At 37.7% G+C, this 144,179-nt stretch overlaps 1 protein-coding gene across 4 annotated transcripts; it reads left to right on the plus strand.

Annotated features, from left to right (window-relative positions):
* The first annotated feature begins 19,778 nt into the window (after positions 1–19,778).
* On the plus strand, positions 19,779–116,278 carry TOR4A (torsin family 4 member A). 4 transcript variants are annotated; one of them, XM_053696136.1, is made up of 2 exons: positions 19,779–19,920; positions 114,810–116,278. In XM_053696136.1, the coding sequence occupies exon 2, from the start codon at positions 114,871–114,873 to the stop codon at positions 116,131–116,133; it is 1,263 nt and encodes a 420-aa protein (XP_053552111.1). In that variant the 5' UTR covers positions 19,779–19,920; positions 114,810–114,870; the 3' UTR covers positions 116,134–116,278. The 4 variants fall into 4 exon arrangements, with proteins under 4 accessions (XP_053552111.1, XP_053552112.1, XP_053552113.1 ...); XM_053696137.1 differs by having other exon boundaries at positions 19,794–19,920; positions 114,813–116,278; XM_053696138.1 differs by lacking the exon at positions 19,779–19,920 and adding an exon at positions 97,138–97,224 and having other exon boundaries at positions 114,813–116,278.
* Positions 116,279–144,179: the final 27,901 nt, after the last annotated feature.

The following is a 144,179-nucleotide window of genomic DNA, read 5'->3' on the forward strand; positions in this document are numbered from 1 at the left end:
GTATGTGAATTTTAAATAGATGTCTATGTGTAATTTTTTGAACCCTGAATAACTCACGAGAAATCTTGGCAAAGTGCTTAGTCACACCCCAATAGATATTTTCCTTGTGACTAATAAAATAAGCGGTAAACCAATATTTCTCATGAAGTACTAATCAGTACTATTTTTATTTTCATGTTTATTTTCATGTTTAATTCTTATTATTCTTTCTGATCGAATTGTACTAGAGACGTCTCTAAAAAATCTTTTTAATCATATTGTAACCAAATAAACCACTTGTTTTTTAGAAGCTTTTCTGATCTGATTTCATTAACACTTTAAACATTTATCACGGATATCTATCACAGATGGTATAAATAATTTCACACAAGTATCTTCAGCTATTAGCGCCCTTACAAAACCTCTTTTTTTTCACGATACACTACTTTTAGATTGAAGGATCTAAAACACTGTAAGGGGTCTGATACTTTATTTTACCAGCGCACTATTTTCCCACACTCTTTCACATCACGTTATTGTAACTTAGGTTAGGTTTTATTTTACAGGTCAATTTGTATTTATTTTAGCTAGGTAGTTAGTAAATAGTTAATAACTATTTAGTAACTATTCTACCTAGTTAAAATAAATACAAACTTGCCTGTAAAGTAAAAATAAACCCTAAACTAGATACTATGTAACTATTAGTTATATTGTAGCTAGCTTAGGGTTTATTTTATAGGTAAGTATTTAGTTTTAAATAGGAATTATTTAGTTAATTATAGGAATTTTATTTATATTTATTTAAATTATATTTAAGTTAGGGGGTGTTAGGGTTAGACTTAGGTTTAGGGGTTAATAAATTTAGAATAGTGGCGGCGACGTTGGGCGCGGCAGATTAGGGGTTAATAAATGTAGGTAGGTTGCGTCAACATTGGTGGAGGGAGATTAGGGGTTAATAAATATAATGTAGGTGTCGGCGATGTTGGGGCAGCAGATTAGGGGTTAATAAATGTGGGTAGGTGGCGGCGATGTTGGGGCAGCAGATTAGGGGTTAATAAATATAATGTAGGTGGCGGCGATGTCTGGAGTGGAAGATTAGGGGTTAATAATATTTAACTAGTGTTTGTGAGGAGAGAGTGCGGCGGTTTAGGGGTTAATATGTTTATTCTAGTAGTGGCGGCGATGTCGGGAGCGGCAGATTAGGGGTTAATATTTTTTTTTTGCGATGCAGGAGGGCCTTGGTTTAGGGGTTAATAGGTAGTTTATGGTTGTTAGTGTACTTTTTAGCACTTTAGTTATGAGTTTTATGCTACAGCTTTGTAGCGTAAAACTCAACTACTGACTTTAAAATGTGTTAGAAATCTTGGCGGTAGAGGGTGTACCGCTGACTTTTTGGCCTCTCAGGCAGACTCGTAATACCGGCGCTATGGAAGTTCCATAGAAAAAAGTATTTACGAAATTTACGTAAGTAGGTTTGCGGTAAGGCCAAAAAAGTGTGCGGTACACCTATACCTGCAAGACTCGTAATAGCAGCGGGCGTGAACAAGCAGCGTTAGGACCTGTTAATGCTGCTTTTTCACCTTACCACAAAATCTAGGCGTTGGCTAGCTAGAAAAGGCTTTTTTTCGATGTGACAGACACTGCAATGTCTGCATCCATTGTAAAACAGGTGATGCAATAATATCAACTATAAATAATTATACACATAACATCAAATATAGGGGCCTATTTATGAAAGGCCTGTCGGACATGATTCAACATTGCGGATCATGTACGACAGACCTCGCTGAATGCGGAGAGCAATACACTCTCCGCATTCAGCATTGCACCAGCAGCTCTTGCAATCGGCCGCTAGCAGGGGGTGTCAATTAACCCGATGGTATTCGATCGGGTTGAATTGCGGCGATATCTTTAACTGGTGAGCCTGAAGGCTAGGCCGAAACACAGTGCTTCAAGATCCATACGGAGCTTGATAGATATGCCCCATAGACTTGACTGCTGTTCTAAATATGTCATTTATTTGATTACATGCAGTGTATGTGGTAAACAATACACAGGTTCCACAAGTAGAATTTTAAAATATAGGATACGTGAGCATCTTACATCAATTGACAGAGATCCCCCCAAGACTCCAGTTGGAAAACATTTCCATCTCCATCACGAGAAAAGGATTGCCCTAACTTTTCAAGCAATTGATTATATTCCTCCAAACAAAAGAGGGGGAGACAGATATAGGAAACTGTTGGACATAGAAGTCCAATGGATCTTTAAATTAGAAACTAAGGAACCAAATGGAATAAATTTGTGATGGGATCTAGATCTATATCAGGGTCTTTAGTCCTAGTAAATGTGGTCAATTCTTATAGGACACAATATCCTACTACTATAAAAAAAAATATTTGCATGTGATAACTTATTTTGCTTTGTTTGTTTGATATAAACAATTGTAGACCCTGTCTGAAAACATTCAAGTACTATAGTTTTATAAAGGTCCAATCCAATAGTATTCGTAATATACAACCTAAAGAATATACATAAATAAATACAGACATATTACTTAGCACGTCCATTATATAACCTGTATCCAGAACTTGGAAGTATAAATGGTGGCAATATGGTATCAAATTTTGGAACTCTCTCTTTTCAGTAGTTCATGGTAATATGCAAATGTACAATGCGTACAGACTATATTTGCAGAGCATTATGCCATCTTTGAGAAAGCGCCAGTGGGGCGTGAAACGCGTCAGATGACGTATCTCTGCACTAGTCTTTTGTGAGTCTGTTTCAATCTTCAACTTTTTAATGTATACCGAATAAAAAAATGTAATTTGGAGGGGGGCGGAGCCGACCATGCCTTGAAATGGCCGCACTATTCTGATGCTCCGTGCTTAGAATGGCACCCAGGGGCTAATACGCTTTCCTAAAGCCTGAATTTGAGACATGCTGCAGTGGAAGGGACAGGGCACAGAACGGTGAACAACAGAAGGGCAAAGCCGACATGTAAAGCCACGTAAATCAACCTGAACAGCCTGAAAAACACGCGCCCCTGCTGCGCTACCTGGGAAACCCCAAACAGCCTCCTCTCACTAACAGCGCTCATCGATGCGGCAGAGACCCGGAGCTAACAACGGATGCTGAGCATACTGCAGAGGGATAGCCCGGTGAGTGATTACAACCACACTCCCCAAACAGGCCCACAAACAGTTCCGGACAGCACACAGCATAGCGCCCCTGCTACTAGGGCCTAGAAACCCTGTTAGCCTTAATCCCTTTAAATGGCACAACATGGCCTAATAAAACTTGAATATGGACTGCCTTAATTAAATTAAAAGCCAATAACGGTTGATGGGAGAAAAACTACACTAATCAACAGACACAACTATGGACATTGCGAATTATTAACTTAATAAAAAGCTGCACAGACGTTATCCAGCCTTCCAGCGCCTAACATAAATCACTGAGCAACTCCCTTGATCTGGAGTTTTATTCATCTACTTGTTTTAGGCAAAGAAGCTACGTTTTTGCAAGAAGTGGATAGTGACATTACCACAATACACAGGCTTTAATGACTCGCCTCATTCTTTATAACTCAGAAAAGCCTAGGCCTGTAACTAAAATACATAGGAGGTGCCATTTTTTTCCCTCTTCTCTAAAAGACTTCCTGTTGCACACAGCAAATAACCCTTAAGAAAACATAAAGCTTCCATTATATAACTAGCAAAAAGGGCCTCCTGCAAAAGAAGTGCTGATCCTGCAGCTCAATAAAAGAACTTAACCCTGCAATTTGAAAACACACAGCACTCAGTGAGCGTTTTAAGCATAACTAAGCAGCAACAAAGTTTTCTTTATTCTCCCTCTACTTCCGCTAAGTACATCAAAAATCAACAAACACAACGCAGAAAATGACAACAAAAAGACCAAACAGATCTGAAAAGACCACTAAAACATCTAATACACCCAGTACCAAGATGAGCACATTTTTCCAAAAATTACAAACATCCCCTGCTACAGAGGGAGAGGATTCACAACAATCACAAGATGAACTCTTAAATGCAGCATCCCAGGGTGAGGACTCCCCTGTCACAAGAGCTGACCTGAAAGAACTTCCCACCAGAGCTGATCTTACCAATTTCTTTCAACAAGTTAATCAGGTACTGAAAGATGGTCTCTCAGGGATTAAGAAAGAAGTAGCAGAGCTGGGTGGTAGGGTAGCCTATCTGGAAGAACAAGATGAAGAAACCACCTCTACTCTAGATTTACTTACGAGAAAAATTGATACACAGGAATCTCAGATCGAATTCCTCACCTCTAAGCTAGAGGACTTGGACAACAGAGGGAGAAGACAGAACATACGCATAAGAGGAATATCAGAGAAAGTATCCTCAGATGCACTACAAAACTTCTTACAAAAAATCTTCAAACACCTAATGGGAGACTCCACCATGGAAGATATACCTTTAGATAGAGCTCATAGAGCTTTGAGACCACCCCCGAGAGACGGCGAGCCTCCCAGAGATGTAATCATCCGCTTCCACAAATTCACAGATAAAGAGAAAATTATGACTTCTACGAGGAAACAACAATCCTTTCAAATAGAAGGGAACAAACTTCAATTCTTTGCAGATCTGAGCCCAATCACTCTCCAGAACAGGAAAGAAGCGAGGTACCTCACAATCCACTTAAAAGAGCAAGGTCTGACCTACAGATGGGGATTTCCTTTCAGCATCAGAGTCATGAAAGACAACAGAATATACACATATAGGACCCCAGATGATCTGGAACAGTTCTGTAAATCGTTGGACATCCCTCCTCCTTCGCTCCCCGCATTAGAACCCCCCCATAACTCTACTCAAAGAAAAGATTCCACACAACCACAACCTCAAAGGCATCACTGGCAGAAAATTTCCAAGAAGAGACCAAGAGACACATTAACAGCACAGACTGCATCAAATGATGAGCCAGATATTGACCTATAGCAGAGAATATGGGGTTAAGGAACTTTGAAGCCATTAATGATGTAATCCAGTATAATTGAGATATAACTGTATATTTCATGTCAGATACTAGAATGCTCCCTATGCTTACTGTCTATAGCTAATAATGTTTTTTCTCTACAGCTAATGAGATATAAGTGTATAGGACATACCAGATTTCTGGGTGGTCCCTCTGTTTTATGTTCATAATTAACAATGTAGATTTAAAATTTATTATTAATGTTTTATAGTATTCCACTGCAGCACATTTGCTAATATCCCAAAAATTAGAAAGCACCCCTAGGGTTGCCATCCAACCTAATTGGTTGAGTTATTTCCCCAACGACTCCCTCCTTCAGGACAGAGTCCAGTTATGGGATTATAAATCCCCGGTTTTGTATTGTTGTTTGGTTATTTGTTTTTTTCGTGTTAATGTTAACCAAGTCTCTAATGCTTTTTTCTACTTTCCAATGCTCGAGGACCAACTGCACAGCGACAGACATACTCACAAAATTGACGGCAGACATTCCTCTCTGGTATGAAGACGAACTCCATAGGGTAAGCAAGAGACACACATGCAAAGACCACCCCATTGAGAACTGGGATAAAAATCAGCGCACACACAATCTTATAGTGTAATGGGGACTACACATAGGGACATCTCCTTATTATCACAAAATTGTAAAGGCCTTAACTCCCCCACTAAACGATCTATAGCTCTTAATTGGTTCAAGAGAGAGGGAGCGAACATAGTATTTGTCCAAGAGACACACTTCCTCAAGGACAAAGAACCCATCTTTAAATCCAAAGAGTTCCCATCCCTCTTCCTTCACTCACACGAGAAAAAGACGAATGGAGTGGGAATACTATTTAACAGAAATACTCCCTTTCAACTAACAGACAAATACACAGACAAGGAGGGCAGGTACATCATCCTAGTTGGAACCTTGTTCAATAATTGGGTTACCCTGGCCAACATTTACTCTCCTAATACGGGGCAGGCACAATTCATTAAAAGAGTTGGCAACAAAATACTAGAAGTTCAGAAAGGGATATTAATATTGGGAGGAGATCTTAACGTCGCATTACTACCTGCAGTTGATTGTTCTCAAGGTTCTAGCTCCACCACTAAAAGCACTAGACACTCCATTAATAACACTTTAAAACAACTCACACTGATTGACATATGGCGCTTCCTACATCCGACCACACGCAACTACTCATTCTATTCCAACCCGGCAAAATCATATTCTAGAATTGACTACTGGCTTATAGAACATAAGAGTATATCATTGATTAGGGATGCAAATATACAGACAATAGCCTGGTCCGATCATGCATCTATCTCCATGAGCCTGGAATGGCCATCAGCCCCAGTGCTTCCCTACCTATGGAGACTAGATGAAACGCGTCTCATAGATCCCATCACCCATACACAAGTACTAAGTGACATCACTGAATTTTTCAGAACAAATTTAAACACTTCTAGTGGGATACCCTCGGTGTGGTTAGCTCATAAAGCTTACATGAGAGGACAGTTTATGAGAGACAAAATCAATCATAGACGCAAGGCAAACGCATATTATACACAATTGCTACAAAACCTCCAAACAACGGAAATAGCCCACAAAAATAACCCATCAGAGAGGAAATCTCTTATAGACCTAAACAAAGCGAGAGACCTCTTAAAAGAATACTTAAATAAAGAAGCATGTAGAAAAGCATTATACCTACAAAAACTATACTATCAGGGAGGGAATAAGGCAGGTACACTACTGGCCAGGGCCCTACGACGCAAATCTCTTCACAACCACATCTTCAATATAACAGATAACAGAGGAGCAGAAATCGTAGAATCTACATTAATAGCACAATCTTTTAAAGATTATTACAAAGACTTATACAATCTCCCTAAGCCCATCATGACACCACAGAATAATACATTAGATCAATACCTCCAGGAATCCGACCTGACTCAGATACAACCAGATGATAGAGAAGTCTTAGAAAGCCAAATCACCCTAAAAGAAATCTTAGAAGCGATAGATAGCCTACCATCCAATAAAAGCCCAGGACCGGATGGGTTTTCTAATAAATACTATAAACAATTTAGAGATCAATTAGCTCCACACTTACTAGCCCTTTTTAAACAAATTGACGAATCTGGACAGCTCCCTAAAGAATGTTTTGAAGCCCACATTACCGTCATACCTAAACCAGGCAAATCCCCTAAACTTACAAGTAATTATAGACCCATATCACTATTAAATACGGATCTTAAAATTTATACAAAAATTCTGGCCAATCGATTAAATAAAATTTTACCTCAAATAATTCACACAGACCAGTCTGGTTTTGTCCCAGGAAGGGAGGCGAGGGACAACACTATCAGGGTACTCCAACTAATAGAATACGCTAAAACAACCAATACTGAAATGATTATAATTTCAACTGACGCCGAAAAGGCGTTTGATCGCCTAGACTGGAACTTTCTATTCGCCACACTGGGTAAGATAGGGGTGGGAGAAAAGATGATTCGCAGGATAAAATGTTTATACCAATCCCCCTCAGCAAAAGTACGAGTTAATGGCCTGGTTTCAGACCCATTTGAAATAAGCAATGGAACGAGACAAGGATGCCCCCTCTCCCCAATCTTGTTTATCATCAGTATGGAGGTGCTAGCACAGAGAGTCAGGAATAACCCATTAATATCGGGAATTAAAATAGGTCCCTTAGACTTTAAAATATCAATGTATGCGGATGACGTCCTCTTTACCTTATCTTCCCCAGAACCTTCCACCGTCGCAGTATTACAAGAATTAAAAAGATTTGGGGAATTTTCTAACTTTTCAGTAAACGAACAGAAATCCGAAATATTAAACATCTCCCTTTCTAGAATTAAGTTTAAATCCCTGTTAGATCACTGCCCATTTAAACATCAACCAAAAGCCATTAAATATTTGGGGATCTATTTAACCCAGAACCCCAAATCCCTTCTACAATTGAACTTTAAAAACCTTATCAACTCAATCTCACATGATCTACAAACTTGGAAAGAACGCCCATTCTCATGGTGGGGAAGAATTCAAATTTTGAAAATGAATATATTACCCAGAATACTTTATGCTATTCAAGCAATACCTATAGCCCTTCCACGCCACTTATTAGATCAAATCCAAAAAATCATGAATCAGTTTGTGTGGGGGAAAATAAAGCCCAGAATCAAAAAACTAACAATGTACAGAGCCGTGAGGGAAGGAGGGTTAGGACTGCCAAACATTGAGACATATTACCAATCTACGAGCCTTCAAAGAATAATAGACTGGCATAGAAACAAAGATAGGAAGGCGTGGATCCCAATGGACTCCCACATCTTGCATACACCCAACCCCGGGGCCTTATGTTGGATAGAAAAACAGAATAGACCACCATGGCTAAAATGCTATTCTCTACTTGCACATGTCTTCGATACATGGGACGGTATTATTAAAAAATACTCAGGCATCTCCACAACGATTTCCCCTATGCTCCCCATTTCCCCAAACGCAGAACTGAAGGGAGGAATCAGATTTGACAAAACAAATTCAAATATGTGGGAAATGGGTTACACAACTCCACTTAGTTCATTGGTTAGAGATGGGAAACTTAAACAAAGGCAAGAATTAACGGACATACTAGGCGGCGCTTTCACAAACTGGTTAAAATATAACCAAATACACCACCTCATACAAACACACCCACAGAAACAACTGCTGACCAGGCACCTAACTCCATTTGAAATAACTTGTACAGCTGACCTCCCCGTACATCACACTTTATCATTAGCTAGGAAACTCTTGATCCAAGCCCAAAAAGGGGGACTACCTGACTACGTTGACCGTTGGCACAAAGATCTAGGTAGGGAACTAACAGAGACGGAGTGGGATCATATTTTTCAGAGTATCAGAAAGTCATCTTTCTCCACAAAATACTTGGAAACTAACTTTAAACTGTTAACAAGATGGTACCTCACCCCCTCAAGACTGAAGAGTATATTTCCTTCCTCATCTGAACTCTGTTGGAGAGGGTGCGGATCGCGGGGGACCCTTCTCCACATTTGGTGGGAGTGCCCCAAAATCAAACCCTTCTGGGAAAAGATCCAAGAGCAGGTTAGCAACACACTGGACACAGACAGTCATTTTACCTTAGAACCAGAAGTAGCACTATTGAATCTCCCCACAAAATGTAAATGTAGGTTAAGAAGCAGACTAATTCAACTATCACTTAACACAGCTAGACTATTAATAGCCCGGGGGTGGAAAACTCAAATATGCCCATCAGTTGGGGAGTGGTCGGCTCTCATGAAGGACACCCTGTCTATGGAGGAATATGGTTACTTTAAATCTAACAAAATAGCATTCTTTCACGACCTAAAATTTATATGGGATGAATTACAACATAAGATGCCCCTTAACACTAGGAAGTGTTCACAAGATACGAGTGTGACATGAAAAGAATATTTGACTTATGACAGATAGAAACAATATGACAGAACTGACCCTTCCCACTTTCCCACGACCTGGAGGCTAGAGAGATAAACAAGCCGGTCTGGGGGATCTGACAAAGACACGCTGTGCAGGGGGCCCTCGTAGTATGACACGGAACACGCACAAGAGAGACTTGGTAAGTTATACAGTTTGGTTATTGTTTTGTTTATCTTAAAATCAACCCAAAAAGTGCATTGGTTGTTTATGAAGCTATGAGTAATGTATAGATACTGCATTTATCCAAGTGAACTGCTTTTATTACATGAGCGAACTAATGTACTGTACTATATATAAAATTCAATAAAGACAATTAAATATAAAAAAAAAAAAAAATGTAATTTGTTTTATAAAGGGCTTGTGCATAGTGTATCCTCCTCTTCTACTACTAAGGAGTACCTTTAATGGTTTAAACATTTACCTGTAAGAAGACCGTTCTCTTCCGACTTTATAGGTATGTATACAGTTGTATGCAAAAGTTTAGGCCCCCTGACAATTTCCATGATTTTCATTTATAAATAATTGGTTGTTTGGATCAGCAATTTCATTTTGAACTATCAAATAACTGCAAATAAATGTGCAATATGCATCAAAACAAAATTAGACAGGTGCATAAATTTGGGCACCCTTGTCATTTTGTTGATTTGAATACCTGTAACTACCTAGCACTGATTAATTGGAACACACAATTGGTTTGGTGAGCCCATTAAGCCATGGACTTCATAGACAGGTGCATCCAATCATGAGAAAAGGTATTTAAGGTGGCCAATTGCAAGTTGTTGTTCTCTTTGACTCTCCTCTGAAGAGTGGCAACATGGGGGCCTCAAAACAACTCTCAAATGACCTGAAAACAAAGATTGTTCAACATTATGGTTTAGGGGTAGGCTACAAAACGCTATCGCAGAGATTTAAGCTGTCAGTGTCCACTGTGAGTAACATAGTGAGGAAATGGAAGACCACGGTATAGTTCTTGTTAAGACCAGAAGTGGCAGGCCAAGTAAAATATCAGAGAGGCAAAGGCAAAGAATTGTTAGAACGGTCAAAAACAGCCCACATACCACCTCCAAAGACCTACAACATCATCTTGCTGCAGATGGTGTCACTGTGCATCGTTCAACAATTCAGCGCACTTTGCACAAGGAGAAGCTTTATGGGAGAGTGATGCTGAAGAAGCCTTTTCTGCACACACGCCACAAACAGAGTTGCTTGAGGTATGCAAACGCACATTTGAACAAGCCAGTTTCATTTTGGAAGAAGGTGCTGTGGACTGATGAAACAAAGATTGAGTTATTTGGTCATAACAAGGGGTGTTATGCATGGCGGCAAAAGAACACAACATTCCAAGACAAACACTTGCTACCCACAGTAAAATTTGGTGGATGTTTCATCATGCTGTGGGCTGTGTGGCCAATGCCGGTACTGGGAATCCTGTTAAAGTTGAGGGTCGCATGGATTCCACTCAATATCAACATATACTTGAGAATAATGTTGAGGAATCAGTCACAAAGTTGAGTTACGCCGGGGCTGGATGTTTCAACAAGACAACGACCCAAAACTCTGCTCAAAATCTACTCTGGCATTTATGCAGAGGAACAAGTACAATGTTCTGGAATGGCCATCCCAGTCCCTAGAACTGAATATCATTGAAAATCTGTGGGTTGATTTGAAGCAGGCTGTCCATGCTCGGCAACCATCAAACCTAACTGAACTGGAGATGTTTTGCAAGGAGGAATGATCCAAAATACCTTCATCCAGAATCCAGACACTCATTACAGGCTATAGGGAGTGTCTAGAGGCTGTTATTTCTGCTAAAGGAGGCTATACTAAATATTGATGCAATATTTCTGTTGGGGTGCCCAAATGTATGCACCTGTCTAATTTTGTTTTGATGCATATTGCACATTTTCTGTTAATCCAATAAACCTAATTTCACTACTGTGTCCTTCAGTTATTTGATAGATCAAAATGAAATAAATAATTGGTTGTTTGGATCAGCAACTTTATTTTGAACTATCAAATAACTGAAAGACACAGTAATATTTCAGTAGTGAAATTAGGTTTATTGGGTTAACAGAAAATGTGCAATATGCATCAAAACGAAATTAGACAGGTTCTTACATTTGGGCACCCTTGTCATTTTGTTGATTTGAATACCTGTAACTAACTACCTAGCACTGATTAATTGGAACACGTAATTGGTTTGGTGAGCCCATTAAGCCTTGAACTTCATAGACAGGTGCATTCAATCATGAGAAAAGGTACCTTCATCCAGAATCCAGACACTCATTACAGGCTATAGGAAGCGTCTAGAGATTGTTATTTCTGCTAAAGGAGGCTCTACTATACTAAATATTGATGCAATATTTCTGTTGGGGTGCCCAAATTTATGCACCTGTCTAATTTTGTTTTGATGCATATTGCACATTTTCTGTTAATCCAATAAACCTCATTTCACTACTCAAATATTACTGTGTCCTTCAGTTATTTGATAGATCAAAATGATATTGCTGATCCAAACACCCAATTATTTATAAATGAAAATCATGGAAATTGTCAGGGGTGCCTAAACTTTTGCATACAACTGTATATATATATTTATAAATATTTATTTAAAATAAAAATGTTCCTGTATGTGAAGAACATTGGAATGTGAAATATTTACAGTAAATACACAGTAAACACTTTATTAAATATTATTATGGAATTATTATTTAGACACACAGATATATATTATATAGACACATAGGGGCATATTTATCAAGCTCAGAATGGAGCTTGATGCCCCGTGTTTCTGGCGAGCCTGCAGGCTCGCCAGAAACAGCAGTTATGAAGCAGCGGTCACAAAGACCGCTGCTCCATAACCTGTCCGCCTGCTCTGAGCAGGCGGACAGACATCGCCGGAAATCAACCCAATCGAGTACGATCGGGTTGATTGACACCCCCCTGCTGGCGGCCGATTGGCCGCGAGTCTGCAGGGGGCGGCATTGCAACAGCAGCTCTTGTGAGCTGCTGGTGCAATGCTGAATACGGCGAGCGTATTGCTCGCTGTATTCAGCGAGATCTGGCGGACCTGATCCGCAGTGTCGGATCAGGTTCGCCAAACCTTGATAACTAGAGGCCATAGACACACTATAGCCCTTTGCAGTCAAATACATGGCCATATACCATATACCTTTGAACCCTTATAAATGTTTTTTTTAATATTTATATTAATATTTTTTTATCAGATAGTGTTTATATAAGTGGAAGAGTTTTATTTTAGCTCTAACCCTCTATGCAAGGTTTTCATTTGATTGCACTCCAGCGAATGCGTTTGCTTTCAACTTGTGCGCCCACGATATTCATATATTGCTTGCGTGCTTGAGCGACATATAAATATCATGGGTGCAGTAATTTGCACACGCATTACAAACTGAAAGCAAACGCGTTAGGGCGCCACTTGTAATCTATCCCTTCCTGTTTTTCACTAACATGGATCCAGGGTCTGTCTTAGAACCAGCATTATACTAAAGGAAGGTTTAATCTGCTGATATCTGTAGACTGTGAAGAACCTGAAGGCCCATTGAGCCTGCATATTTTACTTTTTGAAGTTTAAGCCTAAAAAGACACGAAAGTCTAAATTAAAGTTGATGATTCAGATAGAGCAGGCAATGCAATTTTAAACAACTTTCCTATTTGTTTAGTTCTCTTAATATCCTTTGATGCTATGCATATCTAGGTAAGCTCAGGAGCAACAATGCACTACTGGAATCTAGCTGCTGATTGGTGGCTGCACATATATTCCTCTTGTCATTGGCTCACCTGATGTAATTCAGCTAGCTTGATGCACTTGCTACAGTTGTACTTAGGCTAATTCTGTTTTATCAGTATACACTCTTATTCTGGTGTACCACTCACACTGATCACCTGTTATTACCTCTGTTTTTATTGTAATTATCAGCTTTGGCCCTTTGAGCCGCTTCTGTAAGATATCCCTGTATTTGTAATTTTATTTATATGTGCTTTTTACATTTTTTATATATAGTCTTTTATTACTGATGCTTTTTAACATGGTTCATTAAATAATCTTCTTTTATCTCTCTGTGAGTATATTTATCCCTTGGCCTCTTGTTGGCGCTGTATTCACTTCTTACTACTTGTGCGTAATTCAGCTAGCTCCCAGTAGTACACTGCTGCTCCTTCAATAAAGCATATAAATAGAATGAAGCACATGTCACAATAGAAGGAAATATGGAAGTTATTTAAAGGGACAGTAACAACAAATTTGTATTGTTTTAAAAGCTAGATAATCCCTTTATTACCCATTCCCCAATTTTGCACAGAAAACACAGTTATATTAAAGGGACAGTCAAGTCCAAAAAAAACTTTCATGTTTCAAATAGGGCATGTCATTTTAAATAATTTTCCAATTTACTTTTATCACCATTTTGCTTTCTCTTCTTTGTATTCTTAGTTGAAAGCTAAACTTAGGAGGTTCATATGCTAATTTCTTAGACCTTGAAGGCCGCCTCTAATCACCACTAAAGGGCATTAGTTCACGTGTTTCATATAGATAACATTGAGCTCATGCACAGGAATTTACCATGGAGACAGGTCTGATTGGCTAAAATGCAAGTCTGTCAAAAGAACTGAAATAAGGGGGCAGTCTGCTGAGGTAATTATAGAAGTAAAACGTGTATAATTATAACTGTGTTCATTATGCAAAACTGGGGAATTGGTAACTAAGGGATTATCTATCTTTTAAAACAACAACAATTCTGGTGTTGACTGTAACTTTAATGTACTTTTTACCTCTGTGATTACCTTGTAACTAAGCATCTTCTGACAGCCCCCTGATCACATGACTTTTTATTTATTATCTATTGACTTGCATTTTAGCCAATTAGTGCTGTGTCATGCACCACTCCACGGGAGTGAGCACTATGTTATCTATATAGCTCAAATGAACTAGCAGTCTCTTGTTGTATAAAGCTAATAAAAAAGCATGTGAATTAGAGGCTGTCTGTAGTGGCTTAGAAACTGGCAGAAATGTAGAGGTTTAAATCTTATAAAGTATATTAATATAGCAATGTTGGTTGCGCACAACTGGTGAATGGGTAGTTAAGGTTTTATCTAACTTTTTAAACAATAACAATTTGGGTGTAGTCTGTCCCTTTAAAATCGTAAGCTCTATCTGATTCATGAACAAAAAATATGTGGGTTTCATGTCATTTTAAAAGGTGTGGATTTTGTATGAAGAACATATTTATCTTCACTACAGCTGATTAGAGCTGATAAACAAATCATTCTCTAGTTTGCATTTAGAGTAGCAGGAAGCCCCAGAGGATGAAGTTTCTCCAGTGATTTCAAAAGGATGAAAGGAAAGTCATGTTATTTACTCAAATATTGTTTTAAATTCCATAATATTTATTAAGGTTACTTTTTTGAGTGAGTGGAGGGGATATAAATATTTAATATTACTTAATGTGGTCTTGGTAGTGACTTTGTAGAGGAAGTCATAATTCTGATTTGACTCTAATCATTTGACTCACTGGCACTATGTTTACACCAGCAGCTTGTATGCGACGGGTTATTTACATGAATAAAAGGTAATATGAATAAGCTAGAACTTCTCAAGAAACGTATCAAATTCCAGTATGGGCGGCGTGAGAGTGCAGTATTATCAGAACAAATAGACCATTCACTTGAGTTGATTCTTATCTTTGATATATTTTAGCTGCTGTTTAAGCAACTTTATATATATCTGGAATCACAAAATAAATAAATAATTTAAACTAAAATTTATTAAAGTTCACATAACTATCAACCTTTATGCCCCCCAAAAAACAGGTTCTAGAATAGATTTCATATTTATGAAAAATAATTGTGCCAAATAAATTATAAAGCAAATTTGATCACTTTTACAGCCTCACACTTGGCATTTATTGTGTGTTAAAGGGACACTGAACCCAATTTTTTTTCTTTTATGATTCAGATAGAGCATGCAATTTTAGTTATACATTTTTCTTCGTTCTCCTTGGTATCTTTATTTGAAAAAGCAGGAATATAAGCTTACGAGCCGGCCAATTTTTGGTTCAGCACCTGGGTAGTCCTTGCTGATTGGTGACTAAATGCAGCCACCAATCAGCAAGCACTATCCAGGTTGTTGAACCAAAAATGGACCGGCTCATAAGCTTATACTCCTGTTTTTTCAAATAAAGATACCAAGATAACGAAGAAAAATTGTTAATAGGAGAAAATTAGAAAGTTGGTTAAAATTGCATGCTCTATTTGATTCATAAAATAAAAAAAGGGTTCAGTATCCCTTTAATGCTTAAAGGGACATTGTACAGTAGATATTTCTTTGCATAAATGTTTTGTAGATGATCCATTTATATAGCCCATCTGGGGGTGTTTTTTTATTAACATTGTGCTGATTTTCAGACTTCTAACCAAACCCCAAAGTATTAGATGTATACTGATGTCTACAGACTCCTGTTTGACTCATTTTAATCTGCAGGGGAGGGGAGGAGTGTCTGCTCTTTGTGCTTTCTCAGCCCATTTCAGTGGGTGTCCCAGCCTAACCTCATCAACAGTGCTAAGCTGGGAGCTCCTAAGTAAGTTTTTAAAAGGTTTTATACTGGATTTTTATATCAGTATTTATGCATATTCTTCTTTATAGTAGTGTCTATTACATGCAGTTATATGAAAATTGGTGTATACTGTCCCTTTAATGTCCCAACTGATTTAAATCAGTCATTCGCAACAGCAAATATTTATCATAATGTGCTGTCTTTTGTTCACAAAACAATAGAAAAGTTTTCTTTTCACCTCTGGTTGGATGTTTAAAATGACTAAGATTTAGATTGTCCCTTTAATGTGGCGGAAACTTTTTTAGCGCACCCTATACTTTTAATTGATAGTGCAGGGAACTCATTGAGATGGTTATTGGTGGCTACACACATATGCCTTTTGTCATTGGCTCACTAAATGTGTTCAGCTAGTTCCAAGTACTGCATTGCTGCTTTGTAGTTGATGTAAACACAACAAAGAAAACGACAGTTAAACAATAAAAAACTCTAACATATTAGCTTGCCACGTTAATTTCAAGGTGAGAGTCGCTAGCCTGCAATGGTGCACTCAGAAACAAGCATAATAGGGCAAACGTTATAGTTAAAGGGACAGTTAACTCCAAAATTGTTATTGTTTAAAAAGATAGATAATCCCTTTATTACACATTCCCCAGTTTTGCATAAACAACACAGTTATATTAATATGCTTTTTACCTCTGTGATTACCTTGTATAAAGCATCTTCTGACAGCCCCCTGAGCACACGGCTTTTTATTTATCTATTGACTTGCATTTTAGCCAATTAGTGCAGTGTCTGCCACAACTCACGGGCATGAGTTCATGTGAGCCATATAAATAACATTGTGCTCACGCCCGTGAGTTGTGGCTGACACTGCAGTCTCCTTTTGTGACAAGCTAATAAAATAGACAGCCATCTGTAGTGGTTTAGAAATGTAGAGATTTAAAGGTTATAAAGTATATTAATATAACAATGTTGTTTGTGCAAAGCTGGGGAATGGGTAGTAACAGCGCTATCTATCTTTTTAAACAATAACAATTTTGGTGATGACTGTCCCTTTAAAGTTTAATCAAAGTTTATATATAGGAAATTCTTATTCTGGATTAGAATTTTGATATAGACTGAACAACTTTTTTTCTATAACTGTCTGCAAAGTGTTGATGTAAATGCATCATTTTATGAAAAATATGAATTGTTCAATGTTTTGCGTTAAATATACTTGTTATAATAAATATATGCAATAATCAGTTATAAAAAATTATACCTCCACTATTTAACCCTTTGAGTGCTACTAAACTATTGTTCTTGGATGTAAAAAGTATATTTATTATTATTATGTCTATTTAAAAGGGCATGGTGTAATAAGCATTACTAGCATCCTTGTTTAGTTTAAAAAAAAAAAGACTAATCTGAAGTCTAGTAAATGTACACATCACCGTGCAACAGTTCAGTCTGCCCCCTGAGTTTGAGGAACTGTTTACAGCTGTGTTTGTGTCTGCACAGTGATATTAAGGGGGCGAATTATCAAGCTGAGGCGGACAGGGGCGCACAAACGCACCCCTGTCCGCCGCAGCTCACCTATGGCGGGCTGAATTCCCCTGCAGGAATTCAGCATTGCACACTAGCGCTATTTTGCACTTGCGTGCAATCCCGCCCCCTGCCTGCGCACAGCTAATCACGCGCGGGCAGGAGCTGTCAATCTAGACTAGACCGCGGAGATTGAATTTCGCCACTTTAGAAACGGCATACAGGTTCTCTTGTGAGAACCTGCAGCCGCAGTGGGTCGAAGGGCTTGTGAAGCCTTTGATAAATTGACCCCTAAGTGCATTGCTTATCTCAATGCCAGAGAATTAACTCTATTCTATCTGAGCTAAGTTATTAGACAGGAAGAGCAATGTTTAATCAAATACAGCAAACAAATATCTGTGCTACAGAATAGCAGAGTTGTTGTAGATTGTGTAAAGATAGTGGTGTTTAAAGGGACATTCCGGTCAAAATTTAAATGCACATAGATGAATAACATCTTTGAATAGAAACATACTTGCAATATACATGTGCTGGCAAAAATGCTTCTAGTAAAAGTTATCACTGTTTTAGTGTTAGTATTTTTCTCTGCACGTGCATGTGAAGCATAGCTAGATATTATCAGTTCACCAGCATTTTAAATACTGAAGCTGCTCAGATTGCCAGTGGGGCTTGTATCATGTCAGCAATTAACAAATTGAGTCATTACCAGATGGCACAAGCACCTTAGGCTCTCTGAGCAAGTACTGTGCCTAAAATGCTAGTGCACGGTGCATACTTAAATACACTTTTGAAACAGCTATAGCTTTTAGTAGAAGCATTTGTGCTAATATTGCAAAAATGCTTCTAGCCAAAACTGAAATGCATCCATGTGGATTCTAATTTTGGCTGGAATGTCCCTTTAAGAGTGTGCTAATTCGTTAATCATGCAGGAAGTGCAAGTCTTGCTATGCAGCACATCTCAAGCCAGGTGTGGTTAAAAAGCCTTTGGCCATTTCAATCATACATTAAAAAAACAAGTAAAAAAAGATAGAAAGCTAGAATTTGATGCCAGAGAAGTGCCGTAATGCACGTCAAGTCTGTCTATATATATATATTACGGAAGTAGAAGTTCTAAGCCTAAGGCAAAGCCAGGCATTATTGTATTCTCTTACAGCAGGGCTCGACAAACCCAGGCATTATTGTATTCTCTTACAGCAGGGCTTGACAAACCCAGGCATTATTGTATACTCTTACAGCAGGGCTTGACAAACCCAGGAGCCACATGCTTCTAGAATTGTACCCCTGGCTCAGAGGCGTAACTAGAAACGTCAAGGACCGGTGCAAGAATCCATGAAGGGGCAATCCTCCCCCCCCCAAAAAAAAAAGCTTGCAGGGTATACGTATACTACTCTCTCATTGGTTGATGTCTGTGGAAAATGGGGGAAAATATGAATTTGTCAGAAATAAATCTATTGCTTATTAGAAATTCAGATTAAAGGGATACACAAGTCAAAATTAAACTCTCATGATTCAGATAGAGCATGCAATATTAAACAACTTTCCAATTTACTTCCATTAACTAAATGTGCACAGTCTTTGTATATTTACACTTTTTGAGTCACCAGCTCCTACTGAGCATGTGCAAGAATTCACAGTATATATGTATATGCATTTGTGATTGGCTGATGGCTGTCACATGATACAGGGGGAGTGGAAATAAACATAACTGAAATTTGTCAGAAAAAAAATCTACTACTCATTTGAAGTTCAGACTAAGTGCTATTGCATTGTCTTGTTATCATGCATTTGTTGATTTTGCAAATCTGTATTTACTGGTCCTTTTAGTTCTACTGCCTTATCTTTTCATTCTGCACTTGTTAATTATGCAATTCTCCTGCATCGAGTTGTCCTTTAACCATTTTTGTTTTATTTTGTTTTTATATCAAAAACATGATTAAAAAATATTTATAAAATAATGAATACAGCAGCCTGTTGAAGATAACAAAGCAAGTTTTTGCAGGTAATCTAAGCAGTGCCAGTCTCATTTTTACCCTGATAAATTGTCTGGCTTTTGTTCAAACTGTAGACTGGCATGTTGTTTTATCTTCTTGAGCCTACTCCCTAGAAATCCAAACATCTCATTATCAGCTCTATTAAATACAACCTGCACTGTTCTAGCCATTGGCCCTCACATTCTTTCAAGACTAAAGCAGGCTGGGCTTGTTACACTCATTCTTGCAGGGGGAGGTGAAAAAGGTTTGAGTTTCTTCCCTTTTCCTTTCCAAGCACCCTGACCAGCAGCCTAAAGATCAGCACGTTCTTTATGGAATGTGTACATTTAGAAAATATTGGGATCTACACTTGAATCTGGTAAGTAATTAATGATTTTGTAACAATTTATAATATTCCCTATCTTTGAGTTTATACAGGGCTTGGAATTTTTGCTTTCACATTGACAAAACTAATGTATAACAATTTAGCAAATAGATTTTTGCTATATATACAAGATAGTTGTAATCAGAATAAATAGCATTTGGTTATAGTTGTTGTTTAGCAACAGATTTATTGCATATTTTAGATTTCAGTTTAACCTAAATTCCTCTGCTAAGATGATATTTTTGTTTAATTTCCTATCTTAGGAACGTGGATAGGCTGACCGTATTGCCGCTTTAAGAAGGAACACATATGAAAAATACATATGTCAGGGTTCTTATACAAAACATTTCTTTAAACAGCCCTGAAAACAGCCCTGACATATGTATTTTTCATATGTGTCCCTTTTTAAAGCGGCAATATGGTCAGCCTAATACGTGGAGTATGTAAGAGTTAACAAAAAATGATATCAGTGCTATAAAAACAACAACACATTAGTCTGAACAACACAGTTTGGAAGTTTACAGTCATTTGTTTTTAATGTATCTCCATTTTTAAGGTACAGTTTTCTGTATTGAGAACTTACTAACTCAACTAGGATCACCGTTTTCTGAAATATTGTACGTTTATACTTTAGATTTTGAATTTACAATACGCAATTTAGTGCAAATGTCTGATTAAGAGTCAAAGGGAATATTAAGACACATGAGATACAAATTATATTTCAAGTTATACTGTACAAGAAAACAATGATATCTATATTGACTCTATATATATGATAATATGATTTTTTGTGGATAGATAGAGACAGACAGACAGATAGGTTGAGACAGATAAATAGATACAGACAGAGAGAGAGAGAACGAGATAGATAGAGAAACAGACAGATAGATAGAATTAAATAAAGGTCAACATGCTTATTGTATATTGAAGTAACCCGTGGAATCTGTAGAGCTGAATGATACAATTAAAATGAAATCATTAGACAGTAGCAAATGCTGTTGATTTCCAGAGCAGCAAGAGAAACCCTAAATGTATTAAAGGGACACTAAACCCAAACATTTTCTTTCATGATTCTGATAGAAAATACAATTTTAAATAACTTTCCAAATTACTTCTATTATCTAATTTGCTTTATTCTTTAGATATCCTTTGTTGAAGAAATAGCAATGCACATGGGTGAGCCAATCACACGAGGCACCTATGTGCATCTACCAATCAGCAGCTACTGAGCCTATCTAGATATGCTTTTCAGCAAAGAATATCAAGAGAATGAAGCAAATTAGATAAAAGAAGTAAATTAGAAAGTTGTTTAAAATTGCATTCTCTATCTAAATCATGAAAGAAAAAATTTGGGTTTCATGTCCCTTTAATTTATTCACACACACAAAAATATATAAAACATGCTGTTAAGAATCACATGATGTTTAGGTTTGTGCTTTTTTTTTTTTACAGAGACACAATCAAAAGGTTTATAAATCTAAATCTAATAGGGAACATTTCAAAATTGTGTTTTTTTATTGTTTTTGGAAAACTCATGTTCCTGTCCTTAATAAATTAATGTTCTCCTTTCACACTTGTACAGAAGTGTTACTCTCCACCAGTAAAACAGTGGCAGTTGTCTGTATTAGCCAATAAGGATTAGTAGTTTCAGTTTAAATGTAATGTGTAAATCTCTCTGCCACTTTAAAGGTAGTAGTAAAAGGGACACTTTACTCAAAAATGTTCTCCCCTTTAATTTGTTCCCAATGATCCACTTTACCTGCTGGAGTGAATGAAATAGTTAACAAATATTTCCTTTACCTTTATAATGGCATTTGAATTAGTTGATTTAGCCTGTGGTATCCCCACCTATTTTGAAAGTTTCTGGCCTTAGGTCCAAGCTATACATCAGCTGTGTAAACACAACCAGCAGAAGCATTTACACTCCCAGTGGGGTATAGAAGAGATAAGGTAATAAAATGTTAATTTTCCATTGTTCTCTCCAAGTATTGGTCTTTGGTATACAGGCAAATATAAGATAAAGAAGCATGTATATGTACACAATGTGATAAAGTAATGAGATCTGATTATACCTGCAAGCTCAACCCATGTTATTAGGTTGTGGCTTCAAAACACAAAATCAGATATTTCATATACACAAATCAACCTTAAAAAGCAAATTCTCATACATTCTATACTCTGCAGTTGGTAAAAAAAATAATTTGAAACACATTAAGGGAAAAACTATTTTATAGTATACTGTCCCTTTAAATCACTCATGACTCTTTCGTCCAGGGAGATTTGCAGGCCCTGTTTGTGTGTAATTGGTTGCTGTACAAGCATTTGCTTGAATAAATGCTCCCTACTTCACTGAAATAGGATGACAGGTTCCCTAGTTGGGAACCTTGTCCACCTGCTGGATAGTAAATGGAGCCTCAGGGTGACCCGTCCATTAGGCAAACCTGGGCTTTAGCTTGAGGTACAGAGGACCTAGGGGTGCATTACAACAAGGGGTGGAACTAAACAGAGAGCACAGAAGCTACCATAGATGCATCCAGGCAGAGTGAGCACCAATAGCTGCAGCTCATCTCCTTCCACCTCTCCTCCATCCTCTGTCCCTCTCTCTGCTGATTCTTCTGGTGATGCTGAGGCTTCACCTGGCTGCAATACACCACTAGGTCCCACCATTTATGTCTGTGCTCCACGGACACAGAAAGTGGCCTCAGCAAGCATAGACTGATCTGTGAATATGAGTACCCGCAGTGTGCATACACAGAGTGCTAGGCCGGGCAGGGGCATGATGCATGGAGGTGAGTGTAGACTTCACAGGAATGTGTGTATTCTCAAATAAAGTCCAGGAACCCCTTGTGGAGCAGCCATGCTGGTCAATGCAGGTCAACCCCACAATACCCATTCATCAATACAGGGCAACTCTTCACTCCCAGTCTAAGGGCAAAATGTACCATCCTTGTAGCCGGACAGGTTTGCAAGTAGAGAATCTGTCTGCCTACAATACCCACTTGTGCAATCCTACCCACTGCTCTTGTGCAACCAATCGCGCCAGAGCAGGACCTGTCAATCATCCTAAATAAACAAGAAACAGCTTATTAAATTTGTCTTTGCACACAAGGTCTTAGAAGCAGTTTATATAGTTTATATAGTTTATATAATTAGTCTGTAGAATAGGCTTATATTAAATGCTAAGTGGGCAGAGGCCAAAGAGAAATAAAATTGGGGGAGAGGTAAGAAGATAATGTGCCACATTTAATAACAACAAGCGTGACCTCCGCCCCTCCTGAGCAATGCATATCTTTCTAATGTCAATAAATTGTAAATCTTTGCTAAAAATTCTTGATGAGAAAGTGGGTAACGGGGTAGCTAGTAAAACAGTATTAGTACAGTTAAGTAGGATCTGAAGAATAAAAGGCCTTAAATAGATATTAAACAGTGCCCTTATAGTAACAACAACTATGTTAGTGTAACATAAATATGAACAGATTGTGTAAGAAAAGCAAACAACTTACTTGTTTTCTTGCAAATGAGCACTTAGAATTTCCCATTGTAACCCCTGCACCAAAGGTCATAAGAGAGGAGATATGTTTTGCCTCTGCTGAGCATGAGCAAAACAGACTTACTGTCTCTCTAGCATTATTTGAATGAAAACCAGCTCAAATTACTCTAGAAGATTTATGACATCATGCTTGTTAAGCCTCCCTGTAAAGACCCCGCCCCCCTTGTAGGGCTGTGACAGAAAGTAATTGACACTGCACAGATTCAGTTAAAAATAGGAAATAAAATGTAAAATCACTTTAAAATGATGTAAAAAAATGTATTTCTTGATTCATATAAAGCATGTGATTTTTTTTTATTTTTTTATTTATATTTCAACAGTGTGTACAATTTAAAATAAACACAGAAAACATTTTCAGTTCACCTCGCAGGGTAAAAAGGAAAAAAGAAAAACAAAAAAAACTCTTTACAGTCGTAACAAATTGACTTATTTTTGGACTGGAACCAAAACTATAGAGCCTAGTCCTTTTGTATCTGAAAACTAAATCCCACGAACCAATATTTTCTTGGTTAAATTACACAATAAGGAATTAAACGCTTGACTTTATTACATATTTACATCCTGTCCACTTTAATCGAACTTTCACTGTTGAACTTTTAACTAAACTAAAATAACGCACACACATAACCCCCCACTGGAAGAGAAAAGAAAGGGAAAAAAAAAAAAAGGAAAAGAAAAACTTTATATTCCAGCATATAGAGAACCAAGTCTTGTTACGACCTTGCTCCCGAGGGAGCTGTACCTTTATCCCAAGTAGGGATAATACTTCTGAGCTGGCTTGGGTCTGACTTACATATGATGCCTGAATTTGATCTTGGCAGCACGATTAATTCTCAATTATTACCCAGCTATTCTTGTTCCTTATTATGTGCTTGTAGTGTAATTTAACCCGGGCTCATATTTCTATACAGTGGTGGTTCTAATAACCTCATCGCTTGACAAGCCTGAGGCCACTGTAGCCTCCCGTGCAGTTCACACCTGTGAGAGAAGAAAGAGAGGACAAAGAGAAAGAAGAGGGAAAAAAAGGAGGAAAAAAAAAAAAAAAAGGCGCATAACATATTGTTTAAAAGAAGGGGTTGACCCTCTCTCTCCCACCCACTCCCCCTACCAAACTCCCAATGCAACTAGTTCTGAACTTTGGAAAGGGAATATCATATAGTCAATTTCATTTTCAGAAAGTGATTTGATATAAACTGCCCATTTATTAAAGAAATTCTTTATGTCCTCTTCATTATCTATATCAGTGTCCTTCTGTTCTAATACGTATTGTTTTTTCAGGCAGTTCTGGATTTCAGAGATGCTGGGTACAGAACGCATTTTCCATTTTTTACATATCAAATACCTAGTGGCTAGAATTGAGATAGAAACCAGCTTATCCTGCGGGTGACACTTGTTTAGATTATCAAGACAAAGTATTATCTGATAAAAGGAAAGAGTCACTGGGGGAATTTTCAACACATTATTTAGCCAATATTCTAGTTTGCGCCATGCTTTTCTAATTTTTGGGCACAGCCAGAACATGTGTTCAAGATCCGCTGCTGGGAAAGAGCATTTCGGGCATCTGTTAAATTCGAAGTTGTGCATCCTGTGGCCCTTCTCCGGGGTGAAGTATGCTTTATGTAATATTTTGATATGTGCTTCCCGCCAGGTGGCAGATAAGGTTGTCTTTGCTACTTTACTTATGGAGTACTGTAACATTTTTGAATCCACTGAGTCCTGTTCTAAGATTGCCGACCATTTTAAGGCAAGCTTTGCCAATATTGGGGTTCCCCTATTGGTGGCCAAAAGGTGGTAGCACATAGAAATAGACATATGGCCAGTTCTAATGAGTATAAGCCATTTTTCTAAATGGCCAAGTGTCCAGGGCCAGCCTGCTTCTCTCGTTGCGTCAGAAAGAAAATGTCTTATCAGCAAGTAGGCAAAAAAGTCCTTGTTGGGCAAGTTAAATTCCAATTTTAACTCTTGAAAAGTTCTAATCTGTTTGCTGTCCCCATCAGTCAGCAGGGATAACTTGTTTAGACCATTCTCATGCCAACGGGAGAAAACCTCTGAGTGCAGCCCCGGTTGAAATCTTGGATTGCCTATTAAAGGTAAATAGTTAGATATCCTAGGATTGACTGAAAGGAGTTTTGATATCTTCCACCAAGCCTTGATCGGATTAATAATCGTTTTAAATCCCTTGATCTCTGGTGGTATCTCTTTGAGTGAGGAGTGAAGAAGAGCTACAGGAAGGTATGGATCACACATACTCGATTCAAGATGATTATTTAAGATATAGTCCTTAGATAGAATCCACCCTGTTGCTATCCGGGCCAAAAAACTAAGATTGTAAGCTCTGATATCTGGGAGTGCCAGACCTCCATAGTCACGTGGTAGAGAGAGTTTAGTATGCGAAATCCGTGCTTTTTTCCCCTGCCAAAGAAAATGACGTATTAAACTATTCAACAAACGTACATCCTTTTCAAAGAGAATTAACAGAACATTCTGAAGTATATATAGTAATTTCGGGAGAAGGACCATTTTCCATACTGCAATTCGACCTGAAAGTGATAATGGTAAACTTTGCCATACTCTAATTTGTTTTATAATTGGGGATATGTTATATTCATAAAGATCCCCAGACTTTACCGGAACATTTATCCCTAGATATCTAAAGGATTCTTTCACTACTTTGAATGGGTTATCGACACATGAATCGTTATTATTCTGAATCCAAAGGATTTCCAATTTGGATGCGTTAATCTTATAACCCGAAAAAGTGCCATATTGATCAATTATCTGCATGAGCTTAGGAATATTGATGTTAGTGTTAGATATATATAACAACAGATCATCGGCATATAAACCAATTTTTATCTCGTATTTCGAGATCTTTATGCCTTCCAGGGTTTGCCTTAATGAGATTGCCAAGGGCTCAATAGCTATGTCAAAAAGAAGTGGGGAGAGAGGGCATCCCTGACGTGTTCTTCTTTCCAATGATATTGGGGAGGAAACTGATCCATTGACTATCAGACATGTAGCTGACTGCTTATATAAATTCTCTATGAATTCTGAGAATTTGCCCTTAATTCCAAATTTAAGCAAAGAGTTGTTTAAATGTTTAAAAGTAACGGAATAAAACGCTTTTTCTGCGTCAATGGAAAGGATGGCCATGTCCTGTGGACTCCCTCTCTCCTTTTTAGCCTGTGAGGTTTTTTCAAAGTATTCCAGGGTGATTAAGACTTCTCTAATTTTAGCCTAAAAATTTTGCTTATTAAGAAAGCCAGCTTTGTCTGAATGAATAATTTTGGGGAGAATAAGGTGTAATCTAGAGGCCAAAATAGAAGTTAGGATCTTGTAATCTGAATTAAGTAGGGCTATTGGCCTGTATGATTCCTTTTTTGACTGATCCTTTCCTCCCTTGAGTATTAGCGTGGTGAAAGAAGAGGAAAATGAGGATGTGACGGGCTTTCCATTAATGTAAATATCATTATATAGATTAGTTAAATAGGGGGAAATTTCCGCAGATAAGATCTTGTAAAATTCATTTGGTAACCCATCTGGACCTGCCGCTTTATTACTAGGGAGTTTAGAGATCACGTCCACTACTTCCTGAACAGAGATAGGGGAATTAAGACCACTAATGCATTCCTCTGTTAATGATGGGCACACAATTTTATTCCAGAACTCTTCAGCTTTTTCACTATCATATCCTTTACCTGAATAGATGTCCTGATAATACTCCGTAAAAATAGATGCAATTTCATCAGGGTTTGAAATTCGCTTATCCTCATTTACAATTTCCTCAATGTATACTTGCTTTTTTTCATTCTGAACTACTCTGGCCAACATTTTCCCAGACTTGTTACCAAATCTATATAATTTAGCTTGGATTTTTAGATCTTTTTGTGTTTGTTGAGTCAGGATAAACGTGTCTCTGGCTTCTTTAGCTTGGACATATTTGTCCCAATTTAAAGTATTCTTCTGCAACAGAAATTTATTATACGAATTAGAGAGTGTTTGTTGCATTTCTTTTTCCCTTGACCTCAGTTTCTTACTTAAGATTATATTATAAGCGAGAATTTCACCTCTGAGGACCGCTTTGGCGGTCTCCCAGAGCATATCAGGGCGATCTTTATAATTAGAGTTAAAATGCAAAAATTCCTTGTATTTGGCTTTAAGACATGATTTGAACTTCATGTCAGAGGCTAAGAAGTATAGAAAATGGAAGCGGATGTATTTACATTTCGGTTGTTTAAGTTGAATATTCAGAGTGACAGGGGCATGATCTGATAAAAGAATAGGAGCGATTCCTGCCTGAACCGCTATTGTACCTAAGCGCTCATCTATTAAGAAAAGATCAATACGGGAGAAGGTCTTATGCGCTTTTGAAAGACACGTAAATTCGAGAGCATCTGGGTTCTGACTTCTCCAGATATCACGTAATGCTAGATTTTGTTTTAATTTGTTAAACATTTTTCTTTCTAAGTTATCCTTCTTCTGCCTTTTCTGCTTCGAATTATCTCGGAATCTATCTAACGGGCATTGCGGCGCCATATTAAAATCCCCTCCCAAGATCAAATGCCCTTCTGCATATAGAAGTAGTTTAGTTTGTATTTTATTCCAAAATTCTGCGTCAAAAATGTTAGGGCCATATATATTAATAAAGCATGTGATTTTAAACAACTTTCCAATTTACTTCTATTATCTCATTTATTTTGTTCTCGTCATATCCTTTGTTTAAAAGGATACTTTGTCAAGAGCTGCTGTTTGTAAGGCATTTCATTGCCCATCAATAAGACAGTGAGAAGTTCTGTTTATAAACCAATGAGCAGCCATTTTTTCTTGGCTACATATAAAAAGGACATTTTAAACAGTTTTTGTTTTACATGCACACACAGGCATACACTGCTTGTTTGCTTCAATATCAAAAAGGACAGCATGAAAAAATATTTGTAATATGTTACTGCTCTTTTTTATGGATGATAGCAAGTTCACTGTACTGGTCCTTTAAGAAAGCAAATAAAAATGGCAAACTACTCATATGTGCTGTACACATGTAACCTGACACCATATTAAACCCACAGTGCTATACCCCACAGGAGTTATTCATATTTCACATTCCAATGTTCACATACAGGACAATGTTCTTTGTATTTTAAATAGATATTTCTGTATATACCTATACCTGTATAGATATATATTTTACATTAAAGGGACAGTCAAGTATAAATTAAACTTTCATTATTCAGATAGGACTTTTAATTTTAATTGACTTTCCAATTTACTTTTATCATCAAATTTGCTTTTTTCTCTTGGTATTCTTAGTTTAAACTAAACATAGGTAGGCTCATATGCTAATTCCTAAGCCTTTGAGGGCTGCCTCTTATCACATGCTTTTTAAATCTCTTTTCAACACAAAGAGACAGAAAGTACACATGGGCCATATAGATAACACTGTGTTCAGGCACAGGAGGTTATTTAAGATTTAGCACAAAACAATGCTAAATGTAAGACAATAGATAATAAACAGTCACAGTCATGTGATCAGGGGGCTGGAAGAAGGTTCCTAGATACAAGGTAATCACAGAGGTAAAAAGTGTATTAATATAACTGTGTTGGTTATGCAAAACTGGGGAATGGGTAATAAAGGGATTATCTATCTTTTAAAACAATAACAATTCTATGGTTGACTATCCCTTTAACATTATCAGATATATATATATATATATATATATATATATATATATATATATATATATATATATATATATATATATATATATATATATATATAAATATATTTAAAAATAATAAGAACATTTATTTCTATTTTCTATGTGAAGAACATTGGAAAATAAAGTATACTTTGGATTTTGCACTAGGTCTAATAGTTTATTTTATATTACTTTAGCTTGGGGGGCGTTATGGAAATATAAAATATTAAACAACATTATTAATAATTATTATAGAAACTGTACAAAATACAGATTCAGATGATTTATTCAGATATTTAAGTTCATCTATAATAATTATTTACATTAATTAGTCATATTTTTCAATATTTTATATATTATAAATACATAATGCCCCTTAATATAACTCAAGTCAGGTTAGCGCACATGAAGAATTAGTGTACTCCTGTCGGGTTTTGCGCACATAATACCAACAGTAATGCGCTATCCTGACATAAGTTATATTAAGTTGCGTTATGTATTTTATTCAATATAAAATATTGAAAAAAATTAATAATTAATGTAAATAATAATTAAATATGTACTTAAATCATCTGAATATATCTGTATTTTTATAGTATCTATAATAATTAATAATAATCGTTAATATTTTTTTATATTTTATATCTACATAATGCGCCTTAAGATAACTAATTCTTCATGCGCATTAACCTGACACCCCTTAGACCTACAGCGCGAAACATGAAGCAGGTTACGCATATTTTACATTCTAACGTCTTTCATATAGAAAAAATGTTCTTTCTATTTTTAAATATATATATATATATATATATATATATATATATATATATATATATATATATACTGTATATAGAAAGTAATGAAGAGTGCACTCGCCAGGACTTTTCAAAGTTTTATTCCAAATATGTTTGGAATAAAACTTTGAAAAGTCCTGGCGAGTGCACTCTTCATTACTTTCTATTTACCTATCTGTTGCACCCTGGGCATGTGATTTGTCTGGAGTGCTTGTCTACTTTGAACTTTATCTATACTATATATATATATATATATATATATATATATATATATCTGATAATGTTAATGTAAAATTTATATATCTATACCTATATATGAATATGTTTACAGATTTAGGTATATATATATATATATATATATATATATATATATATATATATATATAGTTAGCGATAATTTAATATTGCGAGAGCTAACATTAGTGCACCATTTATAATCTAGCCCTATATGTTGCAATATCAGTGTTTAATGTCCCTATAATGTAAGTACACAAAATATTAATGTTTTACGTCTATTCATCACCTTCCAATTATTAGAAAAATAAATGAAAACAATTTGAAACAATATTCACACAGTGGCTCTCCATTCCCCTAATTAGTTTTGTGGCCCTTCTCTGCAATGTATTTTTTTGACATTTTGACATTGGTGCCTAGAACTGCACTCCATACTTAAGGTGAGGTCTTAACAGGGATTTATATAGTGACAGAATTATGCTTTCCTCCCTTGCATTAATGCCTCTTTTAATGCATGCTAGTATCTTATTTGCCTTAGAAACTGCTGCCCTGCATTGTGCACCCATCTTTAGCTTGTTATCTTTATAGATAACAAGCTAAAGATGGGTGCACAATGCACTCATACTCAGATTGGAAGAATGAAAAATTAGAAGAATGAGCAGGTAAATGGAAAATGAGATTTAATTACTGGAAAATGCAAGGTTCTACATTTTGGAAGTAAAAATAAGCAGGTGACCTATTATTTACATGGGACTAGACATAGCCATACAGAGGAGGAAAGCGATTTGCGAGTACTTATGTACTCGCAAATCGCTTTCCTCTTCTGTATGGCTATGTCTAGTCCCATGTAAATAATAGGTCACCTGCTTATTTTTACTTCCAAAATGTAGAACCTTGCATTTTCCAGTAATTAAATCTCATTTTCCATTTACCTGCTCATTCTTCTAATTTTTCATTCTTCCAATCTGAGTATGATCCATTCACTACTACTCGTTGCTCCCTGTCTTTTAATGCAGTTACTTATCCATGAACTAACATTTTCAAATATTCCCGATCCCTTAGTTTTCTACATTAATCTTTCATGGGGCACTGTAATCAAACGCCTTTGCAAAATCCAAGTACATCACATCAACTGATTCTCCTTTATCTATATTTTTACTTCCTTCCTCATAGAATATAATTAGATTAGTTTGACATGATCTATTTCTTATAAAACCATGATGATTTGAACTAATAATCTTGTTTACACGAATATACTCATCAATATAATCCTTTATAATCCCTTCAAGTATCTTCCATAATACCAATGTCAGACTAACTGGTCTATAGCTTCCTGGATCAGCCCTGCTTCCCTTTTTAAAAAGTGGCACCACATAAGATTTACACCAGTCCTGGGGTTTAATGCCTAAGGATAATGAGTCTTGAAAATTTAAGAGTAGAGGTTTGTCTTTAACAGTGCTAAGTTCCTGTAAAAACCCTTGGGTGTATTTTAACTTAATCATGAAAGATCAATTTTGGGTTTCATATCCTTTTAAATCATCCTGGTCTGGATGATTGACAGGCTGTGCTCTTGTGCAGTTGGTTGCATAAGAGCAGGGCAAGGCTGCACAAGCAAATGTTGAATCTGGGCAATGGATACTACCCACTCACTGCACTCAGAAACCTTGTCCCATGTGTTTTTATAAATTTGCCCTTCTGACTTGATGTAAAACTAAAAGCTGCAGCATCCTCTGCACAAAACAATCATTAACTTTTAATGTGCACTAGCAAGTTTTGCATTAAAAATGTTTTATTGGTGCTCCGTGTGAAAGAAATAGGAAACAGAGGAAGGCAGAGAGGAATCCAGCACAGAAAAGCAGAAGTAATATATTTGCTGCCTTGTTTATTTAGCAGAAAAGCCTAAGGGCATGCAAATACTTTATGTTGTGTACCTAGAGTTCAGATATGGGGGGACTATAAATAGCTCTTATGATTAAATTATATAACATATTACAGTGTAAAGGGACAACAAAATAAAAATGCTATGATGAGCATTTAATTATTGCACTGTTGCTAGTGTATAACTATACAAAGATATTTTATTATTTTGGCCTAATTAATAAAATGTCATCATATAATCATAGTAAAAGTAAATGAGGTTGAAAAAATACAGTTCATCGAGCTCAACCTATGCAAATCTAATATACTTACAAAAAAGCTCCAGTTGAGCTTAAATTAATCCCATTAGAAAAGGTGACCCATTTAACACAAACAATAATTTCCCTGAATTCTGTTTCTAGCCAGAAATGTATTCAAACTATTATTAAATATATCTAAGGTATTGGCATTCACTGCCTCCTTTGGTAATGAGTTCCAAAATGTTATTGCTCAGTGAAAAATGTTTCCATTGCAGGAGATTAAAGCTCATTTCCTCCAGCCATATAGCTAATTAGTTTATACTGACATCTAAACTCCCACTGTAAAGTTTACACTCAATTTACTAGGTATTCCACCTTAAATTACAATAGTGGGGCTAATTGCTGGGTTATGCAAGAGGACTACAAAAAATATGCTGTAATATGCAAAAATATGCTGTATTATACCTGTGTTTGTAAAACATGTGAGAATCGCTAATATAGGTGCATGCCTGCTCACTCCTCCTGGGACGTAAAATCCGATGACAGCTGTTCTGTTGGATTTTGCTGGGCAGTGTTGTGCCGGATTTTGCAACGACTCCTGGAATGCAATGCCGTAACCACACACATGCGCAGAGTGTGTGGTCGCACATTGTGACAGGTCGCAGAATCCGACAAAACACCAGCATCACATAACATTAATTTGCCCCCCCCCCCCCCGTAAGACTGCAGCTCCTTAGGCAGACAGCAATCATCCCGATCAGATATGATCCTGATGATTGATACCCCCTGCTAGCGGCCGATTGGCCGCGGATGTGCAGGGGACAGCATTGCACAAGCATTTCACTAGAAATGCTTGTTCAATTATAAATGTCGACAGCGTATGCTCTCAGCATTTATCGTTGTTGGGCGGACATTTGATAAATCTACCGTAGAGTGTTTACCCCACTGGCTTACAGGAAACACACACAGGTTTTAGCACCCTTAAAGGGACACTGAACCCAAATGTTTTTTTTTTTCGTGATTCAGAGCATGCAATTTTAAGCAGCTTTCTAATTTACTCATATTATCAATTTTTCTTTGTTCTCTTGCTATCTTTATTTGAAAAAGAAGGCATCTAAGCTAAGGAGCCAGCCAATTTTTGGTTCAGCGCACTGGACAGAACTTGTTTATTGGTGGGTGAATTTATCCACATATCAGCAAGAACAACCCAGGTTGTTCATCAAAAATTGTCCAGCATCTAAACTTACATTCTTGCTTTTCAAATAAAGATACCAAGAGATTGAGAAAAAATTGATAATAGGAGTAAATTAGAAAGTTGCTTAAAATTGCATGCTCTATCTGAATCACGAAAGAAAAAATGTGGGTTCAGTGTCCTTTTAAGACACAGCAAACTGTAACACAGCAGACTGGGATTTTCTTTTCTTTACCATGAATAGCTGCTAGTAATAGAACAACACATATGCAGTGTTACTTTTCTCAGGACCATAATTGTAATGCATAAGAGGCATCTAAAATGTTGCTGCCTTTCACGTGGCTTTAAAAAAATTGGACATTTAAAGGGACAGTCTACTTGAAATGTTTAAATGTTTAAAAAGATAGATAATCCTTTTATTACCCGTTCCCCAGTTTTGCATAAACACTGTTATACTAATCCCCTTGTATCAGAGCCTTCTGCAGACTGCCCCTTATTTCAGTTCTTTTGACAGATTTGCATTTAAAGAGATAGTATTTTTATTGGTTAAAAAGATTGATAATCCCTTTATTACCCATTCCCCAGTTTTGCATAACCAACACAGTTATATTAATATACTTTTTTTTACCTCTGTGGTTACCTTGCATCTAAGCCTCTGCAGACTGCCCCCTGATCTCAGTTATTTTGACAGACATGCAATCAGCCAATCAGTGATGACTTATAAATAACTCTAAGGGAGTGAGCAATGTTTTATATATATATATATATATATATATATATATATATATATATATATATATATATATATATATATATATATATATATAAAAAGAGGTGATCTTCAAGGGCTGAAAAAAATCAGTTTATGAGCCTACCTAGGTTTTGCTTTCAACAAAGAATACCAAGAAAACAAAGCATATCTGATAATAAAAGTAAATTGCAAAGTTGTTTAAAACTGCATGTCCTATCTGAATCATGAAAGTTTAATTTTGACTTGACTGTCCCTTTAAGTGCTCAGTATTTTTGTATTTATTTTTTATATATACTGGGCAGTCTGCTGAAATACTAATAGAATACTGGGGACCTGGCTACCTTATACACTACTGGGAGATAGCTGATCAGATCTGGTGAGCCAGTGACAACAGATGTGTAGCCACCAATCCCCAGCTAGCTCCCAGCAGTGCAATGCTTCAGATGATATGTACATATGCTTTTTAACAAAGAATGCCAAGAAAATAGTAAATATGATAAATTAATTAAATTGAAAAGTGTCTTAAAATTGCTTGCTGCGTCTAAACCATGAAATAATATTTGTCCTTTTATATGATTCACAATGGGTCCTAACAAAACCTAAGTGTCACCTAAACTCTCTCTTCCCTCCTTGCAGTTCTCTATTTTCTCCCTTGTCTCTGCTTATTTTAAGCCTTGTGTGGTAGTGCAGATTTCATATCATTAATTCTGAAAGGTTTTTGTTTGAGAAGCACAAGTATCACTGGTTTTTAGAATCTCCCGTCTGGTCATTTTGATTATCACGCAAGCAAACTCTTTAAAGAGATATAAATGCAGGGACGTCCCTGGAAAAGACGATGTCTGGATGGCAGCATATGTTGTTCCAAAATGTATACATATCTTTCTGCATTAATGGTGCCCTCACAGATGTGCAAGTTGCATAGGCAACTTGCACATCTGTGAGGGCACCATTAATGCAGAAAGATATGTATACATGGGCACTGACACGACCCCAAACAATGACAGTCGCTGGCTTTTTGGACCTGATGCTGATAACAGATTGAATGGTCCTTTTCCTCTTTGGCCCGGAGAACACAACAACTGTTTTTTCCAAAACCTCTTTTAAATATTGACTCGTCGGACCACAAAACACAATTCCACTGTGCTACTGTCCGTCTCTGATGAAATTGGCGGCGCTTCTGGACAGTGTTGAAGTATGGCTTCTGCTTTGCATAGTAAAGCCTTTGCAATTTTAAGCAACTTTCTAATTTACTCCTATTATCAAATGTTCTTCATTCTCTTGCTATCTTTATTTGAAAAAGAATGCATCTAAGCTTTTTTTTTTTTGGTTCAGTACAATGGGCAGCACTTGTTTATTGGTGAGCGAATTTATCCACCAATCAGCAAGAACAACCCAGGTTGTTCACCAAAAATGGGCCGGCATCTAAACTTACATTCTTACTTTTCAAATAAAGATAACAAGAGAATGAAGAACAAGTGATAATAGGAGTAAATTAGAAAGTTGCTTAAAATTACATGCTCTATCTGAGTCATAAAAGAAAAAATTTGGGTTCAGGGTCTCTTTAACTTGCATCTGTGTATGAAGCGGGGAATGGTGTTGACTGACAAAGGTTTACCAAAGTATTCCCGAGCCCATGTCTGGATATCCATTACAGACTCATGACGGTTTTTGAGACAGTGACATCTGAGGAATCAGAGATCACGCGCATTCAAAAGTGGTTTTTGGCTTTGCCCTTTACGCAGAGATTTGACCGGATTCCTTCATTCTTTTAATTGTATTGTGCACTGTAGAAGGTGAAATGCCCCAAATCCTACCGATTTGTCTTTGGGGAATGTTGTTCTCAAACTGTTGGATTTTTCACTGACGCGTCTGTTGGCAGATTGGCGAGCCTCGACCCATCCTTGCTTTTGAAGGACTAGGTCTTTTTTGGAGGCTCCTTATATACTATGATTACACGATTACTTCACCTGTTTCACATCACCTTCTTATTTCAAATTCTCACATCGCTATTAGTCTTAAATTGCCCCTGTCCCAACTTTTTTGTAATGTGTTGCAGTCATCAGATTTGAAATGAGTGTATATTTTCAAAAATACATTAAATTCACAAAGCAAAATGACTTTTTTTTTTTTTTTGCATTTTCCATACTATTCCAACTTTTTCAGAATTGGGGTTGTATACAAAGCCTACAATATACATGCTGGACAACATTTTAATGAGGATACATGGTGCATATGAACATATGAGCTCTGTTTGCTCATGCGCAGTAAACGTTATCACTGAAATTACTTTTACCAAAAGTATTTTTGACAATACACCAATATTACAAAAATGCTTCTCTCCGTTTCTTCACAGCATGTCATTTTAGCATTAGAATGTTCCTTCAAGTTAAACAAAGGTTACATTGGGTCTATCAGTTGATATCACTTAAAGGGACAGTATACTGTAAAATGTGTTTAAAATTACTTTTTTTTACCAACTGCAGAGTAAAAATTGTATGAAAATTTGCTTTATTAAGGTTTATTTGTGTATATATAAGATCTGATTTTGTGTTTTGAAGCCATAACCTAATAAAATGGGTTGAGCTTGTAGGTATAATCAGATCTCATTACTTTATCACATTGTGTACATATACATGCTTCTTTAATTTATATCTGTCCATAAACCAAATACTTGGAGAGAACAATGGAAAAGTAACATTTTTATACCTTATCTCTTCTATACCTCAATGGAAGTGTACTTTCTTCTGCTGGCTGTGCTTACAAAGCTTATCTATAGCTTGGACCTGAGGCCACAAATTTTCAGAATAGGTGGGGATACCACAGACTAAATAAACTATTTCAAATGCCAATATAAGGGTAAAGGAGCTACTTGTAAACAATGTAATACACTCCAGCAGGTAAAGTGGTCATTGGGAACAATTTAAAAGGGAGAATTTTTTTGAGTAAACTGTCCCTTTAAAGAAGCAATTGAAACATTTTCAGAAATTAAGTACGGTGCTTTCCAAACCCAAATGTTTCCTCTTCAAGTGTCTTCTTAATACAGAAAACAAAAACTAGTCCAGATTGTTCACATGAAGACTACAGCAGAGTGTTACACAATCAATTTTACCAACTAGGGAGGATATATGTTAGTTAACCTTTTAAAGACAAATGCCATACAGGGTACATCGCTGCATGTTTGGTCCTTAAAGTGAATGTCAATTTTCAGCAATGAGTGCCCGGTTTTTAAAAATACTTTTAAAAACAGGGGCACTTTCATTGATGAAAGCTTATATTGCACCGGATTTGTAGAAATACTTACCTTTTACTTCTGCAAAGCCGGATCGACGATCCCCCTCATTCTTCTTCCTGCTGTACAAACACAGCAATTTTTCAAAACCGGCTTCCTCCAGTCACAGCCGGGCATCACAAGATGGACGCTGTAGGGGGGAAGCCATGATTGTAGGAAGCCGGTTTTGTCATTTCTGACATCAGTACAGAGGAACTGAGGCGGGGGATCGGCGATCTGGCTTTGGAGGAGAAAAATGTAAGTATTTCTACAAATCCGGTGCAATGTAAACTTTCATCAATTAAAGTGCCCCTGTTTTTAAAAGTATTTTTAAAAACCGGGCACTCATTGCTGAAAATTGACATACACTTACATTTAAGGACAAATAACCTACTATGTTTATCGTTTGTTTAAAAGGCTGCAGAGTAGTGGTTCTTGTTGCCAACAGTGGCAAGACCCCGCTATTTCTAGAGGCCTCGCAAGTTCTAGTGCGCACTCTGTAAAAATTTAGCTGTGCTGTATACGGTGCAAGAGTGTTCAGGTTTGGCCTGAACTAAAGCTGGCAACCCTATAGCAGATAAAATAATAACCAGTCTCACTAGCCACGTGAGTTCACGATCAACCAGCCAAAAAGAGCTATTAAATAAAGGTTTAATAGGAAAGGTCACAATACAGTGAACACAATTACAGCTATAAAAGATATAAACTAAACTTACTGGGCTCCATAAATTAAGCAGTGGATGTCCATCGTTTCAAGATCGCCTGAAACCGCAGCTAAGGAGCAGCAGTCTTATGACCTTTTAGGTAGCGGATTGAAATCATCCCGATCCGATACGGTCGGGGTGATTGACAGCCCCTGCTAGCGGCTGATTGGCCCCCAGGGTACAGGGGGTGGTATTGCACAAGAATTTCACTAGCATTTAGCGATGTCGAGCAGACATGATTGGCTATAGTGAAGAAATATCAATCCTGATAAATTGTACACCTATATAGCACTCAATTTCCTAAAAGGGGGGTACTTGAAATTAGAATAGGAAGAAAGAGCCATGGGGGAAGGTGTGCTGAAAATTGTTAAAATATAACCTTTATTGGGCAATTAAAAAATATATATGTCCACATACAAACATAAACATTAAAAACACAGGGTAGTTGTCTGGTTATGTATTCCAACGTTATGGATACCCAGCAACTGAGATTACCCTGCTAGTTAAAAAAATGCAGGAGGCATTACAACAGACTAGCCTGTTGTAATGCCTCCTGCATTTTTTTAACTAGCTGGGTAATCTCAGTTGCTGGGTCCTATTTATTCAAGTGGTTGTAAACTTTCTACTTAAAAAACGATCCGGTAATACGCTGTTAGTGCACCGATATAGAACTTTACTCAATCACCCGGTTATTCAAACTGCTGCACCTAGCAGGTCTATATAACGCTACGTAATATTTCACTCGTGTAAAATTGTTGCACTTTAAATGTTACCAACTTAAGAATCTAAGCACTCATGATTTGTGGTTAATTATATCAAGCCTATCAATTTAGTAATGTATCGTTAGTGCATTTAATGGTAACTACATTCAACTGTTGAGATATTTAAACTGCTGCACTTAAAATATAATCCGTCAGAGGCATCGAAATTTAGTGCTTATAACCGACTATATTATTTAGAGGTGCATGTAATCCATGTTGCAATACTTGTAGGTCTTGTAATCTATTATCTGCCAGTCAGCGCCAACTGCAGTATACCAATAGTACCCCCAATCTCCCTTGTTTCAAATAACAGAGACTAGTTTGATACAATATAACAGTTACCAACTACTGATCTGGCTTTACGGCCTTCAAACCGCAGTCTTAATTATCGCACCTTAAGTATATATATAAGTGTCTATCTTTAGCCAAGAAAATTGCAACTATGAGCAACAGTATCCAAAGTTGAAGTATTTATTAACATTTTAGTCTACATGGATAGTATATAAGGAACCTATACAACAAGGTTCTTCTGGTTATTTGAATTATATCAGACTGGGTTAGAGGTTATTAGAAGCATTTAATATTCAAATTCATTACGTTTACCTTAGTTGGGATACAGACTAGGAAAAAACATATGTTGCACTACCCAATAGTTGCAAACAATATTATTATATTCAGATTGAGTAGAGAGTACAATTTGACGTTGTGTATTAACAACACAATATACCATCATGTCATATTCCAATATGACTCATACTTCTCACTGATACTGGCAGTTTTTGAGTATAACAAAATTTCTATATTCCTATATTATTACAGATTAATATAATCTTTAACTATGGATTAATACATCCTAGGTTCTAAGATTTAACCACGTATAATACCACTTGAATACTTATATCCATAACGTTGGAATACATAACCAGACAACTACCCTGTGTTTTTAATGTTTATGTTTGTTTGTGGACATATATATTTTTTAATTGCCCAATAAAGGTTATATTTTAACAATTTTCAGCACACCTTCCCCCTACAGCTCCTTCTTCCTATTCTAATCTCAAGCCTCCCCCTTTTAGGAAATTGAGTGCTATATAGGTGTACAATTTATCAATCTCAGGATTGATATTTCTTCTCTATCAGTGTTTATACAGTACACAGCACTGCTGCCCCACACAACTACAGTGATTTTGGATTATTATCTATTACTTATTACCGTATCAAGTGTATGATAGGCAATCCTAATCACGTTATTCTAGTAGTGCCATTAGTACCCTGTTCTTTTTCATGATAAGTGAATCATGTCCTCTCGACATTTAGTAAATCTACCCCAAAGTCTTTAATTGTCCATGTGTTTGGTAGCACAGATCAGCTACTGGTGGGGTAAACTCAGCTTCCTCTACTCTTACTTAAAAGACAAACAAAACTTTCTCAGCACAGCTACTTAAAGGGACAGTCAACACCAGAATTGTTGTTGTTTAAAAAGATAGATAATCCCTTTATTACCCATTCCCCAGTTTTGCATAACCAACACTGTTATATCAATACACTTTTTACTTCTGTGACTAACTTGTATCTAAGCATCTTCTGACCGCCCCTAATCACATGACTTTTAGTTATTATCTATTGACTTGCATTTTAGCCAATTAGTGCAGTGTCTGCCACTAGCCACGGGCGTGATCACAATGCTATCTATATGGCCTACATGAGCTTGCTCTCCCCTGCTGTGAAAAGCTAATAAAATAGAGGCGGCCTTCAAGGGCTTAGAAATTATCATATGTGCCTTCCTAGGTTTGCTTTCAACTAGAATACCAAAAGAACAAAGCAAAATTGTTGATACAAGTAAATTGGAAAGTTGTTTAAAATTACATGCCCTATTTGAAAAATGAAAGTTTTTTTTTGGACTTGACTGTCCCTGAAAAAGAGATTTGCTTCTTTGCTACCTATAGACGCAATAACCATGTCCCATACTGCTAATCAAACACTCTAGTGAGTCATTACTGGCCTAAGGTCAGACATCCTTCCTGCAGAACCCTCTTTTAGGGACAGATTCTAAAAAATTGCTATCTATGATTAAGGCTAGAAGCCAAATCATGTAAGATACTTTTAAATTGAACCAATAAAGAGAGCTGCTTTTTTTAATTCAGGAGTGCCGACCTTTTCTTCTTTTAGACTGGTTTGACAGTCTGATACTCGTAGGGACAGCCCTCATGGAATTCTATAAAAAAGGGGTTGTCCTTGCGAGTGGCGAGTTGTCTCCCTTAGTAATATTGAGAGCTCTCTGCTATGTAAAAGTGATTTTAGTGCTCCACTGATTAATACCAGCGCACGCTAATGTACGCTGGTATTACAAGCTAAGAGTAATGTGAACGTGAGCTCGCGGTTGCATTACTAGGAAGCATTGTGCTCACGTGAGCCTCGTTCTAATGGGAGCCTCGTTCTAATGCCGTCAGAGACGGCATCAGAACCTAAACACAGCAAAGGGGGTAAGTAGCGCAGCAATGGCAGCAAATACAAATATATATATGTGTGGTATGATTATATACATATATATTTATGTGGCGCTCTACAAATACCTGATGATAATAATAATAATATAATGTGTATATACACATATTAACACATAAATATATATGTATATAAGCATATACATATATATTTACTGGGAACACATAGACCGCACTCCCTCCAATTCTACCCCCAAAATACTGCCTAGTGCAGTTGTATTAAAAAAATAAAAATGGTAATAAAACACACTACATTGTACTTTGGGGGCATTTGAGGCATATTTATAAAATTAACCAGAGATCTGATCTCTGGTTAATTTTATAGGCGCTAATTGCTACTGCAAACTCGTGGTAGCAATAACCAGTCGCTTGTAATCTGGCTTTTTATGCTTAATTTGTATGTTTAATGTGCATTTAAGGATAGTAAGTCCATTGTATAGCAGGCTGGGCAATGCGGGGGGGGGGGGGAGCTTAAAGGACCATTAAATAAAGTTGACAACTTTCACAATTTCATAAAATTTGCTGCTGTATTATGTGGCAACCATCAGCCTATCACAGACTCATATACCTATATGCCATACACTATACGATAATGGAAGTCAATTAGAATGTCTCTTAAAGCAGAATGCTCTATTTGAATCATGGAAGTTTCATTTTGACTTTAATGTCCCTTTAAACTCAGCACTTTAAGAAGTTAGTCTTTATGACAATGACCTGCACTGGTGCTCAACCATGCTGGCAGAGGTTTTGAAACTACATTTCCCATGATATTAAGCCAGCTTAAAGTGGGAAATGCTGCCTGAGTATCATGGGAAATGTAGTTCCAAAACCTTTTGGAATGGTTGAAGGAATAGTCTAGTCAAAATTAAACTTTCATGATTCAGATAGAGCATGCGATTTTAAGCAACTTTTTCATTTATTCCTATTATCAATTTTTCTTCATTCTCTTGGTATCTTTATTTGAATGTAAGCTTAGTAGCCATCCCATTTTTGGTTCAGCACCCAGGTAGCGCTTTGCTGATTGGTGGCTACATTTAGACATCAATCAGAAAGATCTACCCAGGTGCTTAACCAAAAATGGGCCGGCTCCTATGATTACATTCTTGCTTTTTCAAATAAAGATACCAAGAGACAGAAGGAAACATTTTTAATAGTACTAAATGAGAAAGTAAGTTGCTTAAAATTCCTGCTCTATATGAATCATAAAAGTTTAATTTTGACTAGACTGTACCTTTAAAGGGACACTGAACGCAAATATTTTTCTTTCATGATTCAGATAGAGCGTGAAATTTTAAGCAACTTTCTAATTTACTCCTATTATTATATTTTCTTCGTTCTCTTGCTATCTTTATTTTAAAAGCAGGATTGTAAATCTTAGCAGCCAGCCCATTTTAGGTTCAGCACCATGGATAGCGCTTGCTTTTTGGAGGCTGACATTTACCCACCAATAAGCAAGCATAACCCAGGTTTTCAACCAAAAATGGGCCGGCTCCTATGCATCATATTCATGCTTTTTAAATAAAGATAGCAAGAGAATGAAGAAAAATTGATAATGGGAGTAAATTAGAAACTTGCTTAAAATTACATGCTCTATCTGAATAATGAAAGAAAAAAAATGTGGGTTTAGTGTCCCTTTCCTTTAAGCACCCTTGTTTTAAGAGATTTTTCAGCTACTACAATAAACAAAAGAAACATTGATTAATTGATACATGAACATTGTGTTCATGTAATTTGACACTAATTTCTGGATGTCTAAACTATATAATGTAAGCCTCCAGGAGCGGAACTACAGGGGGTGCAACTGCGACCGGGCCACCCAAGAATGGGGGCCCAGCTTAAAAAAACAAACAAAAACTTTATTTAATTAAAAAACGTTGACCTGCCACTGCCTGCACTGATATCATGTCAGTGTGATTTGATGCTTCACTAGTGTCTCTGTCTCTGACTACAGGGGTTAGTGTTTCTGTTTTACCCATTGGTGTTTATGTCTGTGTGTGTGTGTATGTGACTGTGTGTGTATTTATGCATGTGTGTGTATGTATGTGACTGTGTGTGTGTGTGTATGTATGTGACTGTGTGTGTATTTATGCATGTGTGTGTGTGTGTGTGTTTGTATGTATGTGACTGTGTGTGTATTTATGCATGTGTGTGTGTGTGTATGTATGTATGTATGTGACTGTGTGTGTATTTATGCATGTGTGTGTGTGTGTATGTATGTATGTATGTGACTGTGTGTGTATTTATGCATATGTGTGTGTGTATGTATGTGACTGTGTGTGTATTTATGCATGTGTGTGTGTGTATGTATGTATGCATGTGACTGTGTGTATTTATGCATGTGTGTATGTATGTATGTGACTGTGTGTGTATGTATGTATGTGACTGTGTGTGTATTTATGCATGTGTGTATGTATGTATGTGACTGTGTGTGTATTTATGCATGTGTGTGTGTATGTATGTATGTATGTGACTGTGTGTGTATTTATGCATGTGTGTGTATGTATGTATGTGACTGTGTATGTATTTATGCATGTGTGTGTGTATGTATGTGACTGTGTGTGTATTTATGCATGTGTGTATGTATGTATGTGACTGTGTGTGTGTGTGTATGTATGTGACTGTGTGTGTATTTATGCATGTATGTGTGTGTGTGTATGTATGTATGTATGTATGTATGTATGTGACTGTGTGTGTATTTATGCATGTGTGTGTGTGTATGTATGTATGTATGTATGTGACTGTGTGTGTATTTATGCATGTGTGTGTGTGTATGTATGTATGTGACTGTGTGTGTATTTATGCATGTGTGTGTGTATGTATGTGACTGTGTGTGTGTGTGTGTATGTATGTGACTGTGTGTATTTATGCATGTATGTGTGTGTGTGTGTGTGTTTGTATGTATGTGACTGTGTGTGTGTGTGTGTGTATGTATGTATGTGACTGTGTGTGTTTTTATCCATGTGTGTGTGTGTATGTATGTATGTGACTGTGTGTGTGTGTGTGTATGTATGTGACTGTGTGTGCATGTGTGTATGTGACTGTGTGTGTATTTATGCATGTGTGTGTGTGTATGTATGTATGTATGTGACTGTGTGTGTATTTATGTGTGTGTGTGTATGTATGTATGTGACTGTGTGTGTATTTATGCATGTGTGTGTGTATGTATGTGACTGTGTGTGTATGTATGTGACTGTGTGTATTTATGCATGTATGTGTTTGTATGTATGTGACTGTGTGTGTGTGTGTGTGTGTGTGTGTATGTATGTATGTATGTGACTGTGTGTGTTTTTATGCATGTATGTGTGTTTGTGGAAGCAGCAAATTAGAGACCTTGCTACTACAGCATGTGGGTGGGTAAACAGTGTCACCTTACAGTACCGCTATATACCGTATGGGGGGCTGGACTATGTCACAGACTACTGTGGTCACTTTATAAAGTACTGTGGCGGGTAGGGTCAGGCCAACCATCTAACCGGCAGATTACAGACTGTGTCACTAACTCACTATATACAGTACTGGTGGGTGTCACTATATACAGTAATAAGGGGTCAGACCATCTCACAGACTGTGGGCACAGGGTAGCCCCTTTTGCAGACATGTAATCTGATTCACATTTTTTTTTTTCTGTGTTAAATGTGTTTAACTTTCTTGTTAATATCTGATAATACATTAAAATAGAAACCCAATTTTTTTTTCATGATTTAGAAAGAGCGTGCAATTTTAAACAACGTTCCAGTTTACTTCTATTATCTACTTTGCTTCATTCTCTTGATATCCTTTGTTAAAAAGCATATATAAATAGGCTCAGTAGCTGCTGATTGGTAGCTGCACATAGATGCCTCGTGTGATTGGCTCACCATGTGCATTGCTATTTCTTCAACAAAGGATATCTGGAGAATGAAGCAAATCAAATAATAGAACTAAATTGGAATGTTGTTTAAAATTATTTTCTCTATCTGAATCATGAAAGAAAAAAAATGTTGTGTTTCATGTCCCTTTAAGGACAAAATAATTAATTAACAAATTGGAAAGGGCAAATTGCTATTATAGTGGCTGTGAATCATTGCACACTTTTGTAGTTTGTGAATTATTCTGAGTAATATATCCCACTCAATAAATGGGGCAGCAATTACGGCTATTTCATTATTAATTTTCCAAAATATTTTTGAATTTGAAAATGTATATTGGGAGGGGAAGTCTGCATATATTGCAGTTCTGTTGGACAAGTACAAGAAAGTGACAATCTCATAGTATATATATATATATATGTGTGTCTATATATGCCACAACAGGGGCATTCTCACTAACAAGTACAGCCTTAGGACAAGAATCAATTAGATATAATATGCACAGCACAGGAGATGGCACTCACTTAAATATTGCAATAAAGAATATTTATTGAGTTACTTAAACCAGTGAGTACCATCTCCTGCTCTGTATATCTATATATATATAGATATATAATATTCACAGAGCAGGAGACGGTACTCACTGGTTTAAGTAAATCAATAAATCTTCTTTATTGCAATATTAATAGATAGATAGATATACACTTTATATATAGTGCAAACCAATGTTTTTCATACCTTTGTGAATGTTGAATCACAAGCAGCTTTTAAACTTGAGTGTTTGCCAGAAGTACCTGTTAGTCAATGAGTATTAGCAGGAATTATATATAAACCAAAGAGAATTTGCACAAGTGCCTTGTCAGGGGTTACCAATCCCACCTCTGCTCATCAGTCTGTCATGGACAGGGTTAATTAATCCCAACCACTAGTACCGGTTTGCAGCACCTAGGGATAACTAAACCAGTTTAGTACTGGCAGGGCTAAATATCTGCCTTTTTGCCACCCATTTTCCACAGAAAACGCTACTTCCTAAGATGTGACACCATGGAGAGTGCAGGCATGAAGGGGTTAACAGCATAGGGTGTTTAGCTGCCTTGCCCCAAATCCTTACCAGAGCATAAGACCCAACCCATATTAACCCCAAAACCCAGCTTACACTTCCCAAAAAAACAATATTTACTGCCACCACCCAAAAGCATATCATTTAGTGCTTTCTGGGCAACCTCTAAATTACAGTTGTGTTTGAACCCAAACAAATATTTTAACCCCTTAATGACCACAGCACTTTTCCATTTTCTGTCCGTTTGGGACCAAGGCTATTTTTACATTTTTGCGGTGTTTGTGTTTAGCTGTAATTTTCTTCTTACTCATTTACTGTACCCACACATATTATATACCGTTTTTCTCGCCATTAAATGGACTTTCTAAAGATACCATTATTTTCATCATATCATATAATTTACTATAAAAAAAATGATAAAATATGAGGAAAAATGGAAAAAAACACACTTTTTCTAACTTTGACCCCCAAAATCTGTTACACATCTAAAACCACCAAAAAACACCCATGCTAAATAGTTTCTAAATTTTGTCCTGAGTTTAGAAATACCCAATGTTTACATGTTCTTTGCTTTTTTTGCAAGTTATAGGGCCATAAATACAAGTAGCACTTTGCTATTTCCAAACCATTTTTCTTCCAAAATTAGCGCTAGTTACATTAGAACACTAATATCTTTCAGGAATCCCTGAATATCCCTTGACATTTATATATTTTTTTTAGTAGACATCCCAAAGTATTGATCTAGGCCAATTTTGGTATATTTCATACCACCATTTCACCGCCAAATGCGATCAAATACAAAAAATCGTTCACTTTTTCACAAATTTTTTCACAAACTTTCGGTTTCTCACTGAAATTATTTACAAACAACTTGTGCAATTATGGCATAAATGGTTGTAAATTCTTCTCTGGGATCCCCTTTGTTCAGAAATAGCAGACATATATGGCTTTGGCGTTGCTTTTTGGTAATTAGAAGGCCGCTAAATGCCACTGAATTTTTTTTAGCATACTTACATATGCTACTGTGTAGGATCCCCCCCTTAGCCCCCAACCTCCCTGATCCCCCCCAAAACCGCTCTCTAACCCTCCCCTCTACCTTATTGGGGGCCATCTTGGGTACTGGCAGCTGTCTGCCAGTACCCAGTTTGCAATAAAAAAAAAAAAAATTTTCTGTAGTGTAGCTTCCCCAACCCCCCTCCCCCCCCCCCACAGACAAACCCCCACCACCTTGCTGATCGTAATTTTTTTTTGACATTTTTCACATTTTTTATTTTCAGCATTTTCTGTAGTGTAGCGGTTCCCACCCGCTCCCTCCCCGTGCACGCGCCCGCCCCCACCCTCCCGTGCACGCGCGCGCGCCAGTGCGCGCCCCCAGCCACCCCCGCCCACGATCCCGCCCCCCTTCACATAACCAGGGCCATCGATGGCCGCCACCCGCCTCCCGGTCCGGCTCCCACCCACCAACGCAGCAAGCCACCGATCTCCGGTGCAGAGAGGGCCACAGAGTGGCTCTCTCTGCACCGGATGGCTTGAAAAGGTTATTGCAGGATGCCTCCATATCGAGGCATCACTGCAATAACCGGAAAGCATCTGGAAGCGAGCAGGATCGCTTCCAGCTGCTTTCCACACTGAGGACGTGCAGGGTACGTTCTCAGGCGTTAACTGCCTTTTTTCTGAGGACGTACCCTGCACGTCCTCAGTCATTAAGGGGTTAAAAAAGGAAAACTTTGGTAACATTTTCCCAGTCTTAAGGAAGCAGTGAATTCAGTTACTAAAGCACTAGGACAAATTTGATTACACTTATATTTTATTCTGAAAAAGGTTCATAAAAAGAGGAAAAGAAATACAGGAGATGAGGTGGTCTATGTATATTAAAAAAGGGTAAATAAACAATAGACACTGCTAAACACACACAATTGCAAAACTGTTGCAAAAAGGAGTAAAATACACAGCAACCCTAAATTTACAAAGTAAAATGGACACAATGGCCTCTATTTAACAAAGTCTGGCGGACCTGATCCGACAGTGCGGATCAGGTCCGCCAGACCTCGCTAAATACGGAGAGCAATACGCTCTCCATATTCAGCATTGCACCAGCAGCTCACAAGAGCTGCTGGTGCAACGCCGCCCCCTGCAGGCTCGCGGCCAGTGGGCCGTCAGCAGGGAGGTGTCAATCAACCTGATCGTACTCGATCGGGTTGAATTCCGGCGATGTCTGTCCGACTGCTCAGAGCAAGCGGATAGGGTTATGGAGCAGCGGTCTTTGTGACCGCTGCTTCATAACTGCTGTTTCTGGTGAGCCTGCAGGCTCGCCAGAAACACGGGGCATCAAGCTCCATTCGGAGCTTGATAGATAGGCCACAGTGAATCCTTCTGTTTTTTTCTTTTGCTGTAAAAGTAGAATTCTCATTGTACTAAAATAAAGCACTATTTTATACCCACCCCAGGTCACATGGCCAAGCACTATTTTATACCCACCCCAGGTCACATGGTCAAGCACTATTTTATACCCACCCCAGGTCACATGACCAAGCACGGTTTTATACCCACCCAAGGTCACATGGCCAAGCACTATTTTATACCCACCCCAGGTCACATGGCCAAGCACTATTTTATACCCACCCCAGGTCACATGACCAAGGGGTTTTTGGATACTGCTCAAGTTACACTGGTCTGACTGGATTGCATGCTGGAGTGCAGATATTGGCCCTAGGGAAACAAAGAAATATACCGTGTTTTTTCACTACATAAAAACCTAGGTCATACCATTTTCATGACTGAATGAGCAATTCCATAAACACCAAACATTGCACCCCCCCCAGTTTATGTGGCTGAATTTTTAATTTTGTACCTTGCCCCCTGCCCTTAAAGGGACAGTATACTATAAAATTGTTTTTCTCTTAATGTGTTTCCAATTACTTTTTACCAGCTGCAGAGTATAAAATGTAGGATATTTGCTTTTTTAGGGCTTATTTGTGTATATGAATTAGCTGATTTTGTATTTTAAAGTCACAACCTAATAAAATGGGTTGAGCTTGTAGGTATAATCAGATCTCATTACTTTATCACATTGTGTACATATACCTGCTTCTTTATCTTTTATCTGTTCGTAAACCAATCACCAATACATGGAGAGAACAATGAAAAGTTAACATTTTATTACCTTATCTCTTCTATAACCCACTGGGAGTGTACTTACTTCTACTGGTTGTGTTAACACAGCTTGGCCTTGAGGCCAAAAACTTTCAGAATGGGTGGGGATACCACAGTCTAAATAAACTATTTCAAATGCCAATATAAGGGTAATGGAAATACTTGTAAACAATTTAATACAATATAAAAATGTTGAGTAAACTGTCCCTTTAACTAGGCATCTATGGATACCTGCATTTTCCAGCACCTAAAATATGTGTTTAAGGATAACTATAATGCTTTCTGGAATGGTTATAGTTATAGGCATATTTAATAAAGTCTCCTTCTTCCTTGGTGCTAGGCAATAAAGAATTGGCCAGTGTGAAATACAGAGACCAAAGTATTATTATTATTATTGTTTATTCATAAAGTGGCAACATATTACACAGTGCTGAACCATCAGGTATAAAGTATTACCGTTCTTATTAGTGTATACTATCTGTGTGATGGTACTGTGTATACAATGTATTACAAATGATATAAAACTACCTGTACCATACATGTATAAGCTGTATTGTGACATGTAAATATTGTCTACATTACATAATATATTGTTGTTTACACTTGGGGGTCTATTTAACAAGGGCCGAATGGCCCCTGTTCCCCTTGTTTCCGCGCGAGCCTCCAGACCGCTGCTCCTAAACTCATACGCAGCTCTGAGGCGGCGTATAGCAATCCGCCCGATCAGGCTGATTGACACCCCCTGCTAGTGCTGGTGCAATGATAAATGCCGACAGCGTATGCTGTCGGAATTTATCGATGTGCAGCAGACATGGTTCGCTATAGCGTATCGTGTCCGCTTGCACATATATAAATAGACCCCTTGGTTCCATCCCCTCTCCAAACTGTCCCATTTTACAGATGCAAAAATCCAAACGCTTCTGAAATGCAAACCTTTTCCGGTCCCAAGCAGTTTGGATAAAGGGCTTTCTACCTGTATTATGAAATGTACTTTGTTTTCTTGGTATCTTTTGTTGAAAAAGCAGGGACATAAGCTCAGGAGCGTGCACGTCTGGGGCACTATATGGCAGCAGTTTTGCAAGAATGTTATCCATATGAAAAAGCACTAGATGGCTTCATTATTTCCTGCCATATAGTGCTCTATAGACCTACCTGGGTATTTCTTCAAAAAAAGAATTTTAATAAAAATTTAATAAAAGAAGCAAATTGAAAACGTTTGTTTTTCTGAATCACAGAACAAATGTTTGGGTTTCATATCCCTTTAATTGGGAATAAAAGTTTGAGTTCAATGTACCTGTAAGACTCCAGACTCCGAAACACATTAAAGGGACACTGAACCCAAATGTTTTTCTTTCATGATTCAGATAGAGCAGACAATTTTAAGCAACGTTCTAATTTACTCCTATTAGCAAGTTTTCTTCATTTTCTTGCTGTCTTTATTTAAAAAGCAGGAATCTAAGCTTACGAGCCGGTTCATTTTTAGTTCAGAACCCTGGATAGCGCTTGTTATTGGTGGCTACATTTAGCCACCAATCAGCAAGCGCTACCCAGGTGCTGAACCAAAGATGGGCCGGCTTGTAAGCTTAGATTCCTGTTTTTTCAAATAAAGATGCCAAGAGAAGAGAACTCTTCCGAAAGCTTGTCAACTTATAAATGTATAGTTAGTCCAATAAAAAAGTATCATTGCTCAATGCAATACTCTTGTCATTTTGATATCTAAATCTCTGGACTAACACGACTACTCCAATCAACGTGTGTATATATATATATATATATATATATATATATATATATATTTATATATGTGGTATGCATGCATATGAGTGTGTATGTGTGGTGTATGTGCATATGAGTGTGGGTGTATGTGTGGTGTGCATGCATATTTGTGTGTGTATGTGGATGTATGTGTGGTGTGCATGCAAATTTGTGTGTGTATGTGGATGTATGTGTGGTGTGCATGCATATTTGTGTGTGTATGTGGATGTATGTGTGGTGTGCATGCATATTTGTGTGTGTATGTGGATGTGGATGTATGTGTGGTGTGCATGCATATTTGTGTGTGGATGTATGTGTGGTGTGCATGCATAAGTGTGTGTGTATGTGAGTGATATGAGTGTGTATGTGTGGTGTGCGTGCTTATGAGCATGTGCATGAGTGGTGTGCATGCATATGAATGTGTATGTGTGGTGTACGTGCATATGAGTGTGGGTCTATGTGTGGTGTGCATGCATACGTGTGTGTGTGTATGTGGGTGAATGTGTGGTGTGCGTACATATGGGTGTGGGTGTTTGTGTGGTGTGCATGCATATGAGTGTGTGTGTATGAAGATGTATGTGTGGTGTGCATGCATATGAGTGTGTGTGTATGAGGATGTATGTGTGGTGTGCATGCATATGAGTGTGTGTGTGTGGTGTGAGTGCATATGAGTGTGTGTGTATGAGGATGTATGTGTGGTGTGCATGCATATGAGTGTGTGTGTGTGGTGTGCGTGCATATGAGTGTGTGTGTATGAGGATGTATGTGTGGTGTGCATGCATATGAGTGTGTGTGTGTGGTGTGCGTGCATATGAGTGTGTGTGTATGAGGATGTATGTGTGGTGTGCATGCATATGAGTGTGTGTGTATGAGGATGTATGTGTGGTGTGCATGCATATGAGTGTGTGTGTGTGGTGTGCGTGCATATGAGTGTGTGTGTATGAGGATGTATGTGTGGTGTGCATGCATATGAGTGTGTGTGTGTGGTGTGCGTGCTTGTGAGCGTGTGTATGAGTGGTATGCGTGCATATGTATGTGTGGTGTGTACGGTTGTGTGCATAGTTTCTGTTTTGTGTTTGGTGTGTGTGCTTATGAGTGTGTGTTTGTGTGGTCTGCGTACATATGAGTGTGTGTGGTGTACGTGCTTATGAGCATATGTATGTGTGGTGTGCGTGCATATGTGTGTATATGTGTAATGTGCATGCATATACATGTTTATATGTGTGTTGTGCATGCATATGAGTGTGTGTATGTGGGCGGTTAAATAAAAAATGGGGGAAGGAGTGGGCTGTTTTGGAAAGTTGCTTAAAATTGTCTGCTCTATCTGAATCACAAAAGAAAAAATTTGGGTTCAATATCCTTTTAATAGAACAAAATATCAGGAAATATCTGCTAAAGCTAAGAAGAGTTAATATTCTTCAGCAATGCTGTTTTCCATCGCTAGATCCAATATCCTCAGTGTCTAATCTCACAAACTGACAAATGTGATTGATTGAAACGTTAATATTATGGGCCAGTTAACAATTACTTGTAGCCTTCAGCTAAAGAAATCTGTAACTCAGACATTATCTATGTTTAGTATTATATATCACAGCCTTGGTTTTACAGTGAGTATTTGTTATAATGGGAAAGATAATATTTTATTAGTTTAGGGATATTTAGAACAGTGTTGTCACATTTCATTGAAAACATTTAAAGAGATAGGAAAGTGAGAATTAAACTTGAAAGATTGAGCTAGAGCATGTACATTTAAGACATATTTAAATTCACTTATATTTTCAAATGTGCCTTGTTGAAAAAGAATACCCAAATTTCCTACACCAGTGGGAGCTGCTGATAATTGGTGCCTGCACACATTTGTCTCTTGTGATTGGCTAACTAGATGTGTTCAGATAGATGCCAGTAGTGCAATGATGTTCCTTCAGCCAAGGATAACAAGAGAATGAAGCAAATTTGATAATAGATGTAAACTGGAGAGTTGTTTAAAATTGTATGTCCTAGCGGCTAGCCAAATCATTAAAGACAATTTTGGGGTTTCTTGACCCTTTAAGACAACAACACCTTTATGTGTTTGCAGTTCATATATAATTTATGTTGATATTTTTACTTTAATAATATGAGTGGTTTCCAACATGCGCTTTGTAATAGCACACAGCACCACTAAAAAAAATGTGGGCGGGGCTTAGGTAACCAGCGGCCCACCAGGCTTTTGCCCGGTATGCCCTATGGTCAGTCCGGGCCTGGAGTGCATTGTAATTTAAATTTTTCATGTATTATTTTCTATGCACAGATATTGTACTTTTTGCATTATACCACATATATATATTATTAGTAAGGGAACTTCCCCAGATTTTGACCTCTGATCACACTTTTCAGTTACACCCTGTAAGACAGTAAGATAAGCATGAGGGATTTCCTGTCAGTTACACCAATCAGAGTAGATTAGATGCCGTGTTCATAACTAAATCTAATCTTCACACACAACTGACTGACAGACGCATTAAAATCGTTTGCAAGTATATTGTGATACCGTATCTATGTTACTGATGGCTTCAAAACTCCTCTCCCATCACTTCATATGTAATTGTTAATGTCTTCATATGGCTTTTCCTTTTCTCTAACCCAAGTGAAAGAAGTATACAAAGCATCTCTGGTAGTTTAACTCAAACCTGATGTACGCTAACTTCAGGACTTTGGATACCGTGATCGTGTTAAAGGGACATGAAACCCACATTTTTTCTTTCATGATTTAGGAAGAGTATGCAATTTTAAACAACTTTCAAATTTACTTCTATTTTCTAATTTGTTTTATTCTCTTGTTAGTCTTTGCTGAAAAGCATATCTAGATAGACTCAGTAGCTGCTGATTGGTTCCTGCACATAGAAGCCTCGTGTGATTGGCTCACCCATGTGCATTGCTTTTTCTTCAACTAAGGATATCTAAAGAATGAAGCAAAATAAATAATAGAAGTAAAATGTAATATTGTTTAAATTGGTATTCTCTATCTGAATCATGAAAGAAAATGTTTAAGTTTAGTGTCCCTTTAACTTCTCCCTATAGACTTCAATGAAGTGCACTGTTAAAAAAATAACACTTAAAGGGACACTAAACCCAATTTTTTTTCTTTCATGATTTAGAGCATGAAATTTTTTTTTTTTTAACCATTTATTTATATCCAACAACGAATACAAGTTCCATGAAAACAGGAAGCCACACTCTTACAGTTCATAAACAAGAAGCAATGGGAAGAAAAATAATAATTGTCAACCAAAATTGCATATTACCCATCATATATCTAATTGGTTAAACCCAAGCCATCTGAGTATCTTCATATTACTCATTGTTGGGTTGTTTTATTTATATAAAAAAAAGAACAAAACGAAAGAAAAAGAAGAAGAAAACAAAACAGAAAAAAAAAAAAAAAAAAGGGAAAGGGGAGGGGGGCAGGAGGGGGGAAGAAGGAAGGGAAGGAAGGGGAAGTTGAGGATAAGGAAAAACCCGGTTCTCTCAAACCTCCTCTAACTCACCAAATACCCAAATTAACTCCGAATTCTTAAATGGAGAAATTAAATAATCGATTTCTCTCTCCGGGAAAATCTTAATAAATGGTGCCCATTTGTCAAAGAGTTTCTTTACATCAGGTTCATTATCTATATTAGTATTTTTCTGTTCTAAGATATATTGTTTTTTTAGGTAATCCCTGATTTCAGCAATAGTTGGTACCGCCTTCAGCTTCCATTTCTTGCAAATCAGATATCTGGTGGCTAAGATAGATAGGTTGACTAATTTCTCATTAAACTGTCGCCCTTCTTCCGATTTTAGACAGAATATAATCTGGAACATTGAAAGAGCTATTCGTTCGATTTTAAGTTTGTTCTTAAGCCAGTATTCCAGCTTACTCCATACATTTCTCACCCTAGGGCACTGCCAAAACATATGAATTATATTAGCAGCAGGATAGGAACATTTGGGGCATTTATTAAATTGATGATTTCGGACTCTGAGGCCTCTTTCCGGGGTGAAGTATGCCATATGCAGAAGTTTCAGATGAGCATCTCGCCAGTTGGATGAAGATGTCGTTTTTATTACTTTGTTAACTGAAGATTGAATAGTTTTCGAGTCAATATTACTATGCGGGATTAAAATGTCCCAGGACCCGGCCAGTTTCTCCAATATCGGGGTGGCCTTGTTAAGATTCAAAGTATAATAACATGGGGCAATAGACATGGAAATATTTTTGGTTATTGTTAACCAGGTTTCTAAGCTTCCCAGGGTCCAGTTCCATCCAAACTTGTGTGTAAGCTCTGTAATGTAATGTCTTATCTGTAAATATGCATAAAAATCTTTATTTAGCAAATTGAATTCAATCCGCAGCTCCTCAAAAGATTTAACACATTTTTTCTCCTGATCGATAAAGTAAATAACCCTATCCAGCCCCCTGTTATACCATCTGTTAAAAGTAGCTGAATCCAAACCTGGTGGAAAATTTGGATTTTTAGTTAAAGGAAGATGTTTTGATGCCATAGAGCATATGGTAAGAAATTTGGATATTTTGAACCAAGCTTTAATTGGATTTAAGATAGATTTAAGTTCCTTTATGCTTCTGGGAAGATCTTTAGGATCCGTATGTGCCAGAGCTATTGGAGAATATGGATCACATACATTCTGTTCAAGGTCATTATTTAGGACATAATTCTTGGTAGAAAACCAGTCCGCTATTATGCGGGCCAGGAAACAAAGATTATAGAATCTTAAGTTCGGCAGTGCCAATCCTCCCAACTCTCTTGGCATCATTAATTTAGGGAGGGCTATTTTGGCCCTCTTCCCCTGCCATATAAATTGCCCAATTGCTGAATTCATTGAACGTATATCTTTCTCAAATAGGATTAATGGAACATTCTGCAAAATATAAAGCAGTTTTGGGAGAAGAGTCATTTTAAATAGGGCTGATCGGCCAGATATTGAGAGTGGTAGGTTTTGCCAGACCGTAAGCCTTTCCTTAATAAACCTTAACATTGGGGTTATATTCATCTTATACAAATCTTTTAAATTAATTGGTATTTTAATTCCCAGATATTTCAATGAGTCCGACACCACTCTAAAGGGTAAGTCTGTCTTGCTGGTCTTGTTTTTCCTGAGCCAGATTAGTTCTGATTTCATCGCATTTACTTTGTATCCTGAGAATACCCCGAAATGGTCAGTGATCTGCAGAAGTTTTGGGATATTTTGTGCTGTATTAGATATATATATAAGTAGATCATCTGCATATAATCCGACTTTCATTTCATGACTCCTAATTTTTATGCCATCCAATGAGCTCCTGATCCTAATTGCTAAAGGTTCTATAGCCAAATCAAAAAGGAGCGGGGAGAGAGGACAGCCCTGACGAGTGCCCCTTTTTAATGCAATTGGGGGAGAGATATCATTGTTAATAATCAAGCTTGTGAAAGAATAATTATAGAGGTTCTCCACAAATTTAGGGAAGTTACCTTCAATCCCAAACCTTGCTAGAGAAAGGGTTAGATGTTTATGAACTACTAAGTCAAAAGCTTTTTCCGCATCAATTGACAAAATGGCCAGGTCCGGGGAGTCCTCTCCCCCCGCCCCCCGTGTGGACTTATTCTGAACATATTCCATAGTCAGAAGTAACTCCCTGATCTTTGCCGACGAATTACGATTATTAAGAAAACCAGCTTGGTCCGGATGGATTACTACAGCAAGAATAGGCTGAAGTCTCATTGCTAAAATGGAGGAGAGGATTTTATAATCTGAGTTTAACAATGCAATTGGTCTATAAGACTCCTTGCGTGTAGGGTCTTTCCCCTCTTTTAAAATCAGAGTGGTTAGAGAGGACGCGAAGGAAGACGTAGGCTGTTTGTGATGAATAAAGATATCATTATAAAGATTAGCTAAGTAAGGAACTATCTCTGAAGATAAGATTTTATAAAATTCATTGGGCAATCCATCCGGACCAGCTGTCTTATTCAAGGAAAGTTTAGAGATTGTTTTTTCAATTTCTTCCGGCGTAATGGGGGCATTGAGTTTAGCGGCCTCTTCAGAGGTAACCATCGGGAAGATAATTTTACTATAGAATTCGGTCGCTTTGTCAGTGTCGAACTCCGTATTGGTGTAAAGTTGTTGAAAGTATTGGTGGAACGTATTTGTAATTTCATCAGAGTCAGAGAGATATTTCTCATTATGTTGGATTTTGTCGATATTGGATTTTTTGTTCTCGCTTTTGATTAATTTAGATAACATTTTACCAGACTTATTACCAAATTTGTGGAGTTTAGCTTGCAATCTAAGCTCTTTATATGTTTCCTGAGTTAAATAGAAGGTATCTCTTGCATCTTTAGTTTGTATGTACCTTGCCCAGTTTAGGGGGGTTCTTTCCAATAAGTAGGTGTTATAAGCGTTAGTCAAAGAATTATAGGCTTCCTTTTCTCTTGCTTTTTTTTTTTTATTTTGAATAATGGAATATGCAATTATTTCTCCTCTGAGGACTGCCTTAGCAGTTTCCCAGAAGATATCTGTGCGGTCTACATAGTTAATATTAAGTTGAGCATAATCCTTAAATTTATTACTGAGCCACTGTTTAAATTTCAGATCAGTGAAAAGATAATAAGGAAAAAAGAATCGCGAGGTCTTTGGTCTAGATTGTACCAAGTTAAATTCAAGAGAAACGGGCCCATGGTCCGACAAGAAAATTGGCATTATCTCAGATTTAATCTTTGTGGAACTCATGTGATCACTAATCAAAAATAAGTCAATCCTGGATAAGGTTTTGTGAGCCTTGGATAGGCAGGTAAAATCTTGGATGTCAGGGTTCTGATATCTCCAAATATCTCGCAAGGAGAGAATCTGTTTAATCTTTTTGATCAATTTAAAGTCAAGATTATCCTTTTTCTGTTTTAATTGTTTAGTGTCTTTTCTGAGTCTATCTATGGGACATTGGGGGGCCATATTAAAGTCCCCCCCCAAAATTAGGTGACCTTCCACAGAAGAGAGGAGTTTCGATTGTAATAAGTCCCAGAATTCAGGGTCAGTCCCATTTGGGCCATAGACATTACAGATTGTATATTTTGCCTGACCTATTTTCACTTTAACTATAACATACCTCCCCCCGGGATCGGCCTCAGAGTGAAAAATCTCTGCTTGGATTTTTTTGCCTATAAGTAGTGCGACTCCCCTTTTCTTCCCTAAGCTCGGTGCTGCATGGACTTCTTTTACCCAGGATGATTTTAATTTTAATGACTCCTCTAAGCTTAAATGAGTTTCCTGTATTAGAGCAATATCTGTCTGAGCTTTCCGTAAATGTGCTAAGATTGCTTTACGTTTAATGGGGGAGGAAATTCCTCCTACATTCCAAGATACAATTTTAAAATTTTCAAGTTTATACGTCATATCTCTCTAAGTGTGGGAGGGGATAAGTAAGATTGGGAGATGGGGGGAATGAGAGAACCGGCCGGGAAAAGGGAGAGGAGAAAAGGGGAGGGAAGAGAAAGAAATAAAAAAAAAAATAATAAAAAAAAAAAAATAAAATAAGGGGGGGGAATTGAGAGGAATGGAGGAGTCCAATTCCTCGTATTTGTAGTCACCTTCATCATAATCTGCTTAACAGAGCTGGTAAGTTATAGACTATATTTATGTATCTAGGGTCTTAAAAAGGTTCTCCGCAATTTGAGGGTCTTCAGTAATATGTGTTGTCCCCCTTATTACCACTTTCAATTTTGCGGGATAAATAAGGGCCGCCCTACACCCTTGTTGAATAAATTTAGAACAAATTGGGGCCAACTCTCTTCTCTTTAAGGCTGTGTCTGCCGCAAAGTCCTGGAAAATCATAATTCTACTATCCTCTATTGTAATTGGTTGGTTCTTCAGATAATACTGCAGTAGAAGATCTTTATCTTTGTAGTTAAGTAATCTTACAATTATGGGCCGGGGTCTACTGCTGTTGTTACTGTCAGATCGTGAAGGACCTAGTCTGTGGGCTCTTTCAACTATAATCAGTGGGTGTGTAGAAGGGATTTTTAGAGCTTTAGTAAGTGTATGAGATACAAAAGTATCAAGGTTTTCAAATTTTTTATTTTCAGGGAGACCTATTATTCTTAAGTTATTCCGTCTAGAACGGTTTTCGAGGTCCTCTACCCTGTCCATCAATTTTTGTATTGTTTTAACTGAGGTCTCAATTTTGGTACTATGTGTGTTTGCTTGGTCTTCTAGGTCCGAGACCCTCTGTTCTACTTCTTGCAGTCTACTCGAGAACTGCCTCACTTATTGAGTCAAAGAGGAGATATCTAGCTTAATATCAGTTTTAAGTAATTCAAATTTAGGGGCGAGTGCCTCCGTGATATTAGTCACCAATGTCTGCATATTAAGATTTTCTGGTAGTACTGTCACATTAATAGGGTTTATTTGTTCAGTGGCTGAGTCCAGCACACTCTTTAATTTCCTGTCTTTGTGCCTTCCTGTCATATTTGGGGAAGGGATTTTTGGGGAGTTAGAAAGGAATTTGTCCATGTACCACGTGGATGTGAGTGAAAATCAGGTGCCACACGTACAACGGAAAAAAAAAAAAAAAAAAAAAAAGGGGGGAGTGAATTTGTGGGTATCAATTGATTGTGAGGGGAAGTGAGATTGTGCCAGTGAAGGGGGGGTGAGGAGGCGGGGGGAGTGTCTAGGGGCTCCGAGAGTCCAGCAGTGGAAGGGGCACAAGGCCCGTTGAGTAAATGAGGAAGTTGGTTAGATTATAGTATGTGTAAGAAAAAAAAGCTTAAGATTGCTAATTAAAATTTATAGGGATAGGTGAGAGAAAAAAATTATAGTGGTGACAAGGAGTATTTCTCTCCAAATCCCCTGGATCCAACCACAATTCTTTCCTTTCCTTTTCCTTTTCTTCAGTATTTAGTTTACAATGACATTTAGTCTCTATTAGTGTTAACCACCAATCCTAGTTTAACCGGGGTTGGCGGTTATTCTTTCGAGGAAGAGAGTGTCTCTGATATTATTACTGTCTAGGCGTGGAGAGCCTATTCTGAGAACTCTTCCAGCTATGGTGTTTAAAAAAATATATCTTTCTCCAGCAAAGTGAAGTAAGAACTACTTTTTCTTTCTTTCCCTTCCTCTTCCTCTTTCCCCCTCTTTCTCCTTTATAAGATAATAATTTGAGGGTAAAGAACCTAGTTACTAGTGTACCCCAGTTTTCTATTTTTTTAAGAATGATAGGAGTATAGAAAGGTTTTTTTCTTCTCTTTTTCTTTTTACTCTATGTCCCTTCTCTTGATTATATCAGATTGAGTTCCGGGGGCAGCCAACTTAATTTCAAATTTCTTAAATTTGGACACAAACACATTAGGTGCAAGGAGCAAGAAAATGGATTGGAAAAATGCACCAAGCTCCTTTCACTTTTGCTAAGAATAAGAAGGCGACATTTTGATACATTCGAGTTTTACCCAAGTTGATACTAAATTACTTTAACAAGTATCTTGGTTTTAGAACCATTGCGTCTGTAAATTGAAACTGCAAATAAGTTCACTTCTTAAAAAAATTATACGTTAAACCAAAGAAAGACTATGTATAGCTTCCTGAAGCTAGTTAAATGTTTGCACCTTTAGTTTTAAATAAGATATCTAGTTTTGTTAATGGCTATATCTGGTTATATTAGCCTAAGAAAATTTTTAATAACTTCTTCTATAATTTTTCTAACCTCCCAAGCAAGATCTAAATATGAAAGGGAATCAGGAGGAAAAACAACAAGGACAATTCTTAAATTAGTACTAACTATCTAACAGAAGGGGGAAAAAAAAAGAAAACAAAAAGGTTCCAGCATTTTTACCCATATCATTTGATTTTTTTATGTTTTTAAATTTTTGAGATTAGGCCCAGAACCTAGATAATGTAGAGAAGTTTTAGTGACTAATGGGTCATAGCTTATGGTACAATTTTTCAACAGTCACTCTTCTCTTTAGACTCGAAAGAGGCAGTTATAGCTTTTAACCTGATTAACAATAAATGGGCTTGTTGTGATAATCTATACCATATACAGCCAGGACTAAACCCCCCAGACCCTTTTCATATCAATTGCAGTGATAAATCTTGGAAATCCAAGACACATAGACTTTGTAACCCAGCAGGAGCAGAGAGCGATGAGCTGCTAAAGGTCTCTTGTATATGATCAGAAACAAACTTAGAACATCAAGCTCAATGTGTCAGGTAAATTTTGCAACAGATCTGCAACTATATAAAGTAAGTGGTTATTAATAGGTCTGTAAATATTATAACAGAAGAGACCATCTTATACATAATAGTCCAGAGCAAACACAAAAAAGGGGAGATGCTGCAACTTATAAATCTACTATTTAAATGTGGTTGCCCCTTTCAATACTTTTGGTGTTGATATTAGGACTTAGGGCCTTCTTGTCATCTTTTAAGACCAGGAATATGTACAAGAGTCTTTTTACATAGTCATATTGTAGGAGAGATTGTAACACCAACAATGAAGAAGGAGCAGTCTCAAAAAAAGGAGACAACGTTCTTGATATACTTTTCCTTATTCTCTTTTCCCTTTCTCCCTTTCCTGAGAGCGAGTTGTTTAGTTGCTGGCAGCCCAACTTCAGTATCAAGAAATAGATTTATACTGACACAGAATTTTTAGTAATATGGAAAAAGTTTTTCCGGCAGTAGAAGCAGCTTTTCAGTTTATAGTCTCAAAAAGGAAAGCAATCTTATTTTTCTTTGAAGTCCCCTGTTAGTTAGCAGTGTTGAATTTTACCCCTTCTGTGTGTAACTAACAGTGGGGTTCCAGGCCAGCATCTAACAACCTTGAGACCTGTGTTTCCAAGTTTAGACCTCCAGTCAGGCTATGTGATTCTATTTTCCCCCTTAGTGAAGTATGAATCTAAGACCATAGGTAATATGGCGAAACTCACCCCTGCTCCCGCGGTCTAGCCACTCACCGCTCCCGCCGTCTTGGTCCAGACCCCCGCCAAGGGGAGTGAGTCAGAGAGGCAGATTTTCTTCAGGAGCTCCTGCTCCGCTGCGGTATGTCTCAGCTAGTAGCTCCCCTCACGCAACAACGGTGGGAGGGGAGAGAGCAGCGCTTCACTGGGAGCCAACGTCGGCAAAGGAGGAACCTCCAGCAGGACGCCAACAAGCGAGGTTGAACCCGTCTCCCTCCCACGCAGCACCGGTGGGGGAGGGGGCGGGGCAGCCACCGATCAACGGGCCCAGCCGACCAGGGAAGAACACTCCCGAACGATGCAGCAGGTGAGGCTATGAATGATCCTGAGGGATACAAGCCTTGGAAGTGTGTGAACTGAGGGAGCGGGGGGCAGACCCGGGGAGGGGGATCCAGACCAAAAGGCAAGTCACCTCGGGGAAAATAAGAAAAGCCGGTATTTAAAATCCCGCTTTATTTAGGTTAGATAGTCTGTAGGTATACTGGGTTATGATCTGGCAGGTGATAACAAATATATCCAGTGGGATGACAGGCCACTGGTAGTGGTTCCAGAGGCGATTCTATTGTCTATCCAAGAAAAGCAGCCTCAAGGGTTGAGGCAAGGCGCAAGGGGTTTCTCCGCCAAAAGCTGTGGGACTGGAGGTGCAAGCTGAGCAACACCTGTCAAGCTCCTCCTCCACCGGAACCTCTAGAGCATGAAATTTTAAGCAACTTTCTAATTTACTCCTATTATCAATTTTTCTTCGTTCTCTTGGTATCTTTATTTAAAAAGCAGGAATGTGATACATATGAGCCAGACCATTTTTGGTTGAGAACCTGGGTTATGCTTGCTTATTGGTGGGTAAATGAAAGCCTCCAATAAGCAAGAGCTATCCATGGTGCTGAACCTAACATGGGCTGGCTGCTAAGATTTACATTCCTGCTCAAAATATGTACCCAAAATATAAAAAAAACACAATTTTCAGAACAAAATGGCTTCTTCGGGCAAAAGTAAGTATTTAGAGTGACCTCCCTTGGCACTAAGCACTTCTTAAACTCTTTTGGGGAGACTGTCCTGAAGTTTTCTGCAGTAATCTTCTGATATATTATACCAGGCTTCTTTCAGCACTTCCCAGCTGCATTTGATAACTCCCGCCATATTCAACCTCTGTTTCTTACAATGGCACAGTTAAAGGGACAGTATACACCAGTTTTCAGAAAACTGCATGTTATAGACACTACTATAAAGAAGAATATACACAGATACTGATCTAAAAATCCAGTATAAAACCTTTTAAATGTTTCTTAGAAGCTCCCAATTTAGCACTGTTGATGAGGTTAGACTGGGACCCCAAGTGAAATGGGCTGAGAAAGCGGGAAGAGCAGACACCCCCTCCCCTGCATGTGAAAAGACCCATTGCACAAACAGGAGCCAGCAGGAGTCTGTAGACTTCAGTCTACATCTAATACTTTAGGGCTTGGTTAGGAGTCTGAAAATCAGCACAATGTTATTAAAAATAAGCAAAACTATACAATGTTACAAAAAACTCTCAGATGGGCCATACAAATGGATCATCTACAAAACATATATGCAAAGAAAAATCTACTGTACAATGTCCCTTTAACAACTGATAATGAAGATAAAGTCGATCGACGAAATTGAAATTGATATTTAAAAATACAACTGCTCTCCAGCCTGCCCAGCCACCAGCTGACCAGGCTGCTCAACCTTATTCTGCTAGTCCAGCACCATCTCCCCTTCTCCTCTCTCTCTGCCTGTAGCACCTACTGATTATTATGTTGTCTTCATGTTTTACATTTCATTGATGGTGATGTGATCAGTATTGTTTTTTTATTTGGTGCAATAACATTGTCATCACAAAGGGCCATTACCAGTGGGCATGGGCAGCGCCATCTTGTTTTTCTGTTCCAAGCATGTACAGATTGGTCGCTGATATTGTTATTGTTTATCCCGTGTGTTATTGATCAAACTGAGGGTGCTGAGAATTTATCAAATGCTATTTATGTTGTTTTTTTGGCTGTTGTGTTTAGTAAATATTTCTAAAACAATATTTTCAGTACTAAAGTTAAAGGACTATTAAATAACGTAGTGTCTGTGAATAGCAATAAATAAACTACAGATGTATCATAGAGTCTAGTGTTTAATTTTTGGCTAAAGTCTAATTTGATGTGAATTGGTCTCATAACAGACCAGCCCAAACCCCCTTTTTCCTGATTACAATACTTCAGCTAAAAACAAAAGGTTTAGCTTTTGAAGCTCACAGCTCCGCAGGGGTCTGATAATCAACCAAGCCAGCATACATCATGGAATGAAGGAGCCTAGATGTCTGTGGGAATCTCTGTGAAACTCACTAAGGCCCAGGAATATAGTAATTAGCACAGACCTGTTAATTACCCCTAGACCTCGGATCCACATCTGTGCTGGCTTGCTGACTATGTGCTGAACTTTTGACTGATAATTTTGCTGCTTTGGAACACAGTCACTATAAGCAAAACTGGGCTACCTTTTATTATCCATATTGCAATACCCTTATTCATATGAGATGAAACAAGAAGTTCTGGAAGCTGAAATATCAATTTGGTTATTTTTGGTAAAGTATACGCGATTGATAAATATATATATAATATTTAAATCAAAGGTATTTGGTATCTATAACTAAATTGCAGTTAGTAATTTTAAAAGGGCACAATTAGTATTTTAAAGGACCAGTCAACACTGTAGATTTGCATAATCAGCAAATGTAAGATAACAAGACAATGCAATAGCACTTAGTCTGAACTTCAAATAAGTAGTAGATTTTTTTTTCTGACAATTTTAAAAGTTATGTCTCTGTACCATGTGACTTATGTCCCTCTGTACCATGTGACAGCCATCAGCCAATCACAAATGCATACACATATCATGTGACAGCAATCAGCCATTCACAAATGCATACACACTTATTCTTGCACATGCTCAGTAGGAGCTGGTGACTCAAAAAGTTAAAATATAAAAAGACTGTGCACATTTTGTTAATGGAAGTAAATTGGAAAGTTGTTTAAAATTGCATAGTCCTGTGTAGTCTTAACTAGTCATTATTGCTAAATAATTTATTTACTAGAAAGGGTTTTACACTCCAGATTTATAAGTCTGTTATTATAGTGAACTCTTTCAGAACTGTATATAAACTGGTTATTGTGATTATATCCCTGGTAGTTATTAATTAAGTGTAGTAAGTTGGTAATCTATATTGAGCATTGAACTAGAGTTATTGGTTAATAACAGAAGATTCTGGTATTTTATTGTGGTATTTTAATGCGATTATTGTGAATAAGGTAAATTGTAAAGATATATTTTTATGATTTATAAAGAATATTGTAACAGTTTAAGCTTTTATAGTTTGATTCATAATCTGGTTTTCTATAAATATAATTCAATGTGTTTATAAATTAAACTAATAAAAAGAATTTAGGAATTTATATGAATTTTAATTGTTTTGTATATGCATTTTATTGGGGGTTTGTTTTAAAGAATAATTATTAAATATATTGTATTATAACCCGGCCATATACTGACAGTAGAGTTGCTCCATTAAAGGGCCATAATAGTCAAAAAACAACATGCTCTAATTATATGTGTTTAATCCACCCCAAAGGTGTTAATCGTACAATAAAAGTACCAGAGCACTGTTGGTCCAGAGCAGCAACTGCTGTCGATCCAATCAGTAGTGCTAATTATACAGCTGAGTTAGGCAATTAGTGCTGATGTTCGGCAGTTTCCACTCGGGAACCAGCAGTGCTCTGTGAGCCCAGAGCAGTACTTCTACTGCGTGTTTTACCCTTTTGTGGGAGTTAAATACACAGTAGTGCAGGGTCTCTAGTCTTAAAATTACATGCTCTAACGAATTAAAGTATTTAATTTTTAGACTATGATGGCCCATTAAAAATGCATAATAAAAAGATTATGCAATAGTACTTGGTCTGAATTTTAAATGACCAGTAGATTTTCTTTAGGTAAATTTCAAAATGTTGTTCTATTTTCCAGCCCCTGTATCATGTGGCAGCCATCAGCGAATCACAGACTCATATACATTGGGAACTCTTGCACATGCTCAGTAGTAGCTGGCGCCTCAGAAACTGTACATATAAATAGACTGTGCACCATTTGATAAAAGTAAATTGTTGAGGGTTTTTTTACATTTTCTATCTGAATTATGACTTTTGACCATTGGGTTAAAAAACATAGTTTAACAAAGTGATGCATTTTCTAAAACTGATATAAAGCAAATGTCAATAACCATTGTTAACACATTGTAACTCATTACAGTAAATATATTTGGCAAGTTCTTTTGAAATGCCTAATATCATGTACATGAAAGGGCCGTAAGTAAATGCACAGAAATATTTGGAAGCTAGCAGGAAATGTGTATTGTCCGTAATTTGCCACTGGCAGGTAAGGGCAAAATGTAACTTTCATGATTTAGATGGAACATGCAGTTAAAAAAATATATAATTTGCTTCTATTATCAAATTTGTTTCATTATCTTAGTATCCTTTGTTGAAAAGCATACCTAGGTAGGCTCAGTCGTACCCTACACAACAAGGCAGACCAAGGGGGTAAAAAAAATAATTAGATTTCTTTTTATTTGCATGCTCTATATGAATTATTGTTTAAATTCCCTTTCCTGTACCTTTAAGGGGAAGTCTCCATGCCAGAGGTAAAATTCCTAGCATCAAGGGGTCGATCCGATAAAAATCGTCGCCCGCAAAAGCCGGCGACGCCAATATTTACGCTGGTTTGGTATCACATATACGGCGTAACCTAGAAGTTACGCGCGTATATTTCTGCCGTGGCCCGCAGTTTTTTGGGCCATAGGCAGGTATACCAAACCAGCGCAGTTTGGTATCCAATATGCAGCGTAAGGACTTACGTGGCGAAAATGGAGAAATCTTACTCCATTTTCACCTCGCCACAAAAAGCAGCCGTAAGAAGCCTTACGCTGACTATTGGAGCCCCGTAACTCCCTAAACTAACTATAAAAGAAACCTTAACACCTAACGCATGCGCAATGTCTATCTACCTGTCAACCGCGATCCCCCCCCCGAAATCCCTAATAAAGTTATTAACCCCTAAAACCGCCGCTCCCGGACCCCGCCGCCATCTACATAAACTAACCCCCTACTGTGAGCCCCTAAAACCGCCGCCATCTAACTTATCTATCCCCTAATCTGACCCCTTACACCGCCGCCACCTATATAAAAATTATTAACCCCTAATCTAATCCCCCTATACCGCCGCCAGCTATATTAATATTATTAACCCCTAATGTAAGCCCCTTACACCGCCGCCATCTCTATTAAAATGATTAACCCCTAATTTAATCTACCTACCCCGCCGCCAGCTATATTATCTATATTAACCCTAAGTATATTATAGTTAATATAGGTATTACATTATATATATTAACTATATTAACCCTAATTATATTAGGGTTAATATAGTTACTATAGTATTTATATTAACTATATTAACTCTATCTAACCCTAACACCCCTAACTAAATTTATATTAAATTAATCTAATTCATAGTATAAACTAAAATATTCCTATTTAAATCTAAATACTTACCTATAAAATAAACCCTAAGATAGCTACAATATAATTAATAATTACATTGTAGCTATGTTAGGGTTAATATTTATTTTACAGGTAAATTGTTAATTATTTTAACTAGGTATAATAGCTATTAAATAGTTATGAACTATTTAATATCTACCTAGTTAAAATAATTACCCAATTACCTGTAAAATAAATCCTAACCTAAGTTACAAATACACCTACACTATCAATAAATTAAATAAACTACAAATATCTATCTAAAAATACAATTAAATAAACTAAACTAAATTACAAAAAAAAAAAACACTAAATTACAAAAAATAAAAAAAAGATTACAAGATTTTTAAGCTAATTACACCTATTCTAAGCCCCCTAATAAAATAATAAAGCCCCCCAAAATAAAAAAAATTCCCTGCCCTATTCTAAATTAAAACAAGTTCAAAGCTCTTTACCTTACCAGCCCTTAAAAGGGCCTTTTGTGGGGGCATGCCCCAAAGAATTCAGCTCTTTTGCATTTAAAAACATATACAATACCCCCCCCATTACAACCCACCACCCACATACCCCTATTCTAAACCCACCCAAACCCCCCTTAAAAAAGCCTAACACTACCCCCCTGAAGATCTCCCTACCTTGTCTTCACCACACCGGGCCGAACTCCTAATCCGATCCGGGCGATGTCTTCCTCCAAGCGGCAAAGAAGAATTCTTCCTCCGGCGACGTCTTCCTCCAAGCGGCAAAGAAGAATTCTTCCTCCGGCGACGTCTTCCTCCAAGCGGCAGCAAAGTCTTCTTCCTTCCGGCAACATCTTCCATGAAGCGGCATCTTCAATCTTCTTTCTTCGCTCCGCCACCGCGGAGCATCCATCCCGGCCGACGACTGAAAGACGAATGAGGTACCTTTAAATGACGTCATCCAAGATGGCGTCCGCCGAATTCCGATTGGCTGATAGGATTCTATCAGCCAATCGGAATTAAGTTAGAAAAATCTGATTGGCTGATTGAATCAGCCAATCAGATTCAAGTTCAATCCGATTGGCTTATTGGTGACACTATACACCTATTTTTTATATAACTGCATGTAATAGACAATACTATAAATAAGAATATGCACAGATACAGATCTAAAAATCCAGTAAAAAAAAAAACTTTTAAAAAAGGTTGCTGTAAGTTCCTGCAGCTTAGACGTATGTAAACGTAATGCGGTACAATGAGCTTTGTACCGCACAACGTAATATATACGTCATATTGGGTCATATGGTTATGAAACCCAACATTTTTTTTTCATGATTTAGGTAGAGCATGCACTTTTCAACAACTTTCTAATTTACTTCTATTATCAAATTTTCTTTGTTTGGAAAGCAGGGACGCAGAGACCGAAAACACGAATCCTTATGTAACTGTATTATTCTGTCATCAAATTGTTAGTGGGTCAGAGTGTACTATGTTTCCAGTTGCCACCGCCACCACCATCACCACTACCGTCACTACCAGTGCAGAGTCTGTGTCTGCTTTTACTTTTGTAAGCGAGACAAACACTTTTCAGCGGCATATGCACATATTCTGAGTGTGCCCCGTGCATCTGTAATCAAACACCAGACCTTCTCAGACAGTCAGAGGTGGCTTGTATGACACAAATTATGTAATCACCGCCAACACAAATACTGGTGCACATGCCCTCACAGCATATGTGCGTATGCCGCTGAAAAACAGTTATAACTTTTAGTAAAAGCATTTTTGCTAATGGAAATATATTGCAAAAATGCTTCTTATTTAAAGGGATAGCAACGTTCAAATTAAACTTTTTAAGATTTAAACAGGGCATGTAATTTTAAACAAATTTCAAATTTACTTTTATCATCAAATTTGCTTTTTTCTCTTGGTATTCTTAGTTGAAAGCTAAACCTAGGTAGGCTCATATGCTAATTTCGAAGCCCTTGAAGGCCGCCTCTTATCTGAATGCATTTTAAAGTTTTTCACAGCTAGAGGGTGTTAGTTCATGTGTTTAATATAAATAACATTGTGCTCATGACCGTGGAGTTATTTAAGAGTCAACACTAATTGCTTGAAGCCTGTCAAAAGATCTGAGATAAGGAGGCAATCTGCAGAAACTTAGATACAAGGTAATTACAGAGGCAAAAAGTATATTTCTATAACAGTGTTGGTTATGCAAAACTGGGCATATACGGGTAATAAAGGGATTATCTATCTTTTTAAACAATAACATTTTTGGTGTTTACTATCCCTTTAAAATTTAAATGCACACATGCACATTTCAATTGTAACCTTTCTATCCTTTTAAAACAGGACAAATGTATCTGCTGCACATCACCTTACACTCAGAGGCCTATTTAACAAATGTCTGTCGGACCTGATCTGACAGTGCGGATCAGGTCCGCCAGACCTCGCTAAATACGGAGAGCAATACGCTCTCTGTATTCAGCATTGCACCAGCAGCTCTTGTGAGCTGCTGGTGCAACGCCGCCCCCTGCAGACTCGCGGCCAATTTGCCGCCAGCAGGGGGTGTCAATCAACCCGATCGTACTCGATCGGGTTGAATTCCGGCGATTCCTGTCCGCCTCATCAGAGCAGGCAGACAGGGTTATGGAGCAGCGGTCTTTGTGACCGCTGCTTCATAACTGCGGTTTCTGGCGAGCCTACAGGCTCGCCAGAAACACGGGCCATCGAGCACCATTCGAAGCTTGATAGATAGGCCCCTCAGTCTTTCTTTACAAGGCTTGCTCATGTCTGATTGGCTGTATAGGTAAAAGCTACAAAGGAATAATAATGATAAAAAACGATGATAAAAGAGAACCTGATATTGTTGTACTAATTTATAAGTTGGTGTTTTACACTGTAACATTCACAATATATTATAATTATCAGTAGGGTTTTTTCAGATGAATTCACATGAACTTTATAGATATTATCTGTGGTTATATTTCTGTATTTCCTCATTAGTCATATATTTATTTCTTAGCTAATTTACCACATATTTAACCCTTTGAGTGCTAAGCACTTTCCCACCTGGGTGCTAAGATTTTTTTTCTTTTTTCAAAGACCCCCAAGACTTATACCATAGGAAAGGTTAGGCAATTACCTTTCCAACAGTGGGTCTTGGGGTCTGTAGCTGCTTAGATGCCTCAGATACAGGCTTCTAAGCAGCATGCCCCCTGCTCCTATACTTAACATTGTTGAGTATAAATAAAGTTGCGTGGTGACGTCATCACGTCATTGCGCATGACGTTACCGCGCATCACGTGAAGGGTAGGAGCGGGTGGGAGCCCCCAGATCTCCCTCACGGTGGGAGAGTGCTAATGACGGCTCTGAGCCGTCATTAGCACCAGAGTGGGAAACTCTGTGACAGTTCAGAGCCGTCATTAGCACTCAAAGGGTTAATAATGTTAGACTCTTTATTGTGAATAGTGAGTCATTGAAGTGGTCTCATCTTCTTTTCTTGAAAATCAAATTCAGAACAATGTCTACATGTAAAATATAACATAAAGATAAAATAATAATGTTATTAATTATTAATCATAATAATAACAATAAACTGTGGGATGGAGGCAGATGACTGCATTGATGCTGAAATCATTAAAGGGACGTACAAGTACAGAAATAAATTGCTCTAATGCTTGAGAGTATGGATGGGCAAATGTTTCTAAAAATTCGAAATTTAAAATGAATTTTGATACATTCGTTCATTCGAATCGAATTTTGAATGTTTATATAAAATCCTATCATTCTATTTTTGAATTTTCGTTTTCAAATTTTTCAATAACATTCAAAAATATTTGTTCGAATAATAGAATGTTTTAGCTATGTATTTTATATCACATTCAATTTGGAAATTTAATATTCGAATTTGAATGTGACATTCAAATTCAAAATAGTATTTCTAGTCTGCAACTGTGTTTATAAATGTAACATTCAAATTCGAAATAGTATTTCTAGTCTAATACTGTGTTTCATAAATGTAATATTCGAATTTGAATGTGACATTCGTAAACTGTAAATAACTTTCGATAATAGAATTTTTAAGAATATTCATTCTTATCAACATTCGATTAATTCGAATTTCTACAATAACGTTTGTTCTAACATTCGAATATAAAAACATTCGCCCATCCCTACTTAAGACCATTGTATTATTGCACTATTGCTAGAATATAACTATGAGGTTGATTCCATTCTTTCCAATCTTGTTTATTAGTGTTTTTTTGCTCCTGATCTGTGTTTTTAAGTTCTGAGTAATCACAATCCAAGCACACCATTTGCGTATTGGGAAAAGTTCAGATCGGATCTGAGCAGGTAGCGGGAAATTACGATGCATGCACAGCAATGGTTTTAGTAATCACAATCATCCTGATCAAGGATTTTGCACTTTATTTCAGCAACAAAATTCAAGAAGATAAGTAACAATTCTATTATTTTGGGCATGTGAAACACACTCTGATATGTCCACAGGTGCCATTTTAGATGTATATATCATTGCATGGTCTAGATCAATTAAATCTATATACTTAACACTAGAGTATTTTATACTATTTTATACTCTGTGGACAGGACAGACATACATATATATATATATATATATATATATATATATATATATATATATACACAGAGAGAGAGAGAGAGAGAGAGAGCTGAAGGATGAAGCACTCTCTGGTCTTATCAAGTGTACAACACAATTTTATTTACAGTGACGTTTCGGGGTGTTCACCCCTTTATCATACCTGGTCTGATAAAGGGGTGAACACCCCGAAACGTCACTGTAAATAAAATTGTGTTGTACACTTGATAAGATCAGAGAGTGCTTCATCCTTCAGCTCTATCTACTACTCTTAGCACCCTGGCAAATGAAGCTTATTTGTGGGAGTGCACCTATCTCTACATGTTTTTATATATATATATATATATATATATATATATATATATATATATATATATATATATATATATATATATATATACTGTATATATATACATATACCTATGTATATATAAATTCATTATAATTATGGTGGAGCATGAGATTAAAATCCTCCATATCGCAAAAGTAAATCAATAGAAATTATTGCATAGGCAATGAGCACATCTAGGCAAGTATCCCCGCTTGCCTTCACCCAAAAAAACTCCATATACATTGTTACCAGTGCACCAGAGAATTCTGGGTAAAGTATGCAATACCTCAGGCTTTCTATGTGTATGTATATCTATATATATATATATGTGTATATATATATATATATAAACAAAAGCTCAAAGGTATATGCACTCTCACCACCGTCCTGCAACTGCCAGGGTGCTCTTGAGGAGTATACAGCAAGAAACAAAGTGAAACACTCACTGGACTTTAGATATCAAAGTGAAATATTTATTTAGTAATGTTTCAGGACCTCAAGCATCCCTTCTTCTGACAATCAGAGTGTGCAAATGAACAAACTTATAAAGGCCTGATTGCATCAGCCAATAGGATTTTTTCTACCTTAATTCCGATTGGCTGATAGAATTCTATCAGCCAATTGGAATCTAAGGGACGCCATCTTGGATGACGTCACTTAAAGGTACCTTCATTCTGTTTTAGTCGTCGCAAGAAGAGGATGCTCCGCGTTGGATGCCTTGAAGATGGACCCGCTCCGCGCCGGATGGATGAAGATAGAAGATGCCGTCTGGATGAAGACTTCTGCCCGTCTGGAGGACCACTTCTGCCCAGCTTGGATGAAGACTTCTGCCCGTCTGGAGGACCACTTCTGCCCAGCTTGGATGAAGACTTCTGCCCGTCTGGAGGACCACTTCGCCCGACTTGGATGAAGACATCTCCCGGTAAGTCAATCTTCAGCGGGTTAGTGTTAGGTTTTTTTAAGGGTGTATTGGGTGGGTTTTATTTTTTAGATTAGGGTTTGGGCGGCAAAAGAGCTAACTGCCCTTTTAAGGGCAATGCCCATCCAAATGCCCTTTTCAGGGTAATGGGGAGCTTAGGTTTTTTTAGATAGTATTTTATTTTTGGGGGTTGGTTATGTGGGTGGTGGGTTTTACTGTTGGGGGGATTGTTTGTATTTTTTTTCCAGGTAAAAGAGCGGATTACTTTGGGGCAATGCCCCGAAAAAGGCCCTTTTAAGGGCTATTGGTAGTTTAGTTTAGGCTAGGGTTTTTTTTATTTTGGGGGGCTTTTTTTATTTTATTAGGGCTATTAGATTAGGTGTAATTAGTTTAAATTTCTGTAATTTGTTTATTATTTTCTGTAATTTAGTGGGGGTTTTTGTACTTTAGCTAATTTAATTTAGGTAATTGTATTTATTTTAGTTAATTTATTTAATTATAGTGTAGTGTTAGGTATTAGTGCAACTTAGGTTACATAGTAACATAGTAACATAGTAACATAGTAGATAAGGTTGAAAAAAAGACTGAAGTCCATCGAGTTCAACCTATACAAATCTAAAATACTTACAAAAAGCTCCAGTTAAGCTTAAATAACCCCATTAAAATGTGACCCATTTAATACTAGCAATCATATCCATGAATTTTGTTAGTATACAGAAACTTATCCAGACTATTTTTAAATGTATCTATGGTATTGGCATTCACTACCTCCTTTGGTAATGAGTTCCACAATTTTATTGCTCTCACAGTGAAAAAACGTTTCCGTTGCAGGAGATTAAATCTCCTTTCCTCCAACCTTAAATTATGACCTCTTGTCAGAAACAATTTTCTTGGAATAAACAGAGCTTCTGCCATCTCTGTATATGGGCCTTGAATATATTTATATAAAGTAATCATGTCACCTCTCAAGCGCCTTTTTTCTAAAGAAAACAGACCCAGTTTGGCTAGCCTCTCCTCATAGGTTAATTTCTCCAATCCCCTTATTAGCTTTGTGGCCCTTCTCTGAACTTTTTCTAGTTCTGCAATATCTTTTTTAGCAATTGGTCCCCAGAACTGCACTCCAAACTCAAGGTGAGGTCTTACCAGGGCTTTATATAATGACAGAATTATGCTTTCCTCCCTTGAATCAATACCTCTTTTAATACATGCTAGTATCTTATTAGCCTTTGAAGCCGCTGCCCTGCATTGTGCACCCATCTTTAGCTTGTTATCTATTACTACTCCCAAATCCCTTTCCTCCTGTGTTTGGCTAAGTCTTGTCCCATTTAAAAAATACGTAGCCTGCTTATTTTTACTTCCAAAATGTAGAACCTTGCATTTTTCCGTATTAAATCTCATTTTCCATTCACTTGCCCATAGTTCTAATTTTAGCAAATCCCTTTGTAAAGACAGTTCGTCCTGTTTTATTTTACAGGTAAATTTGTATTTATTTTAGCTAGGTAGTTATTAAATAGTTAATAACTATTTAATAACTATTCTACCTAGTTAAAATAAATACAAACTTGCCTGTAAAATAAAAATAAATCCTAAGATAGATACAATGTAACTATTTGTTATATTGTAGCTAGCTTAAGGTTTATTTTACAGGTAAGTATTTAGTTTTAAATAGGAATAATTTAGTTAATGATAGGAATATTTATTTAGATTTATTTAAATTATATTTAAGTTAGTGGGTGTTAGGTTTAGAATTAGACTTAACACTAGAGTATTTTATACTATTTTATACTCTGTGGACAGGACAGACATATATATATATATATATATATATATATATATATATATATATATATATATACACACACAGAGAGAGAGAGAGCTGAAGGATGAAGCACTCTCTGGTCTTATCAAGTGTACAACACAATTTTATTTACAGTGACGTTTCGGGGTGTTCACCCCTTTATCATACCTGGTCTGATAAAGGGGTGAACACCCCGAAACGTCACTGTAAATAAAATTGTGTTGTACACTTGATAAGATCAGAGTGCTTCATCCTTCAGCTCTATCTACTACTCTTAGCACCCTGGCAAATGAAGCTTATTTGTGGGAGTGCACCTATCTCTACATGTTTTTTTATATATATATATATATATATATATATATATATATATATACTGTATATATATACATATACCTATGTATATATAAATTCATTATAATTATGGTGGAGCATGAGATTAAAATCCTCCATATCGCAAAAGTAAATCAATAGAAATTATTGCATAGGCAATGAGCACATCTAGGCAAGTATCCCCGCTTGCCTTCACCCAAAAAAACTCCATATACATTGTTACCAGTGCACCAGAGAATTCTGGGTAAAGTATGCAATACCTCAGGCTTTCTATGTGTATGTATATCTATATATATATATATATATATATATATATATATATATATATATATATATGTGTATATATATATATATATATATAAACAAAAGCTCAAAGGTATATGCACTCTCACCACCGTCCTGCAACTGCCAGGGTGCTCTTGAGGAGTATACAGCAAGAAACAAAGTGAAACACTCACTGGACTTTAGATATCAAAGTGAAATATTTATTTAGTAATGTTTCAGGACCTCAAGCATCCCTTCTTCTGACAATCAGAGTGTGCAAATGAACAAACTTATAAAGGCCTGATTGCATCAGCCAATAGGATTTTTTCTACCTTAATTCCGATTGGCTGATAGAATTCTATCAGCCAATTGGAATCTAAGGGACGCCATCTTGGATGACGTCACTTAAAGGTACCTTCATTCTGTTTTAGTCGTCGCAAGAAGAGGATGCTCCGCGTCGGATGCCTTGAAGATGGACCCGCTCCGCGCCGGATGGATGAAGATAGAAGATGCCGTCTGGATGAAGACTTCTGCCCGTCTGGAGGACCACTTCTGCCCAGCTTGGATGAAGACTTCTGCCCGTCTGGAGGACCACTTCGCCCAACTTGGATGAAGACATCTCCCGGTAAGTCAATCTTCAGGGGGTTAGTGTTAGGTTTTTTTAAGGGTGTATTGGGTGGGTTTTATTTTTTAGATTAGGGTTTGGGCGGCAAAAGAGCTAACTGCCCTTTTAAGGGCAATGCCCATCCAAATGCCCTTTTCAGGGTAATGGGGAGCTTAGTTTTTTTTAGATAGTATTTTATTTTTGGGGGTTGGTTGTGTGGGTGGTGGGTTTTACTGTTGGGGGGATTGTTTGTATTTTTTTTCCAGGTAAAAGAGCGGATTACTTTGGGGCAATGCCCCGAAAAAGGCCCTTTTAAGGGCTATTGGTAGTTTAGTTTAGGCTAGGGTTTTTTTTATTTTGGGGGGCTTTTTTTATTTTATTAGGGCTATTAGATTAGGTGTAATTAGTTTAAATTTCTGTAATTTGTTTATTATTTTCTGTAATTTAGTGGGGATTTTTGTACTTTAGCTAATTTAATTTAGGTAATTGTATTTATTTTAGTTAATTTATTTAATTATAGTGTAGTGTTAGGTATTAGTGCAACTTAGGTTAGGTTTTATTTTACAGGTAAATTTGTATTTATTTTAGCTAGGTAGTTATTAAATAGTTAATAACTATTTAATAACTATTCTACCTAGTTAAAATAAATACAAACTTGCCTGTAAAATAAAAATAAATCCTAAGATAGATACAATGTAACTATTTGTTATATTGTAGCTAGCTTAAGGTTTATTTTACAGGTAAGTATTTAGTTTTAAATAGGAATAATTTAGTTAATGATAGGAATATTTATTTAGATTTATTTAAATTATATTTAAGTTAGTGGGTGTTAGGTTTAGAATTAGACTTAGGTTTAGGGGTTAATAACTTTAATATAGTGGCCGGCGACGTTGGGGACGGCAGATTAGGGGTTTAATAAGTGTAAGTAGGTGGCGCAACATTGGGGGCGGAAGATTAGGGGTTAATAAATATAATGTAGGTGGCGGTGATGTTGGGGGCAGCAGATTAGGGGTTCATAAGTATAATGTAGGTGTCGGCGGTGTCCGGAGCGGCAGATTAGGGGTTAATAAGTATAATATAGGTGGCGGCGATGCTGGGGGCAGCAGATTAGGGGTTAATAAGTGTAAGATTAGGGGTGTTTAGACTCGGGGTTCATGTTAAGGTGTTAGGTGTAGACATAAATTGTATTTCCCCATAGGAATCAATGGGGCTGCGTTAAGGAGCTTTACGCTGCTTTTTGGCAGGTGTTAGACTTTTTTTCAGCCGGCTCTCGCCGTTGATTCCTATGGGGAAATCGTGCACGAGCACGTTACACCAGCTCACAGCTGACTTAAGCAGCGCTGGTATTGGAGTGCGGTAATGAGCAAAATTTTTCTCAACGCTCACTTCTTGTCTTTTAACGACGGGTTTGTAAAAACTCGTAATAAAAAGCACTGTAGGTAAGTGAGCGGTGAGGGAAAACTGCTCGTTAGCACCGCACAGCCTCTAACGCAAAACTCGTAATCTAGGTGACTGTCTTGTCTGTATTAGACCCAGAAAAATGCCCAAACCCCCCTTTAATGCCACACTAAACTATCTCTGCTGCTACCACCTTAAGATGGGAAATATGGAAAATCCTAAGGAAAAGCCCAGACTAACAGACTAAAGCAGAATTTGGCAAAAATTAATAAAAAAAAACACAGTACTGCTATTACCAGTCTCTTCTGTAAATTGATTTAAATATTAAACAAATGCAAAAAAATAATAAAGGAGCATTTAATATAAACAAAAAAGAGTAACAGTGCATTTATATAAAAAAGGAGTGAACAAGCAATTATACAAAGAAAAACCGTTTTTAACAAATAAAAGGAGAAATATAACAGAACCTATAACTTAACCAGAATATCCTCTGTTCCAGGTAGGTGGCAGAAATATTGACAACTTGAACATTGCAAAAGGTAATAACACACATACTCTCATACAATACAAACACACACTCTCATATTACACACACACTCTCATACAGCACAAACACATATTATACATACATACACACTCTCATATTACACACACACACTCTCTCATAGAGCACACACACATATTATACATACACACACACTCTCATATTACACATACACAATTTGATACAATACACACCACACTCACACACAAACACTCTCATATAGCACACATACATATTATACAGCACACACATATATTATGCATACACACATACTCTCATATTACACATACACACACAATTTGATACAATACACACCACACTCACTCATAAACACTCTCATATAGAACACACACATACTATACATATACAGACACTCTCATATTTCACATACACACACAATTTGATATAATACACACCACACTTACACACAAACACTCTCATATAGCACACACACATTATACATACACACATATTCTCATATTACACACACACACTCTCATATAGCACACACATATATTATACATACACACACACTCTCATATTACACCCACACTCTCATATAGCACACACACATATTATAAATGCACACATACTCTCATATTACACCCACACTCTCATATAGCACACACACATTATACATACACACATACTCTCATATTACACCCACACTCTCATATAGCACACACACATATTATACATACACACAAACTCTCTCATTACACCCACACTCTCATTTAGCACACACACATTATACATACACACATACTCTCATATTACACCCACACCCACACACTCATATAGCACACAAGCATATTATACACACACACTCTCATATTACACATATACACACAATTGCATACAATACACACCACACTCACACACAAATAGTCATATAGCACACACACATATTATACATACACATACACTCTCATATTACACACACACACACACACACTCTCATAAAGCATACACACATTATACAGCACACACATATTATACATACACACACTCTCATATTGCACACACACACACACACTCATAAAGCACACACACATTATGCAGCACACACACATATTATACATACACACACTCTCATATTACACATACAATTTCATACAATACACAACACACTCACACACAAACACTCTCATATTGAACACACACATACTATACATATATACACTCTCATATTACACACACACTCTCATATAGCACACACACATATTATACATACACACACACTCTCATATTACACATACACACACAATTTCATACAATACACACCACACTCGCACACAAATAGTCATATAGCACACACACACATATTATACATACACATACACTCTCATATTACACACACACACACACTCTCATAAAGCATACACACATTATACAGCACACACATATTATACATACACACACTCATAAAGCACACACACATTATACAGCACACACACATACTATACATATACACACTCTCATATTACACACACACATATTATACAGCACACACACATATTATACATACACACACACTCTCATATTACACATACACACACAATTTATACAATACACACCACACTCAAACACAAACACTCTCTCATATAGAATACACAATCTCATATAGTACGGGCAAATTTGCTCATTTATGGGCGCGCAATAATTTAGCGATCCACTTGTAATTTAGCCCATAGTGTGTATTGGGTTTCTCTTGTTTAAATAAATGTAATGCACTGTACTAACTGCAGCAAGGAAAGAGATGCCATATTTTCCTTCAACGTCTATTATGTGGAAGTAAAAAAGAGGAATTGCACAGTTCTCACACAACTGTCATTATTATAGCTTTACTGTCTTGTCTCTAAATTGCAGATCCTCTGAATATCTCACAATATTTATATTTCTAAATCTGATTTTGTGCTGATTTTTTTTTTTTTTTGCAATCTTTGGTCAAATAAACCTATATATTGCATATTTATAAATGCTGTTCTCCCAGGGTAGTAAACATGAGCTAAAATATCTGTGTAAAATGTAATCTATATCAGACTCAGTGACACTTTACTGACTGTGCAAAAGAGGAACAGGACTTGGAAATGTATTATATAGGTCATTTGAAATTTGGTAAACAATGTAGTGTTGCAATAAGTAAGGTCAATAGCAGCAGGACTAGTAAGGTGTTTGTGTAATCTTACAGATCACTAGTTAGCAGGGTTACTATATTGCCGCCTTAAAGGGACATTATACACTCATTTTTTCTTTGCATAAATGTTTTGTAGATAATCTATTTATATAGCCCATAAAGTTTTTTTTTTTTAAATTAATGTATAGTTTTGCTTATTTTTAAATAACATTGCTCTGATTTTCAGACTCCTAACCAAGCCCCAAAGTTTTATGTGAATACGCTCGACTACCTACTCCAGCTTGCTCCTGTTTGTGTAAAGGGTCTTTTCATATGCAAAAGAAGGGGGAGGGGGGAGTGTCTTATTTGCCACTTGCAGTGGGCTTTCCAGCTACCTTTTCAACAGAGCTAAACTGACAGCTTCTAAGTACGTTTTTAAACCATTTTATACTGAATTTTTATATCAGTATCTGTGCATATTATTCTTTATAGTAGTGTCTATTACATGCAGTTATATGAAAATGAGTGTATACTGTCCCTTTAATGGAGGACACATATGAAAAATACATATCTCAGGATCCTTATAACAGAACCTTGACATATGTATTTTTCATAAGTGTCCACCGTTAAAGGGACAGTAGAGTCAAAATTAAACTTAAAGGGAAAGTCTCATTAGAAACCTTAATTGTTTAAAACGATAGATTGTTACCCATTCCCCAGGTTTGTATAACCAACACATTTATATTAATATACTTTTTACCTCTGTGATTACCTTGTATTTAAGCCTCTGCAGACTGCCCCCTTATCTCAGTTATATTAATACACTTTTTACCTCTGTGATTACCTTGTATTTAAGCCTCTGCAGACTGCTCCTTATCTCAGTTATATTAATACACTTTTTACCTCTGTGATTACCTTGTATTTAAGCCTCTGCAGACTGCTCCTTATCTCAGTTATATTAATACACTTTTTACCTCTGTGATTACCTTGTATTTAAGCCTCTGCAGACTGCCCCCTTATCTCAGTTATATTAATACACTTTTTACCTCTGTGATTACCTTGTATTTAAGCCTCTGCAGACTGCTCCTTATCTCAGTTATATTAATACACTTTTTACCTCTGTGATTACCTTGTATTTAAGCCTCTGCAGACTGCTCCTTATCTCAGTTATATTAATACACTTTTTACCTCTGTGATTACCTTGTATTTAAGCCTCTGCAGACTGCCTCCTTTTGGAAAACATTTGTAAATTGGGAAATTTGATTTTAATTGCATGCTCTAAATCATAAAACTTTAATTTTGACTTTTCCTTTAATAAAGCTAAGGCTGGAAGTATTTTTCACAAAATGAATTTTTCCAAAATAAGAGGTTGTAATATCAAGTTGAAGGATAATAGGTCCAGGAGTAATTTGCAGAAGCACTTTTTCACAATAAGGGTGGTTGATTCCTGTAATACATTTGTATTAGAAGTGGTAATGACAAACAGTTTGGGGGACTTTAAAAATTCCAAGGATAAGCACAAGGCTATCCTATGTACTGATGCCTGGGATTAGCATAAGGCTATCCTACATACTAATGCATGGGATAAGCATAAGGCTAACCTACTTACTAATGCATGGGATTAGTATAAGGCTATTCTACATACTAACTAATGCCTGGGATAAGCATAAGGCTATCCTATCTACTGATGCCTGGTGATGTGCAGTGAGGTCAGAGGCTGGTGAGGCACTGGCGATGATATGCCTGAGAAACGCATATATGAATCCAATATAGGTAGCTTAAATTTGCGATTGCACACACATAAACATACACACAGGGACACACACAGTCAAGTACACACACACATACACAGAGGGACACACACACAGGGATACACACAGGGACACACACACACACAAGCATGCACACAGGGACACAAAAACATACACACAGGGACACACACAAACATACACACAGGGACACACACACACAAACAGACACACAGGGACACACACACACACACACAAACAGACACACAGGGACATACACACAGGGATACACACAGGGACACACACATACAAGCATGCACACAGGGGGACACACACACACAGGGACACACAAACATACACACAGGGACACACACACACACACACACAAAAACATACACACAGGGACACACACACAAACATACACACAGGGACACACACAGGGATACACACAGGGATACACACAGGGACACACACACAAGCATGCACACAGGGACATACACACACAGGGACACACAAACATACACACAAGGACACACACATACAGGGACACACAAACATACACACAAGGACACACACACACAAACACAGTCACACACACGGGGGGGGGGAAACAAGGACACACACAAACCATGCTCCCTCCATCCCCTTTTCTGCTACACATAAGGCTGGGTAAATGAGCAAGACCAGGGGTCTTTCCTTTTTTATGGGAGACTACACAAGAGGATTCTCATACTATTATCTAGGTGCAGATACGTATGATAATATAAAGATAATTAAAGAAAAAATATCATAGAAAGAAAACAAAAATCCACAGAATGAAAATATAGAAACTAACACCTAGATTACGTGTTTTGAGTGCTATAGGTAATGTAAAGAATGCCACAAAAGTTGCGTTATTTAACCCCCTATAGCACTGCCATTACAAGTTTGAGCTCCATACATACCGCACACAAAAGCAGCGGTGTTTTGAAGTCCTCATGCACGCTTTCCCCATAGACATCAATGGGGAGAGCCGGTTAAAAAAAAGTCTAACACCTGCGATCGCGGAAACAAAAGCTCTGTAATGCAGCCCCATTGATGTCTATGGGGAAAAAGAAAAGATAGTTTAAACCTAACACCCTAACATAAACCCCCGAGTCTAAACACCCCTAATCTGCTGCCTCTGACACCGCCAATGCCTGCATACAGTTATTAACCCCTAATCTGCCGCTCCCAATATCGCCACCACCTAAGTAAAATTATTACCCCCTAATTTGCCGCTCCCAATATCGCCGCCATTATACTAAAGTTATTAACCCCTATTCCGCCGCACCCCAACATCGCCGCAACTATATTAGTTATTAACCCCTATTCCGCCACTCCCGATATTGCCACAATCTAAATAAAGCTATTAACTCCTAAAACTCTGGCCTCCCACATCACTACCACTAAATAAACCTATTAACCCCTAAACCGCCAGTCCCCCACATTGCAACAAAATAAATAAAACTATTAACCCCTAACCCTAACCCTAACACCCCCTAACTTTAACATAATTAAACTAGATCTAAATTAAACTTACAATTATTAACTAAATAAATCTATTAACCCCTAAACTGCCAGCCCCCCCACATCGCAACAACCTAAATTAAACTATTAACCCCTAAACCAAACCCTACCCCTAACTCTAACACCCCTAACTTTAAAATAATTAAAATAGATCTAAATTAAATTTACAATTATTAACTAAATAATACCTAGTTAAAACAAAATACTTACCTGTGAAATAAAACCTAAGCTAGCTACAATATAACTAATAGTTATATTGTAGCTAGCTTAGATTTTATTTTTTATTTCACAGGTAAGTTTGTATTTATTTTAACTAGGTAGACTAGTTAGTAAATAGTTATTAACTATTTACTAACTACCTAGTTAAAATAAGTACAAACTTACCTGTGAAATAAAACCTAACCTGCCTTACACTAAAACCTAACATTACAAAAAATAAAAAACCTACCATTACAAAAAATAAAAAAACCTACCATTACAAAAAAACACACACAAAATTATCCAAAAAAATAGATTATTCCTGTTCTAATACCCTAAAAAAAACCACCCCAAAATAAAAAAGCCTAATCTAGAATAAACTACCAAGGGCCCTGAGATAAACAGCTCTTTTGCTCCAAAAAAATACAAACACCCCTAACACTATACAAACCCCCACCCCCCAAACTACCAAAGAGCCTTTTGGGGGGCCCTTAAAAGGGTCTTTTGTAGGGCATTGACCTGAGATAAACAGCTCTTTTGCTCCAAGAAAATACAAACACACCATAACACTATACAAATCCCCACCCCCCAAACTACCAAGGGCCCTTAAAAGGGCCTTTTGGTGGGCCCTTAAAAGGGCCTTTTGTAGTGCATTGCCCTAAGTTAAACAGCTCTTTTGCTAAAAAAAAAAGACACCCCCTAAAAATATACATTACACAAAATAAAAAACAAAATTATGCAAAATAAAAAAGAATTACACCTAATCTAACAGCCCTATCAAATTAAAAAAGCCCACCCAAAATAAAAAAAAACCCTAGCCTGCAATAAACTACCAATGGCCCTTAAAAGGGCCTTATGTGGGGCATTTTCCCCAAAAATATCAGCTCTTTTACCTGTAAAAAAAACACAAAGACCCCCTCAACAGTAAAACCCACCACCCAACCAACCCCCCCAAAATAAAAAGCCTAATTCTAAAAAAACTAATCTACCCATTGCCCTGAAACGGGTATTTGTATGAGTATTGCCCTTAAAAGGGCATTTAGGTCTTTTACTGCCCAGACCCTAAACTAAAAAATGAAGATTGAAGAGGCCACCTGGATGAAGACTTCTTGCTGCCTGTATCAGGACTTCAACTCCGGGATGAAAATCGTTCAAGCGGGACTTCAAAAACTGTAAGTGGATCGTCAGGGGATGTGTTAGGCTTTTTTAAGGTTTCTTTGGGTTGGTTTATTTTTTAGTTTAGGGTCTGGGCAGTAAAAGAGCTGAATGTCCTTTTAAGGGCAATGCCCATACAAATGCCCCTTTCAGGGCAATGGGTAGCTTAGATTTTTTTAGAATTAGTTTTTTTTATTTTGGGGGGTTGGTTGGGTGGTGGGTTTTACTGTTGGGGATGTATTTGTGTTTTGTTTTTTTACAGGTAATATGATATGTTTGGGGCAATTCCCCACAAAAGGCCCTTTTAAGGGCCATTGGTAGTTTATTGTAGGTTAGGTTTTTTTTATTTTGGGTGGGAATTTTTATTTTTATAGGGCAATTAGATTAGGTGTAATTCTTTTTCATTTTGGATAATTTCGTTTGTTATTTTCTGTAATTTAGTGTTTGTTATTTTTTGTAACTTAGTATTAATTTTTTTGTAATTAGATACTGTAATTGTAATTTTTAGAGTAGTGTTAGGATTTTTTTTAATGTGTAGTTTAATTTTATTGGTAGTTAGTTTAATTTTAGTTTAATTATTATATTGGTTTAATTTTAGTTTAAACTTAGTTTTTTTTTAATTTGACAGGTAAGTTTTAATTTAATTTAAGCTAGGGAAATTGTAATTTTAATATAAAAGTTAGGGGGTTGTAAGGTTTAGGGGTAAATAGTTTAATTTAGTTTATTTCTATGTGGGGGGCTTTTGGTTTAGGGGTTAATAATTTAGCTTAGTATATTTCATTGTCAGGGGGCTTGCGGTTTAGGGGTTAATAGGTTTAGTATAGTGGCGGCGGTGTAGGGCTTAATAACTATAGTATAGCTGGGGCGATGTGGGCGGACGGCAGATTAGGGGTTGATAATATTTAAATAGTGTTTGCGATGTGATAGGGCGGTGATTTGGGGGTTAATAACTTTAGTATAGTGGTGAGGATGTCAGGGAGCAGCGGGATAGGGGTTAATATTTTTTTTAAAGTGGTGGCGATATCGGGAGCGGCAGATTAGGGTTTAATAAATGTATTATAGTGTTTGTGATGCGGGAGGGCCTCGGTTTAGGGGTTAATAGGTAGTTTATGGTAGTTAGTGTACTTTTTAACTCATTAGTTATGAGTTTTATGTTACAGCTTTGTAGTGTAACACTCATAACTACTGACTTTAGATGGCGGTACAGATATTGTCATTTTAGGCTGTAACGCTCGCTTTTTAGCCAGAATGCAAAACTCGTAATACCAGTGCTATGGGAATCCCATGAAAAAAACTACATTTTTAGGAGTGCGGGACTGACGTTGTGCTACAGGCTAAAAGGCTTGCGGTACACCTATACCGACAAGACTTGTAATGGCTGCGTTAGGGAAAATGATGCGTTATGGGCCCCAATGCTGCTATTTGACTCATAACGCAAAACTCCTAATCTAGGTGTAAATGAATAATAAGAGACAACTGTAATATAATACTCTCTCAGAAGTAAAGAGAAACAAAAAGAATAAGAAAAGGTCAATAGTCACTATCAAACAATTGTATGCACAAATGCACATTTCACACAGTCTAGTACCTGAAATACAGCAGCAGCAGCCACAGTGTTTAGGGGTGATCTCGACTACACTAGTTCCTAAATAATGTAACAGATTGCCCAACATCAATTTGAACTAATATTACTTAGTCACTCTTCTCACACACACTGACTGTCCACTCCAGTCCAGAGACTCAGTCCACAGTCCCACACACATAATCATATACAATTACTATTACATATATTATAGAACTTCAATACCCTAAAATATATATATATATTTAAATTTAATAAACATCTTAAAAAGTGTAATTACACACATTGCCTCCTATGACAGCACGTCACTATGCCTGGGATAAGCATAAGGCTATCCTACATACTAATGCATGAGATAAGCATAAGGCTATCCTAGGTACTAATGCATGGGATATGTATAAGGCTATCCTAGGTACTAATGCATGGGATATGCATAAGGGTATCCTACATACTGATGCCTGGGATAAGCATAAGGGCATCCTAGGTACTAATGCATGGGATATGCATAAGGCTATCCTAGGTACTAATGCATAGGATAAGCATAAGGGTATCTTACATACTGATCTCTGGGATAAGCATAAGGCTATCCTAGGTACTAATGCATAGGATAAGCATAAGGGTATCCTACATACTGATGTCTGGGGTAAGCATAAGGCTATCCTAGGTACTAATGCATGGGATATGCATAAGGGTATCCTACATACTGATGCCTGGGATAAGCATAAGGGCATCCTAGGTACTAATGCATGGGATATGCATAAGGCTATCCTAGGTACTAATGCATAGGATAAGCATAAGGGTATCTTACATACTGATCTCTGGGATAAGCATAAGGCTATCCTAGGTACTAATGCATAGGATAAGCATAAGGGTATCCTACATACTGATGTCTGGGGTAAGCATAAGGCTATCCTAGGTACTAATGCATGGGATATGCATAAGGCTATCCTAGGTACTAATGCATGGGATATGCATAAGGCTATCCTAGGTACTAATGCATAGGATAATAAGCATAAGGGTATCCTACGTACTGATGCCTGGGATAAGCATAAGGGTATCCTACATATTGATGCCTGGGATAAGCATAAGGCTATCCTATATACTAACTAATGCCTGGGATAAGCATAAGGGTATCCTACATACTGATGCCTGGGATAAGCATAAGGGTATCCTACATATTGATGCCTGGGATAAGCATAAGGCTATCCTATATACTAACTAATGCCTGGGATAAGCATAAGGGTATCCTACATACTGATGCCTGGGATAAGCATAAGGGTATCCTACATATTGATGCCTGGGATAAGCATAAGGCTATCCTATATACTAACTAATGTCTGGGATAAGCATAAGGGTATCCTACATACTGATGCCTGGGATAAGCATAAGGGTATCCTACATATTGATGCCTGGGATAAGCATAAGGGTATCCTACATATTGATGCCTGGGATAAGCATAAGGGTATCCTACATACTGATGCCTGGGATAAGCATAAGGGTATCCTACATACTGATGCCTGGGATAAGCATAAGGCTATCCTATATACTAACTAATGCCTGGGATAAGCATAAGGCTATCCTATATACTAACTAATGTCTGGGATAAGCATAAGGGTATCCTACATACTGATGCCTGGGATAAGCATAAGGCTATCCTATATACTAACTAATGCCTGGGATAAGCATAAGGGTATCCAATCTACATACTCATGCCTGGGATAAGCATAAGGGTATCCTACATATTGATGCCTGGGATAAGCATAAGGGTATCCTACATATTGATGCCTGGGATAAGCATAAGGCTATCCTACATACTAACTAATGCCTGGGATAAGCATAAGGGTATCCTACATACTGATGCCTGGGATATGCATAAGGCTATCCTATATACTAACTGATGCCTGGGATAAGCATAAGGGTATCCTACATACTGATGCCTGGGATAAGCATAAGGGTATCCTACATACTGATGCCTGGGATAAGCATAAGGGTATCCTACATACTGATGCCTGGGATAAGCATAAGGGTATCCTACATATTGATGCCTGGGATAAGCATAAGGGTATCCTACATACTGATGCCTGGGATAAGCATACAGCTTTTATACGAATCAAATAAGCTTACACTTTATAGGAAATATTGGCAGACAGTGGACTTGGACATATGGTTCTTATATTCTGTCAAAATCTATGTCTCTGTGTATATCTGTGAGTCACCCAGAAGCAGATCTGTAACAATGTTCCATCTGTTATATCTAACACTTAATGTGGTTCTGTCACGTTACAAGTACTGTACTAAACATTACAAAGACTAGATTTCATAAACTGTATTAAGCTTTAGCAAAATAAAATCATGTGTTCTAAAAAATGGATAATTTTGATATGTTAAACAGATTATATGTATCAAATGTAAATAAATACTTACCTAATGTCTAAAATCTAATGACACCTTAATATTAATATCATTTTGTTTTCATAGTGAGAATTTGCTGCTTATTTTTTGTAAATATTAAAGAACCACTAAAGTAAAAATAAAACTGTCATGTTTCAGATAGAGCACACAATTTTAAACAACTTTCCACTCCACATCCATTATCTAAATGCGTACAAATCTTCTGAGGCACCAGCTTCTACTGAGCATGTGCAAGATTCACAGAATATATGTATATGCATTTGTGATTGGCTGATGCCCCTCACATGATACAGTGGAATCTACTACTCATGTCAATTCAAACTAATTGCTTTTGCAGTGTCTCTTTATTATGTATGTACTGATCATGATATTCTGCTGTGTTTTATGGTCCTTTAAAGGGACATTATACACTCATTTTTTCTTTGCATAAATGTTTTGTAGATGATCTATTTATATAGCCCATAAAGTTGTTTATTTAAAAAAAACATAGTTTTGCTTATTTTTAAATAACATCGCTCTGATTTTCAGACTCATAACCAAGCCCCAAAGTTTTATGAGAATACCGTCAGCTACCTTCTCCAGCTTGCTCCTGTTTGTGTAAAGGGTCTTTTCATATGCAAAAGAAGGGGGAGGGTCTTATTTCTCACTTGTAGTGGGCTCTCCAACTACCCCTTCAACAGAGCTTAACTAAGAGCTTCTAAATACGTTTTTAAACAGTTTTATACTGGATTTTTATATCAGTATCTGTGCATCTTATTCTTTATAGTAGTGTCTGTTACATGCAATTATATGAAAAAGAGTGTATACTGTCCCTTTAAAGGGATAGTAAATTCCAAATTAAACTTTCATGTTTCAGATAGGATATGCCATTTTAAACAACTTTCTATTTTACTTCTATCATTGAATTTGCTTTGTTCTCTTGTTATTCTTAGTTGAAGGTTAATACCAGGTAGGCTCATATGCTAATTTCTAAGCCCCTGAAGGCCGCCTCTAATTTGAATGCATTTGACAGGTTTTCACAGCTAGAGGGCATTAGTTCATGCGTTTCATATAGATAACATTGTGCTCATGCACGTGAAGTTATTTAAGAGTCAGCACTAATTGCCTAAAATACAAGTCTGTCAAAAAATCTGAGATAAGGAGGCAGTCAGCAGAAGTTTAGATACGAGGTAGTTACAGAGGTAAAAAGTATATTTCTATAACAGTGTTGGTTATGGAAAACTGGAGAATGGTAAATAAAGGAATTATCTATCTTTTTAAACAATAACATTTTTGGTATTTACTATCCCTTTAAGTTTATTAATTAATACAATTTTATAACAAAAATGCAAACCCCAATTTTATTTAATAAAGGACCACTAAATGCAGTAGAATTACATAATTAAAGGGACACTGAACCCAAATTTTTTATTTTGCAATTCAGATAGAGCATGCAATTTTAAGCAACTTTCTAATTTACTCCTATTATTAAATTTTCTTCATTCTCTTGCTATCTTTATTTGAAAAGCAAGAATGTAAGTTTAGATGCCGGCCCATTTTGGTGAACAACCTGGGTTGTTCTTGCTGATTGGTGGATACATTCATCCACCAATAAACAAGTGCTGTCCAGTGTCTGAACCAAAATATTGGCTGGCTCCTTAGCTTAGATGCCTTCTTTTTCAAATAAAGATAGCAAGAGAATGAAGAAAAAATGATACTAGGAGTAAATTAGAAAGTTGCTTAGAATTTCATGGTCTATCTGAATCATGAAAGAAAAAAAATTGGGTTCAGTGTCCCTTTAACAAATGCATTATAAAAAGACAATGATTTAACACCTACTCTGAATTTGAAATTCAGAGTAGGCGTTAAATCATTGACTTTTTATAATGCATTTGTTAAGTATGCATTTTTTTATGGCAAAATTATTTTTCTCACATTTTCTGGGCCCTTGTATCATGTGATAGACATCAGCCAATCACAGACTAGTATATGTATACCCTGTGGGCTCTTGCACATGCTCAGTAGGAACTTGTTCCCCAGAAAGTGTGAATATATAAAATAATTGGAAAGTGTCTAAACTACTGATCCATCTAAATCATAAAAAAAATATTTTGACTTGTGTTCACAATTACCATTTTTTTACCAGCTGCAGTATAAAATGTATTAGATTTGCTTTATTAAGGTTTATTTGTGTTTATGAATTAGATGATTTTGTGTTTTGAAGCCACAACCTAACAAAATGGGTTGAGCTCGTGGGTATAATCAGATCTCATTACTTTATCACATTATGTACATACACATGCTTCTTTATCTTAAATCTGTCCATAAATCACTAATACTTGTAGAGAACAATGGAAACACAGCTTGGCCTTGAGGCCAAAAACTTTCAGGATGGGTGGGGATACCACAGGCTAAATCAACTATTTCAAATGCCAATATAAGGGTAAAATAAATACTTGTAAACAATTTAATACACTCCAGCAGGTAAAGTGGATCATTGGGAACACATTAAAGGGGAGAAGATGTTTGAGTAAACTGTCCCTTTAAGTAGGATAAGACATTTCCTGATCTTATTAAAGGGACAGTAAAGTCAAAATTAAAACTCAGTGGATTGAATAGAGCATGACATTTTAAACAACTTTCCAATGTGCTTATGTTATCAGTTTTGTTGGTATCCTTTTGTTAAAGAGTAATCGTAGGTGCACGTTTCTCTAAGCCACCTGACAGCAATGTTTATAGCAATGTTATACATACATACACTGCTGCCATAGACTACTATAGACATGTGCACGCCCCTGAGCTCCTATTAGCCTACCTAGCATTAATCTTCAACAAAGTATCCTTTGTTGAATAGGAACAAAGCGAATTTGATAAAAGAAGTACATTGTAAATTTGTTTTAAATCACACACTCAATGCAGAGAGGGCCACAGAGTGTAATTTTTGTAATGTTTTTTTGAAGTGTTTTGTGTAACTTTTTTGTTTCGGGAAACATTAAACCACAGCTCTGAGAGCGTGGAAAGGATTGAAGCCTAAAAGGCGATTGCGCTAGCACAATCGCAATTTCTTCCCACTTGTAATATTAGCGGAATGAAAAATGCTTGCAGAAATACAATATTGCTAGTGCAAAACCGTTTGCGCCTCACTTGTCATCTTGCCCTCAGTGTCTATAATGTAACTTTATGTCTGCACATGACTGACACAAGGAAGGAGGCAGACACCCAAATTCACTATAAAATCCTGGTAAAATTAAATGAAGGTGCCAGTTCTTGGGAGATCACCACAGAGGATCCATGAGGGGACTCCAGCACAGCAGGGAATATAGAGATATATTTCTATTGGTTGCTGGGTTGCATGATCTGAATAATTAAGTTTACTTTTGACTTTTTAAAGTATTCCCAATGACTTGTTATAGTAAGCTGCAGAGTATAAAATGTATGGGAAATTGCTCATCTATGTTTATTTTTGTATATGAAATAGACATTTTGCTGGTTGTAGCCTCAATCTATTGCCAAGAACATGCCCATTTAAAGGGACTGAGCCTGCAGAAATAGCAGACCTCATAATCTTACCTACCTTTGTATACTGTAAAGCCTCCTTATCTTATCTCTTTGTACTAATAATTAAGTTTACTTTTGACTTTAATGTTGTTTTTAAACAATATTGTCTCTATCTCTCTCTCTCTCTCTATATATATCTATCTATCTATCTATCTATCTATCTATCTATCTTACAAGCCTGACACCTAACATCAGACTCCACATTTGCAAGCACTAGCCCTCCAATCCCTTTCCACCCCCACCCTATTCTTTACACACACCTTCTAACAGTAATTATGTGCAGCTGTCACTATCCAGGATAGAGAAACCACTTCAGACTCACAGCCTTTGTACTGACATTTTACCACATCCACATCCTTTTACACTTTTCCAAACCTCACTTGCTCAGTCACCACACTCCCCCCCCCCCATGTCATCACTCGCTCTCAGTTCACTCAGCCTTATATCAGACATATTTCCTTTCTCCCTTACCTTCTGTGTCCATTCCCTCTCCTTTAGCTTGAGAGCCTTTCCTACCTGCAGGTCACTTTGTATTTAAAGTGAACTACTACTGATTGTGCTCAAGGGCAGGGCACTCCCCTCCTTTTGTATAACTCAATTATTGCACCTACAACTGTTATTTACCCCTACTGTATCCCTGTAATGTTTTTTATTCTTTGTATACTGCTGCGTAATCTGCTGGCGCTTTATAAATAAATGATAATAATAATTTTCTGTATGTCTGTCTGTCTATCATCTATTTCATCTATATATCTGTCTCTCTCTGTCTATCTGTCTGTCTATCTTATCTATCTATCTATCTATCTATCTATCTATCTATCTATCTATCTATCTGTCTCTATCTATCATCTATTTAATCTATCTGTCTCTTTCTCTCTCTCTCTCTCTCTCTCTCTCTCTCTGTTTGTCTAACTATCTAATCCATATATCTATTTAATCTGTCTGTCTGTCTCTCTCTCTATCTATCTATCTATCTATCAGATCTATCTCTTTCTATTTATCTATCTATCTATCTAATCTAACTCTTTCTATCAGTCTGTCTGTCTATATTTATCTATCTATCTATCTATGTATTTATTAATGGTGGGAATTGTCTCTATCTGCCAGTGAGGACTTATGGAAATATTTGTGCACAAACATGTACTTCATATAAATTTCAAAATCAGTTTAAACAGCTTTAGCTTAACTCCTTCCTGTGCAAGTATATTAGTGTGTCTTTGTGCTGAGTCATATGAATGTTTTTTAAACGCCACTTTAAAGGGCCATAATACCCAAATGTTTAAAGAATTGAAAGTGATGCAGTATAGCTGTAAAAAGCTGACTAGAAAATATCACCTGAACATCTCTATGTAAAAAAGAAAGATATTTTACCTCAAAAGTTTCTTAGTAGCCACATTCCATTGTAAAGGACTTCTAAGCAGCATATCAGTATGTCTGTCCCGGGACAGCCGAAGGGTTGAGCCTTGTGCACTCTCATGTTATTTCCCTATTCAGTGTAAGGACGTTTACTATGAAATCTCATGAGAGTTAAGTGAAATCTTATGAGATCACAGTAAGTTCATGACCTCAGCACTGCTGATGCTGATTGGCTGCTGTTAATTTCTTCATTTTTTTTTTTACCTGCAGCTGGGAGCAGCTGAGTATAACTTTTTACACAGAACTTACTCTGCTGAGCTTAGGAAATTGTGAGGTAAAATATCTTCCTTTTTTACATAGAGATGCTCAGGTGATATTTTCCTGTCAGCTTTTTACAGTTATGCTGCATTAGTTTCAAGTGATTTAGCATATGAGTATTATGTCCCTTTAAGTGTAAACTAGCTAAAAACAGCTGCACAGATTTAACAAATGTACCATATTTCTAGTTCTACTTTCAAATTGTTTTTAAATATACAAACGCTAAAGCTTGTCAAATTGATGGAGGGTGCAGGAAACAAAATGTACTTTTAAAGGGACATTCTGAGGCACCATTTTGTTTGTCATTAATTATGCACATTTGGTCTTTGGATTACGAAATCTGCAGATGAACGATACAGATAATGATTTCATGTTGTTTTCAGGTGATAACAATTTTGAACTTCAGCTGAAACAGAAGCATTTTAGGATTGCTGGAAAAACATAATTAACAATACGAGTGACAAGCTTATGTACTGAAAACAAGATGAAGATTCTAATTAACCACTCAATTCAACAAGATCATTTCATTAACAAATGGAATAAAATATCATATTCCTTACTCCTATATTACTGCAAGGAAACTGAGAAAGTGTAACCAACACTGTTACAGAAATACACTTTTTACCTCTGTGATTACCTTGTATCTAAGCCTCTGCAGACTGCCCCCTTATTTCAGTTGTTTTGACAGACATGCATTTTAGCCAATCAATGCTGGCTCCAGGGTAACTTCACATGCATGAGCTCAATGTTATCTATATGACACACATGAACTAACACCCTCTAGTGGTCAAAATGTATTCAGATTAGAGGCGACCTTCAAGGTCTAAGAAATTAGCATATGAGCCTACCTAGGTTTAGCTTTCAACTAAGAATACCAAGAGAACAAAGCAAAATTGGTGATAAAAGTAAATTGTAGTTTAAAATTATATGCCCTATTTGAATCATGAAATTTTTTTTTTGGACTTGACTGTCCCTTTAATACACTTTTTACCTCTTGTATGTAAGCCTCTGCAGACTGCCCCCTTATTTCAGTTCTTTTGACAGACTTGCATTTTAGCCAGTCAGTGCTGACCCCTAGGTAACTCCATGAGCGTTAGCACAATGTTATCTATATCGCACACAAGAACTAACGCCCTCTAGTGTCTAAAGAATGTCAGCATGCATTCATATAAGAGGCGGCCTTCAAGGGCTTAGATATTAGCATATGAGCCTACCTAGGTTTAGGTTTCAACTAAGAATACCAAGAAAACAAAATTGATGATAAAAGTAAATTGGAAAGTTGTTTAAAATGACATGCCCTATCTGAATCATGAAAGTTTCTTTTTGAAGAACACATAGGTTAATTCATCCTCAGAAGCTGCAACACCTGCATATATGCATATATGTTTTGCCTATAAACCCGTTGCTGGAGTTCCACTAGGGGCACCAATGCACATATCACATGCTATAATGAAACAGAGTATGTCATGTTCAGATTAGCATGGCCTTTTATGCTATTGATCACATATTTTTATAGTAAAACATTGCAATATGTATAACATGTAGGTTACTTACTATTTGTAATATATTCATAGTCTCTTACAGTCCTCACAGCCTAAGTATTATGTCACAAATGTCCTTGTTCATATATAAATACCTGTACATTATTATATTATTATATGTACATATAATAGGCAATGACATATTCTAGGTCAGGAGTGGCATATCTGTGGCACTCATAGCAAATTTCCTAGCACTGTGCTACCACATTGGTGGTAATTGTAGTTCTCACATTGCTGAAACTTTCACAATTAAGACAGATCATGCGGTTTTAAACTAAATTGTCTTTGTTCTCTTGGTATTATTTATTGAAGAGCATACCCAGTGTAAGGCGTGGCCTCCTATTCCAAATATGTGAATAAATACAATATAATTGTATGAGAAATGTAAAGTTAACTCACTGACATACTTTTGACTGCGTTTCAAATGCCTCAAATTGTCTTTCTGAGTATCTGTAAAAACAAATAGGTTTCAGGCAACACTTTGGTCACCTCAAAGAGGCCTTAAAAGGTTGGTGCTATACTCAGAAAGCAATACAAAAGACACTACCTTGGCTAAAATATGCAATATACCCTGTACGTTGCTGGTCTTTCTATGGGATTTGCGTTATTAATAGTGCGGCCTCGCCACTAGTGTATTTCCTGTGACCAGGAGGGAGGGTATAATAGCGCGATCCTGCCACTTGTGTTGTCGTGGTCATTAATGGGTTAAATATAAGTACATCCCCTGCATTCGCCACTAGCTATATCTAAAGTTCATAAAATTGCTGTAATCCCTATACAGATTTGCCACAAGTGCTTAGGATTTAGAGTTATCCAGATGTGTGTGTGGGCTGTATTCAAGAGGAAATAGACAGATACAAATATTCCCACTGCCCATGTGTTGAGCAGTAAATGAACTGGACATCAGAATAAAAGAGAATGTGAAAAAAAAGGAAGTGATTATCACTCCTCCCACTCCAGCTATTTCCCTTACAGGTTTAGCAATGACAGAGGATCTGGTTCTCACACCGACAGTCATAAGGAGTGAGCTCATGTAACAGTCTATAGAGTGGTGATGGAAACCTTATGAACTGGCATTGGAGGTACCGTTAGATTGTATCCGTATAATGTTGTATCTGTATTAATAGGAGTCATACATGTATCTGTTACTATTCTATTTGTCTCTAGTTGCAGTTCTTGCTATTTTATACATTAGCTTCCAGTACGTGGGCTGCAGTATATTGGTGAGAAATGCACTTCAGCTTTCTCAGTTTCCTTGCAGTAATATAGGGGTAAGGAATATGATATTTTATTCCATTTGTTAATGAAATGATCTTGTTGAATTGAGTGGATAATTACAATCTTCATCTTGTTTTCAGTACATAAGCTTGTCACTCGTATTGTTAATTATGTTTTTCCAGCAATCCTAAAATGCTTCTGTTTCCGCTGAAGTTCAAAATTGTTATCACCTGAAAACAACATGAAATCATTATCTGTATCGTTCATTTGCAGATTTCGTAATCCAAAGACCAAATGTGCATAATTAATGACAAACAAAATGGTGATTTCAGGGGCTTAGTAATTACACCCCAGTGCCTATGTGTTGATTGATTACTTTTAACCCCTTAACGCTGTTAGGATGTTCCATGCCTCCTAACCACGCTGGGCTTTAGCGCCGTTAGTACGGCATGGAACGTCCTAGCCGTTCTGCGTTACTGAAGCAGCTACGGCTGGGATTGCGGACTGGAGGGCGTGCCTAGCATCATAGGCACTCCCCCCAGACCCGATCCCATCATTGAAATCAAGCGATCGCATCTACAATCAATTTTTTACTTATTTGTAACAATAAGTACAGACAGAAATGGGTTAAAGGACCAGTAAATACAGTAGATTTGCATAATAACAAATACATGATAACAAGACAATGTAATAGCACTTAGTCTGAACTAGATTTTTTTTCTGGCAAATTTTAAAGTTATGTCTATTTCCACTCCCCCTTTATCATGTGACAGCCTTCAGCCAATCATAAATGCATATATTCTGTGTATTCGTGCACATGCTCAGTAGGAGCAGGTGACTCAAAAAGTGTAAATATAAAAATACTGTGCACATTTTGTTGATGGAAGTAATTGGGAAAGCAGTTTAAAATTGCATGTTCTATCTGAATCATGAAAGTTTAATTTTGACTTGAGTGTCCCTTTTAAAGGGCCATTTTAGTCAAACAATTACATGCTCTAATCCTTTAAAGCATGTCATTTTTTGACTATCGACCCTGCTCTACTGTGTATTAAACCCCACAAAGGGGTTAAATATACATTAGATGTTCCACTTGGCAACCGCGGTGCACTGCTAGTCCCGAGCTGAACCTGCCTGGGATTTAATTAGCAACACTAGTTGTGCGACTCAGATATGCAAATAGCATTGCTGATTGGTTTTGCGGCAAGTTCAGCTCGTTAGCAGCAGTGCACCGCGGGTCACCAGTGGAATATCTACTGCATTGTGTAACCTCATTGCAGGGTTTTAAAACACAGTAGAGCAGGGCCGATAGTGAAAAAAAATCACATAGTCTAATAGATTAGAGTGTCATTTTCTGCTATATTGACACTTTAATTGTGTGCAGTGTTGCAAATAGGTAACATGAGTGCAATTAATGTTGTGCTCCAAAACCATACAGATATGTGTGTGCATCTTTTTAAGGGATTTGAACTGAGCTATTATCCGTATATTGGGCAGGTTTGTTTTGGGGTTATTATGCTTTATTTTTTTATTAGTGTTTAAGTGCTTATTCTTAATTTTTAAAATGTATTAAAGGGACATGAAACCCACCTTTTTTCTTTCATGATTCAGATAGAGCATGCAAATTTAAAACAACTTTCCAATTTACTTCAATTATCTAATTTTGCTTAATTCTCTTGATATCCTTTGTTGAAAAGCACATCTAAATAGGCTCAGCAGCTGTTAATTGGTGGCTTTACATAGATGCCTCGTGTGATTGGCTTACACATGTGCATTGCTATTTCTTCAACAAAGAATACCTAAAGAATGATGCCAATTAGATAATAGAAGTAAATTGGAATGCTGTTTATAATTGTATTCTCTCTTTGAAACATGAAAGATTAAATTGAGCAAGTAGCATTTATATCTGGTGGTGTTGCTTCCCAGCATTATCCAGCATGGTGAGGTCATTTCAGCGTGTTTTGCTCATGTGAAACTTTTTAGGGTACTCAATAAAAAGTGGAAAAGTGTAGTCAGGGGGTTCATCTGGTCTTTTTAGTTGTGGAATTTGATAAGTAAAAAATGACCCCGTAAATGTATTGCTAAGTATCAGGGGCCCGATCCAATATGCAGCGTTGCCAGCAAAAGCCGGCAATGCCAGATTTTGCGCAATTTTGGTATTACATATACGGCATAGCATACAAGTTACGGCCGTATATTTCACCCGTCGCTCGCAATTTTTACTCCCATAGGCTAACATGGGACCGCGTCGTAAGTCGGTATCCAATATCCAGCGCAAGGCCTTACGTGGCGAAAATGGAGAAATCTTACTCTATTTTTACCTCGCCATAAAATAAAGCCGTAGTAGGCCTTGCTCTGAGTATGGGAGTACCGTAACTCCATAAAATGCCTGCAAAAATAAACTAACACCTAACGCATGCGCAATGTCTATCTACCTGTCAACCGCAATCCCCCACCGCAATAACTAATAAACTGTATTAACCCCTAACCCGCCATTGCCTACATAGCCTATTAAATGTATTAACCCCTAATCTGCCGCTGCCAACGTCGCAGCCACTATAATAAAGTTATTAACCCCTAAACCTAAGTCTAACCCTAACCCTAACACCCCCCTAACTTAATTATTATTTAAATAAATCTAAATAATATTACTATTATTAACTAAATTATTCCTATTTAAAACTAAATACTTACCTATAAAATAAACCCTAAGATAGCTACAATATAATTAATAATTACATTGTAGCTATTTTAGGATTTATTTTTATTTTACAGGCAACTTTGTATTTATTTTAACTAGGTACAATAGCTATTAAATAGTTAATAACTATTTAATAGCTACCTAGTTAAAATGATTACAAATTTACCTGTAAAATAAAACCTAACCTAAGTTACAATTACACCTAACACTACACTATCATTAAATTAATTAAATTAATTAACTACAATTAGCTAAAATTAAATACAATTAAATAAAATAAACTATAGTACAAAAACAAACACGAAATTACAGAAAATAAAAGAAAATACAATAAGTTTAAACTAATTACACCTAATCTAAGCCCCAAATAAAAAAGCCCCCCAAAATAATAAAATTCCCTACCTTATACTAAATTACAAATAGCCCTTAAAAGGGCTTTTTGCGGGGCATTGCCCCAAAGTAATCAGCTCTTTTACCTGTAAAAAAAGAAATACAACCCCCCCAACATTAAAACCCACCACCAACACCCAACCTTACTCTAAAACACACCCAATCCCCCCTTAAAAAAACCTAACACTACCCCATTGAAGATCACCCTACCTTGAGCCGTCTTCACCCAGCCGGACAGAAGTCTTCATCCGATCCGGGCACAAGTGGTCCTCCAGCCGGGCAGAAGTCTTCATCCGATCCGGGCAGAAGAGGTCCTCCATCCATGCAGAAGTTTTCATCCAAGCGGCATCTTCTATCTTCTTCCATCCGGAGCGGAGCGGGTCCATCTTGAAGACATCCGACGCGGAGCATCCTTCCTGGCCGACGGGCTAAGGATGAATGAAGGTTCCTTTAAATGACGTCATCCAAGATTCTATCAGCCAATTGGAATTAAGGTAGGAAAAATCTTATTGGCTGATGCAATCAGCCAATCGGATTGACCTTGCATTCTATTGGCTGTTCCAATCAGCCAATAGAATGCGAGCTCAATCCTATTGGCTGATTGGATCAGCCAATTGGATTGAACTTCAATCCGATTGGCTGATTGCATCAGCCAATAGGATTTTTCCTACCTTAATTCTGATTGGCTGATAGAATCCTATCAGCCAATCGGAATTCAAGGGACGCCATCTTGGATGACGTCATTTAAAGGAACCTTCATTTGTCGTTAGTCCGTCGGCCAGGAAGGATACTCCGCGTCGGATGTCTTCAAAATGGAGCCGCTCCTCGTCGGATGGAAGAAGATAGAAGATGCCGCTTGGATGAAGACTTCTGCCCGGCTGGAGGACCTCTTCTGCCAGGATAGCTATTGTACCTAGTTAAAATAAATACAAAGTTGCCTGTAAATTAAAAATAAATCCTAAAATAGCTACAATGTAATTATTAATTATATTGTAGCTATCTTATGGTTTATTTTATATGTAAGTATTTAGTTTTAAATAGGAATAATTTAGTTAATAATAGTAATATTATTTAGATGTATTTAAATAATAATTAAGTTAGGGGGGTGTTAGGGTTAGACTTAGGTTTAGGGGTTAATAACTTTATTATAGTGGCGGCGATGTTGGCGGCGGCAGATTAGGGGTTAATACATTTAATAGCCTATGTGGGCTATGGCTGTTTAGGGGTTAATAATTAGGCTTATTGTGTTGTGGGGGTTGTCAGTCTAGGGGTTAATACATTTATTATTAGTAGTGTGAGGGGGGGAATGCGGATATAGGGGTTTTACGTGTCGGACTATTTTTGGGAGGCAGGATAGACTGTTACGGGAGATTTGATATTTCCTTTAGTTTTCGTAGGCGCCGGCAGTTTCTATAGTGGCGTAAGTCACTAGCGAGTCCAGAAATTTGTAGTTACTCTCATTTCTGGACATCGCTAGTTTATCAGACTTACGGCACTTTAGGAACTGCCGGCGGGGTAAATGTAATACCCCGATGTGCAAGGTGAAATTACGGGCGGCGCAGGTTCCCACGCTTGCGCCGAAACCTACGCCGTATATAGGATCGCGCCCCAGGATTTTGGATTGTGATTAGAAAAAACAGGACTGGCACATGTTACGCATAGTGTCATATTTAAGTGGAAAGATAATGGGGGGAAAAAGCATTGCTTATAAGCAAAGAAAATGGCTTAATGTGATTTTGATGACAACAAAATGGCTGATCAGCCCATTGTTTATATGCAGACGTTTATAATACGACACATTGTGACCAAACCCTTTTCCACAGATACTCCAATTTCCTAAATATATTAATAAATAGCTAAAATCTTTTATTAACGCATAAACATCCTCGCTCTACACAGCTGTACGGCACCAAAAACATGGATTGTCAGAAATGTATAAAACAAAATCAAGCAGAAAATGTATGAATCAAGCTAAAGTTGCACGGTGGCTTTTTTAATAAAAACAATTAGGAAATAGGCGCTATATTGTAGCGGCTTATACGTTCTGTATCATGGGAATTACAATTCACGTGTTTTACCTGTCTAATATAGGGTGTGCCTGAGTTGTTCCTTAAAGGCCTTAACAATAACTTGGATATCTCTGTACAAGGGAACGTTTCATGTCATTAATTCATTAAAAGCTTATCTTTAAAGTAACCAAAACAATACTTAATACATGTTCTATTGATATAAGTCATCAAAATGTCCAAAATGTCAAATGTTTGATGGAAATGTGAGGTATAACATAAAAAACCTTTTTTCTTTAACTAAATTGTACCCTCCAGTCTAACTTTCCTCACAAAACCAACCTCTGGCAAAGCTTAAAGGACCAGTAAACACAGCAGATTTGCATAATCAACAAATGCAAGATAATACAATAGCATTTACTCTGAATTTCAAATGAGTAGTAGATTCTTTTCTAACACATTTTAAAGTTATGTATATTTCCACTCCCCCTGTACCATGTGATAGCAATCAGCCAATCACAAATGCATATACGTATAGTCTGAGTTCTTGCACATGCTCAGTAGGAGCTGGTGACTCAAAATAAAGTGTAAATATAAAAGACTGTGCATATTTTTTTTAATGGAAGTAAATTGGAAAGTTGTTTAAAATTACATGCTGTATCTGATACATGAAAATTTAATAAAACCTGAGTGTCCCTTTAAAGGGACAGTCTACAATAGAATTGTTATTGTTTTAAAAGATAGGTAATCCCTTTATTACCCATTCTCCAGTTTTACATACCCAACACTGTTATATTAATATACTTTTTACCTCTGTGAATAACTTGTATCTAAGCCTCTTCTGACAGCCCCCTGATCACATGACTTTATATTTATTATCTATTGACTTGCATTTAGTACTGTGTTGTGCTAAATCTTAAATAACTCATCAGGCATGAACACAATGTTATCTATATGGCCCACATGAACTAGCAGTCTCCTGTTGTGAAAAGCAAATACAAAAGCATGTCTGTCTGTAGTGGCTTAGAAACAGGCAGAAATGTAGAGGTTTACATGCTATAAAGTATATTAATATAACAATGTTGGTTGTACAAAGCTGGGGAATGGGTAGTAAAGGCGTTATCTATCTTTTTAATCAATAACAATTTTGTGCAGACTGTCCCTTTAAAAGGATATTAACCACCGCTTGCTTTTGTGCTTTGTTGTCACACGTTTCCTAGAGATGCCACAAAGCAAATTCTGTAACCTAAGTTTTCAAATGCTGCAAATTGCGAAAACCAGCTTTTTAATTTGCAGCATTTGCAGGTTACAGAATCTGCTTTTTGGTCTCTCTGGACTAGGGAGCATGTAACAAAGCACAATTTTTATGCAAAAACAAGGGGTGGTTAATATACCTTTAATGCTATTTTGGTGACAATGTATAGTATTTAATATATTTTTAAAGGAATATTAAACACTAAATAAATGCTAGAAAGAATGATGTGTTCCATATTTTTAAAATGTATATTGGTTTTTCTTCCCCTAATTTTAACAAATAAATATAAAATTTAGTGTTCAAACAGCAAAGGGCACCACCATGTTTAATAGGTCACCGTTATAAATAGGTCACTAGAGTGAATAACCAATGGCAGTGTTAAGTCTGTAGTCTGCACCTCAAGGAAGGTCCAACATTTTCAGATATAAATCACAGGAAAAAAGGGCAAAATAAATAATGAAAGTTTTTTTTTTTTTAATTTAAACTACATATAATTATTATTTGCAAATATTGCATAACTTGTGGGGCTGTGACAGTAAGTAACGGACCCTTCACAAATGAAGTAAAAAAAAAAGAATAAAGAGATATAATCATTTTAAATGATAAATAATACCTTTTGCAAGAATTTCTAATAAGCATAACCCACTCCATAGTGTAGGTTCCCTGCATGCAAACCTTTTCTGTTTGGATAATGATAAATCGCCCCAGTGTGTTCATCTTGTGTTCCAGTAAGTAGACATTTAAAGGGACATGAGACCGAAACCCATTTTTTTTATTTTGGGATTCAGATATAGCATGACATTTTAAACACTTTCCAATTTACTTATAGTACCTAATTTGCTTTGTTCTGTTTGTATCCTTTGTTGAAAAGCAAACCTAGGTAGGCTCAGGAGCAGCTATGCAGTAATGGGAGCTACCTGCTGATTAGTGGCTGCACATATCTCATCATTGGCTCACCCGATATATTCATCTAGGTCCCATTAGTGCATTGCTGCTCCTTCAACAAAGGATATAAAGAGAATTGAAGCAAATTTGATAATAGAAGTAAATTGGAATGATATGTTCTAACTGAATCATAAAAGAAAAAAATAGCACAACACCAAATATTATTCAGTTTTAGCAAGTCCCAAGGCACCTTATAGCCCAGGCCCATCAAGTATCCGTGTACAGCATTGTACATTTTATATTTTATACCTGTTTTGTAATCTGTATCTGCTTATGTTATTTTATAGCCTTTTTATTTTCATGAGCTCTGAATGTTTTTATCAACCAAATACATAGAAACTCAACTCAAAGCAACTAAGCAAAAGTTGGAAAAAAATGTTTGGGAATAAAAATATTTAGGTTTTAGGCTTTTAACTTAAAAAGTCATTGTGAACTAGATCTCCCATAGTTATTTAGCGTTAAATGGAAATAAAGCTCAAAATGTTTCTATCGGACCTATAAAAAAAGCAGCAATGATATGTTAAAAATACATGAAAAAGGTTAAAGGGACATTACACCCAAATAGAGGATACATTTTTAAACAATTTTTCAGTTTACTTCTATTATCTAATGTGCTTTGTTTTCTTGGTATCCTTTGTTGAAAAGCATACCTAGGTAAGCTCGGGAGGGGTCTTACCAATGTGTTCATCTAGCTCCCAGTAGTGCATTGCTGCTCCACAGTTAGCATTAGAACATCCGTTAAAGGGACATGAAACCCAACATTTTTCTTTCATGATTCAGATAGAGAAAATAATTTTAAACAACTTTCCATTTTACTTCTATTATTTAATGTGCTTCCTTCTCTTGTTATCCTTTGCTGAAAAATGTATCTATAAAAGCTCAGGAGCAGCAAAGAACCTAGGGTCTAGCTGCTGATTGGTGACTGCATAAATATACCGATTGTCATTGGCTCACCCCATGTGTTCAGCTAGAAACCAGTAGCGCATTGCTGCTCCTTCAACAAATGATACCAAGAGAATGAAAGAAATTAGATAATAGAAGTAAATTAAAAAGTTATTTAAAATTGTATTCTCTATCTGAATCATGAAAGAAAATTTTTGGGTTTAGTATCCCTTTAAATGCCTCTTTAACTTGTAAAAAAAGGACATTAAATCCAAACCTGAAATGCAGAGCAGCCCACTACAAAGACAAATAGAATGCCCTTTTGTAAATACCCTTCTAGTAAAACACATTTGGTTGTGCGTATGTGCAACAGCTTCCTGCGTATTCTTCAAGCGCTTCTGGTGACAATCGTGACACCATTTTGGGGCTTATGCGGGAGACATTGCAGCAAATTATCTGCCTGTTAAAATTTATCACAGGTAACCTTTAACATACATAAGTGTTTTGTGCAAATGCTTTTACATGGCAAAAATACATCTAACTGTATTTGTATTCACTGTGTTGCTCGTTAGACTTACAGATTTGACATCCAGCTAATGACAGTGATTATAGTAGAAATAAAATACAGTTGTATTAAAGGGACACTCAAACCAAAATTAAACTTTCATGATTCAGATAGAGCTGCAATTTTATACAACTTTACAATTTACTCCCGTTAACTAAATATGCACAGTCTTTTTATATTTACACTTTCTGAGTCACCAGCTCCTACTGAGCATGTGCAAGAATTCACAGAATATACCTATGCATTTGTGATTGGCTGATGGCTATCACATGATACAGGAGAAGTGGAAATAGATATAAATAACTTTGAACTTCAAATGAGCAAAATATTTTTTTCTGAAAATTTTTATTGCATTGTCTATTTACTGGTCCTTTAAACAAGTCTTTAGTCACTTTAGGGTCTCAGTTGATTTTGTGTCTAAACCTTTCACCCACACACACTACAGGCACTTAAAAGCATGTGTCATACAGTGATTATAACCTTTTTTGTACTTAAGTCATTAAGTGCTTTAGTGCAGCAATGTAGAAATTCGTCTTAAGGTCATAATAATTTCTGGTCAAACCAGGAATACCGTGGTTAGGGGAAGGAGCCCATATAAACCTATCTTAAAAGCTTGTGTAATAAGCTATTGACAGGCAACAATTCAAACTGGTTGTAAACATATACGGGAAAAAACGTATATAATTAACATCACTCACTAGGTGGAAGGGAATTTCTTACACACAATGAGAAGATTTTATGAGCTACTGCAGTAAGTACTAGTAACTATTTATACATCTATACATGGGGGATATAGAAAAAAGGGCTTAGGTAGAATTCCATACACATTTAACCAATTTGCAAACTACAGATATTATTACAGGGGGAAATAGTGCAGTTAGAGAATGCTATAATGCATTAATGCAATAGCTTATTGCTATTGCTTGCCTATAAACCTGCACGTTGGTTAAGCACATAGTTAAAATCAGCTCAGCAGCTGTTCCCTCCATAGCTGAACATAGTTAGTGATTGGTGGCTACATATAAATGCTGTATTATTGTAGAATCTGAGTTCTGATAAATATATATAGCTGACAGGGGCTTCATAGTCATGGGTCTGATCTGAAGTATAATATCGGTATATAACTGGCTAAGGTTGCACGGGTCTGATCTGAGGTCTGATGTGTGCATATCACTGACGGAGGCTGCTGGTGTCTGATCTGAGGTCTAATGTGTGTATATAACCGTCAGTGACTGCAGGGGTCTGATCTGAGGTCTGATGCATTTATATAACTGTCAGTGACTGCAGGGGTCTGATCTAAGGTCTGATGCATGTATATAACTGTCAGTGACTGCAGGGGTCTGATCTGAGGTCTGATGCATGTATATAACCGTCAGTGACTGCAGGGGTCTGATCTGAGGTCTGATGCGCGTATATAACTGGCAGTGACTGCAGGGGTCTGATCTGAGGTCTGATGCATGTATATAACTGTCAGTGACTGCAGGGGTCTGATCTAAGGTCTGATGCATGCATATAACCGTCAGTGACTGCAGGGGTCTGATCTGAGGTCTGATGCGCGTATATAACTGTCAGTGACTGCAGGGGTCTGATCTGAGGTCTGATGCATGTATATAACTGTCAGTGACTGCAGGGGTCTGATCTAAGGTCTGATGCATGTATATAACTGTCAGTGACTGCAGGGGTCTGATCTGAGGTCTGATGCATGTATATAACCGTCAGTGACTGCAGGGGTCTGATCTGAGGTCTGATGCGTGTATATAACTGGCAGTGACTGCAGGGGTCTGATCTGAGGTCTGATGCATGTATATACCTGGCAGTGACTCCAGGGGTCTGATCTAAGGGCTGATGCATGTATAACTGGCAGTGACTGCAGGGATGTAATCTGAGGTGATGTATGCAATATAACTGAAGGAGGCTGCTGGGGTCTGATCTGAGGTCTGATGTATGTATACAACTAAATGAGACTGCAGTGGTCTGATGTCTGATGTGTGTATGAGTCTGATGTCTGATGAGTCTGATGTCTGATGTGTGTATATAACTGACTGAGGCTGCAGGGGTCTAAACAGAGGTCAGATGTATTGTATGCATATAGCTGATTGAGACTGCAGACAAGAGTCTGAGGTCTGATGTATGTATATAACTGACTGAGGCTGCAGGGGTATACTATGAGGTCTGATATGGGCATATGACTGACCAAGGGTACAGGGGTCTGATCTGATATGGTCTTATGTTTGACACGAGTTCTGGTGCCGTGGGTCATATCTGGGAACTGATAACTTTTCCACCAAATAGCTTCAGATCCCCCCCCCCCCCAGTCATCCCTTAGTTTTATAGAGGACAGCTCTAGCCCTGTTTGGTTTGTGAAAACTCAGTACACTCTAATAACGTGAGGCTGTTTGATAATATATTGTGGGCAGCTACAACATGTGGTTTTCCCTTTTGGCTGCTGCTGCAGTTTATCACAATCTGCAGCTCTCGGCTGTTGTGTAATCTTCCAGTGGCTCCTTCCTGCTTGCAGATAAGTTGAATGAAACAAACTCTTGTCTGTCATTCTAAACAGAGAATATTTTCATATAAGGACTTTCACCAACATCTCTTTTTTAACTTCTAGTTTGCTCAGACCTGTTATGTGCCTATTCACTGGCTGGATTATCACAATATCTCCCAGATTACAAGTGGAGCACACAGATATTAGTGCTATTGACAAAGGCAGCTTTATTATTAGGCCAAATAGGCTATCGCTTAAACAGGGGCCTTGCAGTGTGTCTTTATCTTCATATGGGGATTTTTTTCTGTGCGGCATGTGCATGGCATGTGGACGAGTGAAAAAAAAACACTGTTGGATAGTTGACATAGATGCATAGGAAGTGCTGTGAGCTCCTCTGTCCCTGACATTCATCTGGTTACTACTACATGACTATATCTGCCCTTCCTTTGCTAGTTACATTTCTTTCTGCCCTACCCCCTCTTCTCTTTTCTCTCTTTGCTCTCTCTCTTTCTCTCACTCTCTATGTCTCTCTCTGTCTCTCTCTCTCTCTTTCTATCTCTTGCTCTCTCCCTTTGTCTCTCTCCCACTCTCTCTCTCTCTCTCTCTCTCTCTCTCTCTCTCTCTCTCTCTCTCTCCCACTCTCTCTCTCTCTCTCTCTCTCTCTCTCTTTCTTCATATATATATATATATATCTTTTCTCTCTCCCCTCTCTCTCTGCTTGCTCTTTTCCCCCTCTCTCCCCTCTCTTTTCTGTTTTTCTCCCCTCTCTCTCTCTCTCTCTCTCTCTCTCTCTCTCTCTATCTCTCCCTCTATCTCTCCCTCTCTATCCCTCCCTCTCTCTCTGTCTTTTGCCTCTCCCCTCTCTCTCTGCTTGCTCTTGTCCCCCTCTCTCCCCTCTCTTTTCTGTTTTTCTCCCCTCTCTAACCTTCTCTCTCTCTCTCTCTCTCTCTCTCTCACTCTCTCTCCCTCTATCTCTCCCTCTCTATCCCTCCCTCTCTCTCTCTGTCTTTTGCCTCTCCCCTCTCTCTCTGCTTGCTCTTTTCCCCCTCTCTCCCCTCTCTTTTCTGTTTTTCTCCCCTCTCTAACCTTCTCTCTCTCTCTCTCACTCTCCCTCTATCTCTCCCTCTCTATCCCTCCCTCTCTCTCTGTCTTTTGCCTCTCCTCTCTCTCTCTCTGCTTGCTCTTTTCCCCCTCTCTCCCCTCTCTTTTCTATTTTTCTCCCCTCTCTAACCTTCTCTCTCTCTCTCTCTCACTCTCCCTCTATCTCTCCCTCTCTATCCCTCCCTCTCTCTCTGTCTTTTGCCTCTCCTCTCTCTCTGCTTGCTCTTTTCCCACTCTCTCACCTCTCTTTTCTGTTTGTCTTCTCTCTCTCTCTCTTTCACCTTCCCTGTCTTCCATCTCTCTTCTCTCTCTCTCTCTCTCTCTCTCTCTCTCTCACCTTCCCTGTCTTCCATCTCTCTTCTCTCTCTCCCCTCTCTCTCAGCTCACTATTTTCCCACTCTCTCTCTGCTCTCTTTCTTTTCTCTCTCCTTCTCTCTATTTACTTTTCTCCCTCTATACTTTCTCTTCTCTCTCCAGTCTCCCTCTTCACTCTCTATTGTCTCTCTACACTCTCTATTGTCTCTCTACACTCTCTATTGTCTCTCTACACTCTCTATTGTCTCTCTACACTCTCTATTGTCTCTCTAAACTCTCTATTGTCTCTCTACACTCTCTTCTTCTCTATTCTTTCTCTCTGTTCTCGCTCTGTCTCTCCAATCTTCTCTCCTCTTTGTACACTATATTTCCATTCTCTCCTTTCTTTTTCTCTCCTCTCTCCTCTCTATTTTCTTTCTATCCTCTCTCTTTTTTATTTCCCTCTACGCTTTCCTATTTCCTTTCTTTCTTCTTCTCTCTCTTTGCTCTCTTCTTTCCCTCGCTCCTTTCTTCTCTATTACCATTTGCTTTTTTCTTTCTCTTTTTTCTGTCCATTCTCTCTTTTTTCATTTCTCTCTATGGGGCAGATTATGAGTGGAGCACTATTTAACGCTCCCGCTCGAGCGTTTACTGCGCTAGAAGTAAGCTTTGTTGCGCTCGTCAGGTTGCACTCATATTCTGAGTTGAAAGTAAACTGTTTTCACTCGTGCACTAACCTGACGAACGCAAAAAGCCAAACTTACAATATTGCGTGTGCAATAAACGTATTCCCCCAAACCCGATCGCATATTCTCAAGTGCGCTAACCCGACATTCCAATGTTCTGTCTATTCAGAAATACATAATCTATATATATATTATGGGTATATATACAGTATATATATATATATATATACATCTTCAGTCCTTATAACTTTTGTGTGCAATATTTTTTTGTAATAATTTTTAAAAGATGGTGTTATTATGGGTGTAACTATACTTTGTAATGTATTTTTGATGTGTTTTGTGACGCTTTTTTGTTTCATGAAACAGTTAACCAGAGCTCTGAGTATGCGGTAATCATTCTAGCATAAATCGTGATCTCAGGTTTGTTGTGGGTAATGGGCTGACAAAAGGGTTGGAAGTTCAGAGTTCGTCTAAGGTCTACTTTGGGTATGAAGCTGACTTGGGTGTTTTAGGGCCAGGGGCCAGATTTTAAGTGGACATAGTACTTACAGAGCAGCTTCTGTGCCAAGGGCCATTCTGATCTGAGCTCTGATTTAAAAAAAAAAATATAGCCTAGCACTTACAGTACGTCAGCATCCTACTATTATTCTGGCATAGTTCTAAAGTCTCCCCCTTCACAGAAGTATTTTCTTACCAGAGTAAGAAATAGACCCCGGGCTATGTATTAATTAAATGATTTTAAGTGACCACCTCATACATGACTTTCAGTTCTATTTTTTTTTTCTTCAATATACAAGTAGAGAACAACTACTTTAATTGATAGGGGTCAATTTAAGTAGCAGCGGATGCTGTTTCCGACCCACTCCGCCTCCGAGGTGGTGGAGAGCAATCAGCCTGATTGGAAACGATCGGTTGATTGACACCCCCTGCTAGCGGCCGTTTGCCATGAATCTGCTGGTGCATCGATAAATGCCGACAGCATATGCTGTCTGCATTTATCGATGTGCGGCGGACATGATACGATACAGCGTATCATGTCCGTCCGCACCTTAATAAATTTACCCCATAATCTCACTTTGGAATAAACTAAAATTTTGTTTTGTACAGTCATTATAAATATTATAAATTACAGACTAAGAGGTAGATATAACAAATTTCGGGCGGACATGATTCGCTATAGCTATATACACTGTCAGCATTTAACATTGCACAAGCATTTCACAAGATGAAGCTCTGGGTGTCAATCATCCCGATCGTATCCTATCGGGATGATTGAAGTCCGCCACCTAAAAGGTTGTGGACAATTTAAGGAGCAGCGATCTTATAACCGCTGCTTCTTAACTTCGGTTTCTGGCGAGCTTGATAAATCCCCCCCTAAGTCCTTCCAAGTTACTGTAATGTCATCAATGCAGAACAAAGCACCAGATAGGGGTAAAGGAGGATTAAAAAAAATATATGGAGGAATAGGTAGTAGAAAATGAGGTCCTCTGCTTGTGGTCAAATTGTTGCACACCCCAATTTTATGATCTAATGGTACAAGGGACTTGTAATTTAATGTTCTAATTTGAGAGCAATGTTGGGAATTAGGAGTTAATTCAGATTGAATATTTGCCAAAACCGGGTTTGGGTGAATTTTAATGCACATCAGGACAGTTTTCAGCAAAATTCAGAGCAATTCATATTCAGATTTATTTGGTAAATGTTTGCATTTGTTTTGTGTCGAGGGACCTCATATTTGAGCCTTGCCTAAGGCCTCGCTAACTCAAGAGTCGCCTCTGGCCATTGAGCTCCAACACTGCTCAAGTTAAATCTTATTCTTGCGTTCATATTATACGTTAAAAGTAAAATGGTAATTGCCCGAGCAAAAGCCTCAGATTCTCTAACATCTGGAGGTAAAAAAGCACAGCCTCGCTAAATCCCTCACCTCATAGACTTCTATGGGGCTTTCTACAAAACCCAGTTCTGGCTTTCATTCTTCGCTACATTTATACGAAAATGATTAATGAACTGATGCCTACATGCATTTAAGGACTAATGAATGGAAGTATGAATGACATTTGTTGATACATTCATTCATTTGTAATGTTCTCAATAAAAAAAATAAGTACAAAAATTCTTTTAGCTCCTCAACCCCACCCAAAAACCCCCTGCACTAAACCCTTAAAGGGACAGTCTACACCCAAATTGTTATTGTTTTAAAAGATAGATAATCCCTTTATTACCCATTCCCCAGTTTTGCATAACCAACACGGTTATATTAATATATATTTTACCTCTGAGATTATTTTGTATCTAAGCCTCTGCAGACTGCCCCCTTATTTCAGTTCTTTTGACAGACTTTTAGCCAATCATTGCTGACTCCTAGGTAACTCCACGTCCGTGAGTACAGTGTTATCTAGTGATGAAAAACTGTCAAAATGCATTCAGATAAGGGGCGACCTTCAATGTCTAAGAAATTAGCATATGAACCTCCTAGGTTTAGCTTTCAACTAAAAATACCAAGAGAACAAAGCAAAATGAGTGATAAAAGTAAATTGCAACGTTACATGTCCTATCTGAATCATGAAAGTTTATTATGGATTAGACTGTCCCTTTAAAGGCTGTACCCTCCAGCTGTTAGTGTTTTATGTTTGTAGCAGGGGATGCAGTGGTTTAAGGGTTAATTTTTTTTGAGGAGTTTAGGGGGCTAACAGTTAGTAGGTTTAATATGTAGATTTAGGTGGTTTGGGAGCGGCAGGGCATGTTTTTTTATTAACTTTGTTAACAAACAAATTTTTGTTTCATCTTATACAAATGAAGCGCCTAATGGAATTCTACAAACCAAATTTCTTTTGGAATGAAAGATTTATCAGAAACAAATTTTTCTCCCATGTACATCTTTTACTATGTATGTAAAAAATATATTATCATGACGAACGCATATCATTCTAGAAGCAGGAAAAATGTAGTATAAAGGATTTACAGCAGATCCACTTAAAGGTACACTAAACTTTATTATTTTTGTTGTAATGCATATTAAGCACCACATTATTACTGTGATACTCTTTGGGGCATATTTGCCCCGTGTTTCTGGTGAGCCTGCAGACATCGCCGGAAATCAACAGACATCGCCAGAAATCAACCCGATCGAGTTTGATCGGGTTGATTGACACCCCCTTCTGGCGGCCCATTGGCCGCAAGTCTGCAGGGGGCGGCGTTGCATCAGCAGCTCTTGTGAGCTGCTGGTGCAATGCTGAATAAGGCGAGTGTATTGCTCGCCGTATTCAGCAACGTCTGTCGGACCTGATCCGCACTGTTGGATCAGGACCGACAGACCTTGATAAATTGGGGCCTTTGTCTGTAAGCTTTTAAAAATCAGAGTTACTTCCATTACCTCCTCATCATTACAGTTTAACTTGTAAATAGCCACTCCCCCTGTGAACTCTTTTTTTTTTTTAAGAAACTTTTCAAACCTGATTAAATACTACAATATTAATGCAGTGCTTAAAGGGACATTCCGGCCAAAATTGAAATGCACATTGATGAATTATGTAAAAGTCAATGTTTTAGTGTTAACATTTTTCTCTGCACGTGCATGTGAAGCATAGCTAGATATTCTCAGTGCACCAGCATGTTAAATACTGCAGCTGCTCAAAGCATCAGTGGGACTTGTATCATCTCAGCAATTAACAAATTGAGTCATTACCATATGGTACATGCACCTTAGGCTGTCTGAGCATGTGCTGTGTTTAAAATGCTGGTGCACGGTGCATACTCAAATACACTTTTGAAACAGCTATAGCTTTTATTAGAAGCATTTTTGCTAATAAGTTTTACTATTTCTTTATGTGATACAAATTAGGCAATTTGTAGAAAAAGTGATTTGAAAGTTTACTGTGTTGCTGACTCAGAGAAATGTAGTGCCAACTGTAAAAAACCCAAAATCATGAACTATGATTAGTAAAGGAACTAAATATCTGAGTAGTTCTTTTTCTTTACTCATTGACCCCACATAATTGTTTATGAAGCACTTTGCATTTTATAGAAATTGTGTCTCAAGGGTTTATGAAACTGAGACTGAAATAGATTTTGTTATAAAAAAAATAGATATGAATTTCTGAGAAATGATCAAGCTTGGTAACTATATCTCTTTTATTTAGCAGTACCCTCAACTAATGTTCATCTGAAAAATCCATGGATGGTATTCTTAACGACTGAAAAATGGATGAAACTCAGACTACTTGTGCCACTCCTGTTTCAACAAATAAGGTTTCACTGGCCTGTACTCCAGTGCGCGCAGTCATCCGAATACGTAAGAAAATACGAACTTTAAAGGGTAAATTGCAACTGGATGTGACTGGAGGAAGATCCTTGGAAAATGCAAAGGCATGTCAACTTCGGCGGCAGCGCTCTATGGACAAAGCATTATTTAAGACATCTATCTATGAAAAGCCAGATATTTTTAATTTTGAAACTTCCTCAGTGGAGAAAGTTGCATTAAGCAATCTGAAACGTAAAAGTAAAAAACGTCGGAAGTCTAGAAATGTGCTATATCCAGGAAATTCCAAGAAATACCTTCCAGTAGAGCAGAAGAGCAAAGCTAAACGCTGCCTTATATTGCTCATAGGAATTATTTGCTTTCAAATTCTGAACGCTATTGAGAATTTGGACGATAATGTTCAAAAGTATGACTTAGATGGGCTGGAGAAAACTGTGCAGAGAGAAGTATTTGGGCAAAAATACGCTATTGAAAGGATAATGGAACTACTGAAGGATTACCTTGCCACTCACTACCATAACAAACCATTGGTTATTTCCTTAAATGGACCCAGTGGAGTTGGTAAGAGCCACATGGGCAGACTCTTGGCCAAGCACTTCCGTTCAGTCATGGACAATGGTTTTGTCCTTCAATATTACGTGATGCACAACTGCCCAAAAGATGAGAACGTTGTAAACTGTCAAAAAGAGCTTTCTTCTATGATATCAGACATGGTAACCAGGGCGGAGATAGAAGAAAAGATCCCATTTTTTATATTTGATGAGATGGAGGTCATGTCTTCAGTACTTCTGGATGTGTTACAAGGATATTTTCAAGTAGATCAGAGCAATGAATATCTCAATGCTGTCTACATCCTTATCAGCAACATAGGGGGTAATGAAATTACAAAGTTTGTTCTGAAAAATTCTTCAAGCAATGTCTTTAATTTCCAACTTGACCTTCACAACATTGTACTCTCTTCACTGAGGAACCATCATTCACTGTGGGATGTTGCAGAAATTGTGCCGTTTACTCTATTGGAGAAAAGCCATATTGTAAACTGTTTCTTAGATGAATTACTAAGGGAAGGATTTTACCCGGACAATAATAATATAGAGAACCTGGCAGGACAGTTAAACTATTATACCAAGGAAGACAAACAATACTCTATAAGTGGATGCAAGCAGGTTGTGTCCAAAGTCAATCTTCTTCATCCATATATGTGATCTCAGATTCCAAGAGTAATACAGTACATTTTGCTGAGTAATGTATGTCCTGTACACCCATTTTGTTTTTACATGTCAATAAAATTAAAATCAGTGTAAAAGGGCTAGATTTGTCTTACAAATAAACTCAAACCAATGAATATTTTATTGTGCTATCTAATATTAATGGTGCCACTACTGGAGATTTGTTCTTAGAATGAAAGCAATCCATAAGGGTGACTTCTTGGGGCTCAAAAGATCAAATTAATCAAAACACACAAAGCTTAATAGCCACATACATAAGGATTAAGCCTCTTTAGATCCCCTGATAACATCTGAGAGATCATGTGTAGCATTATTAAATGGAAAGAAAATTTGATTTCAAATTATTTATAAACAGCTTCTAATAAGATACTGATTTCTTTACACAGTTAAAAAGACAAGACAGTAAACACCTTGAAATTACAAGACATTTATGTTGTGCTGCTATAGAGTAATCAGCCAAGTCTCAATGTATTTTGTTTTTAACTGCATAAAGAAGGACTGGAGAAAACTGTGCACAGAGTATTGGGACAAAAATATGCAAAAACATAACAAAGTATTTGGGCAAAAACATAGTAACATAGTAGACGAGGTTGAAAAAAAGACAGAAGTCCATGGAATTTAACCTATACAAATCTTAATATACTTACAATAAAAGCTACAGTTGAGCTTAAATTAATCCCATTAAAAAATGTTACTACCTCCTTAGGTAATGCATTCAACAAATTGATTGCTCTTACAGTAAACAAATCTGTTACTACTCCCAAATCCCTTTCTTCCTCTGTTTTGCTAAGTCTAGTCCCATTTAAATTATAGGTTGCCTGCTTATTTTTACTTCCAATATGTATTGCATTTTCCAATATTAAAGGGACACTGAACCCAAATTTTTTCTTTTGTGATTCAGATAGAGCATGACATATTAAGCAACTTTCTAATTTACTCCTATTATGAAATTTTCTTAATTCTCTTGGTATCTTTATTTGGAATGCAAGAATGTAAGTTTAGATGCCGGACCATTTTTGGTGAACAACCTGGGTTGTCCTTGCTGATTGGTGGATAAATTCATCCACCAATAAAAATGTGCTGTCCAGAGTTCTGAACAAAAAAAAAAGCTTAGATGCCTTCTTTTTCAAATAAAGATAGCAAGAGAACAAAGAAAAAAAGATAATAGGAGTAAAATAGAAAGTTGCTTAAAATTGCATGCTCTATCTGAATCACATATTCCATTTACCTGCCCATGCTTCTAATTTTTGCAGATCCCCTTGTAAAGCAATGTCATCCTGCCCTGACTTAATGACCTTACACATTTTTGTATTATTTGCAAAAATAGAGATGTTACTATTAAAGGGACAGGGAATGCAATTTTAAACAACTTATCAATTTACTTTTATCATGAAATTTGCTTTGTTCTCTTTGTATTCTTTGTTAAAAGCTAAATCTAGGTAGGCTCATGTGCTATTTTCTAAGCCCTTGAAGGCCGCCCCTTATTTCAATGCATTTAGCAGCTTTTAACAGCTAGAGGGCATAAGTTCATTTGTGCCATACAGATAACATTGTGACCACGCCCGTGGATTTACAAATGAGAGGGCACTGATTGGCTTAATGCATGTCTGTAAAAAGAAGTGAAATAAGGGTGAAGTCTGCAGAGGCTTAGATACAAAGTTACATTATTATAACTGTGTTGGTTATGCAAAACTGGGGAATGGGTAATAAAGGGATTATCTATCTTTTTAAACAATAACAATTCTGTTGCTCCAAGTCAATAATACAATTTTAAAAAGAACAAGGCCCAGTACTGATCCCCGGGGGACTCCACTGATTACCTTTGTTCAATCTGAGTATGAGGTAACATTTATCAGCTATTCCCAGTCCCTTAATTTTGTACATTAATGTCTCATGTGTCCCTGTATCAAATGCTTTTGCAAAATCCAAGTATATCACATCAACTGCTTCCCCTTTATCTATATTTTTACTTACTATCTCGTACAATCTAATTAGATATGTAACAGGGTTAGCATTAAGAAGTCAGTAGGGTGCATTTCAACTTCTGAGAACTGGAAAATGCTCAATTACAGAGCTAAATTACATGAAGAGGGGGGCAAAATAAATAATGACACTATATCCCAAACTTGTTTCATTACATGTAACTTAACATTTTATATAAAAATATCAAGGAGTTTACTGTCCCTTTAAGGATGAATATAAATTAATGCAGGTGTCCATACTATAATAAGGTTTCATGCAGCTTTGTCCATTCTAATAAGTTTTACTTTGTTTGTTGCTACCATGTCCATTGCATAACAGTTTCAGGTCTCCGTCACAAATTCAGATCCAGTAGCATCAGGATATTTGTTTTATAAATAAGTTAACAAAATGTACTGCATGTCGCACCACAAGTCTGACTGGTAAATTATAGTGATACTTTTCCAACACGGTACAGCGGCTTCATGAGAAGTTTACTGGTTGGTGGTGAGGAAGACTCCTACAGCATAAAAGTGTTTATATTTTAAGCATGGGAACATCTGCAATGTCTTCTTTTAAATACAAGAAAGAATAATAAAATACTTTAAAGGAACACTAAACACTAAATAAATGCTAGATATAATGATGCATTCAAAGAAAAGATTAAAGTTTTATTAGCTGTTTAAATATTGACAAAATAAGTATAAAGTTTTAGGGCTCTTAAATAATACTCATATATGCTAAATCACTTGAAACTGTAAAAAGCTGACATGAAAATATCATCTGAGAATCTCTATGTAAAAAAAGGACCTCACAATTTCTTCAGCTCACCAGAGTAAGTGCTGTGTAAACGGTTATACTTCAGCTGCTGTCCAGCTGCAGGTAAAAATAAAATAAAAAAAGGAAGAAATTAACAGCAGCCAATCAGCATCAGCATCATGAACTGTGATGTCATGAGATTTCACAATAAACCTCCTTAAACTGAATAAGGAAATAACATGAGGCACGCTCCCTAGCAAGTCCTAGGACAGACATACTGTTTGCTGCTTAAAGTCCTTTACAATGGGGTGTGAATACTTTTTAAGTAAAATATCTTTCTTTTTTACATAGAGATGTTCAGGTGATATTTTCTAGTCAGCTTTTTACAGCTGTGCTGCATCACTTTCAAGTGCTTCAACATTTGGGTATCATGTCCCTTTTAGCAGTGGATGCTGCTTCGGGGGCCCATAAATTTCAGGTTTGCCTGAAATGGAAGTGAAGAAGCAGCGGTCACAAGACCCGCTGCTCCCTAACCTGTCCGCCACCTTTTAGATGGAAAGTTGAAATCATCCGTTTCCGATCGTGATGATTGACAGCCCCTGCTAGCGGCCGATTGGTTGCCAGTGAGCAAGGGGTGGCATTGTACAGGCAATTTACCTGAAAAGCTTGTGCAATGTTAAATGCGGACAGCGTATAATAGCGAATCATGTCCGCTTGACATATGATACATCTACCACTTAGAGGGGTACTTATCAAGCCGTTTACTTTACCTGCCTTCACGGTCCAATACGCCCGCCTAAGCTCGCCTACCATCGCAGCCGCGGACCTGAATACTTTCGCCTAAGTTATCAAAAAAGCTGTCAAAAAGCCGTGCACCAAGTACGGGGTGATGATGGCTTTTTTACAGCTTTATTGACAAGCTGTCACTAAGCACCCACACTAAACTACACTGTTCTACACCCTATACCAGCGCCCCCGGAGCCCCCCGCAACTAAATAAAGTTACTAAACCCTAAACCACCGCCCCTAGACCCCGCCGCAACTCTTATAAATGTATCAACCCCTAAACCGCCGCTCCCGGACACCGCCGCCACCTACATTATACCTAGTAACCCCTATCCTGCCCCCCCTATACCGCCGCCACCTATAATAAATTTATTAACCCCTATCCTGCCGATCCCGGACCCCGCCACAACTAAATAAATAGTTTAACTCCTAAACCGCCGCTCCCGGACCCCGCCGCAACCTATCTTAAACTTATTAACCCCTAATCTGCCCCCTACACCGTCGCCACCTATAATAAATTTATTAACCCCTATCCTGCCCCCCCCTACACCGCCGCCACTGTAATAAAATTATTAACCCCTAAACCTAAGTCTAACACTAACCCTAACACCCCCCTAACTTAAATATTAATTAAATAAATCTAAATAATATTTCTCTTATTAACTAAATTAATCCTATTTAAAACTAAATACTTACCTTTAAAATAAACCCTAATATAGCTACAATATAACTAATAATTATATTGTAGCTATCTTAGGATTTATTTTTATTTTACAGGCAAATTTCAATTTATTTTAACTAGGAACAATAGCTATTAAATAGTTATTAACTATTTAATAGCTACCTAGCTAAAATAAAGAGAAATTTACCTGTAAAATAAATCCTAACCTAAGTTACAATTACACCTAACACTACACTATACTTTAATAAATTATTCCTATTTAAAACTAAATACTTATCTGTAAAATAAACCCTAAGATAGCTACAATGTAATTAATAATTACATTGTAGCTATTTTAGGATTTATATTTATTTTACAGGTAACTTTGTATTTATTTTAGCTAGTTAGAATAGTTATTAAATAGGATTCATTTAGTTCAGGGGTGTCAAACTTGCGGCCCGCGGGCCTCATGCGGCCCTCAACCTAATTTTGTGCGGCCCACGCCACCTCCATGAAAAATATTAATTATAATATGCTTATTACTTAAAGAGCGAGTGCGCTTACTGTTAGGGATGCACATACATTAAAACATACGTTATTAAAAAGAAAAAGACAGATAAGTGAATAATGATTTCTTCAACACATGCAGTTCATTACTATGGTAGCACTGATTTCCCACATCATTTCTGTCCATTCCTTTCCATCATTTTCTCTTTAACTAAAATCACATACTTTATATATATTTCTATGTATTTATTTTATATTATGTACAACAGGTATGTCTATCACTATTATAAACAGTGGGCCGTAGGTGGAGCGTGTGTCTCACCTTCTTAAAAGCATTAGAGCACATTTCCTCAAGCCAGAGTAAGTTAATTAGGAGTTACAGAACACAATCTTTTGAAATGTATACAGTTATAGCAAATGCCACTGCACTGTTTAGCAATGACAAGATATGTAGGTAGTGTGCAGCCCACGTGAGTTGTACTTGTATGGAAAATGGCCCGCGACTAAAATGAGTTTGACACCCCTGATTTAGTTAATACGAGTTAAATTTATTTTTATTTATTTAATTAATATTTAAGTTAGGGGGGTGTTAGGGTTAGTGTTAGACTTAGGTTTAGGGGTTAATCATTTTATTACAGTGGCGGCGGTGTAGGGGGGGCAGGATAGGGGTTAATACATTTATTAGAGGTGGCAACGGTGTAGGGGGGGCAGATTAGGGGTTAATAAGTTTAATATAGGTTGTGGCGGGGTCCGGGAGCGGCGGTTTAGGGGTTAAACAATTTATTTAGGTGCTGCGAGGTATGGGATCGGCAGGATAGTTGTTAATAAATTTATTATAGGTGGCGACGGTGTAGGGGGGGCAGGATAGGGGTTAGTAGGTATAATGTAGGTGGCGGCGGTGTCCGGGAGCGGCGGTTTAGGGGTTAATACATTTATAAGAGTTGCGGCGGATTGAACTTGGATTGAACTTGAATCTGATTGGCTGATTCAATCAGCCAATCAGATTTTTCTACCTTAATTCCGATTGGCTGATAGAATACTATCAGCCAATCGGAATTCGATGGACGCCATCTTGGATGACGTCATTTAAAGGAACCTCATTCATCGGGAAGTCGTCGTGCCGGATGGATGCTCCGCGGCGGAGGAGCGAAGAAAGAAGATTGAAAATGCCGCTTTGCTTGAAGACATCGCCTGATGGAAGAAGACTCTCTGCCGCTTGCTTGAAGACATCGCTCGGATGGAAGAAGACTTCTTTGCCGCTTGATTGAAGACATCGCCGGGATGGAAGAAGACTTCACTGCCGCTTGATTGAAGACATCGCCCGGATCGGATGAAGAGTTCTGCCCGGCTGGGTGAATACAAGGTAGGGAGATCTTCAGGGGGGTAATGTTAGGTTTATTTAAGCGGGGTTTGGGTTAGATTAGGGGTATGTGAGTGGTGGGTTGTAATGTTAGGGGGTGGTATTGTGGGGTTTTTTTCAGGCAAAAGAGCAGTTTTCTTTGGGGCATGCCCTGCAAAAGGCCCTTTTAAGGGCTGGTAAGGTAAAAGAGCTTTGAACTTTTTTAATTTAGAATAGGGCAGGGAATTTTTTTTTATTTTGGGGGCTTTATTATTTTATTAGGGGGCTTAGAATAGGTGTAATTAGATTAAAAATCTTGTAATCTTTTTTTATTTTTTGTAATTTAGTGTTTGGTTTTTTTTGCAATTTAGTTTAGTTTATTTAATTGTATTTTAGTTGAGATATTTGTAGTTTATTTAATTTATTGATAGTGTAGGTGTATTTGTAACTTAGTTTAGGATTTATTTTACAGGTAAATTGGTAATTATTTTAACTAGGTAGCTATTAAATAGTTATTAACTATTTAATAGATATTGTACCTAGTTAAAATAAATACCGTTACCTGTAAAATAAATATAAACCCTAAAATAGCTACAATGTAATTATTAATTACATTGTAGCTATCTTAGGGTTTATTTTATAGGTAAGTATTTAGATTTAAATAGGAATATTTTAATTAATAATATTAATATTAGATTTATTTTAATAAGAGTTTAGTTAGGGATGTTAGAGTTAGATAGGGTTATTATACTTAATATATATATAATATAATAATGATATTAACTATATTAACCCTAATATAATTAGGGTTAATATATATAATATAATAACTATATTAACTATATTAACCCTAATATAATTAGGGTTAACATAGTTAATATAGCTGGCGGCGGTGTAGGGGGATTAGATTAGGGGTTAATTTGTTTAATATAGGTGGCGGCAGTGTAGGGGGATTAGATTAGGGGTTAATACATTTATTATAGGTGGCAGCGGTGTAGGGGGATTTAGATTAGATGCAAAAGAGCAGTTTACTTTGTGACAAAGCCCCTCCAAAAGCCCTTTTAAGGGCTGGTAAAAGAGCAGTTTTCTTTGGGGCATGCCCCACAAAAAGCCCTTTTAAGGGCTGGCAATAGAGCAGTTTACTTTGGGGTAATGCCACGCAAAAAGCCCTTTTCAGGGCTATTTGTAGGGTTAGACAGGTTTAGTGGTAGGGATAGTTTAGTATTTTAGGGGTTAAATAATTTAATATAGCTGGCGGCGGGGTAGGGGGATTAGATTAGGGGTTAAATAATTCAATATAGGTGGCGGTGGGGTAGGTGGATTAGATTAGGGGTTAAATCATTTAATATAGGTGGCGGCGTGGTAGGGGGATTACATTACGGGTTAATAATTTTAAAATAGATGGGGGCGGGGTAGGGGCTCACATTAGGGGGTTATAGATTTAATATAGCTGGCGGCGGGGTCCGGGAGCGGCGGTTTAGGGGTTAATAACTTTATTAGGTGTCGGCGGGGTCCGGGAGCGGCGGTTTAGGGGTTAATAATTATTTTTATTGTTAGGATAGTGAGGGGGGATAGCGGATAGAGGGTTAGACGTGTCGGGCTATGTTTGGGAGGCGTGTTAGACAGTGCGGGTGATTTCATACTTTAGCCAGGTTTTGTAGGCTCCGGCAGTATTTAAAGTGCCGTAAGTCACTGGTGACTCCAGAAATTTGTACTTACGCAGATTTCTGGACATCGATGGTTTGTCAGACTTACGGCACTTTAGCATCTGACGGCGGGGTATATTGGATAGCTTGAGTTGCGAGCTGAAACTGCGGGCGGCGGGGGTTCCCTCGCTTGCGCCGCAAACTACGCTGCATATCGGATCGCGCCCCAGTCTTTTTTTTTTTTTGCCTGTGTAATTTTGACTGTGAAACATCAGTCTGCTAGTGTAATCTAATTGCAGTTGCCTGCCTGCAGTGCCACCACTCATATCTGTTGTAACAGTAGTGTAAATTTAAAAAAAAAAACTTTTTTGACTGTGAAACATCAGTCTGCTAGTGTAATCTAATAGCAGTTGCCTGCCTGCAGCGTGTGTGCCAGGCCCACTTGCCAACTAGTGCCACCACTCATATCTGTTGTAACAGTAGTGTAAATTTTTTTTAAAAAAACTTTTTTGACTGTGAAACATCAGTCTGCTAGTGTAATCTAATTGCAGTTGCCTGCCTGCCAGCGTGTGTGCCAGGCCCACTTGCTAAGTGCCACCACTCTTATCTGTTGTAAGAGTATTGTAAATTTAAAAAAAAAACAACTTTTTTTGACTTTGAAACATCAGTCATCTAGTGTAATCTAATTGCAGTTGCCTGCCTGCCAGCGTGTGTGCCAGGCCCACTTGCCAACTAGTGCCACCACTCATATCTGTTGTAACAGTAGTGTAAATTTAAAAAAAAAACTTTTCTGACTGTGAAACATCAGTCTGCTAGTGTAATCTAATTGCAGTTGCCTGCCAGCGTGTGTGCCAGGCCCACTTGCCAACTAGTGCCACCACTCATATCTGTTGTAACAGTAGTGTAAATTTAAAAAAAAAACTTTTCTGACTGTGAAACATCAGTCTGCTAGTGTAATCTAATTGCAGTTGCCTGCCTGCCAGCGTGTGTGCCAGGCCCACTTGCCAACTAGTGCCACCACTCATATCTGTTGTAACAGTAGTGTAAATTTTTTAAAAAAAACTTTTTTGACTGTGAAACATCAGTCTGCTAGTGTAATCTAATTGCAGTTGCCTGCCTGCCAGCGTGTGTGCCAGGCCCACTTGCCAACTAGTGCCACCACTCATATCTGTTGTAACAGTAGTGTAATTTTTTTTAAAAAATCTTTTTTGACTGTGAAACATTAGTCTGCTAGTGTAATCTAATTGCAGTTGCCTGCCTGCCAGCGTGTGTGCCAGGCCCACTTGCCAACTAGTGCCACCACTCATATCTGTTGTAACAGTAGTGTAAATTTAAAAAAAAAAAACTTTTTTGACTGTGAAACATCAGTCTGCTAGTGTAATCTAATTGCAGTTGCCTGCCTGCCAGCGTGTGTGCCAGGCCCACTTGCCAACTAGTGCCACCACTCATATCTGTTGTAACAGTAGTGTAAATTTAAAAAAAAAACTTTTTTGACTGTGAAACATCAGTCTGCTAGTGTAATCTAATTGCAGTTGCCTGCCTGCCAGCGTGTGTGCCAGGCCCACTTGCCAACTAGTGCCACCACTCATATCTGTTGTAACAGTAGTGTAAATTTTAAAAAAAAAACTTTTTTGACTGTGAAACATCAGTCTGCTAGTGTAATCTTATTGCAGTTGCCTGCCTGCCTGCCAGCGTGTGTGCCAGGCCCACTTGCCAACTAGTGCTACCACTCATATCTGTTGTAACAGTAGTGTAAATTTAAAAAAAAAAAACTTTTTTGACTGTAAAACATCAGTCTGCTAGTGTAATCTAATTGCAGTTGCCTGCCTGCCTGCCAGCGTGTGTGCCAGGCCCACTTGCCAACTAGTGCCACCACTCATATCTGTTGTAACAATAGTGTAAATTTTGTAAAAAAAAAATTTTTGACTGTGAAACATCAGTCTGCTTGTGTAATCTAATTGCAGTTGCTGCTTGCCAGCGTGTGTGCCAGGCTCACAGCGTATACTGTGCCCACTTGCCCAGTGCCACCACTCATATCTTGTTTAATAGTAGTGTAAGTGTACATTTAAAAAAAAATGACAGGCAGAGGCAGGCCACCCTGCAGGTGCCGCCGTGGTCGTGGTGCTGTGATTCCCTTTGACCCTACAATAATGACCAGTGTTCAGAGGACATGTACCATGAACGTGAAAAATTCTGAGGAGGACCTAGTTGACTGGCTAACACAGGACACCCAATCTTCTACAGCTTCCACTCGGAACCTTGACGCACCATCCACCTCCAGCTTAGCTTCGGGCACCTCTCAAGTGACCACTCGCCCGCCTGCCACCACCACCAACACAAGCACCACAGCCGCTTCACTTGATCTGTCAGAGGAGTTATTGACACATCAGTTTGAAGAAATGAGTGATGCGCAACCATCATTGACAGAGGATGTAGATAACAGTGATATGTCTCAGTCAGGCAGCATTACAGACATGGACGTACGGTGTGATGATGATGATGTTGTACCCGCTGCTGCTTCCTTTGTTGATTTGTCAGATACAAGTGAAGCAGTTGATGATGATGCGTCCGTGGATGTCACGTGGGTGCCCGCTAGAAGAGAAGAAGAAGAGGGGGAAAGTTCAGATGGGGAGACAGAGAGGAGGAGACGAGTTGGAAGCAGGGGGAGGTCGTCGCAAGGAGCTAGTGGCACAGTCAGACAGCATGCATCGGCACCCGGGGTCAGCCAGACAGCACGCCAATCAACGCATGCTGTTGGCACCACCAGAATGCAGTCATCGCAGAGCTCAGCAGTGTGGCATTTTTTTTGTGTGTCTGCCTCTGACAACAGCGATGCCATTTGCAACCTGTGCCAAAAGAAAGAGTCGTGGGAAGTCCAACACCCACCTAGGTACAACTGCTTTGCGAAGGCACATGATCTCACATCACAAATGCCGATGGGATGAACACATGAGTACAAGCAGCACACAAACTCAAAGCCGCCATCCTCCTCCTGGTCCAGCATCTTCAGCCACGTCAACCACTGCTGTCCTCCTTGCCCCCTCTCAACCATCCGCCACTCCGTCTCTCTTCCGTAGCAGTTCCTGCTCATCTGCCCACAGTCAGGTGTCTGTCAAGGACATGTTTGAGCGTAAGAAGCCAATGTCCCAAAGTCACCCCCTTGCCCGGCGTCTGACAGCTGGCTTGTCTGAACTCTTTTACCATACAAGCTGGTGGAGTCTGAAGCGTTCAAAAAATTTGTAGCTATTGGGACACCGCAGTGGAAGGTACACGGCCAAAATTTCATAAATCAATGCCATATACACGTCCCCTGATGGGGGACGTAACAGGGATTAAACTGATAAAAATAGTACTACTTAACACAACACTCATATCTGGTGGCACAGTAGATTGCACGCGCAGTGCCCCAAAATCAGAGCCTTGGGCCCCGCAACTGCCTTTGGGAACATTACCATGGGTCCCAGACCGCCCGTCTTGTAATTCTCTGTCTGGGAAATTATCTATCTATCAAATCTATCTATTTATCTATCAAATCTATCTATCTATCTATCGTATCTATCATCAAATGCATCTATTGCATCTATTGATCTATCTATCTAATCTATGTATCTATCTATCTATCTCGTGGCCGGACCGACCAAGCATCTTTTTCCATCTCCCGGTTCCTAAAATCATCTCTGGGTTCCTAAAATCGATGCCATACCTGTACTCGATTGTGCAAAAGGAAGTAATGGCATATGGGGTCTTTCATGCTGTCGTGCCTGTTGAGGGACCCTCGTATAAAAAGGCTGAAGGAGAACGACCTGTACTGGGTGTCCAAGAATCTTTTTCCATCTCCCGGTTCCTAAAATCATCTCCGGCATCCTAAAATCAATGCCATACCTGTACTCGATTGTGCAAAAGGAAGTAATGGCATATGGGGTCTTTCATGCTGTCGTGCCTGTTGAGGGGCCCTCGTATAAAAAGGCTGAAGGAGAACGACCTGTACTGGGTGTCCAAGCATCTTTTTCCATCTCCCGGTTCCTAAAATCATCTCTGGGTTCCTAAAATCGATGCCATACCTGTTCTCGATTGTGCAAAAGGAAGTAATGGCATATGGGGTCTTTCATGCTGTCGTGCCTGTTGAGGGGCCCTCGTATAAAAAGGCTGAAGGAGAACGACCTGTACTGGGTGTCCAGGCATCTTTTTCCGTCTCCCGGTTCCTAAAATCATCTCCGGGTTCCTAAAATCGATGCCATACCTGTACTCGATTGTGCAAAAGGAAGTAATGGCATATGGGGTCTTTCATGCTGTTGTGCCTGTTGTGGGACCCTCGTATAAAAAGGCTGAAGGAGAACGACCTGTACTGGGTGTCCAAGCATCTTTTTCCATCTCCCGGTTCCTAAAATCATCTCCGGGTTCCTAAAATCGATGCCATACCTGTACTCGATTGTGCAAAAGGAAGTAATGGCATATGGGGTCTTTCATGCTTTTATGCCTGTTGAGGGACCCTCGTATAAAATGGCTGAAGGAGAACGACCTGTACTGGGTGTCCAAGCATCTTTTTTTCCATCTCCCGGTTCCTAAAATCATCTCCGGGTTCCTAAAATCGATGCCATATACACATCCCCTGATAGGGGACGTAACAGGGATTAAACTGATAAGACTAGTACTAGTTAACACACCACTCCTATCTGGTGGCACAGTAGATTGCACACGGTGCTCTGACAAAATGCAGAAGGACATTTGGCACACGGACATTTGGCAGACGGACATTTGGCCGACAGGCAGAAAGCTAAAGAATGTTCCGATTTCGTCCAAGGGCAGATACACAGAGTGCTCTTTTCTAATCAGAGCCTCGGGCGCCGCAACTGCCTCTGGGAACCTTACCATGGGTCCCAGACCACCCGTCTTGTAATTCTCTGTCTGGGAAATTATCTATCTATCAAATCTATCTATTTATCTATCAAATCTAGCTATCTATCGTATCTATCATCAAATGTATCTATTGCTTCTATTGATCTATCTATCTAATCTATGTATCTATCTATCTATCTCGTGGCCGGACCGACCAAGCATCTTTTTCCATCTCCCGGTTCCTAAAATCATCTCCGGGTTCCTAAAATCCATGCCATATACACGTCCCCTGATAAGGGACGTAACAGGGATTAAACTGATAAGAATAGTACTAGTTAACACACCACTCCTATCTGGTGGCACATTAGATTGCACGCGCAGTGCCCCAAATTGGAAGTAGGAGGACCGACCAAGCATCTCATCTCTGTGTGATTCCTGTTCTTGTAGGACAGTTAATGGGTCAGTCATGTTGCACAGCTCCTCAATGTGACAAATCTTCCTGGTTAGCTCGTCGTTCTCTTTTTCACAGCTGCTGGATCAGATCAGAGATTGTGAGTAAAACCTGCTCGCTTCTCTAGGTCTTCCAACTGTTTCCTGATGTCCCAAATCAGGGAAGTCAGTCTCTCTGTTACACCAGCTGCTTTCTCTTGCACCCCTCTCCTGTGCTTCTGCAGACTCTGGACTCTTTTCTCAGTCTCCTCTCTCTTTGTGGTCAGTTTCTGCAGAACATTTCTCAGTTTCTTTTTCTTCTTCTCAGAAGCCTCATTCAGCAGCTCGACCTGGTGTCCCCTGTGCTCTCCGGCCAGGGAGCAGGACACACAGATACAGGCAGCATCCTCAGTGCAGTAATATAATAGGAGCATCTTGTGGGTGGAGCATTTTCTGTTACCCCAGGAAATGATTGCACGCACAGTGAAATCAGTGAGGACAAGGAACGGGACATGGCTAGCTTGGTATCCAACCTTGTGCAAATGGGGAGTTTGCGGTTGTGCAAATGGACTGTTTGCGGTGCGTTAAACGGGGAGTTTGGTCTGTCACTGTGAAGCGGGCGTAACCCTTACACTACCTGAACGATACAACATCATACCTGATGTTTTAAAGCACGTTATTCCAAACAATTTAGGAATTTTAGGTGATTTATGCCCTTTATGGATTAAAAACACACTCTGCATCAACTATGTAATTTTCCATGGGAGTTTTGCCATGGATCCCCCTCCGGCATGCCACAGTCCAGGTGTTAGTCCCCTTGAAACAACTTTTCCATCACTTTTGTGGCCATAAAGAGTCCCTGTGGGTTTTAAAATTTGCCTGCCTATTGAAGTCAATGGCGGTTCGCCCGGTTAGCCCGTTCACGAACTTTTGTGGAAGTTTGCGTTCGCTGTTCGCGAACGCAAAATTTTAGGTTCGCGACATCACTAATGTTTATAAGTTATTCACATTTATGAACGAGTTTATGGGGCCGAATTATCATAACCTGTCTGCCTGCTCTGAGGAGGCGGACAGACATCGCCGGAAATCCGATTGGCCGCGAATCTTCAGGGGGTGGCATTGCCCCAGTAGTTCACAAGAACTGCTAGTGCAATGATAAATGCCGAGTGCGTATGCAATATCGGATCATGTCCGCTCGCACCTTCTTAAAAATGCCCCAATATGTTATGATATTTATTAAACAATTTTAATAAATGCGGGCTGCGGCCATTACACCCCATTCTCTTGTGTGTAGTTTTATTTAAACGGAATGTATGTCTAATTTGGGGTCAAAAGTCTGACAAAAATAATGTTAACAACATACACATAAAAAGTGTTTGTGCCCCAGAATCAAAGTCCTATATGATAAATCCAAACCATCCTCTTGGACCCTAATAGCTAACAATCCATATAGCAGCCAGCAAAAGATAAACTTACTTGTCATCCTCATACATTCATGTAAGCTGCGTCCATGCAGCAAACCAACCACTGTGATTGTTTCCAGGTCAGAGGGTCACAGGCTCCTGAGCTTTACTAAAGATCCTAAGGGAAAATAATCTAAATCAATATCACAACAAAGCAAAGATCACTCAGACCGGATAGGTCTTGCTAATGATTTATGGTATTCTTTATAGTTAGATAATTGTATTGCGCTTCCTTATTTGATACATAAAGCTTGATAGAACAGGCTTGACATTATCTACCAATTAGATAGCTTCTCTAGCTATATTAAGGGGGCGGTGCCTCTGATTTATTATCTATGAGTACAGGTACTACCAAAACGCGTCAGAAGTGAGGAGTGCCATGTCTTTACTTGTTTTATGATGCACCTTTAAGCCGTTTTTATACCTCTGTTTGCATATTTTAGATACACTTAAAGGGACACTGAACCCAATTTTTTTCTTTCGTGATTCAGATAGAGCATGAAATTTTAAGCAACTTTCTAATTTACTCCTATTATCACATTTTCTTCATTCTCTTGGTATCTTTATTTGAAATGCAAGAATGTAAGTTTAGATGCCGGACCATTTTTGGTGAACAACCTGGGTTGTCCTTGCTGATTGGTGGATAAATTCATCCACCAATAAAAAAGTGCTGTCCAAAGGCTGAACAAAAAAAAAAGCACTTCTTTTTCAAATAAAGATAGCAAGAGAATGAAGAAAAACTGATAATAGGAGTAAATTAGAAAGTTGCTTAAAATTGCATGCTCTATCTGAATCACGAAAGAAAAAATGTGGGTTCAGTGTCCCTTTAATAATCGTTGATACTTTAACTAGAGGAGCTCGTCTGGGTGATCTCTGCTTTGAAAAATTATTTTACACTGACCGTTTTTTCATTAGGTCAGAAAGCAGAAGAGTTCTTCATTGTTGGTTTCAAGTTTCCAAGTAGACCCAAATTAAAATGAGCAAACTAACAGATATGAGAGGTCATGCAAAACTGTTTGAGTCATGGTATTATGAATATGTGCTGCAATAATAACCCTGTGGTTCAGATTTCCACACCCAGTAAGTATATAAGTATATAGTTCTTGTAAAATTACTTTATTAATGTTTTATCAATCAGCATAAGTGGCTGAGACTCTTTAATCAGACAGCAGGGGGCAGCACACAGCAGTTTTATTTTGTAGTTTTTGTGATAGGTTAGAGAGCAATTTAACTTGTAAACCCTGTGTTACTATATCTCCTTCAACTATGCACGTCCTGATTGTAATTTAATAAACATAGGACCAGTCAAACCATGCCCCAGAATGCCCCAAATCATGGCCCTGTCCCAATGAATCACAGAGTGTATATGTTGTATTTTAATCATGGTGTGTTTTTAAAATGATATATTATTTTTATGAGATGGATATTTATTTTATTTATGAAATTGTTGTATATTCATTTCAGTATGGCTGCTAAATCACTAAATTCAATATCCTATAAAAACAGGAAATTGAATCTCCTCAGGCATTTTGAAAAAGGCTTTGAGGAGCTGAAACACGTAGATGTTGGAGAAGTTTTTATTAAATGTGCAGCTGTGGGATACAGACCTCTAACATCACGCTCCCAAATGCAAAAAAGTCAACAGTAGTCTCAGCACCTGATAGGTTGAGCTAGTTTCAGTATATATATATATATATATATGTACAGGGAGTGCAGAATTATTAGGCAAGTTGTATTTTTGAGGATTAATTTTATTATTGAACAACAACCATGTTCTCAATGAACCCAAAAAACTCATTAATATCAAAGCTGAATAGTTTTGGAAGTAGTTTTTAGTTTGTTTTTAGTTATAGCTATTTTAGGGGGATATCTGTGTGTGCAGGTGACTATTACTGTGCATAATTATTAGGGAACTTAACAAAAAACAAATATATACCCATTTCAATTATTTATTTTTACCAGTGAAACCAATATAACATCTCAACATTCACAAATATACATTTCTGACATTCAAAAACAAAACAAAAACAAATCAGTGACCAATATAGCCACCTTTCTTTGCAAGGACACTCAAAAGCCTGCCATCCATGGATTCTGTCAGTGTTTTGATCTGTTCACCATCAACATTGCGTGCAGCAGCAACCACAGCCTCCCAGACACTGTTCAGAGAGGTGTACTGTTTTCCCTCCTTGTAAATCTCACATTTGATGATGGACCACAGGTTCTCAATGGGGTTCAGATCAGGTGAACAAGGAGGCCATGCCATTAGATTTTCTTCTTTTATACCCTTTCTTGCCAGCCACGCTGTGGAGTACTTGGACGAGTGTGATGGAGCATTGTCCTGCATGAAAATCATGTTTTTCTTGAAGGATGCAGACTTCTTCCTGTACCACTGCTTGAAGAAGGTATCTTCCAGAAACTGGCAGTAGGACTGGGAGTTGAGCTTGACTCCATCCTCAACCCGAAAAGGCCCCACAAGCTCATCTTTGATGATACCAGCCCAAACCAGTACTCCACCTCCACCTTGCTGGCGTCTGAGTTGGACTGGAGCTCTCTGCCCTTTACCAATCCAGCCACGGGCCCATCCATCTGGCCCATCAAGACTCTCTCTCATTTCATCAGTCCATAAAACCTTAGAAAAATCAGTCTTGAGATATTTCTTGGCCCAGTCTTGACGTATCAGCTTGTGTGTCTTGTTCAGTGGTGGTGGTCTTTCAGCCTTTCTTACCTTGGCCATGTCTCTGAGTATTGCACACCTTGTGCTTTTGGGCACTCCAGTGATGTTGCAGCTCTGAAATATGGCCAAACTGGTGGCAAGTGGCATCTTGGCAGCTGCATGCTTGACTTTTCTCAGTTCATGGGCAGTTATTTTGCGCCTTGGTTTTTCCACACGCTTCTTGAGACCCTGTTGACTATTTTGAATGAAACGCTTGATTGTTCGATGATCACGCTTCAGAAGCTTTGCAATTTTAAGAGTGTTGCATCCTACTGCAAGATATCTCACTATTTTTGACTTTTCTGAGCCTGTCAAGTCCTTCTTTTGACCCATTTTGCCAAAGGAAAGGAAGTTACCTAATAATTATGCACACCTGATATAGGGTGTTGATGTCATTAGACCACACCCCTTCTCATTACAGAGATGCACATCACCTAATATGCTTAATTGGTAGTAGGCTTTCGAGCCTATACAGCTTGGAGTAAGACAACATGCATAAAGAGGATGATGTGGTCAAAATACTCATTTGCCTAATAATTCTGCACTCCCTGTATAAGTACAAAGGTGGGATAAAGAGGCTTGTCATACATGAATATGTCTGCAAATGTGCTCTCTCTTCCGTTTTTTTTTTAGACAGTCTCTGTGGCCTATCTATGAAGCTCCGAATGGAGCTTGATGCCCCGTGTTTCTGGCGAGCCTGCAGGCTCGCCAGAAACAGCAGTTATGAAGCAGCGGTCGCAAAGACCGCTGCTCCATAACCTGAGCAGGCGGACAGACATCGCCGGAAATAAACCCAATTGAGTACGATCAGGTTTATTGACACCCCCTGCTGGCGGCCCATTGGCTGCTAGTCTGCAGGGGGCGGCGTTGCACCAGCAGCTCTTGTGAGCTGCTGGTGCAATGCTGAATACGGCGAGCGTAGATCAGGTCCGCCAGACCTTGATAAATAGAGGCCTCTGTCACAAATCACTGTATAGTGAATAAATGGCGCACTGTGTGCGCAGAAGGCTTGTCGGTCTGTAGGATGTATGTTGTGCCAAGCTGTGCAAACTTCTTTATTGCCGGCAAGGTTGGTCCACAGAAGTTGCTGTTAACTTTCATCTGAAGAACCTCTCACTGGAGCTCCCACCGAGCTTGCTTCCAGCCTGCTGCAAATGAACAGCCTGTTCTCCCTTCCTCCACCTCCGGCAATGTCTGATGACGTCACGCTTGCACAATCCTACCCGGTCTCCAGCCATTCCGCCTCTAATCCTCTTGTGGTCTGATCTAGGCCTGAAAATGCCTGTGCTCACCTGCCCCTTGAAAGCTTGAGAGTAAGTAACAGCAAAACAGGAGCACCAGGCAGCCTGGTGCTCCTGATCTGATGTTCATCATGCTCCCAAAATCAGGTACCACAGTGAGTTCATTGATTAAACATGGGATAAAACTTTTGGGCTCACACTCTAAAGTTAATATTCCCACTCTGAGTCCTCATTATTGTTATGACTTTGGAAACATTTCACATACTGTGGAACATAAGGATCATTCATCATTTGTCATTTTTTTAATGAGACACAGGTGTTATACGTAGTAGCATAGTAAATGAGGTTGAAAGAAGACAGAGGTCCATCGAGTTCAACCTATACAGAAACAACTTCATTTACAATTAAAGCTCCAATTGAGCATAATTTAATCCAATTAAAAAGGTGACCCATTTAACACTGTTTCTAACCAGAAATGTATCTAAACCATTTTTAAATGTATCAGGTATTCACTACCTCCTTAGGTAATAAGTTCCACAATTTGATTGCTCTTACAGTGAGAAAATGTTTATGTTGCTGGAGATTAAATCTCCGTTCCTCCAGCCTTAAATTGGGACCTCTTGTCACAAACATTTTCCTCAGAATAAACAAAGCTTCTGACAACTTTGGGGCAAATTACAAGTGGAGAGCTAAATATCACATTCAAGAAAGCGATATTTGCGCTCCACTGTGTAATACCAGAGCACGCTAATGTTCGCCTTGCTGGAAAGTATTGCTCTCACAAGAGTGTGCATAGGCTCCAATGGAAGCCTCTTTCTGATGCCGTCAGAGACCGCATCTGAACCTAAACACAGCAAAGGGGGTAAGTAGCGGCGTAGCGCAGCAATGGCAGCATTTGTAAATATATATGTATATGCTATAGGCGTGTCACTGGCCCCCAATAGAACAGTGGGAGTTCTGCTGATCAGCCAATGAGCAATTTGTGCCTTGGGTGCAAATGTACTCAGAACTTCAAAATCAAACAAACATCTTTAAAGGGACAGTCAACACCAGAATTTTTGTTGTTTAAAAAGAAAGATAATCCCTTTATTACGCATTCCCCAGTTTTGCATAATCAACACAGTTACAGAAATACACTTTTTACCTCTGTGATTACCTTGTATCTAAGCCTCTGCAGACTGCCCCCTTATTTCAGTTGTTTTGACAGACATGCCTTTTAGCCAATCAATGCTGGCTCCAGGGTAACTTCACGTGCATGAGCTCAATGTTATCTATATGAAAAACATGAACTAATGCCCTCTAGTGGTCAAAATGCATTCAGATAAGAGGCAGTATTTAATGTCTAAGAAATTAGCATATGAACCTCCTAGAATTAGCTTTCAACTAAGAATACGAAGGGAACAAAGAAAAATTGGCTATAAAAGTAAATTGGAAATTTGTTTAAAATGACATTCCCTATTTAAATCATGAAATTTTTTTTGGACTTGACTGTCCCTTTAACAAACTTTTTTTTCATCCAAAACATATTTTAAGATGTTTAAATAGGTCTTTTTTTTTTTTTTTTTTCACAATGATAATGGTAATTTTTTTTTTTATTTTTTTTTATTTTTTATTGAGGTAAAATTGATGGCATACACAATAGACTTTACAACTTTATACAATTGCTCTCCAAGAATACTGCTAACAAGGTATATCATAAATGTCACATTGTCATATGTATAAATAAAAGAAAAAAAAAGCAGAGAATATGACACAAATAATGAACAATAAGTGTTATCGCAAAAGTGGTAAGCCCAAGGTGCATACTATAAGCGTATGGATGGTGAGCAATAATTTCACACTAAATTACAAATCTGTTGTAAAGAATAAAACAATTTAAAATAATGTTAGCCAACTAAAAGAGCTAAGCCCTCAATTACATGCAGGAGGTCTCTCTTGGGCCTCTCAACGTATGGGATAATGCCATTTACAGAGAGCTACTTGGTTTGTAGGAGACCACTCATGGATCTCGTTAGTAAAACCTCATGTTTTTATTATTTACCTATTCAAAGGGTGTAAAAAAAATGGGCAAAATATCTGAGCAGTTAAGGTGAGTGAAGGATTTTTGGTGCCAGCTATATAAAATGAAGCTATTAACATATGCTATATTGAAAGAGAATTTGTCTGTGCTGACCGCCTTACAAAAAAGGGCAATCTTAGGACATGTTATAGGGCAGTCTAGTAAAGGCAGGGATAAGCTGTACCTGTTCATGTAATTTAAGAGTCTGTTATAGTAAAAGCAGTGGTGCAAAAAACTACTTACTTACATGAGCAACTTAAGCTTAGGCCAAGTAATGTACTATACCCTCCTCCAAATGTACATACTGGCTATGTAGATATGTGCAAGATGCACAGCCCCGGCCGCAAGCCGTACACCACCGCACAATAAGTCTAGAACAACACTATAGCCGTTTTAAGTTTTGTGAGGAAGTCCCAATATCAGAAGGTATATGCTATAAGGAGGGATATGACCATATATGCTAAGATGATATTCTGGTAAAAGGATACACTTTGTATGCATCTAAAAGTAAGTCAGCCACATTGGCAAAAAGCCAATGAGTGACTCTAACTGTGGCACATGTTGTAAACACTTAGAATTAAGAGAAAACAGCTTGCAAGGAAAACAGTAATTGACATATAAAATATTCAGCTTGGAGTGATTTAAACATTATAAAGGACAAGGCAGGAAGTATATACTATGAGAAAAAACATGTCCATAAATGTTGAAATGTTATTTTGGAGGGAGGGTACACTTTGTATGCAACTAGAAGTAAGACATCACAATGGTAGAGAGCTCTCAAGAAAGGCTGACCATGGCACATATTGTAAACGTTTAAAAATTATAATATAACAGCATACACATAAAACAGTAACTGTATACAAAATGTTTAACTTGGAGCTGTTAGGACATCACAAGGGACAGGGTCAACCAACTCCGGTGCTAATCCTCTCGATGCAGTCCCTTATGACACTAGGGTGCCAGAGCGCACAAAGTCCACAACCAAGGGATAACAGAAAAATCATAACCTTGATCCAAAGTAATGACCCGGGTAAACGGCCATGCCTCTGTATAGCAGAGGGTTCGCAAAACTTGTAAAGTCAGTGAGGATCGTCGCACTAATGCCCATGTACCTTCATGGTCTCGGAGTAAGTGTTCTGGCGAGGCTCTCGTGCTTGTAAGCTCCCGAGGGGGTAAAGAAGCTGAGGGTATCTCTCTTGTATTCCCCTTACTGAACCCTGCATTCCCATTGGGCACGACTTGTATATCAAGCACTGCAATAGTGCGCACCTTATCTGTATTGATCGGGGTAGGTTTAACACGCTGGGGCCCCAGAGCGTTATCTTTTGAATGCGACACCACGGCAGGGCCGACTGGGATATCTTGCCGGGCTGTCTTGAAGCCTTCAGGGGAGAATGACTTAGTCAGCTATTCCTCCAAGGCCGCGTGGTGATCCGATAGAAGGACCCGAAGTGCCTGCAATATGGCGTTAGCACACATTGTGCCCATAGTTGTTCTCTATAGCAATCGGCCGGCCAGCACGCCAAGCAGGAAGAAAAAAGTTATAAATTGTGCTAGCACCTCTTGATTCTGTATAATCAGCGCAGTATGCAATACGCTGCCTAACGACAAGGCTCAAAAGGGCCTCGCCGGGGGGTTAGTAAAAGGCCTCAGCTTTATTATTCGCTCCGGGTGCTCAGAGTCATGTCCATCACAGTTTCCTTAGGCTTGTCCGATACAGGAGCTTTAGTGTTTAAAGGATCAGGCTGAAAGATAGATAGACAAACCGTCTGGAGTGTTATATAACGTAATTATGATGAAGAGACAGGAGCAGAGTGTTGATATGCGACCTATCATGGCCGCCTCCCGGAAGTTTCCCCCTTAAATAGGTCTTTTACATATGCCCAGCAGAAACCTTCAGAAATGTTTTTTCCCAGTGATCCATTTTGCCTGCTGGAGTGTATTAAATTGTTTACAAATAGCTCATTTACCTTTAAATCAACATCTGAAATAGCTGCTTTAGCCTTTGGTATCCCTATGTAAACATAGGCAGCAGAAGAAATTACACTCCCAGTGGTAGTTCAGAGAAATATGTAATAAAATGTTAATTTCCAATTTATCTGTCAAAGATCCTGATTATCTAAACTTCGCCAGATCACACACAGTTTTTCTCGTCGATCCTCGCAGGGGCTGCCCTGGGGGAACTATCGTAAAAAAGGGGCAGTCCCTGCAAATAGCGAAAAGTCTCCTATTGAAAGTAATGCAGATCACTGGAAAGGGACACTTCACTTTAAACATTAAATCCTACAGCCAATATAAATCACATTACCTTTTAGTTTGCAAGAAAAAACTATCAGATATGTAGTGCCAAAATCTTTACAGAATTACGCTGGGATTAGAGAAACAATTTCCTACATGTCTATGGAACGCCCTTGTCCAGGCCATTTTATGTTAAAACAATTACACTTTGTGTTTTGTACTTAAAGTACACATTTCTATGTGTTTTTTGCACATCCAGTGTATTTCAATTTTTAAATTACGATTTAAGCTGTGCATATACTTGTACTCGTGAAAATGCTCAGATACTTAAACCGATACCTCCATTTCCTACCCACCGTATGGCGTTTTTTTTTTTAAACTACATGTTCCCATTTCATTTTAAGCTGGAGTGGAGACTTAACTAAAAATTGTTCACTTTTGTTCTGCCAATACAAATTGCTGTTATTTGTATTATTGTAGAACAAACCCCTGAAGTACTAGGCAGTTAATAAACTGAGATTTGCTGCTCTTGCTAAAATGGCCCAAAAATATCTTTCTGCCCCATGCAGTAGTGCAGAAAGTGAAAGACTGTTCAGCTATAAGTCTGTTTCTGCTATCAGTAAGGATGTTTGACTCTAAGCTGAACATGCAGAGATGCTTCTGTTCTTAATACATAACTTGCCAATAACTTTTGAAAAAGTATTCTTATTGCTAGATTGCATGTTATACTGCTATTTCTCATCATGCACAACATACTGTATTATTAGATTATATAATTGCAGGAAGAGTGTTCATAGGAAAAAGTTAATTCCTATGAACACTCATCTTACAATTATAGGACTAGATTTTGATTATATTTGATTGGTAAGCTTTACCAATGCTCTGTTCGCATTTCCAACTCCATAGACTTTAATGGAGTTGCACATGTAATGAGAGCATTGGTAAAGCTTACCAGTCAATGCAATCTAGCCATAGTGTTGTCCTCCATGACTAAACAGTGCACTGTTATATTTTTTACTGTATTGCACTTTTGGTTGGTTGTGATTTTACATTCCTTATTTATTTTTGTTACTATTAATATATTTTATTGTAATATTTTTATTTATAAACATGTTCTGTGAACTTTGTGACAACAATCTAATCAAACCGTTTTATTATTTCATAATGTCTTTTGAGCTACAGTCCTTCATAATTATATAGAAGGTATCTTAAAGGTATCTTAAACTGTCACATGACCTAAAAAAAGTATTGGTTATTGGTATCAGCGAGTATTTGAAAAAGAGTATCGGTACTTGTACTCGGTCTTACAAAAATGGTATCGGTGCAACTCTATTTAATATGATTTATTCCTGTGCAATTTTGTTACGATTTTTGATGCACCTTAACAATTCAATTTTTTACTGCATATTTTTGTGTGAATGGTTCAATTATTTGTTTTGTAAGATTTTTTTACATACACATTTTATCGTGCACATAACGAGTCACTGGAAACACATTAAGGTAAAGCAATTTTGCAGTAGACTGTCCATTTAATGATCCTTTATGCAAGGTAAAAACCAACTGCAATATTGTATTATTTCCTCTAGCTTACTTTGGCAAAAATGTTTTTTTACCCCCCAACATTGCACATGCTCATTTATATCTAAACTATGATTGACCACAGCAAAGAAGATGTCTTTCCTTTACTACTCTAAAATAGCAGAACATTTAATGCACAGTGATTTAACCTTTACTTTGCCACCTTATGAAAAACAGTGATTGAACTGCTCGATTACTAAAAAACATAAATATACACTTGATTTGAGTAATGACATGGGGAAAATATAGGAAGGGTGGAGGAGAGTGCTAAATCTGAGTGCTATAAAGAAGTGCAATAAGCCAAACTTGGAATATTGCGTGCGCATTCACATATTACCCTATAGACGTCAATGGAGAAAAAAAAGTGGAAAAAAACCCTACTTTCGCGCAAACCCAATCACATATTCTCTTGTGTGCTAACCCAACATGAAAAATATGAATATTTCACATACCAATGTTCTTCACATAGCGGAATATGTTCTATTTATTCATAAATACATATCTCTACATATATATGGAGGTATTTTGGTACAATATATATCTATACCTATATACATAGATGATTATATAGAGGTATAGATATATACAGATATATATATACAGGGAGTGCAGAATTATTAGGCAAATGAGTATTTTGACCACATCATCCTCTTTATGCATGTTGTCTTACTCCAAGCTGTATAGGCTCGAAAGCCTACTACCAATTAAGCATATTAGGTGATGTGCATCTCTGTAATGAGAAGGGGTGTGGTCTAATGACATCAACATCCTATATCAGGTGTGCATAATTATTAGGCAACTTCCTTTCCTTTGGCAAAATGGGTCAAAAGAAGGACTTGACAGGCTCAGAAAAGTAAAAAATAGTGAGATATCTTGCAGAGGGATGCAGCACTCTTAAAATTGCAAAGGTTCTGAAGCGTGATCATCGAACAATCAAGCGTTTCATTCAAAATAGTCAACAGGGTTGCAAGAAGCGTGTGGAAAAACCAAGGCGCAAAATAACTGCCCATGAACTGAGAAAAGTCAAGCGTGCAGCTGCCAAGATGCCACTTGCCATCAGTTTGGCCATATTTCAGAGCTGCAACATCACTGGAGTGCCAAAAAGCACCAGGTGTGCAATACTCAGAGACATGGCCAAGGTAAGAAAGGCTGAAAGACGACCACCACTGAACAAGACACACAAGCTGAAACATCAAGACTGGGCCAAGAAATATCTCAAGACTGATTTTTCTAAGGTTTTATGGACTGATGAAATGAGAGTGAGTCTTGATGGGCCAGATGGATGGGCCCGTGGCTGGATTGGTAAAGGGCAGAGAGCTCCAGTCCGACTCAGACGCCAGCAAGGTGGAGGTGGAGTACTGGTTTGGGCTGGTATCATCAAAGATGAGCTTGTGGGGCCTTTTCGGGTTGAGGATGGAGTCAAGCTCAACTCCCAGTCCTACTGCCAGTTTCTGGAAGACACCTTCTTCAAGCAGTGGTACAGGAAGAAGTCTGCATCCTTCAAGAAAAACATGATTTTCATGCAGGACAATGCTCCATCACACGCGTCCAAGTACTCCACAGCGTGGCTGGCAAGAAAGGGTATAAAAGATGAAAATCTAATGACATGGCCTCCTTGTTCACCTGATCTGAACCTTATTGAGAAACTGTGGTCCATCATCAAATGTGAGATTTACAAGGAGGGAAAACAGTACACCTCTCTGAACAGTGTCTGGGAGGCTGTGGTTGCTGCTGCACGCAATGTTGATGGTGAACAGATCAAAACACTGACAGAATCCATGGATGGCAGGCTTTTGAGTGTCCTTGCAAAGAAAGGTGGCTATATTGGTCACTGATTTGTTTTTGTTTTGTTTTTGAATGTCAGAAATGTATATTTGTGAATGTTGAGATGTTATATTGGTTTCACTGGTAAAAATAAATAATTGAAATGGGTATATATTTGTTTTTTGTTAAGTTGCCTAATAATTCTGCACTCCCTGTATAGGAATATCTTTGTAGAAATACTTAGAACATATTCTGTGAAGAACAGTGGAATGAGAAATATTTACAGCAAATACACAGTTAAACACTTTATTAAATCTAAGTATTGCATAAATATGATTTTACATGTTTTCATCTACTTGACTGCCTACTTATGTATACGCATGTATTTATGTGTTTATATGTGTATAAATACATAAATGCACACATATATACATACATATACATAGATATGTATACGTATGTATCTCTATGTTAAAGCCCTTTGTCTGCCTTTTTATTTCTAACACCTGAAATCTCATATATTTGAGCCTTTATAACTTTTTGTGCAATATTTTTTTTTAATATAATTTTTATTAGATAGTGTTATTATTAGTGTAACTGTACTTTACATGCAATTTGGATCTGTTTTTATTCGATCATAACAGTTAATCAGAGGTCTGATGCCGCACTAACCCAACAAGTGTTCAATTCAATTGTGCTCGAGCAAAACGCCAATTGTGCTTGTGCAAACATCTGCAATAAACCCAATATTGCTCACGCTTAACTGTTAGTGCTCCACTCATAATCTGGCCCTTAATGTTTTCCCACTACCACTGTACCTAGGGTATGCCCCACCTGGCCTCACACACAACACACACTAACGCCATCCACAGCACGACTGGCTCCACCCAAGCCACACCCCCATGACTCTGCCCTCTCTTCATAGAACAGTCAACAAAAATTGGTGAGTTGTGAGATGTATATTTATATAGTAGGCATTTGGCAGGGCACACTACTTTTGACTGTGAGACCCCCCTTCAAATATGCAGAGACACCACTGGGAAAATTTAATTAAGTTAGATTGATGCCTCAAATCTTTTTAACACATTTTGAAGTTAAAGTTATTTTGGGACTAAAATAACAGCCCTTAAAGGGACAGTAAAGTCCAAATTAAATTTTCATGATTTAGACATGCAATTTTAAATCATTTTCCTGTTTACTTATGTTATCCAAGCCGATTCATTTTTTTGGTGTAATTGTGGTGAAAGCATACCTAGGTAGGATCAGGAGCAGTAATGCACTATTGGGAGCTATTTGTTAATTAGTGGCACATATAGGCCTCTTGTTATTTGCTCGTCTGATGTGCTCAGCTTGCCTGCTCTTCAACAAAGAATACAAAGAGAATGAGGCAAATTTGATAGTAGAAATACATTGGAAAGTTGTTTAAATTCCATGCCCTATCTGATCATGAAATAAAAATTTGGGGGTTTTATGTACTTTTAAGGCCTATACAATATTGATCTGTGGCCCCCCATGTTTTATTAATTTGGCTTTCACTAATACAGTGAAAATAAATGTATAGTTTATTTTGTCCAGATTGAATTGCAGATTCCAGATAAAGCAGAGTAGTCTGACGTTTGGCATTTTGGCTCCACTTATGCAGTTATGTATATCGACCTCCTAACTGTCTCTATTTAAGAGGGACAGTCCCTGATTAAACAGCTTTTACCTTTCAAAAATTATTTGAAGCACCTCGCAAAACTGATAAAAACATCTTGGATAATCTCGCCTGAACAGACAGCTTCATAGAATTGGCCCTTAGGGGCTGACAGTAACGACTGGTGAATTTTGAATATGGTTTGGTGCTAGACCCCACCCATTTAAATAAAGCCCGCCCCTAACATGGCAGTTTAATGTCCCTTTAACTTTGTATTTAACCTTTCTACAAGGTTTAAACACTTAGATCATTTTATTATTGCACTATAAAATGCATAACAATATACCTGTTCCCAAATTGTGTCAGTGAGCATTTCCCTACTGGTGGACTTCCATTAGGAAAAAAA

Source organism: Bombina bombina, chromosome 12 (genome assembly GCF_027579735.1).
Source record: "Bombina bombina isolate aBomBom1 chromosome 12, aBomBom1.pri, whole genome shotgun sequence".
NCBI lineage: Eukaryota > Metazoa > Chordata > Amphibia > Anura > Bombinatoridae > Bombina > Bombina bombina.

What these genes read in the sequence shown, in the direction of transcription:
- TOR4A (XM_053696136.1), top strand. Translation starts at nt 114,871, where the DNA reads ATGGATGAAACTCAGACTACTTGTGCCACTCCTGTTTCAACAAATAAG.